Genomic DNA, 144,179 nt, shown 5'->3' with positions numbered 1-144,179 from the left:
CCTCTTGAAGAATAATAATCTCGCTTTCAGCTTCCTTTAAGTAATCCAGAATTCTTCTTCTTCTTCTATTAAGAGTTCTGAGCCCATTAACATTCCATGAGAGGACTTTGACTAATTACCTACGACGCGGCTAAGGCGTTTGACCGAGTCAACTGGGCCTTCCTAAACGAAATTATCGAGATAAACCAACTAGGGGAAAGCTTCGCCCATATGGTAAGGAAAGTATATAAGAACCCAAAAGCAAAAATAATAATCAACGGGAATCTAACTAACAACATAGAGATTCAAAGAGGCACTAGGCAAGGCTGCCCACTATCGCCGTTACTATTCAATTTATATATAGAGCCACTGGCCTGCTCAATCAGAAACCATCTTTCGATAACACCTTTTAAACACCAAAACTGGATAAAAAAAGTGGCATTATATGCGGACGACCTAATGGTATTCACAGACAACTATGAAGAAGTTAACCAGGCAATAGAAGACATGATGAACAATTTCGACAAAGTCTCAGGGTATTTAACAAATAAAGATAAAACACAGGCGATGAGCAGGAACACGAGTCCCAACACTCCTTTCTCTAGGGATAAAATAAAATAGCTGGGAATCACGCTGGTAAAAGAACTCGAAAATATCCCACAACTGAACCTGAATATAGTAGCTAAAGAAATGAGAAGACTTTTTAAAGTCTGGTCAGGACTACCTCTAAGTTTCCTGGGTAGATCTAATGCAGTAAAAATGACCATCATTCCTAAATACACCTACCTATTTAACACTATCCCCTTGGAATTCAGAAAAGAATCCTTGAAGAAGATCCAAGGAGAAATATCTAGCTTCATCTGGGCATCAAAAAGTACCAGAATAGCATGGAATAAACTTAGGAGAAGAAAAGTGCAAGGCGGAATAGCAAGCCCTGATATGTACGAGTACTATAGATCATTCTAATTCAAGAACATTAGACCCCTCCTAAGAAAACATCAATCATACCCAGACTTCTTACAGAATATGACAGATGGAGTAGACCACTTCCTGTTCAAGTTTGGCCATCCAAAATATTTTAAAAAAATAAAACTGAAGATACTACATAACGCTGCTAAGCTCTGGAGCGAAAGCAGAACCACAGTAAATATACCGTACTACAGTAACTTGTCCCCAATATGGGACTCTCCTGGGACTCCAGACTGCCTGAAAGACTCATTAGCAACACCACTCAAGAAAGCAGGAATCGAAAGTTGGGGACAACTGCTGATAGGAAATTAGTTAATCATATGGGACCAACTACATACAATCACAGAAGGTAAACTATCAAAATTCAAATTCTACCAACTAAGTAGCTGGGCTAACTCTTTACCAAAAGAAAAAAGAGAAAGTGACCCTGGGAACCTTGAAGGTGAAATGATTAAAATAACACCGATAAAGAAAGAAATATCAAAATGGTATTGGGCTTTCAACGAATCAGGAGAAGAAGATTTCTTAGTCCTGGAAATAATATGGAGAAAAGATATTCCGGATCAAAACATAGATCTACAGTCTATCTGGAAGAAATCGTTGGAAAAATGCTGGTCCTGTGTAAAACCAGCCTCATTAAAAAGGAATCACTTGTTCTCATTACACAGAGCATACTGGTCCCCAAAAAGACTATCTAAATTTAAAGGTACAAATATAAAGTCATGCCCAAAGTGCGGAGAGGCAAAAGCAGATGACGTCCACATGTTCTAGAACTGCCCCGCACTCTCCCCCTACTGGCTAGAGATTGGTAAGACGCTAAACATGGTAATGGGAACACACATAACTGTAAGTATACCTCTCATTATCTTTGGGATATATAACAACATAGAATCTGATACGGGTAAGCTAAGTAACAAGCATGAAAGCCTGATGTTCATGTTGATTTTGTTGGCACGAAGAGAGATCTGCATTAATTAGGTTAAACCGGCATCGCCTACACATGATAGCTGGCTAAATTCTGTAATAAAAATTAACAAACTTGATAGGAAAGGGAAAAACTCTAAGAGAACAAGTTTCTGGGAAATTTGGGAACAACATTACCAGACAAAACATTAACTCCCTTACGTCACCGAAAAACAAAATCCAATGATTAAAGCGGAGACAATAATTCCAGGCAGGAATGATTACTGCCGAGTAGCCTACCAGGCTAGCTCCTCCCCAAATACCGGAATTATTGATCACGATAAAGGGTGATAGGAGTAAACTGATTGGTCATAACAATATACTCCCCAAGGACATCTTATAACAACGGGGCAGTGAAGGCTCGGAACAATGAACCATCAGACTCCCAAAACCTCCTTATCTATATACCCGCAAGATGAGGATAAAAAAAAAAAAATCATGGTTCTTCTCAACCTGGCCTTTCTGAAAATGGGTCCAACCCATGAATGGACATGGTTAGTTATGAGGGGCTGGGGTGAAAATGAATGAAAAAAGTTTCATTTACATTTAAGGGTATGCGGCCTAGTCACCAACCTGTCACACTGACTCCAACCAGATCACCACATGTTTAGTTTCCCACCAGAGCAGAGGATATTTGTTTTCAAAAGAGGCCCCGATGGCATGGCAGGATCTGCTCTGGGTGATACAGTCAATAGCTGCAGGTTCACTGTGAGGGTGAAGTCCCCGAAACTCTGCGTAGCGCTGCCATCCTCACTATCTTTCTCTTTGTCCCCGAAGTTTTCCCTCTTGTTTTTGGCAACAATTTGAGGGTCCCTCAATACCAAGTGCAGATTTAACGAGTCATGAGTCAAGACTAATGGGGTTAGCCCCCTCCTTTACCCCATCTGCCTAAGGCGACACCTGCAAGGTTTTAGTTGACAATTGAAGTCATGAACATTGGGCCAAATGGGGGACCATTTGTGGGCATTTTTTCAAATAAATGTATTGTTCCCAAATATTACTTCCAGTCACCGCTGGTGTAATCCATTTTGCACATTACACGGAATTGATTACTGTAGACCTTGTTGTGGACTTTCCGGGTGCACCCCTTTGTGTTTCCTGTAAATGATTGCAAAAATGCACTTTAATATTAGAATGATGTTTGCAAGATTACGGTTGGGTGGTGCCCACAGAACAAACAATACTTTTTTCATTTCTTCCTCTCTGATGCCGAGTGAAGGATTCTGGGAAGTATTCTTTCTCAGAGTCTTCCATGAGGAGGGAAACCTGGTCAGCCTGATAGGCTGATCATTGAAACCGTGGATTGCACTTGAATTGATTACCACTTGGCTTCTGCCTAGCTTTGGGAACATAATCTTGGGATGCTCTCAAGTCCAGTGAACATCCTTTTGACATGCCTGGACCGTGTGTTGTTGGTGAATCCAGAGTCTGGAGTTTCAAGCTGCTGACTTCCACCTGGCTAGGACTAATCCTGAAGGCCCAGCTGAAGCTCTTCTGACCTGCAGTGCTACTTCTGCCTTGCTTCCGTGCCCTTCTCAGTACCCCAGTGTTAGTGTATTTATTTGCCCTGTGTTCTTAAACTTATCACTCACCATATCAGAGGGACTGGGGTCCCTCAGGGATCTACATTAAGCCCCCTGCTTTTCAATGTATACCTTACCCCCCTTATTGCGCTGGCCGAACAAATGGGAGCTAAAATTATAGCGTATGCAGATGACACGCAACTTTTATTTACATGGCCTGATGCAGTAATTAACACAGAGGTTATCTGTTCGTGCCTTTCTGCTGTGTTTAACTGGTTAGCAGTGGCACAGCTGAAATGCAACGAAGACAAGACTGAAATTTTGTTGTATGGCCAATTTCCGCCTAGTTTTAGAGAACTCTTATGGCCTTCTGATTTTCCCCAACCAAGTTCAGTTACTATCCCTGCAAAGAACTTGGGAGTTTGGTTTGGGGAGGATCTGAGATTTGAGGCACACATAAAAATAACTTTCAGGGGTATGCTTCGGATCTCTTAAAGCCATGAGAAAGTTCTTTCCTTATCTGCCATCTTCAGCAAGAGAGTCTGTTGCGAGGGCTTTAATTCTATCTCGGCTCGACTATGCCAACTCTCTTTTTAGCGGAACTCCTGCCTTTTTAGTCGCTAGACTACAGATCATCCAAAATGCGACGGCACGACTGCTGTGCAATGTGCCTAGTAGAGAAAGTGTGCGCATACACATGAAGGAACTACATTGGCTGCCGGTTGCTCAAAGGATTACTTTTAAAATCCTAACATTAGCATTTAAAGCAGTCAATGACCTTGGGCCTTCCTATCTGAGGAAAAGATTTAGCCGCTATACTCCCACTCGGTCTCTACGCTCAGCCGATTGCAATTTCTTGAGAGTACCCCGCTTCCAGCGAGTGCGTCTGGGAGGCCAGTCACTTGCTGTTCTCGCAGCACGGACCTGGAACACTCTGCCCCTACCCTTGAGATCGATCGAAAATTTTATTCCTTTTAAGAAGGCACTCAAAACGTATCTTTTCAGAATTGCTTATTAGATTTTTTATATAACTCTTTTCTGCTGGCCACTTGCTTGTTTTTCCTTTTTCCGTGCCAGGATACTCTGGTAGTAATAGAGCGCGTTATAAAACAGCTAAATAATAAAAATAATAATAATAAAATAATAATAATCAGAGACAATCTTCCTTGCCCTTGCAGTTACCACTTATGCTGTAATTACTATTGTGTTTGCTTTGTTCCACACTATTTTAAAGCATTTTAGAGTTGTGAACATTACTCAATACTAAAGAGATATAAACTAGCTGGATGGATTTGGCATGGAAAACTTTCAATTTTTTAAGCTACACAGCCGTTTCAAGCTTTGTGAAGTTTAGCGGTTTGAGAAACGGAGGTGTCTGTATTTGTACTGCATAGTATTGGTTATGTGTTTCTTTTGTTCTAGGTCTGTTTTCAGTTTCTACGTATATTTTAGGTTTCAAACATATTAGACCTTGGGAAACATTCTGTCTTCTCAAACATTATCTATTCACTACAAATCCTCCCACCACACTTTAGGTGGTGTACAGCCCTAAAGCCAGCTTGAGTTTTGTCACAGCACATGGGGTCGTTTCATAGATTTCTAAGCAAGATTACCAGGCTTTCAATGGCGTTCTAATTAAGATGTGAAGCAAGTCATTCTCACAAATTTGCAAAAGTGCCACAGCTGCCGAATAGTGTTGTCTATGACATAGTGGGCAGTGGCTCCATCATCAGGAATGCTGTACACACAAAATACACTGGTGGAAACCTGATGACTGCGGAAGTGACATTTACCTTTCCATCATGGATGTCTTGATGAGGCCCAAGTCACTCTGAATCAAACCTGCCCCTTAATCATATTGAAAGACTTGAGGGCTACTTACGAGTTGGGCGGTCGGAATGCCTTATTACCGCTGATACTGGTCTTACAGCGATATGAAGTCCGCAATATGCTTGGCGGTGCCACTGCATCACCGCCAAGTATATTACGAGTTTCCTTACCGCCACAGTTTTCTTGGCAGTAAGATCGTCATGAAAAGTGTGGTGGTGAGGAAAAAGGGGGCCCTATAGGACCCCCTGTTGCCTCAGGGCAAGGGGATGCCCTGTATGCATGCCCCCCGTTCTTGAATGGCATGAACTTAACAGTCCATGCCGTGCAGGAACATGCTGTGGCACTCCCGTTGCAGTGCCTTGCTAATGCTCAGATATGAGCCTTTGAAAAGCACCACCTTTGGGACCGCCGTCGCAGGACCGCACAACCTGTATACCAGTCAGAATACGGCAGGCAGCCAGACAATGGGTTTGTCGGTCTTGGAGCGGTCCGCTGGCATGGCGACCCGCTCCAAGACCGCCAAACTCGTAATCAGGCCCTTTATCCAGTGGGCGGTCCATGAGGTTAGATTTTTGGTTTAGTTCATCATGGTGAAGACAAAAAACAAAATTTAAATAGCTTTGGAGAGTAGAAGGGATGGTATAGCAGCCAATTATCAAAGTAATGTCTTTGTATTCTCAGGATGACTTCTCAAAGCCTGTTCTCTCAGTGCAGTTTTTAGGTCTCGCCTGCGACAGCATATGTGCTCTTGCTTGCGAGTGGTGTTGTTTGTAATAAAGAGCTTGGAGCTTCATCATCGCTCTTTTTTGCTGCCTCCTGATTGGTTAACGCATTCCAGGCGTCACCTACTTTTCTTTTTGTGGAGTGTGGACCAAGCACAGATTGCTATTTCTTTATTAGTGTCCATCTACTGATCATGCTGTGATTGAGGTACACATTTCGGAAAGCTGTTCTCATTCAGCTTTCTCCATTCGTTCTGTTTTTAAAAGCATTTTGGATAATATTTATCTACACTTGCATCTTTTGGCTTACTTGTACAACTAAAATAAAATTACATGTGTAAATGCCACAGTAACAACACATTTACACCTTCATGATGCTGGCCGCCACAAACCTAGCTTCATTGCCTTTCAGCCATTTATCCTCTTTATGCCTCATATCTTTGCGTTGATTTTAAGTTTGGTTACTTGTTTAAGTTACTTACACCCACAACTATACTAGTTTATGCCACACTACTCTATGCCACACCACTCAACATCACTCTTCTCTTCGCCACTCTCCATCCCTCCACTCTACTCCTTGCCACTGTACGCTAATCTATGCCACTCCACACCACCCTACCCTATGCTACTCCACTCCATGCCTCTCCTCTCCGCTTCGCTCTATGCCATTCAATGCCACTGCCCGCCAATCTACTCTACACCAATCTACTGTACTCTACTCAACTGTATGTGACTGTACTGTATGCCACTCTACTCTGCGCCATTCCACTTTACTCTAGGCCACTCCACTCTACTTGATGCCACTCCACTCTGCCATGCCACTCCACTGTACTCTGTGCCACTCTACTCACCACAGTCTTGTCACTCCACGCTACACTACTCCATACCACCAGTTACAGCCCGTGCAGGTAAGAGCGGTGGGGCAGTGGGACGGGTGGGGGGGGGATTTTGACGGACCATGACGAGGGAAAATTAATTAAATTAGTAATTTTCCCTCGTGGTCGTCTGTCTAAGTCCCCCCCCTCCCGCGGTCACACTGCTCTTACCTGCACAGTCCACAACTGTACGCCACTCTTCCATACCTCATAAATACAGCATGTCCTTACAAATTCAAAACTGCCACAATTTACAAATATTGGCCACTTTTTCAGCTATCTATTTAATTATTTTGGCCACTTTTATTGGAAATAATATTAAATAAAATGATTTAAAATAGTTAAAAAATATAAATATTTAATGCTACAAAAAAATCCGAAAATAAAACATTTATTTAATTGTCAAACCTTTTAATCTTTTTTGTACTATTGATTAAATATAATTAAACCTCCTTTAATTCTATATACCTTTTTAAATAGTAATTAAAATATAAAAAACAACTTTAATTTTACTTGATGTGGGAATTTATTTTTTGAATTCAAATTTCAGAAAAATATTTATTTAAATTAGTTAACAATTTGATTAATAGTCATAGTCAAATATCGCTTTGTTTGGTGTCATGAAAAAGAACATCCATAAAAGTAGTTACACAAATATAAACATAGCTCAATTACATTTCATTTCCAGAAGTAAAAAGTACAATCAAAAAACACTTTAAAAAGCCATAGAATCGGGTTATTAAAATTATCTGCCAACAATATATTCCTTTTGTTAGATATGCAAATATGGCCCATAACCTTTAAAGGGTGCTAGTGTACCTTACATGTTAAGTTCCAGTATTAGTTATTCTCGTGGCACTTACTAGCTGTGCCGCTAAGAAATGTAAACCATTTGACTTGTTCTAGGTATTAATTAAAATCAGACTTTTTGTAACATAGAAAGTAGCCCATAAAAATGAGGACAATCTACAACAGATTTCAAGAGAGGGTAGAGACTATAGGTACAAGTAAGCTTGGCGGCATTGTGTAAGGCCTAACTGATTTATGATGGGTAAAATGTACCGCTTCCTTTGCAGAGAGTAACATTTACACTAAAGAACCGAGTGTGTTGTGTTTTAGGACATCCTGCTATTGCAGGGGCAGTTTGTCAATGTTGTGAACCAATTGTTCATAGTGGGAAAAGTGCATAGTCGGTGGAATATATCTAACCTTAAACGTGTAAGGACTAATCTATGCCGCAAATTTAAAACAGATTTAAGATATGGCTGCATGTTAAAAGTAGTTAAAATCAATTAATTATTTTAAACCGTAGGTTTTGGGAGTACAGATATCAGGTCAAGGCTCTCCAGATGTGCCTTAGCTTCCCTTTTCAAAGATTTTCTGTTGATTGTCGCCAGCAAATCTGGGTTCTCAAAATATTCTGAGTGATCCATATCATGGAAAAACCATTTGACATACACCAACCATGGAGTGGACAGATATGAGGATAGTCTAAGACAATCAGCTATTATCAATCTATTCAGGTCTGTATACTCTGATGTCCAGATTTTATTCCAAAGTAAAATCGGTTCGAGTTTAATTACATTTGTAACGAGGGGTGCACCAAGTTCAGAATGTAATACATACACTGAGGTACTTTTGGGAGTTGCCAGTAGATATCTAAAGAATTCATTTTCAACTGTTTGCAGCTCTATACATGTCTTGGTTTCCCATATGCCGGCCCAATATAGTGCTATGCTAGTGCATTTTGCTTTATAGATCTTCATCATTATATCTGGCGAGTTGGTTCCCAAAAGCCTAGCATAGCATCTCAGGGCCCAGCAGACCTTGATAAAAAGGCTCTTTCTATTTTCAATGGTCTTCCTCCACAACCCCTCCTTGTCAAACAGGACTCCAAGATAAGATTTTAGTTCCATTTATTACTATGGTTTTACATTTAGTACTATTTTTGCCACATTTCATGATAAATGTCTTGGATTGCTTAACATGAAGACTTCAATTCTTCATGTAATCCACAAAATTATTAAGCAGTGACAGCAGAGCCAGTGGGATGGTGGCCATAAAAACAGTGTCATCAGGGTAGAGGAGGGCTGTGCGCGTACTGATTTGCGAAAGATCTTTTACTGCTGCAACAAGTTCCTCCCCCACACTGTTTATATATAAAGAAAACAGGAAAGGGGTAGGACACACCCCTGTCTCACCACTCTCTCCACACTGAAGGTTTCAGTGCATTCTCCGTTTACATCAAATCTTACCTTGGCTCTGCACCCCGTATAAAAGTCTCTTAGAAAAACAATAACTGGCATTTCCACCTCCATATCTTTCAGTTTTAACCATGGGTTCTCAAGTATTACGCAATCGAAAGCCGCTGAAAGATCGACAAAGGCTAAGTAGATCTGCCCCTTTTTGATCTTAATATATTTGCAGAAAAGCAGGCTTAAATTGAGACTCTGCTCTACTGTCCCAATCCCGGGGCGACAGCAATATTGTAGATCTGACAGTTTACCGTGCAGTTCTGCCCAATGTTGTAATGTATCCAAGATTTTCCATCCCGCTACCTTTGCTAGGGAGTCAATTAAGGAGATTGGCCTATAGCATGCTGGATTTAGACTGTCTCCCTTTTTATATATGAGGACAATAATGGATTCTCCCCAAGATGGTAAAAATCCCACTTTACAGCTAGCCCTTAAAATTTGTGTCAACAGTGGGCCCCACATATTGATGTTCTGTTTGTAAAGGTCAATGGGAATGGCATCTGGTCCAGGGGCTTTACTACTTTTGCTTCCTTCGAGTGCGCTAATGACTTCCTCCAGTGAGAAGGGAGAGATAGTAGAGGTTTGAGACATAGCTACCCTCTCGTTGTTAGTATGTCCCTATTCTTGTACCTTAGTTGTGGGAGGTGCTGAATAAATATTAATAAAGTGATTGATCCACTCTTCCTTTCGTATTGCTGCCTCTATTGTGGGGTGCCTCTCTTAGCTCAATGAGGAGGAATTCATTATCCTCCAGAATGGTCTATCGTCTTTGCTAATACTCGCCTCCTGTAAAGAATCCCAAGTGATCTCCCTTGGATATTGTTTCCTCCTCTTAACTGCCATTTTATAATCAGCTCTACATCGGGGGACCTCACGCTTGGTTTTTTATGCACAGTAACCTTACGGCGCTTATGGTCTTTACTGCATACAATATCAAACCAGCCCTTTTCCACCGTTTTTGCCTTTCCTCTCTTGGCAGACAGGGTCTCTTTCACACCATGTGTAATGTCCAAGAAGGCCGTAATAATTTCTCTTGGAGGAGCGTTTTCACTTAAACATTGTTCTTTCCTTTTGGATATTAGCTGTTTAATAAGATCTTTGGGGTTTATTTGAGTCCAGCGCAAAGTGTATCCATTTAAACTGGCAATTTCAATCCTCTTTATCGGTGGAATCACTTTGTTCTTCACTTGGTTAAATAACGGGACCATTGATAATTGCAAACTCAGAGGGTAATGATCGCTTAAGGATATTGAATGGGTTTGAAAGTTAGAGATATACCCCAAGCAGTTATTTGACAATAAAATGTGATCAATGATACTGAAAATCCTCTTACGGTTCGTATAAGGTGTTGAAATTTCATTAGCAAAGGAAAGATCATATTTACATATTACTTCGTTTAACTTGTTGCCATGTGGACTGTGTGTAAAATGGGGCTGCTCTACATCCTCGTCATTTGTCACTCCACTCGTTGTTTATTGTTTGTATGACCTCCATTATCCCTATCATGGTTACATTGTAATAAAAATTAATTATAACAAGAACAGCCTGTCGTTTTGCGTTACAAACCAGTAATTGGTAATATGGGTTGGCAGTCACAAAAGTAATGTTGGTAAATTGTAAAGTATTGGCTACATAAATGCACAGGCCCCCTTTCACTCTCCCGTGATTTGATGGAATGGCCGAAGTAAAGTATGTCCTGTAGCCATTTAAATGGACATTCTCCGTGAGCCATGTCTCTTGGAGACATATAACTGGATATCTTTTTACAAGCTCTAGCCACTCTCTGTTCTGTATTTTATTGCATAACCCAGCGGATTCAGACTAAACCACAGCACCGACACAGCCCTCATCGCCGCCACAGACGACATCAGGCGGCAACTAGACAACGGCGAAACATCAGCCCTCATCCTCCTGGACCTGTCAGCCGCCTTCAACACGGTCTGCCATCGCACTCTAAAGACATGCCTCCTAGAAGCCGGAATCCAAGAGAAGGCCCTTGACTGGACCACGTCCTTCCTCTCCGACAGAACCCAGAGCGTCTGCCTCCCACCCTTCCGATCCAAAGCCACCGACATCATCTGTGGCGTCCCCCAGGGCTCATCCCTCAGCCCGACACTGTTCAACATCTACATGGCCCCCCCTGGCACAAGTGGCCCACCAGAATGACCTCAACGTCATCTTCTACGCCGACACCCAGCTCATCTTCTCCCTCACCAAGGTCCCACACACTGCCAGAACATCCTCCATGAGGGAATGAAGGCCCTCGCCGACTGGATGAGGAGCAGCCGTCTGAAGATGAACTCGGACAAGATGGAGGTACTCATCCTCGGAACCACCCCCTCAGCCTGGGATGACTCCTGGTGGCCAACAACACTGGGAACAGCACCAACACCCACCGACCATGCACGCAACCTAGGATTCATCCTCGACTCCTCCCTCTCCATGGCTAAGCAGGTCAACGCCGTCTCCTCCTCCTGCTACAACACCCTCCGCATGCTCCGCAGGATCTACAAGTGGATCCCGACCGAAACAAAAAGAACGGTGATACAGGCCCTCGTCTGCAGCAGACTGGATTACATCAACGCACTCTATGCAGGAATCCCAGCGAAAAACCTACGACGACTACAACGCATCCAAAATGTCTCCGCCTGACTGATCGTCAACGTTCCCCACCCCAGCCACATCACCCCCCACCTGAGAGACCTACACTGGCTCCCCGTCGACAAGAGGATCACCTTCAAGCTCCTCACCCATGCACACAAAGCACTCCACAACGCCGGACCAGCCTACCTTACCAGCAGACTCAGCTTCTACACCCCCACCCGCCAGCTCCGCTCCACAGCCATGCCCTCGCCGCTGTCCCCCGCATCCAACGAACAACCTTCGGTGGCAGATCCTTCTCCTACCTTGCCGCCAAGACCTGGAACACCCTCCCTAGCCACATACGGCAGACCCAAGACCTACTCGCCTTCAGAAGACTCCTCAAGACCTGGCTCTTCGAGCAGTAGCAGCACACCCTTCCCCTCAGCGCCTTGAGACCCTCTCGGGTAAGTAGCACGCTCTATAAGTACTCTGATTGATTGATTGACTGATTGATTGATTGCCACATTCCATAACAAGCATCCACATGATCTAGTTTCTAGTGGGTCCAGATTTTGTGTATGGATGTCAGTGAGGAGGGGTTTTGCATTGCTATTCACCACAAGGGAGTTATTTGTAGTTTGGGTGTAATTTCCTCATGGGGACTTTTAACAGGAATACTTATGTCAGTGATCACCGAATTTTCAGTGCCATTTTTTTTGTGTCCATTCTCCTCTGCCATTACAAGGGACCCTACATCAAGTCAATCGAGACCATCCAGCGATGAAAGACATTGAAACTTGTTAGAGGTTGAAACTGTGCAATTAGTAAGTCATAATCTCTGCTGAAGATTTAGGGGTGGGCGCACCAGCTTTCCTAAATATGGGGGTGAAAGAAGTAGCCAAAAGGTCGAATAATGATACTGCTACCACAGCTAGCCAGAGACCCTGACCTACTCAGGACTTCGTTCACCAGCTGAGGATTTCTAAAAGTCAGGACCACGCAGTCACCACTTTCATTTTCATTTCCTTTTCCTACCCACTTTACTCTTCTAGCCATTTTAAAATCATGAAATAGGCGATCTGTTAAACCTGTTCTGCCTCCCAGCCAATTTAGAGATTTATTCCTCAGCGAAATCCCGTTTTACCTACTATTTGTGGGGAGAGGGGGAACATTAGTTAGAACTATTACATATGGAGCTGCAGCTGGCGGGAGATCTAGTCAATCGTCTATGCTTTCAGTTTGGTCCCCCTGATGGTTATTAGATAGTGGTGTTAATGCTAGGGGTCTACTATCAATGTTATTCCTATCCCCTCCTCCTATCCCTGGTCTGTCAGCCTCCCGTCCTCTAAAGATTTTACCACCTACGTTGCTGCATGAGTGGGTAGTTAGTTCTTCAGCTGTGGTATTGTACACTAAAGGCTCTACTAGGGGTTCCAAGGGTACTCCAGACAATGGGAGGGCCAGTGTTTTTTGGCCTGTAGACACAATTGTCAACAATTCCAGGCAAGACTCAATTCTTATTTCGACTTTCGCCAGTTTAGATTGGATTGTTCCCATTATCTCATTCACATGGCTATAGAGACTTTTAAATGCCTCATTTAAGGCGTCTAATTTCCCAATGATTATTTTATATTTGGGGACTGAAAGAGTTTCCGTTACACTTGATTTTACTTGGGGAGATCCCTGCAAGTGGGTGTTGCCCTTCTTGAGAGCAACTAGAAAATTGCTCGCGGTGCTACCTGCACTACGTGTGCGAGGTTTTTTCGCTCCTTTAGGTGGGGTGAAGTTGGATTTAGCGGGAGAGACAGGGTCATCCTCGATGTATTGAATGCAACCATATACTTTATTAAACCTTCCCCCTTTGTTCTCCCTTTGTTCACCCTCCCCTTTATTCACCCTGCCTGGTTCCTTCCACACTGCTGTTTCTCCCAGGATCTCACAATCATTGTTCTGAATGTAATCAGTTGTTTTAATCGGCCCACAATTCAACGTACACAGACCGGAGTCACTCAGTCTTCGCGCAGGGGGCTTTTAGCAGACGTGGACAAACATACCTTGACAGAGCTCCAAAGTCTTGGTCGAAAAGACAAGAAGGTGGCCCCGCCCCCTCCTGTCGCCAACTGGCACAGGATGGGCGCGCCGTTGGCCGGGCTTCACCCTGGCGCTGCCCGCACGCATCCTGTGCGGCGAGGGGAGAGGCAGTGCTTTTATGCGTGAGTTGATTCGAGTGCCTCCTCCTCACTCGCGGTAGCAGTTGTAGACACGTTGCACCCTGGGACTGGTAGTCCCCCACCAGGGTTATGTGCGTTGGGGCAGATGAAAATAGAAGAAAGCTTGGTTCTACATTTAAAATAAATATATAAAAACAAGTTAGATTCATATTTTACATGACCATATTTTTACTAATTTAATATACAGTGGAATAAATGTTTTTAGCTTTCTCTATACCTTTACCATAGAAATTTCGCTCGACTCTGGATTCTTCATATGGTAAAACAAAAAAAGTGTATTTAACAAAATAATAAATATATATGTTTAGGGGAGATTGATCCGTGTAAGCAAAAGCCCCTTTTGCCGAATGAAGAATGGACAGGGAAGCTGCTGGACATTCCCTAAAAGTTGCCTTAACTTTTATACATCATGTTAATGATCGCTATTTAAAGTCTTGAATTTCAATGCAAATTACGTGTGCTTTGCAATTGGTAAATGAATCATTGCCACATTTTAAAATTATGAATTTATGTATGTAATACATTAGACAGTAATTATGTATGTAATTACTGTGGGCATCCAATATCAGTCTGCATTTGCCTATAGCAACAAAGTTATAGAAACCTGCCAGCTGGTGAAAGATTGCAGTTCTCTCCAGTGCCACTCTCCCGCACATGAATACAGAAAAAGTAGCTCTTAATAATCAGGCATATTGTGTAGGTGCATGTTGTGCAAAAAAAATACAGGGGGCCTTATTTATGAGAAATGGTGCATCGCTGCATGAAAGCAGCGATGCTCCACTTCTCAATGCGGCCTCCTTGCAACACCAATGATGCATCATATTTACAGTATGATGCAAGGAATGACAGATACGTCAGTATTACTGACGAATCTGTCAGCACAAAAGTGGCGCATTGCTGGAGTTGTGCCGGAAGCGTGACGCAACTCCAGCAATGTTCCTTGCACATGGAGCAAGCATCATGTGAAAGAGCCTGCGCAGGGCACAAGTCCTAAAAAAAGAAGTGGAGGGACTAACCTAATTAATCAGTATGCAAGTGGCATCACTGCGCGGCGCGTGAAATTACGGCTCGTGACATCACGACACTTGACGTTGTGGCGCGTGAGGCGTGTGACATCACTGGAAGTGGCATCACAAGAAGTGACATCAGATCTTAAGTCCTCACATATATGTTTATTTGGGCACATTTCAAGTATACTTGCAAACCCTCCTGATTTAAACCTCCGGTGTCAGTGCGCTTTATAAATGCAGCTTAACATTAACATTAACATTAACATTTAGGCAGGAGATTCACACTTTTGTAAGCTTCACATATTTATTTATTTATAGTATTTATAGAGCGCTCTGCAACCCTACGGGCATCCTGGCGCTGTGTTCATATAGCTGATAGACGCTGTGCATCATGGGCAGAAGGGATATCATGAGTTGGAGTTAGATTTTAGGGAAAAGCCACGTTTTCACCTTTTTTCAGAAGGCCATCAGATGATCTGTTTTCCTGATGTCAATAGGTAATCTATTCCACAGATGAGCTGCCGCTATGCTGAAGGCTCTGCCACCGCAGGTGGTTTTCCTGATCCTGGGTATGCTGATGAGATTGGATGAGGAAGAACGAAGGGACCGAGTGGGTTCATACCACTTAAATTTGTTTTGAAGTGGTCGGGGGCCCATCCCATGTACTGCCTTAAACACAGTGCATAGGGATTTAAAAAGGATCCTCTGGTGTACAGGTAGCCAGTGTAGATCGGCCAGAGCGGGGGTAGTAGAGGATCTTCACCCTCGGGAGAGTGCCAATTTTGCTGCAGCCCCCTGGATGCTCTGAAGTCTGGAGATCAGGTAGGCAGGGGATTCCAGTAGCAGAGCGTTACAGTAATCCAGGCGGCTGAGAATGGTGCTCCTAACTATGGTAGCTCTAACCTGTGTTGGTAAAAGGGGCAGTAGCTTTCGAAGTCCTCGCATTAAGGCGAAGCAGCTGCTTACCTGCTTATTAACATTAGTCTCTAGGCTCAGGCTGTCATTGAAGCTGACTCCAAGGTTCCTCACTGATTTCACTGGGGTCAATGACTCCCCTGGCTCCAGAGGCCAGAAGTCCGTGGGTAGACTTCTAGTGATTTTACCTACTTTGCAATGCATTATTTCGGTTTTGTCACTATTAAATTGTAGTGAGTTTTGATTTAACCAGGATGACATTTCCAACATACAGGTGTGAAAGGTCTCAAGTGAGTCTGCGTGGGCACCATCAAGAGAAATCATCAGTTGTGTGTCATCCGCATAGTTGATCACGCTGATGCCATGAGCCGTGATGATGCCCATCAGGGGTCGCATATATACATTAAAAATATCGGACTGATTGCAGATCCCTGTGGGACCCCATGTGGGACTGTAACAAACTCAGACTGGTACGGAGGGATTGCTACTGCCTGCCATCTGAACGTCAAGTAGGAGTGAAACCAGTCGAGCGCCGCTCCCCCAACTCCAATGCTTTTCAGTCTTGTCAGCAGAATGTCGTGACTCACCGTATCGAATGCGGCGGACAGGTCCAGCAAGATTAAGATTGCTGATTCTCCCCTGTCCGCCCCCATTCGTAGGTCATCCAGAACCGTCAGCAAAGCTGATTCGGTTCCATGAGCTGGTATGAAACCGAATTGCTCCTCTTCAAGGATGTTGTTAGTTTCCAAGAAGAGGGCTAGTGACCTGCTAACAAGTCTCTCCATGATCTTGATTGGGTATGGCAGGAGCGAGATAGGTCGATAGTTTTTGTGGCAATTCGGGTCTAGATTTGATTTCTTCAGTAGGGGGGTGACAACCGCCAGTTTCCAATCTTTTGGTACCGTGCCCATGTTAAGGGATTGATTACACAGCTGCCGAAGTACTGGAAAGAGTTCGTCCCCAAACTCCTTTACTATTTTATGAGGTAAAGGGTCCAAAGGGGATCCTGAAGTTATATTAAGGGCTGTTCTTGTAAATTCTTGTTCAGTCGGGGTCTCAAAGTTCTCCAAGATGGCCTTTGGAGTGGGGCGTCTTACATTTCCTTCGCTCTTCTCCCTATTCTCAGTATTACTATTGTTCTGTACTAGAGGGATGGAGACCTCCTTCATACCCTCGATGATTTTGGTGATTTTTTCCTGAAAGAAGGATGCTAGACCATCACATAATTCTTGTGAGGGCTTGATTTGGCTATTAGCACACTCAGGATGAGACAGCTCTTTGACTATCCTGAAGGTGTCACGAGATTTGTTTGAGCTGTTTAATATGAGGTCTGCGAAGTAATTCGCTTTGGCTATGGTGATCTCTTTCTTATACTGCACAATTGTCTGCCTCCAGATCAGTTGCTCCTGCTCCAGATAATTTTTCCTCCAATGCCTCTCCGCCTTTTTACAGGCGTTTTTCAGTTCTTTCAATTTGTCCGTATACCAGGGCGCGGAGGATTTTCCTCTTTTTCTAATTGCTTTCAGTGGTGCAATATCGTTAAGCTTCCTGGTTACCTCTTTACATAATAGATGATAGTTTGTGGTAATATCGTTCTCTGAATTAAACAAGTTTCCTGCTTGATGGAAGTCGAATTTCCCTTCTTCTTTCCTTTTTAGCAGACCCTTCCAGTCCCGGCCAAAGAAGGTCCTAGTCTGCGTATTAATTGGTCCTGTGTTGATCGCGGTATGGATGTTAAATAGTAGGAGATGATGGTCTGACCAATCTTTTATTTATTTATTTATTTATCTTATATAGCGCGTTATAACCACCGGGGTCTCTAAGCGCTGTTTGTCCAGATTTACATAATGAGGTATAGCATTCATTTGATCCCACTTCTGCGCCTAGGAACTGCTCCATGCTTGTTTAAAAAGTACAGTTTTTAATTTTCTCCTAAAGGATAGTAAATTGATTTCCTTCCTAAGTTCTGGAGCCAATTTGTTCCACAGGGCTGGGAGTGTGTTAGAAAAAGCACGAACCCCCACCGTGGTCAATTTAAAGCGGGATTGGGACAAAAGGGTAGCATCCGACGAGCGCAAAGTCCTTCCAGGTATATAAGGGAATAGGCGGGATTTCACATAACTTGGTGCTTTGCCATACAGCGCCTTGTGTACAATGCACATTCCTTTGAAGACAACCCTCTGACGAATCGGGAGCCAGTGTAACTCCTGCATCAGGGGGGAAGAACGGGCAGATCTGGGTTTTTTATAGATCAACCTGGCTGCATCGTTCATAACCCCCTGTAGTTTGTCCAGCAGCCGCTGGGGTAGGCCTATGTATAAGGAGTTCCCGTAGTCCAGCCTAGCCAAAATTGTGGCTGAGACCATGTGCCTCAAAGTGGAGAATGAAAGTAAGGCAGAGATCTTCCTTAGTTGTCGTAGCAGGCCAATGCAGGTGCCCACTACCGAGGTGACTTGTTTGTTCATGGATAGTTTGTCATCCACGTACAGGCCTAAACTTTTAACTGCGGACGCCGGTTTCGGTGGCACACCCAGCTCCACAGGCCAAAATTTCTCACTCCAGGGGTTGCCCGAGATGGAAATGGGCAACACTTCCGTCTTGTCCGGGTTGACTTTTAGATGGTTCTCGGACATCCAGTTGACCGTAGCTTTTAGTATGTCCTGCAACCTGGTGGGCGCTCCCAAACCATCGTCCAGCCGAACGATTATCTGAGTATCGTCGGCGTAATTATACACCAGGCAATCCATCCTGTTCAGAATAGCGATTAATGGCTGCAGGTAGATATTAAAAAGTAGGGGTGACAGGGCAGATCCCTGTGGAACCCCGCAGGTGATCGGAGCAGAGGTGGAAAGTAAATCTCCCAACTGTACTCTTTGCACCCTGCCCTGCAAAAATGATGTAAGCCAGGCATGTGCTGTACCCCTGATACCAAAGGATCTCAACCGCGACAAAAGTTGTTCATGACACACGGTATCAAAAGCCGCGGAGAGATCCAGTAGTATCAGGGCGCTCGGTGTTTTTACATCAGCCCAATCTACTGGTAGTGTTGTTCCCATAGTGATGAGATCCTCTGCAGCAAATATTAGATCCAGTATATTTCCTTGCCTATGTGTGGGGGTAGTTATCCATTGTTTCAAACCTAAGTTGTCACTAGATTGTGTGATATTATAGAAGTCCGTGTGTAATTGGTCGTTATCCCACAAGTTAAAATCTCCCAGTACCATCAGTCTGCTATGTGAGATTGACATGTTGTTAATAACAGTGATCAGCTCCTGCTGTTGTGTTACATTGATATGCCCTGGTGTCCTATAGCAGATTAAGCTTGTGAGGCAATGGCCTGAATCGTGTCTGATTGATATCCCGAGAACTTCGGCACATGAAACCGTATCAATATCCAATGTTACAACATTTAACTCTTCTCTAAAAATAGTTCCTATTCCTCCCCCTCGTCCCATAGTCCTAGGTTTATGAACAATCTTATATCCTACTGGACATGCCGGCCCCAGCTCTGATTCCATTCCCACCACTGTCCATGTCTCGGTTAGAAATAGAATGTCCAGGTTGTTGGATTCAATCAGTAGCTGTATTTCGGTGGCATGTTTCGGGAGGGATCTGACATTAAGTAGTCCACTAATTAATTCTCCCTTTGTAGTGTGCCTATATCCAGCATGCTTTTGCGGGATACGCCTGTTGTCTGGGATCTGGTCGAGTTTAGATAATGAATCAAGTGGGAGGGGATTTATATGTGGTAAACGCCCTAGGCAGTTGGGGCAGGGGTTTTTGTCCTCAGATATTATGTTAGGGGCAAGGCGTGGGCAGGTAGCTCAGCCAGCCAGTGGATCCAGTAGCATCAGCGCTTCCCTACTATATCTGTAAGCCTCGAGGTCCGAGGACGGTCGGGCAGGTGGGGTTGCCCTGAGCACGGTCTCGGCGAGGACGAGCGCAGACGAGCTTGCCTTAAGCGCGCCTTCGGCGCGCAAACGTCGCGCCCACTGCGCTCGTCCGCTGCGCTTCTGGCAAAGACACATCCTTTATGGAAGTGGGAATAAGTGAAAAGGGGGCGTGGCTGGTGTCAGTGGGCGTGCCTTAGAATCCGGCCAATGGCGTCCGGTCTTCAGAATTCACCCGCCCGCGTCAGCGTTCTGCTCGCTGTGCGGGGAAATAGTGCCTTAAATCCTTTTTTAAAAAACACAATTTTCACACAAGTTATACAAGATTAAAACTATCAAATGTCCCTACTCCCGGCTGTGCCTCAGGAGAATCAACTAAGACGCTGCGCTCGTAGTCAGCGCGCGTTTTGTATCAGGTAAGGGGGCGTGGCTGGTGTCAGTGGGCGTGCCTTAGAATACGGCCAATGGCGTCCGGTCTTAAGAAATCACCCACCCGCGTCAGCGTTCTGCTCGCTGTGCGGGGAAATAGAGCCTTAAATCCTTTTTTTAAAAACACAATTTTCACACAAGTTATACAAGATTAAAACTCTCAAGTGTCCCTACTCCCGGCTGTGCCTCAGGAGAATCAACCAATGTAGCCTTTTGTCAGCGTACACTTCCTCTACCCATAGTGCTTTAAAATAAAAATAGTGAAATTATTACACCTCCTCAGGGGTAGTAAGCGCTTAAGCGCTATATAACTGCTTTTTATTTTGTGTAAATACTGGGAAAGATCAACACATCTGACGTTCTTACAGTGCATGCATATCTCCTAAACAGAGCCTGAACAAAGTGAAAAGCTGCCTCTCAAGTATGTATGAAGAGCTAACAAGGTGGAGCCTTTGTTTCCCCTCTGCTGCTACTGCTCCAAGCCAAGAGACTCGAACACAAGGTGTGAGAAGTTGGCCTGGCACATGCTGTCCACTATAAAAGTGGGCACCATGCACCAGTCCAAACGACCCTTATTGATGGTAGGTTTAAAGACAACCTATATAGAAAGCTATCCTAGTGGTAGTTGTGGAGAGCAGCTTTCAGGCTAAGTCTTGGAGGAATGTAAAGCAGCTTGTTTTACCAGTCTATAATCTTATGAATGACTAATTGAAAGGAGAACCACACCAGGTATATATATAAAAATATATATTAATTCTAAACACATCCCTCTAGTCTCTTTATGAGGCTAGAGGCAAAAGTACATTCAATAAACTTATTTAGCATACAGTAAATTAGCAAAATATACATTGAGCCCTAGGGGCATACCAAACCATATATTAAGAAGTGGTATAAGAGCACGACTGACATGGATACAAGGCCTAGAGCCTTTAGAACCGTTGGGGCCACCAGGAACCACCCAAGGTAGTGACACAGGGGACCCACGGGGGACGTGTGCAGTGCCTAAACACAGCCGCGAATCACCATTAACTTCTATGGAGAAAGTTGCGGTTGGAAAATTACAGATTAAGGACACTTAGAAGAGGACTTGGAGCAAACCGCTTAGAACTAAGAGGTTCTAGAGTCAGCAACCACAGGAGCACCGGAGTACTCGAGTTACCTAACCCAGGCAAGCCGGCTGCATAGGTGTCTTATCGTGTCGGGTTTCGTCGTCGATTTCAATGGCGAGCTGCTGAAAAATGCTGCAGGCGACCAAGTGGGAAGTGTCTGGGTGGATCAGAGATCTGAAGAACCTGAAAGCAGAGGGGACAGACTCTGGGTCACTTGCCAGTGACCAGGAAGGCGATAAGAAGATGCCCACCGATGTTGGGTGATTTCAGGTGAAGAAGGTGAAGCATGACTCTTCAGCCACCAGGACCAGGAGGTGTCGACGACAACCAGGAGCTGGATTCAAACTGCTGCACAAAGGATGTCGAGTGCTGCAGTATCGGTTTCCGGATTGGACCCAACAAGCCTTGGCAACAGCAACCCACGCAGAAAGCAGAGATTGGCTTTGGTGCAGACCAGCAAGGTCAGAGGGACTCACCCTTTGGAGGGGAGTCAGGGCATGTCTGGAGCAACCAGAAAAGCCTAAGAAACAGAAGAGTTACCTTTGTGGGGACCTACCAGTCAACAGACCAAGGATCACAAAGGAGACTCAAGCGGAAATGCTAGAAGCAAGCCCACGGAACACTCGTGCAGTGTAGGCCCACAATCTTTGGTGCAGATGGTGCTCGGGGCTCGGACTACAAGAAGCCCAATGCACAATTTCTGGAAAGCTCAGGAAGTTCATGCACTAGCAATTGTGCAAAATGTCCAGGAGTTCTGGTCCCACGTCACTCGTGAGTGCTGTGGGTCTCAGCTTTGCTGGGATCTCGTGTTGGCCTCTGAGAAGTCTGGAAGTCTATGTCTTGAGTCACAAATCCATCGGGATCCGGCAGTAGCCTTGGAAATGCAGACCGGCAAGATGCTTCTTTGGTGCCTGTTTCAACAGGAGAGTCACTCCTTGACCCCAAGGGAGATTCTTCAGTCTTCTGGTCGTTGTCGAAATTCCAGGATATATGTTGCAGAGTATCACCCAGGTGTAATCTAAAGTCCTAAGGACTGGGGTCTCATACTTAAACTAAGTTAGGGGGTTGGACATAGTTTGGGGACCCACCTATGGGAGGATCCAGGGAGGGGGTGGCCACACCCCTTTCCCTTTGTCCAGTTTCGTGCCAGAGCAGGGGCTGAGTGCCCCTGCAACGGGTATGAACTGGGATATGCACAGGGACACCAAGTGTGCCCTCAGCACTGTCTAAAAAGCATTCTATGAATGCACCCACCCAATTCCAATATAATAAAGCCTGTCTGGGAGGTGGCTATACCTCCCTGTGACAGGTAACCTATTGTCCAAGCCTCCCCTGCTAGAGTTTCATCCAGCAGCAGGAGGCCAGACTCGTGTCTGTGGCTGCAGCATCCATTTTGTGATGCTGGGGCTCTTTTAAACTATTACCGGTTAGGTCAGTGCGTACATGTCTCTCCCTCTAGAAGGGTGGTATTCTATTCCCGAAGCCAGGACTGGGGGGGGTGATAGGATTTCAAAGTGTTTGACACCAAACACGACATGTTTCCATGGAGCCATTCCAAAGTTAGCATTTACCGCGAGGTTATAATGCAATTAAGAGTATATGGTCTGGCTGCATCACAGAACAGCTTCAGTGAATAGATTCCGAAAGCTGTAGCGGGGTCCTGCTCATGCATGGGCACCCTCTCACACAAAACCAAGCACTCTGCCTTCAGCATTGATAATACCTGCCATAGGAGTGACTTATAGGTTTATATGTGTCAGTGACTAAAGGTAGATAAAGGTAACCTATATCTTAGTAAGGGGTGCATGCGCCACCTTACCCAGGCTGCAGTAGCAAATCTGTGGTGCCATTTTGGAAGGCTTCCCAGGGGTGGCATAATACATGCTTCACCCCCTGGTAGACCTCTGGGGTACCTATGCCCTTGGTACCTAAGGTACCATATACTAGGGACTCACAAGGGTAACCCAATAACCAATCTGGAGTGCGCCTAATGTACATGCAATTAGCAGGATTTCAGCCAAACTAAGTCAAAAACCAGAAAAAACACCAGAAAAAAAGTGGGGGCAACCATGCAGTCAGATTCCACCTTCCTACACAAGGAGGCCCGATGACCCCTCAAATTCAGCCTTTGTTATGGGCCCCGCAGGAGTCTAATATAAGGAAGCCACATCCCATCTTTGCCTGCATGTTCTTGCCGATCAAAAGCAGATATCAACATGCAGGCACTGCTTAAAGTGTCCCAGTGTTTGCAAATTACACCGGGTGAATTCAGCTTCTTTTTTAGTGGGGCCCAACCTCTTGGCAGGATGGACAGCGTCCACTCTGTGAAAAAAGTGGGTGGACGCCGTCCAACCGCGTGTACCCCCGACTTGTACCCTGGGCCTGCGTCACCCTTACGCCTGCCATGACCCAGCCGTAAGATTTTGAACTCATTGGCGTCCTAGAAGTTGCGCAGCGAAATCTCATAGATTTCACTACGCCACTCCTACAACCCTTTCTTGCTAGGGAACGCCCACCCTGCACACATTATACCTGATGAATAATGTAGCGCAGGGGTCTACAAAGGGACTCATTGGCCTAGATGCGTCACTTCATAAATATGGCGCAACATGGTGCATTATTTACGCCGCCGCTGCGTCACTAAAAGTGACTCAACGACAGAGCAAAAGTGATGCAGGCCTTCATAAATAAGGCCCAGGTTCATTATGCACACCGCCTGACCAGAGGGTTGCACACTATTTTCACCAGTGTGCTGGGTTTGCCCATCCATGTCCCATTGGACTCAAGCTGAACCTCCTGATGCTGAGAGCTGACCAGCTCCACTAGAAGTGGCTGCAGAGTGTGCGTTCCCATCTGCGTGGGGGTCTGGGTGGCAATTCTGGAGAGACAGGTGCGTTGTGTAGAAGGACCAAACTTTACTTTTTAAATAGCTGCTCTTTCATGAGTTGGGCATAATGGGTGCAAAAACGAAAGTCTAGAATGTGGCACGCGTAAAAAAATACTATTGGCTGAAATGAATTCAATAAGTCCACCATCATTTTTTTTCTAAGTGAGATGCCCTCATTGTAACGCACTGTGACGGGCTGTGTTATGGGTTTTTCTGTATTCCTCTCGGTGCTGCGTTTCCAGACCTCTCATGCCCAGACCTGGTGTATTTGCATTAGTCCTTGCGGATTGGAGTGATTTTGCGAATAGCTCCGAACATTAACAAGCTCTTTTGTTAAATATTCCATGACCAGGGTTAAAGGCAATCGATCTACTGGCTCTGAGCGGGAAATGCTGCGACTGCCACGTCAAAAAGGCCATGTAGCCTGGACCGCGCATCGAGGGGTTTTCATCGAGTGCACTTCAGCGAGGCGAGGAGCCGGCCAGGGATTGGCTGCCGCGCCAGTAGCACTCCTGAAGCAGCATGGCATGTAATGAAATAGTCAATGGTGGGGAAGTACTGCAAAACTTATGGAAAGGGCGCACAGCAATTAAATATCCCTACCCTTAGGAAAGGTTACCACCCTCCGGAAATAAAATATCACCCCCCTCAGGGAATATACCCCTCTCAGGAAATACAATATCACCACTTACAGGCAATTAAATATCACCACAGCCAGGAAAGATCACCACCCTCAGGAAATATCATCGGCCTCAGGCAATTAAACATCACCACCTTGAGGACATATCACCACCCTCGGGAAACAAAATATCACCACCCTCAGGAAATATCAACATCTTTTAGAAGTAAAATCGTCTCCATAAAGAAGAAAAAACCTCCTCTTGAAAATACGACAATCTCCAGGAAATAACATTCTTCCACAGACATATCAACATCCCAGGAAACCTTTGCATCCCTAAAAACATCATCTTTTTCAGGAGGTATACCCACTTGATGGAAAAATCACAGTTCCCTGGAACTACCCTCTCCAGAAAGCACCATCCCTAAGGAAATGGCACCACAGCACCGAAATTAGCTCCATTAATAGGAAATACCAACACTCAGAAAGAGCATTAGCAACCGGAAAGATCACCTTACCTTACAAAGATAATCTTTCCCGTGGAAATATCACTATCCCCTTAAAATATCACGACTTTCAATACATATTAGCACTCCATTGATATATTAAATCAGAAAACACCATCATGCCCTGGAAGGATTACCATTCCTGAGAAATATGACCTTCCTCTACAAATATATCCACCTGTTTCAGGAAAAAATACTACTCCAGGAAAACTGTCTCTCAAGCAAATATCATTGGAATATTACTGGAAAGATATCCATGTAATGTTCCGGAGATATCTGCATCTTTCAGAAATGAAACCAGTTCCTGGACATATAAGCAGTACCTGTAAAAATCACCATCCCTGAAATTGTGACCGTCTAGAAAGCATTCTCGCCCCAGGAAATGTCACCACTCCTGGAATTCAATGATGTATATATTCTTATACAGCACTGTCAACCTGAGAATATCAACTTGCTGCACATACATCTTTAAGAAATTGGACTCCAACTTACATAGAATGCTGAAAGTCGTTTACGACGTCAGTTAACAGAGAACAATTGTTAGCAAAATCATAGGAGTACATTTCTGAACTGAATAGTAGTTAAATACATCCATGGATGATGAAGCAGTAGGGAGAGTGAGTAAAGTACAGCTAAAGATACTACTGTGGATACGGTATTTATTGATTGGTTAGAAAGAAATCAAGAAAGAAGTAAACTCGGGGAATGTAGGATTGTTGTGTGAAAGAATACTGTGGACATAAATATTGTGCTACAAAAATATAATAACCAAAGCACTGTCTACCAATATATTGTCAATGTGTATATACAAGTGATTATAGACTTATCATGCTTAACTCCACATCTACGTACATTGAAGATATGTACGTATATTGTTGAGGTACAAGTAAGTGGAGTTAAGTATAGTAAACTAATAGTTACCCCGATATACTTTACTGATGATATCTTGGTAATTAATAGTTAGGGTAAGAAATTTTTGTAGCACAGTGTATGTTCTACAATATTGTGGTGCTACACATGTAGAGGACAGCCGTGTTAAATAAGTAATATCATAATTTCGCACAACCTTTAGGAACTCCCCATCCACTGGTAATATCACCATTTGTTGGAGAAAGTACCACTCATGTAATAAATCACCACCCTCCAGGAAACCTGCACAACCCCTGGAATAATAAGCATTGGCACAGCCGTGTTTATAATGCATGTAGTGCTGAACTGTTGGCTTTGCCAATGTTTTGTCTCTATCGCATTGTTTAAAAACAGCAAACAAAGTTTACAATAAATTCCGAATGGAAAGCAATCATGTCTCTTATGTTATCTTAAAACGGAGTTCAATGTTTTCAATTGTTATAGATGTCATGGTTTATTTGGTAAATACTTTTCACTCATTAAACTTGGAACAAAACTTAGAGCAAATAACAATGTTTCAGAATGTTAAGGGAAACCACTGGCTAGGCCTAATTTACTTTCCATATGATTCAACCATTTGCTCCTCTGCATTAATCCAGGGAGCAGATGTATGGGCCGCCAGGAGAAGAGTCATGCGGAATACACCTTTTGCCTTAGAGTAAATGCAGCAGATAGCCCTTACTAAGAGCCATGAAAGCTTTTGTGTGCCAAATGTTGTGCTTTCATGCAGTATGTGGAATGCAGGAGATAAAACAAAAGAAACCCTTCAAGCCTGCTTTACAGCCACACCCCAGAAAAAATATCCCTACAGCTGGGCTTTTAGAAGCAAGCTGGGAGGGATGAGGAGCAACACAGTACGTGAGTGGTGGGTGTATTTGAGGGGTGAAGTAGCGCAAGAGCTACCAAACACATGCACTCTCCCGCAATGTGGAGTGAGAAATGAAAACAAAAATCCCAAATGTGAACAGTGGACGGGTACAGTCAACCAACCAAATTGATTGTAAAGAGGTTATCGTCCCTGGGACAGAAGACATAAGAGGAGAATAGCAAGCCATCAAATAAGAAGCAAGCAAATAAAAGTGTCACTAACGTCAGCCAATGGTAAGCAATGGGCGAGCTGCAAGCCCAATGTACACTCACAATAAATCTTACATAAGCAGACATCATGTGCTGCCTGGTTGGCTCGACCTAAAACACTTTGAACTGAAAGGCCTAATAGATGTGACACATCACTACTATTGACTACTATTAACAGCATCTATAGTTCAGTAAAAATAGTCCTTGCTTTATTTTTGTGGAGTAGGGTAGTACTGCAGTAAATTCTGGACACAGTTCCACCTTGGGATAGCAGTGGAATATGTTCATGTAATGAATGAAAACTGGATTACTATTTGAGGGAGTGAAACCCTATTCAAGCAGGAACCACAATCCTTGTCAGGGTGAGGTCACAAGCAAACCCTAAATTAACCCTAGGGTAGCTTGGCACAGAGAAGTCAGGCTTAACTCAGGGACAATGTATAAAATATTTGTGCAACTCTTCAAACAGTAACAAAGTGAAAAAACGCCACAAAAAGGATCCCACATCAGATTAGAAATATAGAGTAAATTTTAATAAATAAAACAAGACCAGAACAACAAGAATCCAATTGGTAGAACATTAGATGTGCAGTTTTAAAGATTTAAGGGAAAATAGCGCCTAAAAGCATAAAGTGAAATCTGTTGTTATCTGGTCTGACCGGGACAAAGTCACAAGTTCAGGCCTACCACTATGGAGCTCAGGCTAGATGCAGGGAGCCACGTAAGCCCTCTAACCAAGAGTATCTTGAATTCTGGTTGTGGAGAGTTTTGAAGTACCGCATTGAAAAGGCATCACTCAGCTGAGGCCATGTGAGGTCTGGGTTGGAGTTGCGTCTGGCAGTGTAGGTTCTGGGGAACTGCAAGGCTGTGATGCACGGTTGTCGTTGAGGAGGCCATTGACGAGTGAAGCTTGCTATGTGACATCCAGCATCAAGGATCTGTTGCTCAATGGCCAGTCATGAGGAGACTGCGGGGATTGTGATGAGAAGTCCTGCTTCGTTGTGAATCAGACTGCTGTCGACAAGAGGCTTGCAACGCCAGGGCCTGTGTCGGAGATGCGTCACGCAGTTGCCATTCCTATGAGGCTGCAGGTTGCAATGTTGATGTGGAATCCTTGCGCTGTAAGAATCCTTCCAGCAGAGGTAGTGCATCAGTTCTGCTCAGGGTCGTACCATGCAGCGGAGCAGATGTGTCTGTTCTCCTGGACCCAGAAATGGGCTAGCAGAGCACATTCCGGCTCACTTTCAAGGGTCCAGGCCTGAAGGGGCATGGTAGAACTCACAGTTGCAGAGTCCAGGTGCTGGTTTCAAAGTACTAGCCCTTGGAGTCACTCTGGAGGTTCTGGGTACAGGTGCAGGTCCAGTCCTTCACACCCAGGCAAGAGGGCTGCAGGCAACAGGCAGCTGTCCTTCTGGGCAGTAGTTCAGCAGCGTGACAGTCCTTTCAGTAGCACAAAAGTCCATCTTTCAGAGGTCAAGAAGTTTATAGAAGCGTTGATGTGTGAGGTTCAATATTAATACTGGTTGCCTCCTTTGAAGTGGGAGAAGCTCCTAGAGGTTTCCCTTTAAAGTGCACAGGTCTCCTGCCTCCCCTGCCCTGGCTCCAGACTAACTGCACAGGTGTATTCAATCCATTGTGTGAAGGCAGGACACATCCAATTCAGGTGTAAGTGTGGCTGTCCCTAACTCTGACCTCCCAGTCAACTAGTACTGGCCCATCCAGCCACACCTAAGCTCAGTATGGTATGTTGAAGTCTAGTAGATGTATACAAGGACCAACTGTCAACTACACCCAGTGCTGTAACCCAGAAACAGGCTGCAGGAACTAATTGGCTAAGGCAGGAAAATGCCAAATTTCTAATAGAGGCATTATAAAAATTGTAATCAAAAACCGACTTCAGCATAAAAGAGGATTTTTTGTTGCTATTCCAAAGACACCTAACATGAACTGTTCACCTGTTCCCATTAGGAAGTTACAGCTTATTAAATGTAACAAGGTGGCTCCAATGTTATCTTATGGAAGAGGTAGGCCTTGCATTCGTATACAATTAATTTAAGAATTTTCACTACCAGGACATGTAAAACTTAAAATGACGTCCTATTTTTTAAAGACATTGTAAATGCCCTATGGGTTGTTTAGGGCCTATCATAGGGGTGACTTATATGTATTAAAAAGGCAGATTTGAGCCTGGCAAAATGTTTATTGTCCAACAAAAAAGGAGGGGGGAGAGTAGGGATCGTTTATGATCCAAAGGGCTGAGATTACCACTCAAAAGATGAGTGGAAGGTCCAGCCACAGTCGGAGCCCTAGACAATGAGGCCAACAAAGGAAGACTGGGCTGTTCCTAGAGGGTCAAGACGGTCACTGAGGTGCAGGGGGGAGTGCTTGTTGGATAACTACCCCAGGGTATCCATTGTGTTGGATATAATGGCCTCACACACCCTTGCGGGTGTCATGCTTCATCATAGGCAATGCTCCTCGTTGGGTAGGCGGTGCAATTCCCAACGGGCAACACCTCTAAGAGGGGCTCTTTTGCGGAGGTCTTTTGATCCAACTGCCTTTGGGTGAAGTGCGGGTGTGGGGCCAGGACAGTGTAGACGGTGTAAGTGAGGGTAAAATGAAGCACGAGGTACCGGAAAACAACTTTATTCTGGTGGTCCTATGCCTCAATTAAAATAAAGATTAGTCTGTACTCGCTGGAGCTTAAGTTTCCACGTACGAGACAGTACTAAGGTGTAAGATGTATGGTCAACATGTTTCTCGCTTAAAGTTCATTGACATGCGATTCTTCAGGACCTAAAATGGAGCAGAACTACTGTCTACAAAACATGACCTATATAAGTGTCAGTTTACCAAAGCACACAAATTGTACTACCTGTTTAACACCTGCTCTTGCCTAAATTGGGAGACAAATGAGACCGTTACTACAGGTAAGTGACAAAATACATTCCTTAAAGTGACCGTGAGCACATTGTGACATCGTGACATACTAGTGAAGGTGCAGCTAGTATGTGAATAAAACCATAGTGGAGACTCCAAGTATGGGTACTTAAAAAACATTAAAAACATTTGCTAGCAGCAGCATTCGTGCAAGGCAGGATATCAGAGCATCCAGCGAGAGTAATGTATGATTAGACTCACCTAATAGTCAGAGTTAATAAGTGTCAACAGTGCCCAGCGGGTCAGACATCAGGGGAGAAGCCATTGTAGCTTAGGCTGGGGAGAGGTACAAAGGTGTTGAGAGCCTCAAAGTATGCGCCAGAAAAGGGTTATGTATGACATCCATTATATAATGAAGGCAACCTGCTTATCTGCACACTGTAAACATATCATGGGTGGTCTCGGGGTGTCCTGTGCACTATACGGCAATCTCAGAAGTGGGTTAGACTGCCAATATACACTCAGTATGCATACAATATGTGCCGCTTATGAGATAAGTGTATAGCTGGTGTAGGAGGGTGGTGGAATCTATTCTCATAGGGTTCTGGGTGACATACAGTGTCAAGCCACCCTCTACACAGATTAATATGGACTGGTAAGTTAATCCGGAATCGTGGTGGGTCTGGAATGTAGTCGTCCCTGATCAAAGTGCCGTACATGAACTACCAACTATGCATCATATGCTCTTTTCGTATTAGCTAGGCTTGTGTGTCGTAGAGATAAACTAATTGTCTGACAACGGCAAAAAGTGGAACCTATCTTTGTGTAGCCTCCAAAATGCTAACAGCAGTAGCCCCTCCGAGTTGGTGTGTCGGGCGGATGTTAGCAATACCCGTAAAGATAGGTACCCAGTCGTGACAAACAATTTAAGCCAAAGCGCTTAAGTATGCGCAGGAACTCGAGCGGCTACATGCAAGTCCCCAAAAGCCCAGGGACACGTGGAGCAAGCACCCCATAGAGTTGTATTAAGAAGCACTTACTTCATCAGCCTGTGTCCGTTCGGTTAGTGCCTACCCCTCACCGCCGGGCCCAGATAGTGAGGAACCGGCAAAACGGGCACTGGGATAAAGGGGAATGGGCGTGGCGATGCTCACATCCGGAAACCGCGCGTAACTGGTAGGTCATGTGACAGTGGTTGCGGGTGGGGCGGCCATTACAGAGTGGAGCCAGTATGTCAGGTATCACCATACCCAGTTGTGTAATCAGTGAAGTGTCCTCCGGTACCAACTCACAAGGGTCAGACCGGAAAAGGAGCCTGGCGGTTCTAGACATATATCATCTGTGCTTCATTGTGAACAACCATAATTACTTTTATCGTCACTTTGTCACATGGTGGGTGGAGGTACACCCTAAGTTAGCTAAATATTCTGCGCCATGTATAACTACGCCAAGAGGCGTATCCGCCCAAAAGTAGGTGGCATAAGGGTCTACAGAAATGTCCAACATCAACATTTCAACACAGAAAGACCCCTTAGTAGGGTACCAATGCTAACTACGATGATAATGAGGGTGCAGCAAATGATGAGGAAATAATCCCAGGGTAGTGTCATACACAATCCTCAGAGTGCGCTCCATGAGATATCCTCATTCAGCCCGTGGCTGTCTGTGGCCAATCGGTGTATCCATCTCTGTTCCTTCAGGAACAGGTTATGTTTGGATTTGTCTGAAGTAGCTTCCAATTCTATCCACGATAGTGAGTCAGCCGTATGGTTTTGTTCCACAACGTGTCTACACATTTTAGTTTTAGTCTTCTTGCAACGGAAGTTGCTCCTGCGCTCAGAGATGCGGGTCTTAATGGGGCGAGTGGTCATACCCACATATTGTAGTCCACAGGGGCATCGCAGCAGATATATGCAATAAGATGTATTGCAATTGGTGTGCCCCCGTAGCTCCCATGTAAAGGTATCCGTCAGTAGGATCGTCTTGTTTATTGACGTAAAGGGGAACGCACTGCATGTGCCGCATGGGTAGTGTCCCTGTACAGGTGGTAATTGCCACAGGGTTGTCTGCTTGGTTGCATCCACTATTTTGGGTCTGGTCTGGACTAAGATGTCCTTGATATTCCTGGACCTCTTAAATGCAAATCTGGGGGTTTCTAGATTAAGTGACCCCGTGTTGAGAATCTGCCAGTGCCGTTTGATGATCTTCTTAACCTCATTGGAAGCTGGCGTGAAAGTAGTGACACAGGTTATTTGGTCTGAACCCTGCGAGGTTGGAGTATTGTACTCAAGTAGGGCCCCCCTATGATTATTCTGGGCACATTTTCGGGCCTTGTAGACCTCCCTGTTAGGGTAACCTCTATCCGCAAGGTTCCTGGACAGTATGGTGGATTCTGTCTTGTAATCTGCCAGGTTGGTGCAGTTACGCCTGACCCTCAGGAATTGCCCAAAAGGTAGGTTCAGCCTTAATGCTTTCGGATGGTGGCTCGTGAAGTGGAGCAGGCTATTGTGGTCAGTGGGTTTCCGGTACATGGTGGTGTCCACTTTACCTCCCATGAGCATAATGGTCAGGTCCAGAAAGGTGATGTTAGTGGCGGAGGCAGTCATGGTGAAATTAAGGTAGGTATTCAGCGAGTTAAGCCAATCAAAGAACTCTTTATATTAATCTGAGCTACCTGCCCAGAGAATCAGGATATCATCAATGAATCTCCTCCACAATTTGATGTTAGAGTGGTAGGGATTCACTGGTCCATTGATATATCTCTCTTCGAAGTCGGCCATGTACAAACAGGCCACCGAAGGGACAAACGTGCTCCCCATGGAGGTACCCTGGGTCTGATGATAGTGTTGCCCTTTGAATTCGAAGTAGTTTTCTGTCAGGGCTTGAGTGGCACACTCCATTATGAATGCCGGTGGTGTAGGAGAAGTCCACTCCTCGGCACTAAGGATCCTCTCTATCACCCCCAGTGTGGCCCTCTGTGGGATGTTAGTGTAGAGGGCCTCCACATCAAGGGTGATTAAGAAGTCCACCTGGATACCATCCTGTAGGTGGTCGAAGAGACGTAGGACATCAGTGGTGTCCTGAACATAGGAAGGGATACGTTTAACCAAGGGCTGAAGGAAGTGATCACGGAACTGTGAAAGAGGCTCCAGCACAGAATCTATGCCAGACACTGTGGGGCGTCCTGGTACGGGGGTAGTCTCCTTATGAATTTTAGGGAGGATATAAAAATAAGGAACCCTGGGTTCTTTCTTGATCAGGAATTCCGCCTCCTTTTTGCTGATCCACTCCTGGCACTCAGCAGATTCAACTAGACCAGTGATGGTTCTCTTCAGGTGCTCTGTAGGGTTGGAAGGGATGGGAGTGTAGTATCGCCTGTCCCCCAATTGCCTGAGGCATTCAGTGTCTTGACCCTCCAGGAAAGGCCAAAATGTGTATTTTCCCCGGTCAAAACAGCAGTTTAAAAGTGTGCACACAGGCAGCAATGGCAGGCCCGAGACATGTATAAAGGGCTACTTAAGTGGGTGGCACAATAAGTGCTGCAGTTCATTTAATGTACTGGCCATGGAGTCCTAAGGCCAACAAAAACAAGATTAGAAAAATGTGGAGGAGTAACCCAGAATGTTTGGGGGAAGACTGCCATAAGGCTGACAGGGCTAACGATATGTGAAAACCGGTGTTGTAATTCTACATCTCACGTTATTCTTGATTTGCCCCCATGTGTATTTTGCATCAAACCCATAAATCTTGCTGTAAAACATTGGGCAGTTTCATCCACCACTAGTCACATAGCATTTTACGTGGGCGCATAGTCCAAGAAGTGATAAAAGTCAAAAGTCGCTGCATACTTCTGATTTCAATATTTTATTGTAATTTCAAGATACCATTCAGCCTACTGGCTGCCTATAGTCTGCCCTCTGATAATTGCAAAGAATTGAGTCAGGCACCCAATGATGGTATTTCAAGGCACTTCTGTGTGAACATGTTTGGCTTCAAATTGTACCCAGGACTTCTGTGTGAACATAAATGGCTTGAAATTGTACCCGGGACTTCTGTGTGAACATGATTGGTTTGACCCGGGACCTATCTGTTTAATGGTATTCATTGAATTCAATATACGGTGCTACTTTCACGTTGTTTCATGTTCCTGAATTCTAAAGACTTTTAGGTCTTAGTCATTCAAGGGGAATGCATACAACATCTAAGCAATACATGTACATGCTCAAAGGTAGCGTCATGCGCATCCTCCATAACCAAACACAAGCCATGCTATAACACAGGCATGCAAGTCTTCACTACCATTGCAGCACATAACTCATGTTTAATTCCATGCATAACAGACTCAGTCAGTCAGTCAAACAAAGCTTTATTTGGCTTGTTACAATCATAAAAGTACAATTTACCTCTTATCCTGATAGTAAAAAAAAAAAAAGAAAAAAAAACATAACAAAATACATATAGTTTAGCTTTCTCTTTAAAATCGGAGTGTTGTAACATTCTAAGTTATTAAAATCACTTAATTCATACATATACATCAAATCCTTCATATATGTAGCAAGTAATACTGTAATCCCTTGATATTTCCACCTCATGTAATCCTAAGGGGAGCACTTTTAGTGCTTACTCTGTACACTTGAGAAACACCTTAACTTTATTCATATATTTCCCCATAGCACAGGCTATACCTAAATTCCCCATTTCCACCAAAAGGTTAACAGCTTGCATCCTGTTCATAATTTTATAATTTAAAAAAATTGGACATAAAAACTCCTTTCGTATATCTAAAAACCTCATACAATCTAGTAAAATGTGTAAAATATCACAGGTGGTACCTAATGAACAAGTGCATCTACCATTACAATCTATCATAAGGTTTCGAACCCCGGTATTCGCGTAACATGGGTTTATCCCAATTCGCATTTTTAAAACTTCCCGCCTTAAACTGTAGCTTGGTAGCCGGTCCACATAGGGGAAATATTGCTCAATCTCCGAAGCCAGTGTCATGTGGGCCACCAAGGTTTTTTGTGAAAGGTACTCCCGATCATATATACGGGACATATCAAACCCAAAAGCCTTAATTCTTTTTTACCTATTGTCATGTGGTCTTGCAGCAGACATACCTTCAAATCAAGCACCCCATATGCATCGCTTATTGATGCCCTAGTCTCTTTTGCCCAGGGTAGCTCACCAATGGAAATTTCTTCTTTGGCCCATTGGGAGATTTTAAGAGACTCCCCTGCTCCCAATCTCTGCCAAAAACGTACAAGGGCCATACAAGCAGTTATAGCCCAGGAGGTAATTCCCAGCTCAAGTCTTGCTGCCTGTACCATAGATGATTTAGGCAGCAGGAATAAGCTTTTTAGTATATTTCCCTCCTCTTTATCCCAGGAGTTCTTACCACTTAAGTAAAGTACCTCGGCTACATACAGAAATTTTGGGAGGACCATTACTTGGTATGCTTTTATGACCGGCCTATCCGACATTTCTCTGTAGGTACTATTAAATCTTTTTAGGCCTTTCACAGAAGGTAATGCCCTCATTTTTAAAGCTTGCAAATGTGTATACCATTTCAGGGTACCAGTAAACCACATTCCCATATATCTATAATCTGTTACCCTCTCAAGCAAATCTGTGCCAATATACCAGGAGAACTTCGTTTTTCTCCTTCCAAAACATACAATTTTTGTCTTCTCCATGTTTACTACTAATTGTTTAGTTGTACAATATTCTTTAAACCTATTTAATTTTCTCTGAAGGCCTATCTCCGTCTGATCCATAATTACCAAATCATCGGCATAGAGTAGGCACGATATCTGGTTTCCTCCCAGTTTAGGGTTTGCCCCTCAAACCTCTCTTAATTTTGGGGGTAAATCAGCTATAAACAGGGAGAACAGTAGGGGGGCAAGTACACACCCCTGCCTTAAACCATTTCCAATTGGGATTCTCTCAGTCAATCCTCCCTCCTCGTCCAAAATTATCTGCGCCCAATTTTCTGAATGCAATGCTTGGATTAGGGCTAACAAATCACCCTGTATTTCATACCCTACCAATGTTGACCACAGCTGCTCCCTGTCCACCAGATCGAAAGCTGCATGGAAGTCCACGAAACAGCAGAATAAATTACCCCTCTGATCAATCGACTTCCGTGCAATGGACCAAAGAGCAAAGCAGTGGTCAACCGTTGAGTGACCTTTAAATCCCCCCTGTTCTGGGGGTACCATCTGTTTGTCATCCACCCACTCCTTTAGTAAACCTAAAATTACTTTGGAGAAAACCTTTTCAACTATGTCCAGAAGGTTTATTAGGTGATAGTTTTTAGGGGAGTTTACATCACCTTTTTTATGTATTGGTCTAAGAATAGCCCCTTTCCAACTATCAGGGAAAATATCAGTTTTTAAAATCCCTTGGAACATATTCGAAAAAAACTCCCCCCACCATTCTATGTTTGTGTTTATAATAACAGCTGGTAAATTATCTGGGCCAGCAGCCCGTGTTAAATTTAACCTAGTTATTATACCTCTAATTTGGTCTGGGGAAAAATGCTCTTTTATTTCTTCCCTTGTTCCAGTCCAGACGTTGGCTATTGTTTCCTCCCTCCTTGGGCATTTACCATATATTTCCTCTAGGTAGGTCACCCACTTGTCCTCTGGCACAGAGCACTGCAGGGTCCCTAGGACTTTCCCCGTGCATTCCTGTATTCATTTCCAAAAGCCTTTCACATTTTTTTCTTCAATTACCTCGAGTAGGTTCCCCCAACATTTATCCGTAAACATCCTTTTTTTATCTCTAATTGTTGCCTTATATTTTATCTTTAATTTCCTAAGTTCTGATGCTGCTTTATTAATATAGCTACCTCTAAGGCGTGTCTCCTGTTTCCTAATACCGGCCTTAACTTTCCCGCATTCATCATCAAACCAATGTTTGTTATTATTAAGATGTAACTTCGTATTATTTACTGACTTGTATTTACCATGCTTTATTTTTATACTGAGGCATTCAACCAGTTGCCTTATTATATCCTCGTACCAGGATATACCCTCTCCTGGTGCTAGGTTATCTAAATTAACAGTTAACTGGTGGGCACTCAGTTTCTTTATATATTCATCGGTAATTCGCGTGGTAAATCGCTTTGGGTATTCCACCTCTACTAGTAGCACTTTTTGTCTATGCGGGGAACTATTTACCTGTAGTTCTACCTGCAGTGGATAATGATCGCTACCCTCCACCCTGAGTATTTTGAACTGTTTGATTAAATGGAAATTCCAAGCCGGGGTTAATGTGTAATCTATAGGGCACATTTATTGCCCTACTTTAAATGTACGATTTGCGGGCCGGTCCGCTTCCTTTCTTCCATTCGCGCAGACCAGGCCCATGGCCCCCAACAGTTGCCCAAGCTCGTCATCTTGAGTTGAGATGTCACAACTGGGAAATTTTGCAAACTCTATTTTATATATTCTTAGCAGATCCCTCTGCCAAGAGTCTGTTTTTTTGGGATTTAGTCTATGATTGAAGTACCCCAGTATCATAAGCACATCTCTTGAATAACAATCACATAAATCCTCCAAGTCTGTTTTTAAGCGTTCCAGGTCAACCTTATACTCATTTGTTTTCCCTTTCTGTATATACACATTTATACTACATAGATTTTCGCCCCCTAACATATTATTTAAGGTTCTTACTCTACTACCCAATGCCCAATTACACTTGAGTTTGAGGGGTTCTATGTCTCTAGATATCCTTGTTGAGACCAGCGTCATCTGACCACCAGATGGTCTACCTACTAAGTTCTTTTTTGCTGGTTTTACATGGTGAGTGAAGCCTTCGGTTGCAGGGGTTTCGTCACACAGCCAAGTTTCCTGTAAACATACAATATCGTTTTTCCTCAAGATGTTTTTAAAGTCTTCCTGCACCAATATTCTATTATATCCGTTTACATTCCAGGACAGAATGGATAGGCTGTGCGACGACCCTACTTCCTAATCAATATTACTCATATAACCATCTTCCTCACCGTTCATGTATGCCAACTCTCTATATCTATTCCCAGCAAGGACATCTTCAACATCTCACCTTTGATCTTTTGGGATTATCGTGATTTCAAGGGCGTCTTTCTTACCTCGACCCAAGCTAATAATTTTTATTTGTCTTTCACCCAATGCCGCATGGTTCCTGAGGAATGATTACCCTAGTTTGTCCATCAACACTTCCTCCCTTTTTAATATTCTAATTCACTCCCAAAGCATCTCAGCCTCCGCCTTTTCTATTGCATCTTTTATTACGGCTGAGTGAAGTAGGACCTTTGTTATTTCCTCCCCCTTGCTGTTAACCGTAAACCCAACTTCTTTTAAATCAGCAGTACTAACATATCTTAGACTGGGACACTTTGCAAATGAGGAAAGGAGCTGGGAACGATTCAAAGAGTTTAATTTCTTAATTCTTTTCCCCCCCTTTTCCTGCCCTATTGGCTCTACAAATATCCAAGTGTCTGCAGACATTTCTAGCTGCCGATGTTGCAGATTTCCATCTGGCATTTCTTCCCTTGTGTGCCTGCTTACTTCTTCTCTACCTCTTATTCTGACACCCTTCCTGGGGATTGAGTTAGTAGGCCCCGCACCTGGGGACGTCTCCATCCCCCAAGCTGATGCTGCGTTCTCCTTTACCCCTGGGTAATTCCTCATGGTAACCCTTTCACTTTTTCCCATACTATTCCTTGTTTCCCGCCTTGGTTGTTCCTCAGGTCTACTGCTACTTGCTCCTATATCTGCGAAGCTTAGCTTTTTAATTTCTTGCCTTACTATCTTATCCGTTATCTTGTGTTCAGGGGTTACCCCCCCCCATACTCCTGTTGCTTCGTGGGATGGCAATTAACTGGGACCTTTTTCCCTTTCCTTTGCCGTGTTGTATTTTGCTTTCTGTACCTCTTTTCCCCATACCTTTTTATAATCATTGGACAGTAGGATATATATTCTGTTGGTAAATCCTCTAAGGGACTACTCGCCCTTCCTGCTACTTCCCCCCTGTCCACTTTGTTTTCCTCCTGGGCTTCTACTGGCCTTACTAGTGAGGGCATCAAGTTTTTAATCTGTGCTAACTCCCCGATTATACCTTTAAACTGGTCGCCTTGTCTTTTCAAAATGTCATTATTTAGGACTGAAACCTCTAAAATGCCCTGCAGGGTTTTCTGGAGCATTAGCATAACCTCAAGCATGGATAGGCTGGAAGAACCTGTCACCTCCAGACTACATAGAGGCACTCCTGATACATCAAATCCAACAGCATTTGAATTTTCTAGTCTTTCATGTCCATTAGAGCTGGATTCCCTCCCAACAATGTTTCCTTCACCTAAGGAATTACTACAGTTTATTCTTTCTTCATTCACCGCCTCTGCTCCTATGTCCTGGGTGAATATCGACTGAAACATCCTTGGCGAAGAGGACAAGCAAGGTTCCATTGGTATCTCAGCAATATTAAATTCAGACTGGTTCAAAGCTTCCATGCTTGATGCTGCCGAGTCCTCGATGGTTTGCGGGGTCTCCAGTACACTTATCTCCATATCTGCTGTCTCCTTCCCTTTAAAATGTTTACCAATAAAATCTTTAATGGATTTTGATACCACCGACCCCCATTTTGCGCCTGCTGACTTCGAGGTTGTCGGCGCTAGCTGTGGGGTTAAGCTCGGTGGGGGGGTAGCTCCCCTGGCTGTTACTCTACTACCGGTAGGTGTTGCCGTTTCTTTATTTGCGTCGTTGGGCCTTTCGATAAATCAGTCACATCCACCGTCCCAGATTTATTTCCTGGTTTTTTAAGGTTTTTCTGGACTTGACGTGGTTTAGATTTCCCTAAGGCCATTGCCTTTGCTTTTCTTTTCCTTGAATGCTTCTTCCCGGCGTACGCAAAATTGCGATAGGGTTTTTCTTCACCTTATGGGATTCCACAGCTTAATAGGTACACCACTACCCCCACTCCCTATGTACTTCCCCAAATTATTTATTTTAATAAAAAAGGGGTAAAGTTGTCTCTTTCACTTACCTCTGTTTCTGTAGGCCCGCATTCTTTCCTCCACCACTCCACCTCTCCACTCAATTTCCGGATTGCATACTCAGCCACTTATATACATTTAACTGCTGCAAGGTCCAGTGGCTGCATTCTCCCCTTCACTAGTCCATACATGTAATGATTTTGTCCTTCTGTTTATTTGTTTATTTATGCCTGCCGCCTACAGCTTATTGATATGTTTCTATTGGGCTTGGTCCCCGCCCAAGGTAATCCGTTGTCTGGCTGCCACAGTGTTTACATCGCACGCGTCCCGCGCTCCATACCTCCTGCGGTGTGGTTCCTTCCTGCGCTTCCCGTGCTTGTGGCTTGTTAGACTTTCGGTCAGCCGCGGGGGGTGCGGGCGCTGCGCCCTCTCTAACCCCCCAAACTCAGCTCGTTGCGGCTCCTGCGCTTGCCGCTCTTACTGTCCTTCTGAATCCCTGCTCCGTACTTCGTTCGGCGGCAAAACTCAAACTCGATCCCGCTGTGCAGGAAGTCAGTGTGAACGCTGGACGTGCTGGAAGGTGGGAGGTTCAGTGGGAGGTTCAGCGAGTGCTCGTAATCGGGCAGAAACAGAGAGGGGTAATCGGGCCCCAGAATTGAGTCAGGCACCCAATGATGGAATTTCAAGGCACTTCTGTGTGAACATGTTTGGCTTGAAATTGTACCCAGGACTTCTGTGTGAACATGATTGGCTTGAAATTGTACCCGGGACTTCTAAGTGAACATGATTGGTTTGACCCGGGACCTATCTGTTTAATGGTATTCATTGAATTCAATATACGGCGCTACTTTCACGTTGTTTCATGTTCCTGAATTCTAAAGACTTTTAGGTCTTAGTCATTCAAGGGGAATGCATACAACATCTAAGCAATACATGTACATTCTCAAAGGTAGCGTCATGCGCATCCACCATAACCAAACACAAGCCATGCTATAACACGGACATGCAAGTCTTCACTAGCATTGCAGCACATGACCCATGTTTAATCCCATGCATAACAGACTCACCACACAGGAAATATCAACATACAAACACGTAAACATTCACAACATGGCGGAGCCGCTATTTGTATCTTAGTGCAGAACTACACTGAAACAAACACCCATGCCACCCCTGTAAACATGCACACACACACACACACACACACAGTATAATACAAGTCAAGTCAAGTCAAGTCAAATAATTTATATAGCGCGCTACATACCCAGAGGGTCTCAAGGCGCTTGAATTTTAAGTTGCTTTCTGAATGCTAGGTGGTTCTGAGTGAGGCGAAGGTGAGTGGGGAGTGAGTTCCAGGTTTTGGCAGCCAGGTAGGAGAAGGATCTTCCTCCCATGGTGGTTTTGTTGATGCGGGGTACGGCAGCAAGGGCTTGGTTGGAGGAGCGTAGCTGGCGGGAGGGGGTGTAGAAGGAAAGTCGTGTGTTGAGGCATTCGGGTCCGAGTTCGTAAAGTGCTTTGTGTGCATGGGTTAAGAGGCGGAATGTTATTCTCTTATTGACGGGGAGCCAGTGGAGGTTTTTCAGGTGACTAGAAATGTGGTCTTTGCGCGGGATGTCTAGAATGAGTCTGGCTGAAGCGTTCTGGATGCGTTGGAGTTTTTCTGAAGTTTTACGGTGGTGCCGGCGTAAAGGGTGTTACCGTAATCCAGGCGGCTCGTGACCAGTGCGTGGGTGACCGTTTTCTGGTTTCGGTGGGGATCCAGCGAAATATTTTTTTGAGCATGCGAAGAATGTTGAAGCACGATGATGAAACGGCGTTGACTTGTCTGTTCATCGAGAGTGAGGAGTCCAGGATGATGCCCAGGTTCCGTGCGTGGTCCGTCGGGATGGGTGCTTTTCCAAGGGCCTCTGGCCACCAAGAGTCATCCCAGGCGGAAGGGGAGGTGCCTAAGATAAGGACTTCTGTTTTGTCTGAGTTCAGTTTCAGACGGCTGTGTTTCATCCACTCGGCTACTTCTTTCATTCCTTCATGTAGGTTGGTTTTGGCGGTGTTCGGGTCTTTGGTGTGTGGAAAAGTAAATTTTGCCATGTTCTGTGTCCCTACGTGTCATCCATCATATGTTATGTGTGCATGATTAAATATGCATATGTATTCCCCATGTCCGATTCAAGACGCAATTACAGTTGTGTCCTCCTCTAGTATGCCAGTTTCCAGTCCTCGTGAATACTACGAATGTCAGGCCTATGTAAAGTTATGTTGCCACGTTTCTCAGTGTGCACGTTATTTCATTATAAAGTCCCCGTTTCTAGGCCTCAAAAGGGCCCGGACATCAGATTCAGCTCCTGTCTCCTGAAGCCTCGCTGAGGAGCGATACAGCCCCCACCTGTATCCTCGACCTTTCACTTACTTCCTGCCTCGCAGTGCCCGGTACAGCTTGGCTCTGCCTCTGAGTCTGCCAAGACTATGTTATGATTCCAGCTATCAGTTTAGTCCTCCTTCTCTGCATTCCTAAGCTACTGAACTGCATCAATAGTTTCCGTCATTGTCTAGCCTATGCGGCTCCATGTTAAGAGAAATACTGTATTTAATGGTCATTTAATATTCTTCATCACGCACTACATGTAGAATAAATTCATGCTTCAGTCTTAGAGTTCGTTAGCTTTTCCCCTCATGACTTCTAGTTTATATCAACATGTTCCCTAAACATCAGATACTAGATAGGGTTTAGGTACATGTCGCTCCGACACTCCAGACTTTAGTCTCTGCTCCTAGCACAGAGTTCATAGCCCCCAGCTTCTCCTCGTAACACGTCATTGCCAGTTTGCGCGCACCATCAGGTTAGAGGTCCCGGCTCCTTAGGTAGCCCCCTCCATGGTTTCCGCCCCATTCATGACATATTCTGTTACGTTTGCATCACATGTCTGAGTTACACCTTCTTTTTACTCTTATCTTTCGCGACTGCTACGCGTCACGCTTTCTGCTCCACCCACTGCTACGCCTACTGCAATGTAATGCTATGTGTTCGCGCTATGTATATATGCTCGCGTATTGTTATTAAAAGTTAGCGCGCTCATCCCAGCCCCAGCAGCTGCTGGGCCCTGTCATCCTATTCCTATGCAGGTTGTCCTGATCCTGTCCTTATGCTGTATTAAACCTGCAAAACTCCTACTACCTCGAATCTTGACTCTTATTTATTGAGCTATCTGTTATGATATATGTCTAGTCAAAAATAGGGTATTATTTATTTATTTACCACATAATGGCGCCCGAATAGGGACTTGCCCTTTCCCCACGCGTCGGTGAAGCCACGCCGACCCCCTGACCCTCTGCAGTCGTGACGGAACTCTTCTGCGCAGTGGCAGATATTTCTGCTCAAGTATCCCTCAGGCCCACGGAGGAGACGGAGGAGGCGGTCCAGCATCCAGACGAGACGGTGGAGGAACGCGGCGAGTCCCGACCAGAGCCCAAGCCAAGAGTCCAAGGTCCGAGGTATCCGGAGGTCCACCCGTAACTGAAGTCCGAAGTTCGTCGTCGTAGCAGTCCAGTCCAGTCCGAGGCCTTCCGTTCTTGCTGCCCGGTGAGTACCGTTACTGGGGTGGTATCTAGACAGGGTCAATTTAATTGACTCTGGTCTGTGGGTTGGTGGTACACAGTCCCACAAACGAAGTGTTCACTTCGGTGGATACGGGTCCTGACGTGTCTCTTTAAAGAGACCGGTAAGTTTCGTACTGTTTCAGCAGTGCATCTAGTTTCTGTTCTAGTCAGTTTCTGTTCTCGAGAAAATTCACGTGTTCTGTTCTCAGTATTTCCAGGTAGTATTCTGTCCGAACTGTTATTTTAAATGTTTTTCATGTATTTTAATGTCGTGGTATGAATGGGAAATAAGTATCGTGTTTATTGTGTATTGTATTGTGTCTAGATTACAGTTCAGTCATGCCCATATTTTCCAAGTTACGTCAGTTAAAAACTAGAAAGGGTCTGCTGGAAGCAGCAGTTCCAGTTCCGCCTAGGGACAGTCCAGGTCACTTTATGTATCAGAAACATGGCATAAGCGCCATATTGTATCTAGATTTATGGGTAGAGTATACCAAACAGTTAGAAGAAAAGTATAGATGGCCCGTATCGGGTACATGGGATGCCGAATGCATCATGCGAGTAGAGGAGGCATTATGGAAAAAGAAAGCCAGACAATCACAGAAAGATGCCATCGAGTTATGGCGCAAAGAAGCTCATAAAAGAACCGAAAAAGAAATCAGAAAGTCAGAACTAAGTAGAGAATCCCAAGAACGAACCCAAGAAAGAGAATTAATCGAGATAGGTGAACGAGTTAGAACTGAGCAATCAGACAGACAGAGGAATGCCCTCATTAAGGGTATGTATCCTCTTCTTGCTGAGGGCTTGCCAAAAGCGACCCCGGAGGCATCCAGTAATTTTCCGCCACCATTAGTTCCGACCAAGCTACGTCACAAACCGACCGCAGCTGATATTTTCATCTCGTCCTATCTGGACGACACAGTCCCAGAATATGCAAATCTTGTTCGCACTCCGCCAGTCCCTGTAAACCAGGTAATTCCTGCTCCTCCAGACACCGGGGTGCCCTTAACAGCCCCCCCGGGTCAGCCCGCCATACAAGTCCAGCCCACGTTACAATTACCCACCCTGCCAGGACGAAAAGGATCAGTTGATGATTCCAGTTTAGGGGCCGCAGGAGGAGGTCTTCCTCAAACTCCGCCGCCATACAAGCGTTTATCAGCACTCGAATTACATGCTCAAGCATCACAGCGTACTCCTAAGAGTAATAAGTCTGTCGCAGAAATCAGGCAAGCCCTTGGCGAATGTGTTTATGACCCAGTTCCAGGCGAGTTTAATATGGTTTTATATTCAGTACGCGTAAGGAGGGTGACCGAGTATCTAGTCACCCTGCCGAATATGAAAGAAGATCTAGACAGGATATATCGTTTCATCCGTACAGGGGATGACCCACAAAGTATTAGTGATGCCATGTCTCAAAGGAAAGCCGAGATTCAGCGCATGATATTAAAGTTCTTAATTAACTGTCTAATAAGAGAACAGGATTACCCGTCTAAAGACCCGGAAGAAATGAAAACTCTAACAAAGTGGAGTGATAATATAGCCGAAGGAAAGCACAATACCATTGGTGCCATGGAAAGTATGTACAAGAAAATCCGTAGAGAGATAATAAAGATACACGAACAGCGTAAAGCAGCACAAGTAAGCGAGAAAGAAAGTACCTCTGATCCTGAAGAGGAAGACGATGAGAATACTGCCAGAATAGCGTATGTAGGAAAACCTAGATTTCCAGATCGCCATTTACGCCTAGAACCCAAGTCTACTTTCCATCATCCAGCACCAGAACAAGGTTCCCTAGAACAAGTATTTCAAGCTACCGATCACATTCTGAAATCACGAATCGGTTATAGTGAGTTAAGTACCATGCATGAACAAGAAATAGTTCGGTCAGCAGTCCGATGGATTACTGATTCTACCACTTTTCCGGACGAAATAGTGGCACAAATGTTTCTAAAAATGCCCCCAGCCGAGCAGCGACTGGTGGGTATGTATATGATTCAGCACCTCATTACTCTGTATGAGGGTCAACATTCTGATCCAGGCCCGTTACATGATATCTTGAACGAGTTACTCCAGTACAAATGGAGAGGTCTAGGTACCGATTTAATTAGTGTCATTCTAGAACAGCGTCAAAAATATAGAACATTCTTGAACCCGCATTTTGTTCATGTCTCACCCCCAGAAAGTAAATCATTCTACATAGACAGACAGAATCCGTTACGAGAAGTCCACCCAGTCAGAGGAGCGGGTGGCGAAATGCAACGAGTGTTTGTATACACTCCGATCACAAAGATGGAACTTCTAGAGATGAAGAAATTAATTCCCTGTCATGACAAAGATCCAGCAGGGTTCCATAGAGAATTAAAAGACATGCTCCGTATGGGAGAATACACTTACCCAGATATCATTAAAATGTTAAAGGTTCTGCTACCCGCAGGGGTGTATGAAAAGCTTAAAGAAAAAGAATGGGAGGTGGGAGAGAAAAAGATAGATTGGGCAGTCCTAGAAGCAGAAGATAAGATACGAGTACCAGGTACTGGTCTCGGAGAGAAATGTAAAGAATTACCAGAATTATTAATTCAAGTTTTACCCAGATTATTAACAACGAGAAAAGAAGACTGGGATGCAATCTCAGCCTGTAAACAGAAACAAGATGAAGATATTAGTGATTTTTATTCTAGGTTTGAAAAGTGCTTTAGTATCAACAGTGGCCTCAAGACGAGTAGTGAGTCATACCCTCACCTTTTCGTTACTAAATTAGTCGAGAATTCAAGCCCACAAGTTAAAAACCGAGTTCTGAAAGTCGAAAGCACCTGGCAAGCAAATACTCCGTCCCAGATGCTCCAGATGCTCCAGTATCACCAGAATAGAATCAGAGAAGAGCAAGAACACGAGAGAAAACGTATGAAAGACACGAAAATGAAAGTGCTAGTTGCACAATCTGTTCCTCAAGACAGTCAGAAGAGGGGTCCGAATCAAGCCAGTCATCCTGCAGCTCCTGTTAAAGGGAACTGCAACTATTGTAAACAGCCAGGTCATTTTATAAATGAGTGTGCAGTTCTGAAACACAACATAGCTACTGGTAAGACTAAAGAAAGACCACGTCCGCCTAGACAGGAGCAAGTTTCACAGACTCTTCAGTCACAGAATGCACCACAGACAGTTACAGCACCGCAGCCTATTGCTGCAACACAGCATGTTACATCGCAGATGTACCAGTATGCACAGTCTGAGTACCCAGAGTATCAACAGTATTCATGAAACAGCCTAGAGAGGGAGGTAGGCTTGCCTCTCATCGAGATACCTGTAGATCAAGAAGGTCCCTATGTTCACAGTCAAGTATTAGGGAAAGACAGAAAGTTTTTGATTGATACAGGGGCAAGTAGGACCACAATTAGTCATGCCGAAGTTCCAGGGGCTCCGCTCTCAGGCTCAAGAAATGTTTCCCTTGGATTTTCAGGAAAGCCTATCGTTAATGAGATTTCAAAGCCAGTCACTCTAGAAGTAGGTCCATTGTCCCGCACTACTGATCTGTTACTTACTAAGTCATGTCCAGAAAATCTATTAGGCATTAAAACACTGAAAGAGTTAGGTGCAGTTATATGCTGTTCCCCAGAGGGAATACGTCTGTTCCTACGTGACTTTAAGGGTCACTATGTATTACGAGATTTTGATTCCAGACTGTCCAATGTTCCGCAGCATTTATGGGCGCAAGGTCCAACTGATGTAGGTTACATGCAAATCACACCCCATCGTGTGACCCTGAAACCAGGTGTAGTGTTACCACGAATCAGGCAGTATAGATTGCCACCTGAGGCTGTAGCAGCCTTATCCAAAATTATAGACGAGCTCATGGCTCAAGGAGTAGTTGTAGAAACTGACTCCAATGTATGTAACTCTCCGATCATTCCAGTCATGAAACGTACTGATCCAAATGCACCCCCAGTATATCGATTAGTGATTGATTTACGAGAACTTAACAAATGTATTATTCCTCAGTACCCAGTTGTCCCAGATATCTCTTCCCTATTGACAGCCATTGATTCCGAAGCCACGTTCTTCACTGTCATAGACCTCAAGAACGCATTTTTTAGTGTTCCCATCCATCCAGACAGCCAGTTTCTTTTCGGATTTTGTTTAAATGGAAGGAGCTATATGTTTACACGCGCTCCTCAAGGTTTCACAGAAAGCCCTAGTATTTACAGTCAGGCACTTAAGAGACAATTAGATAATATTCACATGCCAACTGACACTGCCCTGCTCCAGTATGTCGATGATCTACTGATCACAGCCCGTTCTGAACGTGACTGCGAGCGAGCGTCACTGACGGTTCTGTATTTCCTAGCCGAGATGGGGCACAAGGTGTCCCCTTCGAAGCTTCAATTCTGTGTCCAGCAAGTGGTCTACTTAGGACACTTACTGTCCAAGAGGGGTAGGCAGTTGACATCAGACCGTATCCAGTTGATAGCGAGTCTTCCCCAGCCCAGAACCCAGAAGGAGGTACGTGCCTTTATCGGCCTTACTTCTTATTGCAGACAATGGATTCCTCAGTATGCATTTCTAGCCAAGCCACTGATACAGTTAACGACACAGGAGGCAGCCGTATCGACTGTTCTCCCTTGGACATCTGAACATACACTTAGTTTCAACGAGTTAAAGAAAGCTTTATGCCAAGCTCCAGTTCTAGCTACACCGAACTACAGTAAGCCTTTTACACTTTTCGTCACTGAACGCGAAGGTACAGCATTATCTGTTCTCACACAAGATCAAGCAGGACAATACAAGCCCTGTGCTTATTTTTCGAGCACACTAGATCCTGTAGCCCAGGCTCTGCCTGCGTGCCTCAAGTCAGTTGCAGCCGCAGCACTAGCTATCAGACAAAGTGATTCCATAGTTTTAGGACACTCCTTGACAGTACAAGTCCCACACTCCGTGGAAGTTCTTTTAAACCGAACACAAACACAGCACTTGACAATTGCACGTTTAACAGGTTATGAATTGACACTGTTTCAGCCACACATAGATATTAGACGCTGCAACATCCTGAATCCTGCTACACTGTTACCATCAGTTAATTTAAATCCAGCCACACATGATTGCGTGGAAGTAGTTAACATTACGACAAAGCCAAGACAAGACCTGACAGACATTCCGTTACCAGATCCTGACCTGACACTTTATGTGGATGGTTCATGTATGAGAACTAGTACAGGAGAACTAGTTGCCGCATATGCAGTGACTACTGACACTGAAGTTATTAAGACACACCGCATTGATACCCTGTCCGCTCAAGCAGCAGAGCTAGTTGCTCTGACACAAGCCTGTATACACGCCAAGAACCTGAAAGTTAATGTTTACACAGATTCACGTTACGCATTTGGAGTTGTACACGACTTTGGAGTGCTCTGGCAGGAGAGAGGTTTCATGACTTCTCATGGAACCAAGATTCAGCATGGTCTCCTTATTCAAGCTCTGTTAGATGCCATACACTTACCGACATCTATTGCTATCATGAAATGCAAAGCACATACGAAAGTTACTGACATTATTTCCCAAGGTAATGATCTAGCAGATCGCACAGCCAAGCTTACAGCACAGACTCCAGACATTCAAGTTAACATGACACATACTCCAGATCCGACTACATGTATGACAGTTAAGGACCCTACTCAAGATGTCATAGATATCCAGTTACATGCTACTCCCGATGAAATCAAGAAATGGTCTGAACAAGGAGGGGTCCAGACAGATCAGGGATGGTTAACGAAGGGTAGGACCGCATGGTTTCTCCCCGACTCTATGGTTCAAGTCATCATTAATACCGCACATAGTCCAGCACATTTAGGAGAAAAAGCAATGTTAGACAGTATCCAGAACATTTGGTTCAACAAGCATTTACGAGCTGCAGCCAAGCAGAAAGTCTGTACCTGTATGATATGTTGTCAGTTTAATCCAGGTAAAAGTGTCCCGGTGGAACAAGGTGGTTTCCAGCCCCCTGACCACCCTTTTGAGGTCCTCCAGATGGATTATATTCAGATGGAGCGATGTCGAGGTTTCAAGTATGTCCTTGTAGTTGTATGCGCTTTGTCCAGATGGACAGAAGCATATCCAGTCCCCGATTACACAGCCGCGACCACTGCCAAGCAGTTGGTTCGTGAGTTTTTCCCTCGATATGGACTCCCTAGAGTCGTATATTCTGATAACGGTCAGCCATTCTCATCTGAGTTGATGAAGCACGTTTCCCTGTTGTTAGGGTACCAGTGGAAGTTTCATTGTGTACGCCATCCTGAAGCAGCCGGTCTAGTCGAGAGACATAATCAGACTCTGAAAATTCGTATTGCAAAAATATGTAAAGATAAGGGTGTGGACTGGCTAGTAGCTCTGCCAGTCGCTTTGTTTTATATGCGCATGGTCGCACATTCCAGATCAGGTCTGTCCCCGTATGAGGTCGTATTCGGCCGCCCCCCTAACATGTGGGGTACTCCTAGACCCCGAAGTATTACTGATGTTTCATGTAATATGCTGACAGATTACCTAGCTTCCTTGATGTCTGCCCTCAACTCATGTCGTTCACAGGTTGCCGCCGCATTTCCAGACAATACCGAGGTGGCACCGCATGAAATCGTTCCAGGTTCGATGGTGCTCGTCCGGAACTTTGACAGATCAAGTCCGCTGGAGCCACGTTGGAAGGAGCCCCGTCAGGTCCTCCTCACCACCCGTACAGCTGTGAAATTGGAAGGACGCCGCGGCTGGGTGCACCTTTCGCACGTCAAGAAATTCTACGGATTAAAACCGGTCTCTAAAAACATTTCCCAGGATATCAAGACTTGTCAAAACATTGTTCCTAAGGACTGTCCCGCAAATGACATTGATACAACCCCTCCCCTGTTAGAGAAAACTCCGCAGCAGGAGTACAAGCAAAAACTCCGGTCTAGTAAAATAAGTCAGTCAGTTTGATTGTATAAGTCCTCCCCTAGGTGAAACGGTTAGACTGTTTCTGACATGTATAAAATAGACCCCCATAGTGAGAGAGTTAGTCAAAACTCAAACCGATGTATCGTTTTTCTAAGTTTCATATTATTCATCAGCATAATGATTTCCTGCACTAGTTACGCATTTTTCCTGTGTTTTTCAGTTCCTCATGTAAATAAGCATTCTAATGTTACAGCAGAGCACACGTTTAGTGATCTGCCCCCTCATGAACTGTCCTACCGCCTCGCTATACGCAATAACTCATTTATCCGCATGTTACATTATTCACACCAGACCAGCAATGCCACTAATTGTTGGGTGTGTGGTCGACTCCCCCCTTTCCAGACACCGAAGGGAGTTCTGCCACTCTTTCCTTATCCTTTTTCCCATAATGGTTCGTGTGGAGCATGGTCCACGTTAACGTCATCCTTAACAGACATGTCTTTTCTTAACAGTACATGTTTCCCAGACAAGCAAGGTTTCCCCCACAGAACAGGTTTAGATCTAGAAAATGAAGTGTATAATTTAGGTAACTATTCGTCGAACTTTATGGTCCTGAATGTTCAGTCTGATACTACTCCAGACTCACCTGCTATTTCAGTATTACCAGTCAAAGGCGAATTATGTGTCCGTAATTATGGTTCTGTACACGTAGGACATAGTGATTGTACTACTATTATCCAGTATAATGACAGTGGGAAATCTATTTTTAAAGCTTCACGTCATTCTTATTTTGTTTGTGGTCAAACTGCATATGTTCGTCTGCCCCTCGATTGGGAGGGAACCTGTTACATTGCCTTCCTACTGCCACCTGTTTTCCTAGCCCCACCTGACTACCATAGGAATTCCTACCTAGTACATACTAGACACAAGAGAAACCTCCCGATTGTCGACTATACTGAAACTGCTGCAGAGCAATTCATTGATATTGATAAAGGTGTTTTCCCTTATTTAGGTACAGTTGTAAATAGTAAGCTAATCCGTAGGTTAACAAGAACCCTTGAAGCAGTAGTAGATGAGACTGCCTCCGCTCTAGGTAACTTAACCGAAGAGCAATCCTTTATGAGAATTGTTGTGCTCCAGAATCGTCTCGTCCTTGACGTCATACTGGCCGATAGGGGCGGGGCCTGTAGAGTCCTCGGATCCAGTTGTTGCATTTTCATTCCAAATAACGCGCCGTCTGTTTATTCAGCTATAACCAGACTTCATAAAATTGCTCATCTGTTACACCAAGATCCAGGCACCTGGACATGGTCCGGTTGGTTCTGGAATATAATTTCCGCCTGGGGATGGAAAGTCCTGTCCTTTCTAGGTATCGCAGTAGCGATCATATTCAGCTGCTGCCTCTGTATACAATATGGCCCTGCGATTTGCGGCATGTGTGCTACCTCTTGTATTCCTAGTCCCAAGCCCCGTTCTAAATCCCGTCCCAGGATAATTCGAGATGAACAAATGGTACTGTATGAAATGATAGATGGTATCATGAATATTGATGTTTCCTGATGGGAACGTAGTGACAAGGAGGGAATGTGGAAAAGTAAATTTTGCCATGTTCTGTGTCCCTACGTGTCATCCATCATATGTTATGTGTGCATGATTAAATATGCATATGTATTCCCCATGTCCGATTCAAGACGCAATTACAGTTGTGTCCTCCTCTAGTATGCCAGTTTCCAGTCCTCGTGAATACTACGAATGTCAGGCCTATGTAAAGTTATGTTGCCACGTTTCTCAGTGTGCACGTTATTTCATTATAAAGTCCCCGTTTCTAGGCCTCAAAAGGGCCCGGACATCAGATTCAGCTCCTGTCTCCTGAAGCCTCGCTGAGGAGCGATACAGCCCCCACCTGTATCCTCGACCTTTCACTTACTTCCTGTCTCGCAGTGCCCGGTACAGCTTGGCTCTGCCTCTGAGTCTGCCAAGACTATGTTATGATTCCAGCTATCAGTTTAGTCCTCCTTCTCTGCATTCCTAAGCTACTGAACTGCATCAATAGTTTCCGTCATTGTCTAGCCTATGCGGCTCCATGTTAAGAGAAATACTGTATTTAATGGTCATTTAATATTCTTCATCACGCACTACATGTAGAATAAATTCATGCTTCAGTCTTAGAGTTCGTTAGCTTTTCCCCTCATGACTTCTAGTTTATATCAACATGTTCCCTAAACATCAGATACTAGATAGGGTTTAGGTACATGTCGCTCCGACCCTCCAGACTTTAGTCTCTGCTCCTAGCACAGAGTTCATAGCCCCCAGCTTCTCCTCGTAACACGTCATTGCCAGTTTGCGCGCACCATCAGGTTAGAGGTCCCGGCTCCTTAGGTAGCCCCCTCCATGGTTTCCGCCCCATTCATGACATATTCTGTTACGTTTGCATCACATGTCTGAGTTACACCTTCTTTTTACTCTTATCTTTCGCGACTGCTACGCGTCACGCTTTCTGCTCCACCCACTGCTACGCCTACTGCAATGTAATGCTATGTGTTCGCGCTATGTATATATGCTCGCGTATTGTTATTAAAAGTTAGCGCGCTCATCCCAGCCCCAGCAGCTGCTGGGCCCTGTCATCCTATTCCTATGCAGGTTGTCCTGATCCTGTCCTTATGCTGTATTAAACCTGCAAAACTCCTACTACCTCGAATCTTGACTCTTATTTATTGAGCTATCTGTTATGATATATGTCTAGTCAAAAATAGGGTATTATTTATTTATTTACCACAGGTGAGTGAGAGGATCAGTTGAGTGTCATCAGCGTAGGAGATGATGTTGAGGTTGTGTTGGCGTGCGATGGTCGCGAGGGGGCTCATGTATACGTTGAAGAGAGTGGGGCTGAGTGAGGATCCTTGTGGTACGCCGCAGATGACTTCAGTGGCTTCTGACTTGAATGGTGGAAGGCGGACTCTCTGAGTTCTTCCGGTAAGGAACGAGGTGATCCAATCCAGTGCTTTTCCTTGGATTCCGATGTTTCTGAGGCGTTGTAGGAGGGTGTTATGACAGACTGTGTCGAAGGCTGCGGAGAGGTCAAGGAGGATGAGGGCGACTGTGTCTCCATTGTCTAATAGAGTTCGAATGTCGTCTGTTGCTGCGATGAGTGCGGTCTCAGTGCTGTGTTTTGCTCGGAAGCCGGACTGTGAGGAGTCGAGGGATTTGTTGGTTTCGAGGAAGGTGGCGAGCTGGCTGTTGACGGCTTTCTCAATGACTTTGGCCGGGAATGGTAGGAGCGAGATGGGGCGGTAGTTTTTGAGTTCGGTGGGGTCAGCTGTGGGTTTTTTCAGAAGGGCGCTGAGTTCGGCGTGTTTCCAGCTTTCCGGGAAGGTGGCAGAGTTGAGGGAGCAGTTGATGACGTCTCGGAGGTGTGGTGCTATGATGGAGTCAGCTTTGTTGAAGATATGGTGAGGGCATGGGTCTGTGGGGGATCCTGAGTGGATGGAGTTCATCAGGCGGATGGTGTCCTCCGTGGAGATTGGGTTCCAATCAGTAAGGATGTTCAAGGGGGGTGAGGGTACGGCAGAAGGTTGGGTGGGTTGGTCTCCGGGTTGGTTGTCGAAGCTGTTGTGGATGTCTGCGATTTTGTTGTGGAAGAACGAGGCTAGGGAGTCGCAGAGGGTTTGAGAGGGAGTGATGTCGTTGGAGTTGGCTGAGGGGTTGGTAAATTCTTTGACGATGTTGAATAATTCCTTGCTGTTGTGGGCGTTGTTGTCTAGGCGGTCTTTTAGTGCAGCTTTCTTGGCAGTCCGGATCAGTTGGTGGTGTGTGCGGGTGGCTTTTTTGAGGGCGTCCTTGGTGCTGGTGTTTGGGTCTTTTTTCCAGGCCTTCACATGGGACCGACAGAGTTTCTTGGATGTCTTAAGGTATTCGTTAAACCAGGGGGCGTTTTTGCTGCCTAGTTTAATTTGACGTTCTTTCAAAGGTGCTAGGTTGTCGGCGCTATTGGTTAGCCATTGAGTGAGGTTAGGGGCTGCTTGGTTGGCGTTTGAAGAGTGGGCCGGGGGGTTTTGAAGAAGCGATGAGGAGATCTGGTCGATGGTGATTTTGTTCCAGTTTCTTCGCAAAGTGGGTTGAGGAAGGTTGTGGGTTGTGATATTTTTGTAGACAAAGTGAACACAGCTGTGGTCCGTCCAATGGAGAACTGTGGTGTGACTGAAGGAGATATGTTTGCTGGAGGTGAAGATGGGGTCGAGTGTGTGGCCTGCGTAGTGAGTGGGGGTGTTAACAAGTTGATTGAGTCCGAGGTTGGCCAGATTGTCCAGAAGGGTGGTGGCGTTGCTGTTGTTGCTCTTTTCCAGGTGAAAATTGAGGTCTCCCAGTAGTATGTAGTCCTCGGAGGGGAGGGCGTGAGGGGTGATAAAGTCAGTGATGTCTTCACTGAATTGTGCACGGGGTCCTGGTGGCCTGTAGAGGAGGGTGCCTCGGAGTGTGGTCTTGGGGTCGGTGTGGATCTGGAAGTGAAGGTGTTCGGCGCTAGCGAGGTTGGCGTCTGAGCTGGTTGAGATGCGGATGGAATTCTTATGGACGATTGCGATGCCTCCTCCTGTTTGCTTGATGCGGTCCTTACGGATGATCTTGTAGCCTTCCTGGATGGCAATGGTGATGTCTGGGGCTGAGGATGCGTTCATCCATGTTTCTGTTAGGAAGGCTACGTCCGGAGAGATGGTTTCTAGTAGATTCCAAAGGTCGATGGCGTGTCTGTGGACCGAGCGGGTGTTGAGCAGGATGCATTTTAGGTGGTTGGGGTCAGATCTCTGTTTGGTGTTCGTGGATGAGGAGTTGGTCTTGGTGCCGTCATACTTGCAGGAGATTCATGTGAAGGGTCCATGGGTGTGTCCAGGAGCGGCTTGGGCGCAGTTGGGGAGTCGGCCGGGGTTAAGGGCTAAGAGGGTGGAGGCGTCGTAAGTAATGTGGGTGCGGTGGGTGGTACGGGGGCCAGGGGGTCTGGCGCTGGGCGCGGTCCAGGCGCGGACGGGCGTAGACGGGCTTACCTTTGGCGCACCTTCGGCGCGACCGCTGCGCGTGAACGCTGCGCGAGTATTCATCTGTCATATGCGGATAGTGGAGGGGAGGGGCGAGGGAGGAGCAGCAGGGAGGCGGGTGCGTGGTGGAGGGGGCGGGCTCCGGGCAAAACAACAACAACACAGATAATGGCGGCTGAAACGCGAGTGCAGACCGGGTTGGGAGAAAGTGATTATGTTATTATCAGTAAATAGACCAACGATGCGGCAATGCAGGCTAAGCAACACAGGCACTTTGATTAAATGAGCAAATGCAGGCACAGTCGAGCAAACAAGCGGCACGCCAAAATAATGATATAATGCTAATGCACACAATAAAATAATGCTACAGGCACGTTTAAGCGCTAAATGAGGTCAGCAGCGCAATGCACACGATACCAGGCAGATTTAGGCAGGAGTCAGCAAGGGCAGAAGGGAGCGACCACTTCTAACAAAGTCAGGGCGGTCACAGCGCTTAGGTGGTCAGGAGAAGCCTTGCCTCTTAGTGGGAGGGAGGAGCAGCAGGGAGGCGGGTGCGTGGTGGAGGGGGCGGGCTCCGGGCAAAACAACAACAACACAGATAATGGCGGCTGAAACGCGAGTGCAGACCGGGTTGGGAGAAAGTGATTATGTTATTATCAGTAAATAGACCAACGATGCGGCAATGCGGGCTAAGCAACACAGGCACTTTGATTAAATGAGCAAATGCAGGCACAGTCGAGCAAACAAGCGGCACGTCAAAATAATGATATAATGCTAATGCACACAATAAAATAATGCTACAGGCACGTTTAAGCGCTAAATGAGGTCAGCAGCGCAATGCACACGATACCAGGCAGATTTAGGCAGGAGTCAGCAAGGGCAGAAGGGAGCGACCACTTCTAACAAAGTCAGGGCGGTCACAGCGCTTAGGTGGTCAGGAGAAGCCTTGCCTCTTAGTGGGAGGGAGGAGCAGCAGGGAGGCGGGTGCGTGGTGGAGGGGGCGGGCTCCGGGCAAAACAACAACAACACAGATAATGGCGGCTGAAACGCGAGTGCAGACCAGGTTGAGAGAAAGTGATTATGTTATTATCAGTAAATAGACCAACGATGCGGCAATGCGGGCTAAGCAACACAGGCACTTTGATTAAATGAGCAAATGCAGGCACAACATAATCATTCTTATTACAAATGCACATTATAACTGAGAAGTTAGATACCTCACACACCAACACAGAACACCACGCCCTACTCACACAAACAAAATAATAAACCCTGTGTCTTACAAATGCACATATACAATTTCCAGATAGTCACACACTAAAACACACTGGTTACCTTTTCAAACACTGAATTCACAGCAATTCGATTCATCCTAAATCCTGCCATACACCAAATTACTTACTCAAAAAATGCAGCCAAAATAACACATCAACATCATATCAAGAATATGGGGTCCATTAGGATGGCGGGCGGACAAAGTCCATCAAGCCATAAAATGGGACTGCCCGCCTTAAGGGCGGCGGTCTAGTGGGGCCCATTAGGATGCACCCGCCACACTGGCGGGCGCATCCCGCATTTTTAACATTGCAGCGGGTGGTGCTGAAAGCACCGCCCGCCTCAATACTAAAAATGCACATCGTGCACTTCAATGCACAACGTGACAGGCACCGTGCGGTGCCTGTCTCGTCGGTGCCTGTCACGTTGTACAGTGAAGTGCAGGGGGGTACCATAGGTACCCCCGATGGGTACCCCCCACTCCCACGGAGTCCCTGGGGGCCCACAACGGTCCCCCACAAGACATTCCTGCATGCCTTACCGTGGCGGCAAAAAGCATGTCACCGCCTTCACCCTAATATGGATGGCTGTGTCTAACAGACACCGCCACCATATGAAACCCTTTTTTGCCCGGTCAACTCCTTGACCGGGAAGAAAAGCGGCGGACAGTCTTTCCGTCCGCCGCGGTCCCCCCGCCATAGTGATATAGTAGGGGGGAAATGGGTGGCGGGCGGGGAAGGATGTCAGGAGGATAGCCACCGCCCGCATGGCAGTGGCGATCCGCCCAACATCCTAATGGGGCCCTAAGTCATGAATCCTGCTATTTTCAACCTCCAATTTATTTATGAACACAATATAAACATATAATGCAAATAGTTTATCTAGACAATCGAAACAATCAACATAAAACTCAGCGTAAAAACACACCTCAAGCTAAAATCACCCACATACGTGCAGGATAACCATGCAGAGTACAAATAATCGTGCACCCTATTTCTCTCCCCCTGTCTCTCTCTCTATCTCTCTAATGCAGCTTGACATCCTGTCTTAGTGACATGCTAAAAGCTGTGCAGTTACTGAGCAGACCTGGGATTGCCACTGGCCTTGCAACGATGCCCAGCTGTCTGTCAGTGACATGAAGGCATATGCTCCATTTCATTGCTGGCTGGCTGACTTCTCTGAGCAGCCGTTCTGCATCCAGACAATTACCAGGCAGCCTGAACCTTGCTCCCTGAGGCCAGCTCAAGTCATTAATAATTTCTCTTTTCAGTCGAGTAGTTTAAAAAACAAGAACTATCAATGGCCAAAGAGGGCCAGCTGTGGAAGGGGGCGGTGGTTGCCAGAGGAAGAGCTTGGAGAGAGAAAACAATAAAGGGAAAGAGGAAAACTGCTATTGTTGGCTTGGACACCGGCCGGCTCCAGTGATATCTGCTGACTTTCTACTGGTGCAATTTGCCAGCATCGGGGCCCGTTCAGAAGCACATACACTTTGTGTTCCTTCAGAGCAGCAACTTGTAGGGCGTTTAGTGGCAGTAGTCTTTGCTATGGAGGACATTGACACATATACATGCTGACCTGCCAACTCACATGGTAGCGGCTTTCACACAGGCGCCCAGTGAGGAGACTGGAAACCAGCCGCAGCCGCTGCAGGTAAGAGTAGTGGGGTTGGCCGGGGGGGATTTTGAGAGACGACCACGATTGAAAATGATTTATTTATTTAATTTTCCCTCATGGTTGTCTTTCAAAATACCCCCCAGCTGGCCCGACCGGCCCACCACTCTTACCTGCAGCAGCCGCGGCTGACGGAAACTGCTTCAAAGGATGGATTTCAGCTCTTTTCTTGATGCTTTGAAAAGACGATGGGGCATGTTTACTAGAGAAGTGGCGGAGCGTGGCGTTAGACACCTTGGCTTAACGCCACGCTCCGCCACTTCTGAAACGAAAGGCTGCTTCATATGTGTCCTGCTTAATAGAGCACACATAGAAGTTGCAAAATTTCATTTTTTTAATTAATTGTATGACTCCTTCTTGCACATAAACAATCAAAGGCCTTTTGCTGTTGGTGCACCACACGTGGAAACAGCTAAGACGAGGAGAAATTAAACATTTCTCCTCGTTGTGCCTGTTTAAGACCAGGTTTTCCCTGGTCTTAATTTTGGCACGGCCCCATATTTTCACTGCACTTGTAAATATGGGGCAGCATCAAAATAAATGGATGTTGCGGAGGAATGCCCACCGCAACACACATTGCACACCCTTTCACGCTAGGTATAGTGTGAAAGGGGGCCTTATTTACAAGACAGCGTTAAGCCACATTAAGTGTCAAGACAATAAACTTACATAACCAAAACCACCTGGTATTAAATTATCTCAGAACTTGAAGCTGGTGCAAGTTGTCTCCTTCTGTTTCTGACAGCCCCCACTAAAAAGCTAGCTACATTAAAACATACAAAAGCACTCGACAACAGCTGTATGCATAATAGGGCAGGTCCTACTTGCAAAATTGGTTGTCTCTTATCAGAGGCAAGATTTATTGTTGTTGCAACAAACAATAATAATCACAAAACATGACAAACTGCAGGGGCCCACATTTACAACATTATTATACATCTGCTGTTCTGCAAGCAACTAATGCTGTAAGGTAAAAGCTAAACCTCAATCTCGTTAGGAGGAAATGATGATAAGGAATTGTAACCATTAAGTGGTAAAGCTCTGTGGAGGGGCAAGACTTTAATAAAACAAATGCCCGAACTGATGGTTTGCAAAGCTCCATTGTTTCCCTCTCTGTTTGTACACAGAGAAAAAATGTTGCTCAACCCAGCCCAGGTCTTTTTTTGTTATTTTATAGGGGGACCAATTTAACTCAGGGTGTCCTAGCTTTCCCACTAAAAATTTGCTGTAGCTAATCCATGTGATACTATGGACCCTCTCCAGGAATAGACAGTCTTTCATGATTGAAAATCTTGGTTTAGTTCTAGATCAGGACAAATCCATATCCTAATCCTAATAACTCTTTTTGAATTATAAAAGATCTGCCAAGCCCGCACTCAGGAAGCTGCACTGGCTCCCTATTAGGGAAAGGGTCATTTTCAAGGCCCTTTGTCTTGCCCATAAGGTTCTCCACAACACCGGCCCTCCCATACTTAACAACTGGATCAGCCCCTATAGACCCACGAGAGCGCTTCGTTCGGAGCATGGAAACCTCATTACGATCCCCAAGGTGAAAAAGGCCCGCTTAGGTGGCCGCCGCTTCTCGGTTAATACTGGTAAGAAGTGGAATGCACTCCCTTTGAGCCTCAGAACAGAACCCAACCTCCTCCGGTTCAGAAAAGCACTTAAAACTCTACTCTTCCCCTAAACTGGCATTTTTCCTGACTACACCCCTTCGTGAGTAACAAGGTCTAGCGCTGGGATACCCAATGGGTGACTACGCGCTCTACAAAACTAAAAAATAAATAAAAAAATAAAAATAAAAAGAGGCTGCAGAGTGTGGAACCAACAACGGCTGTCTCAAAAATGTATTTACCCTTTTCAGTAGCTCATTCGCCTTCTTATAACCTCAGATGTCACTCCCACAGCTGGCCAATTGAGATGCATTTGGAATGCTAGATTTTAAGAAGAGCATGCACAGGTCTCGTACTCAGTCTGCTGGCGAAAGCAAAGACCACTATTACGACTCTAGCCATCGTGTTCCTTTGTGCATTCTAAAAATAAAGCACTAAGGGCCAGATGTAGGTAATTCCTATTTACGACTCTTAAATACCGACTCATACCGAATCGGTATTTAAGAGTCGGTAAATAGGAAGGAGGCAGATGTAGGTAAAAAATTACTGATTCTGTAAGAGTCGGTATTTACCGAATCTGTAAATACCGATTCGGTATTTCACATTGATTCCTATGGGCCTTGAAGCCCATAGGAATCAATGTGAAGTACCGAATTGGTATTTATAGATTCGGTAAATACCGAATCAGTCAGTCAGTCAGTCAGTCAAATTTAACTTTATTTGGTTTGTCACAACCATAAAGTATACATAAACGTTTTACAGTTTTGTTAAAAAAAAGATAAAATTCATTTTCTTAAAATATATTTCTATTTTTTCAATTCTTTAAAAGTAAGACATTATTTTACAGTCCCCACTTTTAAATTAATTCGTTTTTTAAAAACAAAGTCTCCACTTTATTCATAAATTTCACCCCGCAACATATTAAAATGTTCGAGCCCGCTCCCATCCAGCTGGTGACAGCCTGACATCCTGCCTGCAGGTGCGGATCTGAAGGGCATTCAGAACGGATTTCAGCAAAGTTCTTCTCTCATCTTTTACTGACACGCACGTACACAATAGATGGCATAGGGTTTCCGTATGATCCCCGCATAGTCTACATCTTGACTTTTGGTGTGTATTTTTCCATGAAGGAATCAGATCTTTAGAAGAATGATCGCCCAGTCTAAAAGCCATAAATTGAATTTTTAAAGATAGCCGAAAGTGTGCCACGAGGTAGGGTTGCGGTTTTAATCGTTTATATGAATTTAATACAGTCCATGCGTGTCGACGTTTAGCTAAAGTCTTTTTGTCTTCTATCAGAGACAGAGCTTTTGCGTTTAATTTGCAAATCTTTTTAAAGGATGCCTCTTCCAGTTGGCTATTCCAGATTTCCTCTAAGTTAAGGGCTTTTAAGGTTTGCGCAGATCATCTCCCCAAGAGGTTGGTTCTTGTTGATCATGTTGTTTTTTGATTTCTAGCCAACATAAGTTATTTAGTGATCCTGGTTCTGCTGATCTAAGCTTCCAGCACCATTTCGCTAAGACCGCTTTCCTTTGATATGTTTGGTTTTGCAGGCCAAATTCCAATCTTATTTGTGCTGGAGCTGATCCTTTGTTAAGATTGAGCATAGATTTATATATTTTTGTCTGGAGTGTGTTTAAAATGTCAATTTCTTTCCCATTCTTCTTGAGAGTGGATCTGCACACCCGTATTCAATTTTAAAAATATCTTTGTATCTCCTTAGAAAGTTTTAGCGTTCTCTCTAGAGTGAAGGGTGCGTGCCCTGCTCCCTACTGATTAACAAACGAGTAAATATGAGCCCAGGGATACCCTGGACTGCTAGATGCACAGCTGCTAGGCGTTAAGCCTTTAAAAGTTCAAAGTGAGTGTTAAACCTTAGTTCATCTGCATAAACCATACACATTTATTTATCAATAGATAACATCTTCATCAAAAACAAGTAATACAAAAGTACATCATTTTGCATTTGTGTTCTGTATTAGCGAAAGTAGCTGAAAATATTAAATCATCATATTTTCAAATCACTTGCTGTATGTAAACAGTCACATAAGTGTTGTTACACCAAATTGATATCCGAAGTCCCAATGCATTTCGGGTTGCAAAATGAACCCTTCGTCAGGGGATCAATGAAATGAGGTCGAGGGTACAAAATTCGTGGAATGTCGACGTCTTGTAGTGCAGATTCTACGAGATCTACAAAACGGCAACATAAAGAAACTGTATCGAATTCTCACATGAGTAAAGCAATATTCAGAAAAACGCTCGGGAGTGCCACCGAGAAAGAGAACCCCGTGACTGAAGAGAAATACCCCTTGTTGTGAATATTAAAGCAACCATATAAAGATAGTTTGTCTGCTCAATATCTGAAAGGTACAAAACCAAACGGTCCTGTAAAATTTCATGCGGGTGGAAAGTATCCTAAGTGAAATGCTAACGCTGTTATAAATAAAGACTGTCACCAAGATGAAGGTCTATTAAAATGACTGCATGCTCAAGAAAAGTTTTCGTACTATAACTGAAAAACGCCCAGATGACGTCACCAAAACCAATAATCCGGCGCTGTTACTGGTACCAATCCCGTATCCTGAAAATACACGGACGGGAATTATTTAAAACTGAGGTGTGGGATTTGTTAAGAAATTAAACCAACTGTGGATAGTAAAATGGAGCTTACCGCCTGTAATGACAAAAAGTGCCAAATCCGGTATTCTAGACTCGTGGAAAATCTGTCTACAATGGAAATGTAAACATACTATAAGTATATTAAACCTAAATACCAAAAACTAGTCAGGTTTTTCATGTCGGATTCGATAAATACTCCGACCTGTTATATACTTCGATCGCATATGATGATTTAATATTTTCAGCTACTTTCGCTAATACAGAACACAAATGCAAAATGATGTACTTTTGTATTACTTGTTTTTGATGAAGATGTTATCTATTGATAAATAAATGTGTATGGTTTATGCAGATGAACTAAGGTTTAACACTCACTTTGAACTTTTAAAGGCTTAACGCCTAGCAGCTGTGCATCTAGCAGTCCAGGGTATCCCTGGGCTCATATTTACTAATTTCTTTCCCATGCCATATTTCTAGCCCATAGGAAAGAGATGGTAATACTTGGGCAGCATTACTTTTAAGAGATGGTCATATGACGGGCATTGAAGTTTCTTTTGAAGTATTCTGTAGGCGAAACTCAGTGACTGTGCTTTAGCAATGATGTTCCTTTTTTGATGTACTATGGACATATTTTTGCTTACTGTGACCCCTAAGTATTTATATGATGTTGTTTCCTCAATATGTTTGTCCTTTGTGTACCATTTAAACGATCGTCTACTTGAGCCAGCCAATCTCATCACTTTTGTTTTTTTGATGTTTAAATCCAGGCCTTCGCAGTCAAAGTATTCCGTTAATTTGGATATTATTCTTTGAAGGCCTATCGGTGTTTGACTTAAAACCACAATGTCGTCTGCATATTGTAAGAACTGGATAAATTCGTTAGCTAATTTTGGTGGGAGTCCGTTCACATTCTGAAGATGACTTTCTAAATCTGCCAAATATATGTTAAAAAGACTTGGAGAGAGCACGCAGCCCTGTTTAAGGCCGTTTTTTATTTTTAATTCTGCGCATATTCGTCTCCCATCGCCAAGCTTTACTTTTGCCCGCGTTCCGCTATATAAAGCTATTAGAATGTCAATTAAAGGCAGCGGGAGACCCCACGTTTCAAGTTTTTTCCATAGTCGGTCTCTTGGGACTCGGTCAAAAGCCGATTTCAAATCTATGTAGCAGGCTAGTAGTCCGGTCTTCTTTTTTCCTGCTCCTTCGATTAGCAGTGCTAGTGCTGAAAGATTAGTTGTACAACCCGTGCCTTCCATAAAACCCGTTTGGAATTTTGGTACTATTTTGTTTTTATTTATCCATTGCCGGAGGTGAATCAGTATGCAGGATGCAAAGAGCTTTGCCTCTACGTCAATTAGGGCTATCAATCTGTAATTCCCGGGTTCCATTCTACACCCGTTTTTGTATATTGGGTGGAAGATGTTGCCCTGCCAGGTCTGCGGTATCTTTTTTTCCCTATAAAGGCAGTTGAATAATGGCGTCAGATATTTTGCCCAAAAATCGGCCTCATATTTGAATAGAGCGTTTGGAAGCCCATTGGGGCCTGCTGCTCCTTCCGTTTTCAGTTTTTTTTATCAAGGCGGTAGTTTGTTTAACTGTTGTCAGTAGAGTTAGTTCTTCTAGGTCTGTACTTTCATACTGATCATCTTTTCCTTGTCTGGTTGCTACTTCTCTCTGAACCATTCCTTTTTTAAAAGTCTTTATTTATTTCTTTGTGTGATTGATTCATGTGTGTGTTATACAGGCTTTCAATATAATGAACCCATGTTGTTTCGCTGATTCCGATATTGTACTGTCCACCCGTTCCTTTTGATAATTTATTAATTATATTCCAGAATTCACTACTATTTGGGAGTTTGCTCGTCCATAGCAAATCTTCCCAAATTGTCTCCATGTGCGTTATTTTCGCTTTTCTGCATTCCTCTTTATATTCTTTTCTCATTTTCAGTATTTCATTGTTGCCTGCTTCTTTTCCCAGCCTCTTGTCTGCAGCTTTTATTCTTAGTTTTTTCGTAATTTCCCTTTTTTTATCTCTTAATTTAGTGGTGTACCATGGGTCTTTGTTTGCGTCTTGTCCATATTTTACTGTTGTTTTTACCGAGAATTTTCCAAGCACAAGTTTGTGTAAGTTCTCCCATTTTCTTTCGAGCGATTGATTTTCAAAGCCCTCCATGGTTTTTACTTGTTCAAGCACCATATCCATTATCTCGTTTTTTATGGGACCCTTCCATTTAAGTTTCTTCAGGTTGTGTACTACCGAATCCTGCAAGGGTGCAGGGGGTGTCACTTTTACACCCTCTAGCACCCCAAGTACAGGCATGTGTGCCATGTGGCACATATACATGCCCTAAGGGCATGTCTGTGTGTCACATGGCACAGATGTGCATGCACACCTGAATTCGGTATTTTACCACCGAATCTGAAGGGCCTGTGGCACTCTTAGGAGTGTCACCTACATATGGATTTACAGAATCGGTATATTTACAGATTCGGTAAAATACCGAAGTGGTAAATTTACCGAATCCGTAATTATACCGATCCTGTAAATTCAGACCCACCTACATCTCAAAAGCCAAATACCGGTCGGTAACGGCCGAATTCGGCCGTTACCGACCGGTATTTGGCGACCTACATCTGGCCCGTAGACACACCCTCGATACTCTGCTGCCACAGCAACATGTACTAATCTTGTGCTTGTGTAATTCCGAACACCTGCATGAAAACAGTTCCAACTCAATGACTGGACTGCAACATTTTACAATGATGAGTCAATGGGAAGTAGAGCCATCTGCCTATATTTAAGTGGATGTTTGGATTCCTAAGCTGCTATGAATTGCTTACTACAGTAAAAGCATGATACCTGCTCTTTTCAGCAAAATTGAAATGACCCAGGGCATCACCATCTTTTGATCTTCAGAAACAAGTGCCCAAAGGGAATGTTTACTTAACAACACAAGACAATTGTTTCCTTTTCCTGTGCATCATGTCTGTCATGGCAGGCAGGAAGAGGGAAAACAGAGTACCAAAAGGCCTGTCCTAGAGAAGGTAGGCCTTCTGACACACTGGAGCTGGTAGACCTTCATGGATGGGCTCCTGGTGAGGTATTCCCATTGCAGTGCTGCCACAGGGTCCGCATGGAAAGCTTGTGGTTTCCTATCTCAGTGTAAGGCCTGGGAACCTTGGCTATGGCGGGCTAACCAAATCAACGGTTTACAGCAGTTGTCCTCTGTAAAAACACTACATGACAACCATAGTTTGAAAAATGGCGGGGAGAGATCTTAGCATAGCGGTCAGTATTTTAGAGTGAACTGAAGTCATAAAATACCACTCACGCGATTTTATGCAAATCACCTTAAAGGGTTTTAGAAGGTTGAGGATTGCCATGACCAACACTGGGACAGAGAATTCAAGCCAGAATTGCAGGGTCAGAGGGCAACAATACAAGCCGAATATAGGGTCTTAAGTATCAAATCAGACAATCATTTTTTGCATTGAACTGAAGTCAGAAAACCTTTCAAATTATCTTGGTTCTTGATGGAAGGCAATGAAATTAGACTGAGATTCCCTCAAACTACCTTCAAAATAGCTGCTCATCCTAACAAGGATTTAAAAGCGCACAAAGCTTGCAGTAAGTACAGATGTGCTATCAGCCATTTCATGATATTTTATCAGGGAGTGAGGCTATGGTCATAAGAACGCAGGAGAGCACCACGCTTTCCTGTGAAAACAAATAAGTCTTCCACAGATCACGTGAATGGTCAAAACATGACAACAAATACAGATGGTGTAAATAAATAAGTTACTAAATGAGCAAATTTAAAATGACTTTCGAACATAAAAACAAATCTAAAATGGATTCATAGCAAACACAGTGGGGTAATAGTAATAGGCCAACTCTTTTAAATAATATCCACATAAAGGAAGGATACTGTGTACAACCTATACAGTGTACTTATGTTGATAAAAAAATAACCATTGACAAAGCCAATAGGTCTCACCTTTAACACCCACTGACTTTGCCAAATGCCAGTCAACAAAAGAGTCCCCTTCAAGCTCCTCACACATGCCGGACCTGCATACCTGAATCACCACCTCTAATTCCACGCACCCATCAGACACCTCCACTCCTACCTTGCCACCAAATCCTGTTATGCCATGCCGCTTCACTTCAGGCTCCCGCCTGTCTCTAACGCAATTCAGGAAGGATCTCAAAAATCAGCTCTTCGAATGAGCCACAGCGCCCTGTTGAACGTGCAATTGTCTCCACCAGCGCCTTGAGACCCTCACGGGTGAGTAGCCGCTCTTAACAAGCACTGATTGATTAATTGAAGTCTTTGTTTTCCCGATGACCACAACTCAGCATGCGCATATGCTGCAACCATCTTGGAATAATGTTTGGTAAATTGGAAAAAAGGCATTAAAAGATGGCCACCATACTTGAAGGGCATAATGGAATGGTTTTTCTTTTATACACTATATATTAGAATAAGACTTCCTGATGACTGACCAAAAATATGAGCGGAGCTAAAGACCCACAAAAAAAAGAGAGTAAACAAAGACTGAATGAGAACAAGAAATCTCTATCAACAACTAAGAATAAGTGATAATTTGCACATTGGTAACAATTAGGAAAGGAGTTAAGCACTAACCAAGATGATAGCAGACAAGGACGAGTTAAAAAAAGAGATCAATCATAGACCTATAGGATTGAAAGTGAAAAGCTAGCATTGACAAAGCAATAGGTCTGGCTTTTATTTGAAGATGTGCTCAGTAATAATTGGGTGACTTTGTGCGTCTTGCCCGCAGAAAGAAAAGGATGTTATGAAAAGTGGTTAATGTATAAGACATACACGGCAAAATATTGCATGGCAGATACATTTGACAAAGGGCCGGTATTTTTGTTTCATCTTTAAGAAAGCTTGTGTGCATGTGTGTCTTCACTTTGTGAGCAATAAAACTGTAAATTCAATATATTACAATGAAAGTAAAATGAAAATAAATGACTGCTCAAGGGCAATTAGTATCAGTAAAATAGGACAGGCTAAGGCATCCAAACAGTAAGCACGTCATAAAAAAGTCAATACCCAGCTAACAAAATGTCAGCAAAGTATGTAACTGAAAGAGAACATGATGGCACTAGTTTAGTAAAAGTACTACTCAAGTCCCATTGGCAAAACATAATTGGATGTGTAACCATCCATGAAATCCCATGGCCATGATGCCCATCCTTCCAAGCAATATTATACCATGGAAAATACATGGAAAGCAGTATGTGCATGAAGCTGATATAAATCAATCTCTCTTTCCTGCAGTCTTTATTGTTCTTTTTGTAAAGAACCAATGACATGAGGTCTTTCAGATGCTAAAGATGTCTGCAGCAATTCGTAATGTACAAGAACAAGAGTTTTTGAAGGCTGAAACAAATGGAGCCAAATAGTACATGAGAATAATATGTTTCAAAATGAGTGACGATTAGAAAGAGTTGCCAAAACCATCAAAGAGTAACTGAAGGCCGAAAACTCAGCAAAAGGGTAGTAAAAGACTGCCAAAGAGTATTTGATGGAACACCAGATTTGAGCAAGAATGCTGTTCACTACCAACATATGCTATAAGAAGCCTTGGTATATGTCTCTCAATCTAGGGTTGTTGACTTCATCTTTTACTGAACACTGTTAAACATTGTCTTGAATGCTGTCAATACGCAACTTCTTCTCGCATTAGACCATAACACTTCCAATACTATGAGCAACTTTAAGGTATGTATGACAGCCATTTTCCAATGGATGCAAGATAGCGGCTTCCAATGTAACTCAAGCAAGGTGGACATTTTTGGGTTCCCTCCTACCCTGGGACAATGACCTTTGGACACAGCATGTGCCCGCCCCCCGGCAATGGTAGCAGGCAATTTGGGGATGAAGTTCGATAATACTGTGTATTTTTCGCTAATGTTGGCAGCAGTAGTAGGTACCTACTTTGGTCTACTACAAATGCTTAAAAAAATCTGTATTTGCTCCACCTCATGCAGCAAAAACAGTGATCCAGGCTTTGATCATTTTTAGGCTGAACTAGGCCAACTCACTTAACTGGGAGTTACCTACGTACCTCCTGAGGAGATTGCAGCTAGTACAGAATGCTGCTGCCTGACTTTTGATGCATCTCCAAGGAGAGCTGTACAAAAAGGGGTGGTGATGGACGGAGTATCTGAACCAATCAAACACTCACACCCAGTCAAAAAATCTGGGTTTGATCCATCACCGTTCTTTAGCCCACTCTGCCACCCCATTTCAAGGAGAGCTGGCATTCAGCTAGCCTTAAAACATCAACACTGGTTACCTGTGAAAGAACTCATCACATTCAAAGGATTAGTTCCTATTCATAGAGCTTTCTATTGTAAAGGCTCTCGGTACAACAGATTTATTCCGTATCAACCGGTTGGATCAATTCAGTCTTCCAATTCTCTGTTGGGGGTATTCCTCGGTTTAGAAGGAAAAAATGGGGTGACAAATGTTATTCCTTTTTTGACTGCCAAGGAGTATAATGCTCTTCCACTACAACTGTGGGTCACAGAGGACATTCTGCTTTTTAAAACATCTCTCAAGGCTTGACTCTGCCTTTTAATGCATTGACTTTGTCACTCTTGGAGTAGCTGTTGCGCTGTATAAATCTTTTAATAATAATAATGAATTCCCACTATCTCTATAGAGAACACCTTCCCACCCACTGTAAGCTAAAAGCATGCACAATGATTATGAAATCTTCCCTCTGTTAAGGTTCAAAAGCATTCAAAGCATCATAACAGCAACATGTTCCTGCTTTCTCCCTCTAATAGGGCACCTTCGTCATCTTCAGACTATTTACCCAGACGCTTTCCAGGTTTTATGCGCTGTATTTTTTTTTAAAGTACTACTTGTTGTTAGGTGTTCCTGCGCCATTTCAGCGAGACATCATTTTTTTAACCAAATAATATTCATAAGTAGGTAAAGTTGCTTTTCTTTTGATGGGCGATACTCAGTAATCTCTCTGCTAGCCATAACAAGGTAAGAGCAATAGACACGAGACTAAAAATAGCATTACTAGCTTACAAAATTAGATTGGCCAGACCTTGAATGTACAGTGCATGGTGGGTGACTCCTTGCAAAAGGGCAGAAGAAGGTGAAACTCGTAGCAATAAACTGTAAACAGCAAGATCCCGATGGGAGCAGGAAGACAGCGAATCAATTTCACGAGATGGATTGCGGTCTGGAAGGGAGGAAGCTGAAGTCCCTGTAAGTGTTGCTGCGTCTGCAAGTGCCCTGACGGCCGGCATCTCAACAAGACTGCTCAGCGGTACATGGCCGCCGCTTCCAGCCTCTCAGAGAGGCACTGGACTTTGTGATTAACAGCGAGGATAAAGATCACAGATCTGGAAACAATTGTCTAGCAACTGGCCATTTCTGACCTCTGCACGAGTGACCATCACGAGGCACTGACTGTCGAGTCAGTTTCGTGAATTTCAAGGGAGCATCCATCACAACATATAGTACAATGATGCGTGTCTGACCTGAGCACGGTTTCTGGAAGGGAAAGAGCCCGAGTTCATCATAGTCCAAAGTGGGCTTTTCTTCGCCTTAGTTTTCATATGTTTCGATAAAAAGGCAGAGTGTAACGCGACACTCCCCCATGCAAGCGCTCATTGCAGTATTTCACTTCTACTCGGATGCACAACTCACTCTAGCTGTTGCCACAGTGTGCATTTTCTGAATAATGATATTATTTCGGTCTTTATGCAGCTGTGCACTGTCTAGTATATGTTGATTAAAAGGGATAATACATAGGCAAGGCATACAAAACACTCCAAGGCCTGCAATCCCCAGGGAAGTGGCAAAAGCAAAACCGAAGTTAAATAAGCTAATAAACATCAGACACATGACCCGTTGGCTACGATCTGTTATATATATATATATATATATATTCACTGAAAAAACCATAGGTTATAGACCATATATAGTTAGGAATTAGCATTTAAAAAACCTTATTTTACTCACACAAAACCATTGAAATTCCATATATAGTTAGTTGCACTAACTATATATCGCGCACCCGCAATCCACTGCTGATCATGTCACATATTACATCATTCATGACATGGTCAGTGACATCACTGATGACATCACTGATGACATCTCAAATGACATCACTGATGACATCACTGATGACAACATCCAGTGACTGTATGTTTCTGTAAAGTTAAAATATGTCTTACATATTGAAGAATGAGTGGATGTATAAGTGTCTGGATGAAGGATTTAGTAGATGCGTGACTGACTGTATGAGTGAGTGATTAAATGTGTCTCACTGAATTCATGGGTTAGTGACTAAACTGTCTTAATTTGTGCATCATTATGTCTGTTGTTCTGTAAACTGCTGCATGTGTTGATCATTAGCTATACGAGAGGCTATATGTGTTATTAATTGGTTGCCCAAGTATTTCTATGGGAGATTGAGTTTGTGTGGGGGTGGCTGGAAGGTGTGTGACTCTATGCATAGATGTGTGAGCAGTTTATTCACTAGGTGTATGAGTTCAAGAGTGCATGTGGAAACAGCTACATGGGCAGTTGACTGTGTGCATGAGTGTATTGATGAGTGAATGGATATCTCAATGCTACATGTCATAGTAAGTACATATGTAAAACACAGTACATGTGAGAGTTGGCATATATAAATAACTGTGCATGAGAGCCACTGAATGAGTGAGTGGTTGTATCGATCATTGTGAACTTGTATCAGGGATTGTATAAGAGAGTAAATATGTGTTAGTATATGTTTCAATAAGTAAGGTGTGTTTAACTGTATAGTTGAAGAAATGGAGGTGAGATTGTTTCTTTGCATGACTGACTGGGTGTGTGAGTAACTCCATGGATGAGTGGCAGTGTGTGAGTGTCTGTATACACTGAGTGTATCTAAGGTTATATTAGAGTCTGAAGAGGTTTATCGTATTAGCACAAGAATGATGTCAAATGAGATGTCATCAGTGATGTCATCAGTGATGTCATTTGAGATGTCATCAGTGATGTCATCAGTGATGTCACTGACCATGTCATGAATGATGTAATATGTGACATGATCAGCAGTGGATTGCGGGTGCGCGATATATAGTTAGTGCAACTAACTATATATGGAATTTCAATGGTTTTGTGTGAGTAAAATAAGGTTTTTTAAATGCTAATTCCTAACTATATATGGTCTATAACCTATGGTTTTTTCAGTGAATTTTCAAGGTTTTGTAAATGCTAATTCCTAACTATATATGGTCTATAACCTATGGTTTTTTCAGTGAATTTCAATGGTTTTTTAATAGCAAATATCATAAGCTGTTGAATGTCAAGTACGTGGTAAGTGAAAACATTTTCGTGTTTATGCACACTGATCTGCTTTGAATGGTGCCCCCCCCCCCTCATTTCTATTAGGAGTACTCTCTCTTTGCAGATAGTGAAAGGTAGTTAACGCAGGCCTTTGCCCCCGTTGTAATCCGTCGTGCCTGCTTCTCTCTCCATTTGATTGATTGTTATCCAAGTATTTACTGTTTTAGAATTAGTTCTCTTTGGTTCATTCTCTATTTACAAACAAACACAGAGTCGCAATACTCTGTTTAGTCTTTGCAGATAACGAAAAATCGTGTAAAAAAAAAGAAAAGGAATCGAGCAAAATCAGTAGGCCACTAATGGGATCTCTTTTTGACCTCGCTAAAATAGAAACATTAGGAACAACCCCTCATGACAAATACAAAACTAGTGAGATGAACTGAACTCCACACAATGATGGCTGCAAAACAGCTCGGCTCCGCCACCCACCCCGCCCAAAATAACGATAAAGAACGGCTGCCATGATTGGTTGCGGAATGACCACGACGGAGCTACGAAATGGTGCTGCTCTCATGCTAACCCCAGCTTCAGTCTGAAACATCCAGAAACACTGTAGACTACCAATTCGATCAGTTCCGGTAGCGCCCCAATGTAACCCGGTAGAGAAGAACTAGCCCTCCCCTCTTTGACTGATGGTTCTTGTTGCCTGTCCCTTCTGTTGTCATTTAACAGAACTATTTAGCCTGCTGAAAGGGGTTGTGTTCCGACCGCTGGTTGGTGGAGACATTTTGACTATATTCTGTACCTGCGTTGTCGCGTAATGCGTCATATGACGCGCCGCGTTAGCGCATCCGGAAGTCATCCGGGGCGCGCAGCGCGTAACGTAAGCATAACAAGTCATGTGACTTGTTAATAAAACTTTTCATTGGTTCATTTTACTTTTCTTATTGTAATGATGAAAGGCTTGGTCATATGACCTAAAAATTACGCTTTTCATTACTTCCGAACATTATTTTTTCTTAAATATATGTTATAATGTTCCAGGCTAATGTACTTTCCCGGAAATTTTACAACTGTCCTGCAAGTAAAATATATTCTTTTTTCGGGAAAAAGAGCGTTTCTTCGTCCCATGACGGAGCCGTTGAGCAAAAGAGGGTCGACCTGCTGTCTTAGTCGCCGATACGCCTGAATATGAGATTCTTATCGATCACTTTATGTTGCAGGAATAGAAAACACAACAGCCCTTGACCATTTATCTTTACTGCGTTCCTTCGTATTATACCTTTTACCCTTCATGTAATTGGTCTGCTTTATTTCACTTGCCTTTTAATGATTCTAAAACAGTCACTATTATTAAAAACTTTACCAATGTATATACTACTACCATTGTTTTCTTTTAAAAACCTTTATTGTGAAAATTTCATTATACAAATACGAGCCTATAACCACGTGGGCCTGCCACAGAGCAAACTGTAATCGTATATGATGAATATACATTTACACTGTAGAGGAACGTAACGGGCGGGCCATTAGGTTGCAAGAACTAAGGTGTCTAACAGTTACGGAATCGGTGGACGTACATTTTATAATTAAAATACGACAGGGCCAGTTACAATAAAATTATCTAGATATACATTTGCGGGCAAGTACCATGGGTGACGTTAATTCGAACTTTCAACAGTACAGTAATCAATAACACATCAGAACTTAATATCAATAGGGATGTCGAAATAGTCAATCAATTCTCGTCCCCGCCCGCCATGTGCTTCAAAACTGCATACGTATCTCGTGATTTCAAGGTTCTGCAACCAGTACACAACAAGGAGTTACGAGTCCCATTTATTCCGGCGCCATTTTGGGCGAGGACGGGCAGGTCCAGGATATAGTCAAAATGTCTCTACCAACCATCGACTATGATGATGTTCATATGCTGTATTTATTAGAGTAACACTCATCTGTCCACATGAAATTAATTTGCCACAATCTAAACATGTCATTTTAATCTTTCCAAAGTTCTTCTAAATATTTGGGACCGTTTCCCTTGCCTCTGAAGCTCTCAGTGCCACTTCTTTGATGAATGTACTAGCAGGTCAGGGGTTCTCCTCCAAATCTCTCTTTTATGCAGCACTATAATTAATTGGTGCCACCTCTCCATATGACGATGCATGGTATAGTTACCACAACTATATATTTTTTCGGTTCCTCTGGAGAGTTCATCGTGGCAGATGAAGCGTGTAACGTACCGGGCATTTACCTTTTTTTGCATGTACAGGAAAGGAAAAAAAAATCGAGCGTCCGAGTTCTAAGGTGTCCCAGGGCCATTTTAGTGGACCAGGCCCAAATCCAAAGAACAGGCCGCCATTTTGAGAGTCCTCTTGCAGCCGCCTGTCGCTGTAGCATCAAGAGCAGCCGAAACTCAGCTGAATGGCAACTGAAACGGTAAAGGGGCGCCCCACTACAGCAGACGAGCCTCCACCTAGGAAGGCCCATTCACGCCGGCTCCCCCCCCTTCGGGCACCCCACGCCGTTATTCGGAGCAGTATTGTAGGATGGCCACACCAGTGCGGCAACTTGCTAGACATCACCTCGGTGGTAACCGAATCTCAACGCCTTGTGGTGTCTTCTATTCAAAAAACATTGTTATGCTGCCTTCGACCTATTCGCCGCAAGTGCGCACACAACTCAACTGCATAGTTTGCTAGACACCACCTCGGTGCCATCCGGATCTTGGAATGTCAGCACCTTTTGGTGTCTTCTCTTCAGAAAATATTGTTGCGCTGCCTTTGGCCCCATTCGCACATCAGTCCGCTACTGACGCCATCTCACAGGCTAATGGGGCGCCCCACGCCGACTTTCAGCATTGTAGAATGACCACACCAGTACAGCAACTTGCTAGACATCACCTCGGTGCCATCCGGATCTCGGCGCCCCACTGCAGATGAAGTGCCTCTCAACTATGAAACCACCACGGTGACATCCGGATCTTGGCACGTTGTGCTGCCTTCGGCCTATTCGCACATCGGTCCGCTACTGACGCCATCTCACAGGCTAATGGGGCGCCCCACGCCGAGTTTCAGCATTGTAGGATGACCACACCAGTACAGCAACTTGCTAGACATCACCTCGGTGCCATCCGAATCTTGGCATCTCAACGCCTAGTGGTATCTTCCATACAAAAAATATTGTTACGCTGCCTTTGGCCCCATTCGCACATCAGTCCGCAACTTAGACATCACCTCGGTGCCATCCGGATCTTGGCATCTCAGCGCCTTGTGGTGTCAGTCAGAAAATATTGTTGCGCTGCCTTTGGCCCCATTCGCACATCGGTCCGCTACTGACGCCATCTCACAGGCCAACGGGGCACCCCACGCCGACTTTCAACATTGTAGGATGGCCACAGAAGTGCGACAACTTACTAGACACCACCTCGGTGCCATCCGGATCTTGGCGCGTTGTGCTGCCTTCGGCCTATTCGCACATCGGTCCGCTACTGACGCCATCTCACAGGCCAACGGGGCGCCCCACACCGACTTTCAGCATTGTTGGATGGCCACACCAGTGCGGCAACTTACTAGACACCACCTCGGTGCCATCCGGATCTTGGCGCGTTGTGCTGCCTTCGGCCTATTCGCACATCGGTCCGCTACTGACGCAAACTCACAGGCCAACGAGGCGCCCCACGCCGACTTTCAGCATTGTAGGATGGCCACACCAGTGCTGCAACTTGCTGGACACCACCTCGGTGCCATCCGGATCTTGGCGCGTTGTATTGACTTCGGCCTATTCGCACATCGGTCCGCTACTGACGCCGCCTCACGTGCCAACGTATTTTCTCCGCATTTTATACCCTATGCCGCATAACAGGTCATGTGACTTGTTTATAAAACTTTTCATTGGTTCATTTTACTTTTGGTTTCCTAATGATGGAAGGCTTGATCATATGACCTAAAAACAACACTTTTCATTGGATGAAAACTTTTTTTTTTTCCCAAACGATGAAAGCCCCACCTTGTTTCTGGATGTTTCAGACTAAACTGGCGTCAGCATGAGAGCACCACCATCTCGTAGCTCCGTCGTGGTCATTCCGCGAGCAATCATGGCAGCCGCTCCCCACCAGAAGCCTGCAGGAGTCGGGGCCCCCAAAACTTTTGATGAATTCTCAAGGCGGAGGGGATGCTTTCGAGAATGGGGTCCAAGACCTAGCAGACAAGCGTCCGTTTTCCAAGGTGTCCCAGGGCCATTTCAGTGGACCAGGCCCAAAAAGGAAAGAGCCTGCCGCCATTTTGAGAGTCCTGTGACAGCCGCCTATCGCTGCACCGCAAGAGTGGGCGCAACTCAGCTGAATTGCGGCTTTTGACACAGTGGACCAAAAACGGACGGAATGGCAACTGAAACGGTAAAGGGGCGCCCCACTACAACAGATGACACTCCACCTGGAGAGGCCCGTTCACGCCGCCTCCCCCGGGGCGCCCCACGCCGTTATTCGGAGCAGCATTGTAGGATACCAAAACCAGTGCGGCAACTTACTGGACATCACCTTGGTGCCATCGTTCTGCTGCCTTGGAACTATTCGCACAACAGTTTGCTACTGATGACCCACCCCCCGCGACGCCCCACGCCGTTATTTGCTGGGTGGCAACTTACTAGACATCACTTTCGTGTCATCTAGATTTCGGCGCGTTCTGCTGCCTTGGAACTATTCGCACAACAGTTTGCTACTGATGACCCACCCCCCGCGACGCCCCACGCCGGAAATCTGGACGTTGTGCTGCGTTGGGACTATTCGCACAGCCGACCGCTACTTCGTTGTTTTTCCCTAAAAATGTTTATATGTTATTACTATTTTTGTTTTCTTGTATATATTTATAAATTATTAAAGTTTTATAATCTTACTACTTTGTCGGAGTGCTATATATTTTTAATGTGACACATAATTGTAAAAACTTTGATGTACAAAGAGTCATCCCTGGAATCTTCCGCTTCACGCTCGGTCCCCTCCCCAATCACAATACAGGATGGTTTTCAGATAATAGCAACGCTTCTGCTGTGACGGATCTCATCGAGTGTGGGCCTTGATCTACTATAACTCCTTTGAAGAGGGGTGATTCTTTACAGCTGTGGCCATAAACTACATCTGCAGGGCTAGCTGATAGCCTAGGACCGGCCTGGACAATCGGACACAGAGGAAAAGGAGTGTCAGAGGGTGCGGTAGTGAATAGGGCGAAAGGGAGGTGTCGGGCGGGCACAGGGTGTGATTCTCAGGGAAGAGCAGCGCAGATGGGGGAGGTTTATTACCCATGCATAAGACAGAGAGCGGGGGTGACCACTGCCTGGGTGAGATGCTTGCGAGGGTGGGGAGCCATGCTAAGGATCGACAGCGTGCACAGAGTGGGTCTGGTCAAGGCATCTAAAATGGCTGCCGTGCACGACAAAAGTGTGGCATTTGAAAAAAGACAAGATGGCGCAGACAATGTTTTTCAACACTTCCTGATTTCCTTCGAATCGAATGTTAACAGACGTTGGGGCATATTACCAAAGTTAAGCGATATTTATCCCTAACGATGCATTGCAAAGATTTTTTACCGTCAGAAATTATCGCAGATAAACCTTGCTATTATCAAGGTTTATCGCAAATACGATAAAAAACGACCGCAATGCATTAATATCGCTGAAAACTCAGCGATATTCATGCATTACCGAGCTAATGGTCTTAGCCATGTTATCCACCTCCCATTGGATAACATGGCTAAGAACTGCTCAGGGCAGCTGTTACTTTTTGGAGATATTCGCGCTTATCTCGAATATTTCCAAAAGTTGATAATAGGAGATAGCGATGTTAGCGACTGTTTCCAGTCGCTAACATCTTGGCATGCCCACTTTGCATGTCATTAGTGATAAATATCACTCACATGCAAAGTGGGGCCCAAGATGGTCGCTATCTCCTACTAGCCGTCGCTAACTGGTGTTAGCAACAGCTAGGTAATACAGATATAATTTTATCTCCGCGAAGCGGAGCGCTGTTACAGATATATATCTTGTTTTTGAACGTTAATTTCTCAAAATGCACTGAAGCACATATATTGAGACCTAGCAAAGGCACATCGGGCTACCAGTCCCTAATATTTTACCAAGTTTCGTGCAAATCCATTCAGCCGTTCGATTATTATTATTATTTTTTTTTTTTGCCCCGCGGGGCCCTTTTAAAACCTCCACATCAAACCTAGGGGGTCAGCGAGGATCTACTATGCCCCCTTATGGTCATTTGCCCCTTCGCTTTGGCCTCCTCTTGTCTCTCGATCCTACCGAGAGACAAGATGGCGGCCGCTACGTACTGTTTGGAATGTTTACAGACACCGGAGAGCCAATCAGCTTCGCTTCGCAAAGCTCCGTAACGCGAAAAGTACGCGAAGCGGTGCGCTGTTACAGATATATATCTTTTTTTGAACGTTAATTTCTCAAAATGCACTGAAGCACATATATTGAGACCTAGCAAAGGCACATCGGGCTACCAGTCCCTAATATTTTATCAAGTTTCGTGCAAATCCATTCAGCCGTTCGATTATTATTATTATTTTTTTTTTTTGCCCCGCGGGGCCCTTTTAAAACCTCCACATCAAACCTAGGGGGTCAGCGAGGATCTACTATGCCCCCTTATGGTCATTTGCCCCTTCGCTTTGGCCTCCTCTTGTCTCTCGATCCTACCGAGAGACAAGATGGCGGCCGCTACGTACTGTTTGGAATGTTTACAGACACCGGAGAGCCAATCAGCTTCGCTTCGCAAAGCTCCGTAACGCGAAAAGTACGCGAAGCGGTGCGCTGTTACAGATATATATCTTTTTTTGAACGTTAATTTCTCAAAATCCACTGAAGCACATATATTGAGACCTAGCAAAGGCACATCGGGCTACCAGTCCCTACAATTTTGCCAAGTTTCGTGCAAATCCATTCAGCCGTTCGATTATTATTATTATTATTTTTTTTTGCCCCGCGGGGCCCTTTTAAAACCTCCACATCAAACCTAGGGGGTCAGCGAGGATCTACTATTCCCCCTTATGGTCATTTGCCCCTTCGCTTTGGCCTCCTCTTGTCTCTCGATCCTACCGAGAGACAAGATGGCAGCCGCTACGGACTGTTTGGAATGTTGACAGACGCCGGAGAACCAATCAGCTTCGCTTCACAAAGCTCCGTTGCGCGAAAAGTACGCGTCCTGGAGCGCTGCCCGGTCCGCTGTTACAGATATATATCTTTTTTTAAACGTTAATTTCTCAAAATCCACTGTAGCACATATATTGAGACCTACAAAAGGCACATCGGGCTACCAGTCCCTACAATTTTGCCAAGTTTCGTGCAAATCCATTCAGCCGTTCGGGCTAAAAGTGAGGCCAACCGCCCTATGGAAAACTCAATGTTAAAAACACGTTTTGGGACCCCCCTTTTTTCTCGACCCCCCCTGGACGAACCCCCCCCAATTTTCAGGGGCTGCTCAGAAACAAAATGTGCCATTTTCCTGAAAATTTCAGCCAATTCCATCCACAAACGCCAAAGTTATTAGACATAGAATTTTCAAAAAACCCATAGAGAAAAAATCCTAACTATATATACCTACTGGCGACCGCCAGTAGGTAATATATATATATATATATATATATATATATATATATATATATATATATATATATATATGTATATATGTATGTATATATGTATATGTATATATGCATTTACAACTCCAGTCCCCGTGGACACTAGGGAAGGTTATTGGATAGTAAATTAACCTATTCCCTATCCTAGAGCGCCCCCCAGAGCAATGCGTTGTAATAGTTTGCGTTGTAATGGTTGCGTTGTAAAGGCTCTGTGATGTAAAAGTTGCGTTGTAAGTGTTGTTCACCGTACGCAGTATAATAGGCCTGATATCCATAGGCATCTTTTTCCAAATACAAAAGGAGTGTTGTACCATCTATGACGGATGACGCACCATGAGGAGAAGAACAAGTCTGTATGGGTTAAGCAATTCAATTCACCGCACTGTACATACTGCACGAATGTTTATATGTTTTAAGGTCAATACCAATGAATGCCAAATCACGAATGCCTCCCTCCACATCAAAGTGAATTGCTGTTGAATGTGCCCATAACATATGCGTTCCAGCACCAATTGACAAGTATTTTGTATGCAGTTACATTTATAATGATTATAGTTGAATTGTAAAGTTCGTAAATCTATGCAACCAACAGCATGTCATTGTGTAAATAATATCAGAAGAAAGACTATGTGAACCATGACTCACCGTATGTAACCGGAGCATACCTCTTCCATGGCATCTGTGTGAGGGAGATCTCCATGGCAACCAACTTATGTCACGACCAAGCTTTTCACCTGTATATATTGCATGCTTCATTCAGTGTTTAGATGTTGTGAACAATGCGGTTTTGCCGCCGAAACGCGTCAAGCCACTCGTATGGAATAAAACCCTTTTCTTTGATAAACCTGATCCCACGGTGTCAGTGCCTGATTTCATATACAAGAATCGAAATTTGCCTAGCATAGTAACGGTAAGTTTCAATTCTATTAAGGACACGGAGGCTTCAGATTATGCTTTTCTCTCTCCGCTGTTTATTCCAACAAAAACACATAGCAGCCAGAAAAACATTAAATGTGAAAATACTTCTTCCAATATGGAAAAGACCAGAACAGCCGATGCATTTTGCTACTAAAATCGGAACTACTTCAGGGCTGTAGAGTATAGAAATATCCAATTACAAGAACATACAAAACAGATTTTAAAAAAACGAAAACTTGCATCACCAACGTGAATATTTATATAGTCCAATCCATGCATAGATTAAAATCATAAAAGATTTGAAATTTGTACTGATTAGAAAAATAGTGACGGTTTTCCAATCTAAAATAAATAAATATTAGGGTATTGATTTCCATTTTTTTAAACATCAAATGGCAGAAGAACAATATCAATATTGTTATTGCAGCCTATAATATCAAATGATTTTCTTGTATGTTATCACAGAAGCAAAATTTCATTTTTATTTTCCATATTTGTCTATTTGGTTTTGCATAGTACTTGAACAAACTACCATTTCATCAGACTTTGCAAAACGTTATCAATGTAATGTTGCCACAGAGAAAACATTTCTCCTACCCCAGAACCACATATTTTGGTTTCTCATCTGAAGCCTAAGAGATTTATTCCTGGTGAAGTTTAATGGCCCTCAAACTCGCAATTATGTGCTGGTTCTTTACTTTCAGTGTATACTGCATTTCGAGCCCTTGGAAATGAATTTACCTGTGAGTAAATTGGTACTTTAAGCCGTTCATGCAGCATTTTCCTCTCAGAGGTGTGCTTGTTGACATTCCCTGAAATGCTAGATCAATGGACCATGTCTTTGTGCATTATTATTGTCACCTAAGGAACGTACTGTTTTTTCTCTAGCACCATTCTCTGTAGGGATAGATGGGGGAGAGGGGTTAGTCTCATTTATTTTTATTTTTTCCCCAAGAGTTTTATATAGCGCAAAATTGAACTGAAGGTATTGGGTATCAGAGCACTTTACATGAGCACCAGTAGCGTTACACAAGGACACATACATTTTTTGTTGTTGTTAGGTACGGGGAGATTAAGTGATTTGCCCAGAATCACCAGATGTTGAGCGCCGTTGCCGAGACTTGAAACCAGTTCCCCTGATTTGAGGTCGACAGCCCTAGCCGTTAGGCCACATCATCTCCCCCCTCCCATTCTATTGGGGCTTCCAATGATAACTGAACTGGAGCTCTGGGGTCGAGCCATCCTAGGTGTACTGCTATGCCAATACAAACTATTTGACAATTATTGTGCTGTAGTGTTTACTGGGCCCTCACTATGTTTTTCACTACTTACTCTTACACTACACTTACATTCAATTTGATCCTCCGATAGATCTTGCTCTGTTCTGAAAGTGGTTGGATATTCAGGGAATGGACAGTTACCCAATGAGGAGCAGGAAAAAAATAACTGTAACTATAACATTAAATCATTAATCATATAGAATAATCTCTTACATAGAAAACCCAGAATGAATGCTCACTCGCAAGGAACTATGAGACAGAAGCGCAGAGTCAGATTAAATATTAAGGTTTAGTTATTCAGTTAATAATGTAGCAAACATTTACATTCAAAATGCAACATATAGATCTAAAATTTCAATTAGTAGTAGATTGAATGTCATGTAGCAAAGCTTCTGGATTCAATAAGTATAAGGTGAGTGAGAGGGGAATTCTTCCTCATTTGAGGCAGATTCTGAACATAAACACTGTAAATAGTATGGATTGGTAGCTAGGTGAGCCTTCAGCAAAGACTCTCAGGAGAGTTCAGCAAAGTTAAAAGTAGCCAGTCCAATTCATCAAGACAGTAATCTGTCTCAGTCTGACGATGTAACAACCAGCGGCGGTTACTCCACGTGGGTGGAGGAGCATCGCTCCACTGCTTTCTCGCAGTGCGAGGGACAGAAACATAAAATGGTACAAATTCCCATTTATGTTTCTGCTTCTTGCACTGTGAGAAAGCAGAAGAAGGGTTTGGTTAGGGGGAGGTTGGGGCGGAGTGGCTAGCCCAATGTTATGGGTGCCAACTGTTTGGGCGGCCCCAGGGCAAACCAAACCAGTCATGAGCACTCTCCTGTTTTCTCCATGTAGCCTGCATACAGCCTGCATGGAGAAACCGGCCTCCCCATAGACGCCTGTACTAACGTGTCCTAGCCAATCACAACACTGCCATTTCAGTCTTTTGATTGGCTTAGGGGTGGAAAGGGAGGTTGCCTGCTTCTGCTTCCTGTGAGCACAGAGAGAGCAGGAGATGCAACGCAGAACTGGAGGCAAAGGTAAGCTTTTTAAATTTCATTAAATGAACCTCCCCTCCCCGCGCGAACCCCCGCCCCCTCACCCACGAGTCATGCTGGCCGCGACTGGTAACAACAAGAGTCACAGCAACATGACAGGAACCCTTGGTCCAAAAAAGGCTAAAATCTTCATCAGGACACCGTCAGCAGTGACAAGCTCAAGTCCTTCAGCAGCAGAATGGGAATCTAATTCAAGATCAGAAGCACCCTCAAGTTCTCAGAAAATGAGCAATTATACTTGCTCAGTTTCCGTGGACACCCCTTTGCATCACCTCAATTTTCAGACTACTCAGTCCATTGGTTAATCCATTTTAGAGGAGACGATATCGCATTAAAGTAGACACAAATCCGGAAAAATAGGCAGATCAATTTCTCGAGCATTCGACACATTGAGCAATAGGACATTTGAAAAGGAAGGCATATGAGTTCGAAAGGGTGCTTTCCCAGGCAGCTGTTCTAGAGAGTAGCAATATTTGTAGCAAGTGCACTGCTCAGTGCAGGGGATGTCAAAGGAAACAATTATTATTTAAAATACAACTGTCAATACCGCAAAAAGTTCTCATACGCTTTGGAAATATAAGTCCATGACCTCACTGAAAAAAATAAGACCTACATCAAATTCAGTCTAATATATGACAAGATCGTGTTAATTTGTGAATCATACATTAATAGGTATATTTAGCATATGAATTCAAATATAATTAGCACATTAATAAACATTTTACTGTTTGTGAATAATACATGTAACTATAGGGTACACATACATTTTTTGTAAATGTCATTGTGCACATATAAGAACATGCATACTTTATCTTTGTTGTTTATGTGTTATTCTATTAGTACATATATGAAATATATGTTAAAGAAATTTCATGCAAGCACATTTAAGTATGTTTGTGTAACACCTACTTTTCTTTGGTCATTTTCGGTGCACACGTTATTCATTACATGAAATAACAGTGTAGTTAATTTTTAAATTAAATCATAATATTTTCATTTAGTCTTATCAATTTCATATTCATTATTTATTTATTTTTTAATCTTTTTATTAGCAGTTTTACATATGCCATTATCATCTCGGAATTTAACGTTGATGCAGTACAGGGGTATTCATGAAATTTGCACAGTATGAACATTTGTTAATGTTAGCATTTTCTGCTTAGGCAATCTTTCCTTTTGTGTGCATTCTATATAGTGTATACAATATGTCTCATTTATAAACTTTTTATGTGGAGAAGTCTAAATGATTAAAGTGAACCAATACATTAGCTATGACGCTGCCGCATGACACTACTAGCATCATACAACTCCCTTGTGGATCGTGGAGCCACAATTTTCATAGAAATCAGTAGTGGTTTGCCTTACATCATGAAATCGTAGATCAAACCTTATAATCCGTAGTTAACAAAATTATAACCAACAACAGAGCGGGGAAGAGAGTTCGCTGTTGCTCCATGCAGTTCGAGGCGTTATGTAATGTAAACAATTATTACCTTAGTTCTCCAAGTTGCTCCACTTCTTGTACCATAATGCATATCTTCAAAGTCAACTTGGCTATGGGGACCCGGGTATATAGGTGCAGATTAGTTTGCTTACTTGTTACACTTTGCCGCCATCAACATTATTCCCTTCCCGGCACACTGCTAATTGTAGGGCCGTTAGTATTGCGTCCAATTGGATGAGATAGGGTATTTATGCAAGCCCAGAGTGTCTTCCCTGTGGAGAGATATTCCCTTTGCCTTAGCCCAGTTAAGTATAGAATAGGACCAGATCGGTAGCGATGGGCACTCGCTAGATTTTCAGCGTTGTGTCATGAGGCACTTAGCTACCACCAGTCTGAGGTCTAAAAATCTGCCTTTTGCTTTGTATCCCTTGTGAACATACCCATTACACAGACCTACCATGAATTTGAGAGTGTTCTGTCAGTTCACTCGTACAGGTACTGTGTCACTCCTTCCCAGTAGTAGTGTAGCAAGGGGCATGACCATAGCATGTGTAGGATATCAGCGTTGCAAAGATTATATCGCAGACAGCTTGCATTGTTTTTGTGAAAATACTGATTAATTCTGTCAGTTGTAAGATACACCCTGTGCTGTATGTAATACTGGATCAACTGGAATCTTGTGTTAGGAGGGATGAATGTGGGGCTCGCTAATATCATGTCCCACACCTTTGGTGTGGGTTGTCTAGATATGCTTCCCAGTGGGTGCGCAGGGGCAACAGGCCCGTTGCCGGTTGTATGCGAAGTGCATCAGCAACCATTTAGTGAGATGTTTCCCTTCCCCATGACATCTACGCATTGCATAATGAAATGTGTTTGTATTTCCTGTGTAACGTCTCCTCAGTGTTGTTGCATTGTGCATATCCAGGATGTTTGACTGAGAAACATACCCAGCAGTATACCTTCTTTCTCCACGAAAGTATCATGTGTCATAAGTATGCCATTACGGTCGAGGTCACCAATAGTGTGGACACCCATCTCATGCCATGTCACAAGTTCAGCTGGCGTCATTCTCCTGCTGCCCTTCGGCATTCCCAGTAGTGGCAGTGCAAGGGCATATGGTTAATGCGTTTAGTTAGATACAGGTAGTGATGGCAGCAGCGACTAGCCACTTGTACTAGTAATGGGAGCAACTTGGGTGGCTTGACACATGGGTGGAATAGATGGAGTACTATGTCTAAGGTGTATTAGGAACAGTGCTCAGCCGTATCTGATAGATGTTGTTCCGCTACCCATTTGGCAACCCACTGTATCTGGTAGGCTAAGTAATAGTGTTCTAGGTTGGGTACTGTTATTCCGCCCTGTGCCGAGGGTAAGTATAGGTTCGCTAGCGCCACTCTACATCGGGATGTATTCCATATGAAGTTATGAAGTGTACATTCTAGTGGGCAAAAGAAAGATGGAGGTAGATAGAGGGTAAATTAGCAAAATGGTATAACAGTCTCTGGAGCACCACCATTTAGTGAGTGCCACTCCCCCGTAACCGAAAGAGCAAGTGTTTTCTAAAATATTATTTGTGAGGCCACGGAGGTGTTCACCCTGGTGATGTTGCCATCCAGCAGATCTTTATTGATATTAAAGATTCGAATTCCTAAGTATCAGAACATAGTCAGCTGCCATGTGACTAGAGTGCCACTCACAGTAAGGACTGGATCTGGTGTTTGGGAGACGAATGGGAACAGACATGACTTCCCCCTGTTGCCCCACAGCCCTGATAGATTGGCGTAAAGAATAAAAATATTAGGTATGGCATAGATCCAATATCCCTGAGGTATTGTAAGATGTCATCTGCGTACAGTGATGCTGTGTGGGTATCCAATCCCAGTGGAATACCTCACTGAACTACAGAAGCATGCAGGGCCATTGCCAATGGCTCAATGACTAACAAAAAATAAGTGGCGATAGGGGACAACCCTGCCTAGTGCCCCTGCACACTTTTATTGGCTTTGAGATTAAGTTCCCAGTCCAAACACATATATATATATGGTTCTACATATAGAAGTTTGACCAGGCGCAGTAAGTAAGGTCCCACCCCATATCTTGGCAATACATTGAAATGGAACGACTATTGAACTGTGTCAAATGCTATTTCCAGATCCAGTAGTAAGCACCCTGTTCTGGGCCAAGATTGTGGAGCTCATCTCATTACTCGAAATAGCCTACCTATATTTAGAGAGGTGTTGCCTGCTGGTACAAACCCATTCTGGTCTGCGTGTATCAGTTGGGATGTCAGTGAGGCCAATCACCCTGCTAATACGCCAGCCAGTATATTATAATCTGCGTTTAATAATGCCAGTGGGTGGTACGAGCCCAGTTTTGTGGGATCTCTGTCTTATTTTAGTAGTGTGACTACTGTAGCCTCATTGAGAGAGTTGGCTGGATGTGCAGACTGTATTGCCTCTTCATACAGTCAATGCAGCTGCGAGGCTAGGATGCCTGCCTATGTTTTGTAAAATTCGGATAGTAAGCCATCCGGGCCCTGTACTTTCCCAGAAGCTAAAGCGTGCATCGCGCCTTGATTCTCAGTAGGTGTGAAGGGGTTGTCCAATTCCATGCATTGATCTGGGCTCAGCATGGGGAATGTAATGTAAAATTATCTAGAAAGGAATCCATGTCCGAGTTTGACTCTTCCAGTGTTGATTGGTATACATTTTTGAAATGGAGGACCATCTCACCATGAATTTCGTCCTGCGTATATCGCATTGTGCCGTCCGATGAGTACAGTGCAATTACGGGGCCTGCCAGCTGCTCCTGACTAATCAGCCAAGCAAGAAGGGTGCCTTGGCAGTCAGCCGTTGCATGTCTTTTCGCTGAGTGTGCCATATAGTTCAAGCATCTAAGTTGTGCAATCAATGTTGCATGCACTTTACATGCGTCTGCAAGTGCCAGGACACAGGAGGCTTCACTGGCAGCACATGTCTCAAGCGCTAATAGGGTACACTCTACTTTCAAGAGGTCAGCCTCCACCTGCTCCCTAATACCACTCCTTGCTTCCAAACAGTGCCCCCACAATGTAACCTTTGCAGCATCCCTTTTTACCAGGGACAACTTAGCAGTACCAGAGTTGTGTGTAAAATAGTCTGTGATAGCACTGCTGAGGGATTCATGGAAGGGGACATCCACAGACATGGTCAGCTGTAAATGCCAGTTGGGGACTGGGGGAGTTCCATTCTCCCAAGCAAGTGTTATGTAGTGTGGGTTGTGGTCTGAGTGAGTGTGCCCTAAGTAATCAGTGTTGACAACAGAAGGAAGCAGATTCGATGTGCATAATATTCTATCTAACTGGACATGTAGCGCATGAGGGGATGAATAGAAGGAATACACTCGCGTTATAGGGTTTTGTTGTCTCCATAGATCTACTAGTCCCCACTGCTGCGCCCATTCCTTTAGTGTACGCAAATTGTTGGAGGCGGTTGTGCAGCAAAGAGGGGGAAAGGATCGATCCTGGCCCGTGCTCATGACACTGTTAAAGTTCCCACCAATCAGCCACAGCAGACTATACCACTTAGTGAGCACCCCCGTTAATGACTGCATGAACAGGCCCTGATCGGCACTTGGGGCATATATGTTACCCCACCATGAGATGCCGGCATTCCAGTCTACCATTTATGAAGACATATCTACCCTCTGTGTCTGCATCCACCTCCTACACTGAGCAGGGGGTGCCCGGGCGGGTCCAGATGAGCACTCCTCAAGCGTATGAGCAGAAAATTGTGGCGAATACTTGACCCCTCCACCTACGCTGTAATGTAGTCGCTTCAGAGAGCGTCAAGTGTCTTTCTTGTAGTAATGTTATTTGGGTCCTGTGACTTTTGAGGTAAGCGTATGCCGCCTATCTCCAGGAGTGTGTGCGCAAATCTTGCACGTTCCAGGTGAGATTTCGTTGATCAGTCATGATATAGCTGCATAATGGAGAGCGACATCACCACGATCCCAGCATTCGTGGGAGCACCTAGAGAGGTCGTGGGAGTAGACTTGCAAGAAGCATGTTGAGGTTCCGTGAATTCTGAACCCGTTCCATAAAGGTCATGGTTTCGTTACGAATTTGATATTAGCGAACCGTAACTAGTTAGTACGGCAAGTATGAGTGTTTTCGTCATGTTAGACCGATGGATTCACTACGTATTTAGGGATTTCGTTCTGAACCCTTGGGTTCCATTTTGTGTATGGCAGCCATTTTGTGGTTTCCCTCACATAGGCCGATGACTACGGCCGAACGAGTCTTTAGCACACGTACACTTTAGCTGACTTCTGAATGACCTGAGCGAACTGGCTCTCTTGCCTGAAGCCAAACTTGTTAGGCCAGTTCCTTTCCCAGTAGCTGATCAAGATTGAGGATCAAAGCACAGGACATCGTAAAACTTTATTGCACACAAATATGCCTTATCCTACTCTCACCTGTTTCTGCTCCTTTCTTTATGGTCTATTTACGATGGGGATGTGCCCTTTTTTATTATGGGTTCGTTCGACCTGTCTGAAGAAGAATGTTGGGTTTGACCAATGATTGATCATGGGCTGGGCAACTGAAAAGTGGGTTTTACCGTCATGCGATACCTCTGGTGAGGATACATGTGATTGGACAGTTTGTAAATGTAAGGTATTTGTCTGGAATGTGATTTTTGGCATAAAAAGGGATGACTTGCTTTGTAAAATTGAGCAGTCTCCTGAGAACTCATACCCTGTTGACTTCTAGGACTTCTGTTACTGGCTGCAGCCAATAAATTCGATCTTTGACGCCACCAAGAAGTTTCCGTGTCTCTGTGTTCTAAGACAGGTGATACCCAAAGACTTTGGGCGTGCCCCTGGAGCCGCCGGGTCTTAAATAACCCGGTTCTTCAGTTGGCGCCCAACGTGGGGCGACTTCAGCGGTACCGGTCCAAGCCTGAAGATCGTGAGGAGCTTCGTGAGGAAATTCTGGAGGACGGCCACTACTTCATCGACCCCGGCATGTCGAATGTGGACTGAAGGTCTTTTCTGCGAGGCTTCCTGCTTTCCTGACGGCTACGAAGGACTGCTCCCCTGACTGTCGCCCTGTCTTGGACCCATTTGTGATGCTTTTTACGGCGAGACGATAGACGGGTCTTCTGGTGGCGTGACTGATACCTCAGTTAAGTATAAGTGGGTCGCTCCCAGTCCTTAGTTTTTGGTCCTTTGGTTCTTAGTTTGTTTGGTCCTTAGTTTTGAAAATTGCAATTTCCAAAGCCGAGGGTCTTGTATATTTACGAGTGTATCGGTAGAGATAATCCCTTGAAGTTTGAAGCTCGATTAGTGAGCGAAGATGCCTAATCGTAGCAAATTTGGTACTTGGTTTGGTTGTGGTTGTAACAGGGATTCCCGATTGGAGGATTCATGTCCGATACCTCCAGTTGGAACTCCGACTTATGAGCTCTACTCTAAACACGGCGTGGGCCCCATTATGTTTAATGAAGTATGGGTCCGATACACTAGGAAAGACGGTGTTTTAAAATGGCCACATCATGGTAGCTATGACACAGAGATTCTAGATAATTTGGAAGTTAAATTATTTAGGAAGAAAGCCCGGCCAGCAATGTTTGACTCCTTTCGCCTTTGGCGTAAAGAAGCCAGACAACGAGAAATTAAAAAACCTAAAAGAGATAAAAGAGAAAAGGATGTAGCAATAATGCAAGCTGCTAGGCAGTTTAAAGAAAACGAAGAAGATAAAGCAATTGAGGTGTTAGATAGGCAACATAATATGGCTATTGATAAATGTTATCCAGCTTTGCCATCTCTTCTTGAGAATGCAACGAAGGACCCTGAGAAGGATCCTTTGATGTCACATTTGTTGAGATTACCACCCCCTTATGCGCAGAGTGCTACGGCACCTACGCAACCCCCAGTTGCACAACCTCCTGTTGCTGTTCCGCCACCGGCTCCTCCTCAGCTGGTTCTTCCTCCTACAGCGCAGCCTCCTCTGGGGCAGCCGACTTTGCTATCGGTTTTGTCTGGAACTACTTTGCCTTATTCTCCTGTACCTTCAACTTCTCTTGCTACTAACCCTACGCTTCTATCACCTCAAAATACTTTGTCTCCTGTCCCTATGACAGCTTCTCCTTCTGCTCGACAACGAATGACTGATACTGTTACTGGTCTTTTGTCTCCTTTCTTTGGGTCATTGAGTATGACCCCTGTTTCTGCACGTAAACAAATGCGTAGTCAGCTACCTGGTCCCAAAGAACGGGCAGTGTTAGATCTCTTGGCTCGCAGATGGGTTTCGAATGTTTCGAGGTATAACTTAGAGTCAGTTATGGATGTTTTCCAGCAGTGGGAAGCACCCAAGCAAAGGTATGTTTTTGAAGTTATGTGTACTTTGCTTCATGAGGAATGGGAAGATAATGATTTGGGTTCAGTCCCTGTAGAATTGCTAAATGTCCAGTCTGAGTTTGCGAAAGGGACGATAGTGGGTCCCGGAATTGAGAATGCAGTTGCGATGGTACTTGCGTTAAGGAGCGATTTCCCTTCTCAGCGACTGTTTGAACCTGATTCCTCTGTTAGGAGAAAAGCGAGACAGTATCCCATGAGAGAAGTTCCCCCAGTTTGGAAGGAAGGGGACCCAAACGCTAATCCAGCTATTCTGCCTCATTTTCAGCGAGTATGGGTACATGTCCCTTGGAAGAGAGCAGAGGTCTTGGCTCTTAAGCAGACCTTACCTGATCCCCATAAGAATCCTGCTGGCTATTACAAAGAATTGTCCCAGACAGTTGACGCATGCATCATGAATTTGGCAGACATAGATATGCTGTTAGGTAATGTAGTACCTCAACCTCTATGGGCAAAGATCCGTCATGAGAATTATGCGGTAAAATTAGGAGATACTTGGGCAAATATTATTGCTGTGGATGGTAGACAACAGGGAGGTGCTAAACCTGAACCTTTGGTTACGGAATTGCCAGGTAGAATTATTAATTTAATGAAGACGATGATGCCTGCTTTACGAGTGAATTGGGATAAGTTAGCAGCATGTAAGCAGAAGAAAGATGAAAGTGTATCTGATTTCTTCACTAGGTTTGAAGAAACATTTATAGATCATAGTGGTCAGGACATGAGTACGGAAGGTGGGCAAAGATTATTTGTGGACAAATTTGTCTTTAATTTGCTCCCTGAACTTTCTAATAAGTTGAAAGATTCTGAAAGTTCTTGGGCTGTTTCACCCTCGGCCCAGATATTGGCGACTGCACAGTACTATGAGAATAGGGATAAGGACGAGAAAGAAAAAGCAGAGAAAAAAACAAAAGACTTAAAGACAAAGGTTCTTTTGTAGCAGGCGTATCCGCCTCGCTCGAATCAGCAAGAATCACAGCAACGCCCACAGTTTCAGCAACCTCCACTGTTTCAGAGACCGCAACAGAACGCTGGGTATTTTCCTCCAAGACCCCCCTTGGGTTTGAATCAGTGTGTGTATTGTAAGGAGGAAGGTCATTATAAAAATGAGTGCCCTGTTTTACGGCAACGTGCGAGTGGTATGCCGGCCCCGAGAGGTCGTGGTGGTTTTCAGCAAGTGTCTAGGGGTAGAGGACGAGGTGCATTTCCTCAGAACAAACGTTCCTTTCCTCCACAAAATTCTATGAATTGCTTTGATCAACAGAAGACTACATCTGGTCGATCGACTCAGTACTATGCTGATCACTATTATGCTGAGAGTGAGAATGCTGACTATAATGATTGCTAGGACAGCCAAAGACAAAGAGAGGGAGTAGTGTCGGTTCCAGTAGATCAGAGTGGGCCTTATGTTGCAGTAGCCACATCGGGTGTAGTAGAGCCTTTTCTTTTGGATACTGGTGCGACAAAGAGTTCTATCATGCACTCTAAACTCCCTGGCGCACCTTTGTCTGGCTTAACGAATGTTTCGGTAGGATTCTCTGGCGCCCCAGTTCGTAATCCAGTTTCTAGTCCCTTGTCTCTTTCTATAGGACCTTGTGAATTGGAAGCACCCCTCATTTTAACGACAGGTTGTGGCGAGAATTTGTTGGGCTTGCATTTGTTGAAAAGGTTGAATGCGACATTGCATTGTTCTCCTTCGGGAGTACAGCTTACATTGGGTAAGAAAGTGATCTCTCCGATGTATTTGTCTAAAGATCGGTTTCCACCGGAATTGTGTTCTCTCCCTGATACTCTTTGGGCTACTGGTCCTAATGATGTGGGTCTTTTGGAGATTCCACCTTACGTTGTAACGCTTAAAGCAAATGTTAAATTGCCACGCATTCCCCAATATAGGATTTCTAGCGATGGTGAAAGAGCGCTTTTAGCAATCATCTATGATCTGATTGAGAAAGATGTGATTGAACAAACGAGAGGTAATGTGTGTAACAGTCCTGTTTTACCTGTCCTGAAACGCACTGACTCTTCCCAGCCACCTGTTTACAGGTTTGTGATCGATCTTAGAGAGGTTAACAAGATTGTTGTGCCACAGTTTCCAGTTGTTCTGGATATTACTGCTTTGTTGACTTTGATTCCTGCTTCAGCTGCTTGGTTTTCAGTCATTCCCTTGAAAAATGCTTTCTTCAGCATTCCAATTGCCGAGGAGAGTAGAGATATTTTTGGCTTCTCTTTAGGAGGCCGAAGCTTCCGGTTTAAGAGAGCTCCTCAAGGCTATTGCGAAAGTCCTTCTATTTATAGCCAGGCTTTGAAGACTCAGCTTGATACTCTTGTGTTGCCTGCTGGTGCTGCTCTTATTCAGTATGTGGATGATCTGTTAGTGGCCGCTGATGATGAGAAAACTTGTAAAGAAGCTACTCTTTCTTTGTTGCGACATCTGTCAGACTTGCATCATAAAGTGTCACCTTCTAAGTGACCTACTTAGGTCATCTCTTGTCAAAGGAGGGAAGAAGGTTTACCCCAGAACGAATTCAAGCGATTGCGCGAATGACTGTGCCAAATACGCAGAGAGAGGTATGTGCTTTCTTGGGTATCATGTCATATTGTAGACAGTGGATACCAAATTTTTCTCTGCTGGCCAAACCTCTGTTGGCATTGACTTGTAAAGATACACCGAATCCTCTCCCGTGATCTGACGAGTGTCAGAAAAGTTTTTCGGAATTACGTGATGCATTGTGTTCGGCTCCTGTGTTGGGTACTCCAGACTATAGCAAGCCTTTTACGTTGTATGTGCACGAGAGAGAGGGTTGTGCATTGTCAGTTTTGACACAGCAGTTCGGCGATAAGCAACGTCCATGTGCGTATTTCTCGTCGACTTTGGATCCGGTAGCTAGAGCGTTGCCGAGTTGTTTGAGAGCCACAGCGGCAGCAGCTGTTTCCATTCGACAGTCTGCTTGCTTGGTGATGGATAATACGCTGATTGTGATGGTTCCACATGCAGTGGATACCTTGTTAAACTGGACGAAGACACAGCACTTATCTAGTGCTCGATTGTCAGGTTATGAGTTGACACTTTTAGCGAGTCATGTGCACATAAAGAGATGCAATCCGTTGAATCCAGCTACATTGTTGCCGATTTCAGTAGAGACAGATGTTTCTGAACAGCATAATTGTTTTCTTAGGACATAAGAGGAAACGAAAGGAAGAATAGACCTTAGGGACACTCCTCTTGTGAAGTGTGATGGTACCTTATGGGTGGGTGGTTCGTGCTTCAAGCTTCCGAATGGTGATACGACTGCGGCATATGCTGTTACGACTTTGCATACAATTGTTGAAGCTGCACGTATCCCACATAATTCAGCCCAAGCAGCAGAGTTGATTGCACTTACGAGAGCGTGTGTGTTGTCGAAAGGGAAGAGAGTGACTGTATATACCGACAGCCAGTATGCGTTTGGTGTGGCTCATAGTTTTGGACGCTTGTGGAAGGAACGTGGGTTCCTCACGTCTCATGGAACGAAGATTCAGAATGGTCAGTTGGTGAATGAGCTTCTCGAGTCACTTACCTTGCCGTTGAAAGTTGCGATTGTGAAATGCAGTGCACATAAGAAGGTTACCGATGACGTTGGTCGCGGTAATGCGTTTGCGGATGAAGTTGCGAAAGATGTGGCGAGGGATGTGATGAGTCGAATGTATGTTGCAGGTCCGGCGAGATGGGTTCCAGATGGAAGTATGTGTGAAGATACGATAGAAAGTGTGAAGTCTATTCAAGCTGAAGCTACAGAGAAAGAGCTGAGCGTATGGAGAGAGAGTACGGGTAAATTGGATGCGAATGGTTGTTGGGTTGAGTTGTCAGAGCATCAGCGATGGTTGTTACCCGATGCGTACGTGCTTGCAGTGGTTACGATGGCGCATGGAATGGCTCATATCAGTGCGAAAGGGATTTGTAAGTTGTTGGCTCCAGTATGGCAAAATGCTGGAATTCCTAAGTGTGCAGAGAATATGGTCAAGAATTGTATGGTTTGTCTGATGTACAATCCTGGTAAGGGAACTCCAACTCCAGCTGGTCACTTTGCGCCTCCGACGTATCCGTTTGAGGTTCTGCAATTAGATTTTATCCATATGGAGAGATGCAACAACCTGAAATACGTACTCGCGGTTGTTTGTGCCTTTTTGAGATGGGTAGAAGCATATCCCCTAAAAGATAATTCTGCCTTCTCCACAGCTAAAGCCCTTGTTAAGGAGTTTTTCCCTAGGTATGGTTTGCAGAGAATGGTCTCGAGTGACAATGGGAGTGAATTTGTGGGTCAAGTGATGAAGAGAGTGTGTGATGGTTTAGGAATTCGACAAAAGTTTCACGCTGCAAATCACCCCCAATCAGCTGGTCTAGTGGAGTGCTATAATGGCACTCTTAAGTTAAAACTTGCCAAGATACAGGCGAGCTCTGGTCTTAAATGGCCTGATGCTTTGCCATTAGCACTTTTGTCAACTAGGATGACTGTACATTCTCGAGTGGGACTTAGTCCATACGAGATCGTTTTTTGGTCGCCCGGCAAACATATGGGGAGTGCCGAGCCCGACGAAATTCAGCGAGATTGAACACCCTGTATTGCTTGACTATCTGTATGATTTGACGGCTAAATTGCGTGTCTTACACCAACATGTTCTTGATACATTGCCTCAGGCTTCTGAAGATTCAGGACACGCCATTGATCCTGGCACCTGCGTCCTAGTGAAAATTTTCCAGCGGACAAAGAACGATCAGCCCTGCTGGACTGGTCCCTACTTGGTGCTATTGTCTATGTGGTCTGCAGTGCGAGTGCAAGGAAAGAAAAACTGGATCCACGGAGTACATTGTAAGAGGGCTCCTTTGCCTCTGCCGTATGACCGGTGGGTCCAGAAGGGTATTCCTGATTCAGAAACTGATACTGTGCCTCGTTTTCTGCCTTTTAGCGATGCACGTTTAATTGGGACAAGTTCTGAGCGTGAAAGCGATGATCTTCTGCAAGAAGCTGTGCCACCGTCAGTTCGACTGGACACTACTGAGCCTGAACTTTTGTTTCGTGATCAGACATTGCCTGATAAAGGCCGTTATAATTTGTGACCAAGAATCGTGGGACTAATAAAGTAAAAATTCTTTTCTTTGCTATTTTTTTAAATACAGCTCTCCGATCAGAGAAACTGTTTTGACCGATTTTTGTTTTTCGAACCGCCATCCGGGTTCAGCTGTAAGGTCGCTGTAAAGACTTGGGAGTGCAAGCTGAAGACACAAGGTCGAGGTTCTGGTTGGTCCTAGGGCGTTCCCTGGACTGACAGACGCATTCCTTAGCATGGAAGAACCAACTGCCGCGAACAGCACGGTTAGAGGATGGAGTTTTTCGAGATGGAGAGACCTGTTGAAGAAATGAGTTTTAAGAGCAAAATGTGTCGAATTATGAGTAGAAAGTGTTTCCTAATATGATGTCTTTTTATGTTACTTCGCTTGATGATGTTTTTGATGGGATATATTATATTCTCTTTTCAAGTGACGTTTGCACCCACTACACAACCCATACCTTCTTCTACTGTTTCTTTGCATTCTTTTAATCCTCTGCCTGAACATGAATCCATTAGAAAGTTGGAATTTGTTAATAACTCCTTTGTTCAGCTCCTGCACCAACACCAGCTAGTAGTGAACACGACTAACTATTGGGTGTGTGGTCTTATGCCTCTTACTACTGATAAAGGTATTCCTTACCTGGTCCTGCCATTCAGCTATAATGGTTCTGTGTGGGCATACAGAACGATGTTCATCTATGCTTGTGAAGTTTACCCCCTACGTTCTGTGAAGGACAATCCAAAGAATAGTGCTCTAGTTAAGGGTATAGTCGATATGATTAGAGGAGTTAGTTCCTATGAGACGATCCCGAGAGATGAGACACTAGCATATATTGGATGGAACCGGTCCGGACCTCTCTGTTGGTCCGGACGAGATTTCTTCGTCCCAGGGGCCCGACCTGCTCTCTCTCCCCCGGCGCAGCCGAGCACAGGGCTCTCGCCGGCCGGGAGAACGCGGAACCGCCATCTTGGGGGGAGGCAGGGTAGCGCTCCAGCTCCTGGACGCCTCCCGCCCTCCTTCACTATTTAAGTTCCTCCGCCCCTCTTCACTACAGATTACTTGTTATCCCCTGAGGCGGAAAGCCGGGGGCATCTTTCTTTGTACTCTGTGATATTGATCTGCTTGAGAGTGTGCGTGTGATGTTACATCTACTTTCTGTACGCCTGGTGATTACTACTTGGTGTACAGACGCCACGCTGATCTGCCTATTTTAAAACTTGTTAATATTTTAATAGCTGCACTTTTATTGTAAAGACAGACCTCTCTGTTGGTCCGGACGAGATCTCTTCGTCCCAGGGGCCCGACCTGCTCTCTCTCCCCCGGCGCAGCCGAGCACAGCGCTCTCGCCGGCCGGGAGAACGCGGAACTGCCATCTTGGGGGGAGGCAGGGTAGCGCTCCAGCTCCTGGACGCCTCCCACCCTCCTCCCACCGCTTGATGGACACGGATATAAAGAAGGGACCATCCCGTCCGCGCAGCGGGCGGGCGCAGCGGGCGCGCCGATGGCGCGCCTAAGGCAAGCCCGTCTGCGCCCGTCCGCGCCGGACCTGCGCCCAGCGCCAGAACCCCTGCCTCCCACACCCCTAAAACTTCCTGGACCTCGGATCAATTGCTACTCCTTCGTCCTGACATATGTATCCCCATTAGTCGCTGTAACCCTTCTAGCCTGGAATCAACAACATACTCCTGCTCACACTGTAACTTCTCTCTCCCTGTGGTGGTTAAATCACCTCAACTCCCCCTGATTGTTAATAGCCAGCCCCCGACTATATTAAAAGCTGCATTAATTAATTGCCGATCTCTTCCAGCTCACGCCTCTGATATCTGGCTTTTACTTGACACCCACAAATGGGATCTATTGTTTCTTACAGAAACTTGGATCAAAGATTCCTCCAAACCAGACATTTATCTTGCCACTCCCCCCGGTTACTGTTTCGTTGGCATCAATCGAGACAACTCCAAGTCTGGAGGGGGTCTTGCGGTTATTGCTAAATCTCATTTTAAACTTAATCTCACAAAAATTCCTAATCTTGGCCTTATTGAAGCTGCTTATTTTACGGTCGCGGATACCGCCAGTACCATCTTTGCAGGTATACTGGTTTACAACCCCCCTGCCGCGACCACCGCTTCCTTAAATGCTTTGATGCATTCAATTGCAGATTTTTCCCTCAAACACCCTTATTTTACAGTACTGGGAGATTTTAATCTCCACATTGACAATCATTCTAGCACACAAGCCTCTTCCCTGCTAGAAACTATACAAGGACTCACCCTGCCCCAATTAGTTACAGGGCCCACTCACATAGCAGGCCATACACTTGACCTCATTTTTTCTAATCATCCTGGCATCTTCACTCTTCCCCCCTCCCCCTTGACATGGACTGATCACTTTCTTATTTTATTCACCATCACGGCCCCCTCCCCTCCTTTCCCCACCCCCATCAACAGTCTCAGAGGTCGTAAATGGTCCAAAGTCACTTGTGACTCTTTGGACGCCCATCTTCATTTTCAATTTAATCAGCTGGAAGATCTCGACATAGAAACTATGAGACTTAACTCGACCCTCTCCATTGCTCTTGACTCCGTTTCCCCTCTTGTTCCTCTTACTTCCTCCAGAACACGTCCCTCCGCCCCCTGGTTTTCCCCTCTGCTTCGCGAGGAAAAAAGCAAATGTAAGCAGTTGGAACGCAAATGGAGACTGGATTATGACCCCTTAGCCAAATTGGCTTATAAATCTGCCCGGAACAAATTTCACAAATTGAAACGCTCTTCTATGAGAGCCTACTTCTCCAATCTTATTCTTCAGGCGTAGAACTCCTCTAAAACCCTCTTCACTATTGTGAAAGACTTTGCCAACCCCCCTGCTTTAAAATCCCAATGTATCCCCACTCAGGTTCTGTGTAATGGACTTTCGGATTACTTTCAGGAGAAAATAGTCAAACTCTCCTCTTCCTTTGCTATGGCTCCGCCTAACTGCCTTGAAGACATTTCATGTTCCCTCCCGTGCTCTTTCAACTCCTTCAGTGAGCTGAACCCGGACCTAGCATTATCTCTGCTATATAACGTAAATTCTGGCTCTCCTCTGGACCTTGTCCCGGCCAAAGTTATGGGTACTCTTGCACCCATTTTAGTTAACCCGCTTCTCTCCATCTGGAATGCCTCCCTGCTACGCGGCCAGTTCCCCTCAGTATGGAAGCAGGCGAGGCTAATTCCCATATTGAAAAAACCTGGCGCGGACCCCCTGCAATTTAGCAATTATCGGCCCATATCACTCCTGCCCAAACCTGCCAAAATACTGGAGAAAGTGGTACAAATACAGTTGGCGCAGTATCTAGAGTCAAACCAGCTTTTACACGACTCCCAATCCGGCTTTAGAACCGGCTACAGCACCGAGACGGCGCTGCTAGAGGTCTCTGAGATTATCAGAGAATCAGTGGAGGACCAGCGAGGAGGCCTTGCTGGTCCTCCTCGACCTATCCGCTGCATTTGATACTGTATCCCATGATATACTTGCCACCCGTTTACAACAGCTAGGGGTCGGTGGGACAGTGCTGGCCTGGACTAAATCCTTCCTGTCCAGCCGATCTCAGAGGGTTACGATGCACCCATTTGAATCTGAGGACAAACCCCTCCTGTGTGGAGTACCCCAGGGCTCTGCCTTGAGCCCCTTACTGTTTAATGCCTATGTGGCCCCTCTTGCCAAGGTAGTAGAGTCCTGGGGTGTCAGGGTGGTCTCTTATGCTGACGATACTCAGCTTGTTTTTTCCTTTAGAGACCACTCTGACTCCCTCTTCTCCAACTTTAAAAACTGCCTTGGCAATATCTGTACCTGGATGTCAGCTAATCACCTTGCCCTTAACACTGACAAAACGGAGGTCCTCTTTTTCAGCAAGAAATCCCCTCCCCCTGCTACTCTTTGGTGGCCTACCATGCTGAATCCGCCTCCCACCCCTGTACAGGCAGCCCGTAACCTTGGCTTTACCTTTGACAACTCCTTATCTGGAAGTGCTCAAGTCAATAAAGTTGTAGGGGCTTGTTTCTCCAAATTGCGTATGATCAGGAAAATTTTCCCCTACCTCCCTCAATCATCTCGCAAAACAGTTGTCCAGGCTCTTATCACCACCCATCTGGACTATGCTAATAGTCTTTATGCAGGTGCCCCCTTTTACCTAATTGACCGTCTGCAAATTGCTCAGAACGCGGCAGCACGGCTCATTGGTAATATTCCTGCCCGCACCTCGGTCAGAGCCTACCGGACTGAGCTTCACTGGCTCCCCATAGCCCGACGCATAGATTTTAAAATTCTGACCCTGACATTCCGAGCTATCCATGGAATTGGCCCGTTCTATCTGAGAAATCGTCTGAAGATCTCTTTTTCAGCTAGACACCTGAGATCCAACAGTCTACGTCTTTTGAAGGTCCCAAGATTCAGGCTTTCTCGTAGTGGTGGCAGATCCTTCACCGTCACTGCTGCCAAGCTCTGGAATAGCCTTCCTCTTGACCTCAGGTTCACTGAATCCGAACCATCCTTCCGACGCAAACTTAAGACCTGGCTATTCACCATACACTAGGTCTTCAGTACTTTTAGGTTTGCTGTGTTTTCCTTTCCTCAGTATGATGTGATTCTGGCTACGTGCAATGGGGACTCTCATGTAATCTTAGCGCCGGGACACCTCCGCTGGAGGTAGCCGAGCGCTCTATAAGCTTCAAATAAATAAATAAAATAAATAAAATGGAACGTGACTGGATATGGAGTTAGTCTGAGTGAGAACCAGCGAGCGAAAAGATCCTCTCCGATTTGGATCGTACCCCATCAGGGTCATCTTTGTCTGCAAGGTAATGGCAAGAATCCGAGAGCTCAGTTAGGGAAGAGTATCTGCACTGAGATGTATGTTTTTGCGTCCCAGACTTCCCCATCGTTTCTAGCAGCTAAGGGTACCTATTTTGTCTGTTACGATAGAGCGTACACATGGTTGCCCCCTGATTTCTCAGGCACATGTTTTGTCTCGTTCCTGTTGCCTCCTACCTATACAGCTGCGGCAGATTACCACAAGACGAGAGTTGTTAGAGGTGTCTTCAGTAAAGAAGATACTGCAGGACAAGAATTAGGAGATTTCTTGAAGGGTTTTCCGCCGTTTTGGGGAACTATGGTTAACAGCAGGAACATACGGCAATTGACGAGAGTGGTTGAGTCCACCGTAGTTGAAACTGCTGGTGCCCTTAGTAACTTGACTGCTGAGCTCTAGTCGGATCGTCTTATGACTCTCCAGAACAGAGTTGCGTTAGATGTCATACTTGCAGATAGAGGAGGGGTATGTAAACTGATTCAATCGAGCTGCTGCATTTTCATTCCAGACAATGCTCCTAGGGTATACCAGGCCATTTCCAAGTTACATAAGATCTCTGAGTCTGTACATGTGGATAAAGGAGATTGGTCGTTGATTGGATGGTTCTGGGAACTGTTATCGACCTGGGGATGGAAGATTCTGATGATCATTGGGATTGCTTTAGCGATTCTTTTCCTGTTCTGTCTTTGTGTGCAGTGCGCTCCTGCTATATGTGACCTCTGTGCTACTACGTGTGCAAGGAGACCTGTCCCAAGAGAGGTACTAAGTTATAGGATTATGCTCCAGCAACATCTTGATGATCTGATGAATATAGACCTGGATTCAGATTGACGTGAGTTTAGGTTATTGCCTATGTAAGGGCAAAAGGAGGGGCTGAGGTTCCGTGAATTCTGAACCCGTTCCATAAAGGTCATGGTTTTGTTACGAATTTGATATTAGCGAACCGTAACTAGTTAGTACGGCAAGTATGAGTGTTTTCGTCATGTTAGACCGATGGATTCACTACGTATTTAGGGATTTCGTTCTGAACCCTTGGGTTCCATTTTGTGTATGGCAGCCATTTTGTGGTTGCCCTCACATAGGCCGATGACTATGGCCGAATGAGTCTTTAGCACACGTACACTTTAGCTGACTTCTGAATGACCTGAGCGAACTGGCTCTCTTGCCTGAAGCCAAACTTGTTAGGCCAGTTCCTTTCCCAGTAGCTGATCAAGATTGAGGATCAAAGCACAGGACATCGTAAAACTTTATTGCACACAAATTTGCCTTATCCTACTCTCACCTGTTTCTGCTCCTTTCTTTATGGTCTATTTACGATGGGGATGTACCCTTTTTTATTATGGGTTCGTTCGACCTGTCTGAAGAAGAATGTTGGGTTTGACCAATGATTGATCATGGGCTGGGCAACTGAAAAGTGGGTTTTACCGTCATGCGATACCTCTGGTGTGGATACATGTGATTGGACAGTTTGTAAATGTAAGGTATTTGTCTGGAATGTGATTTTTGGCATAAAAAGGGATGACTTGCTTTGTAAAATTGAGCAGTCTCCTGAGAACTCATACCGTGTTGACTTCTAGGACTTCTGTTACTGGCTGCAGCCAATAAATTCGATCTTTGACGCCACCAAGAAGTTTCTGTGTCTCTGTGTTCTAAGACAGGTGATACCCGAAGACTTTGGGCGTGCCCCTGGCGCCGCCGGGTATTAAATAACCCGGTTTTTCAATGTACAACTGACTCTGTGTAACTGGGACTGTAACCTTAAGTTTCAACATGCTAATACAAAAGTATTAAAATAGCGGTCCTCACAAATAGTAAAGGCTGTCCAAACTATCTCTCAAATTTAGTGTAATCAACTAACCCCCCCAAATAGTAAAGGATGAGGAAGACGTGGGCCTTGCGAGGGATGTATTATTAACACCCTCCCGTTGTCAGTGGATAGAAGACCTTTGAAAGCAGTACCTCCTCAAGCTAATTTGCAGAGAAAGGCAGGTTTGACTTGTTTGCCCCGCCCTCTCGAGGGCCATGACAACACACAATTGCTCCCACTTCACTTTACTTCAATCAGTACAGTAGTAGTTTATCAAACTTATTGTGCATACAAAATAGAGAATGAAATGACTTAGGAGATCAGAAAACTTGTGGTATATCATGATTCAAATACTGGCATCGAAAGTCTGTGGTGTAACGTCTGGCAAGTGTAGTGAGTTGGTATCAGATGGACAGATCAACGATAACTCTTCATCTCCTGACAACTGGGCCGACGCTGCTTCTTTCTCAGAACCATTGGAAATGTCAGCTATGCGTTCTGCCCCCTGCCTTTCCCTTATGATTTGTTCCAGATCCAGACCTGCAAGCAGCCTAGGTGCGCGCCTTTTCCTTTTTTGCCGGCATGGTCTAGGGGCCCCCTCTGAAGTGCTCCAGTTTTTACCCCCACCACTTGGGTGAAGGTCTGAGAACTGTCCGGTGGATTCCAACCAGTCCCACACAGCTTGTGGCGAGTCAAAGAATCTTGTCTTGTCACCATGCACTACCCAAAGACGTGCCAGGAACAGCAAGGTGTATTGGATATCCAGCTGTTGGAGTTTCTGTTTCACTTGCAAAAAGGAGCAACGTTGTCGTTGCACCCCCAGAGCATAATCTGGAAAGAAAATCAAGTAGGCAATTTCTAATTTTGTCTCCTGTTTTTTTCTGCATTTCTTGTAGAATAGCATCTCTGTCTTGAAAATGTAGAACCTTGAAGATGAAAGGACGAGGACCAGATCCTGGTGCTGGCCTCCTTGAGGGTATATGGTATGCCCGCTCGATCGAGAAGTATGTCGACAGAGAGGAAGCAGGTATGAGCTCCCTAATCCACCTTTCCATGAAGAACACTGCGTCTTTCCCCTCTGCTCACTCCAGCAGACCAATTAGGTGGACATTGTAGCGTCTTGAGCGCCCCTCTACGTCTTCTACCCTTTCTTCTAAATGTCCAATTCTGGCCTCATTCTCTCAATATTGTTTTTCCATCAACTTCGTCGTGGGTTACAATGTGGATAGGATTAGTTCTGTGATGGTTAGTCAGTCTGACAATTTCCTATGGTCTGCACAAAGCAGTGTGATGTCCGCCACAACACCATCAAATTTGAACTCTATCGATGCGTGGGATCTCTCTATGGCATTTAATATAGCATCCTTCCATGGGTGAATTTGGATCCATAGTACCCAGCTGTTCTTGCTCCATTTCAGCCAAGGAGCATGAGAGAGTTCTGGAACCAACTCCTCCTGTGCAGCCCATTTCTGAGGTCCCTGTTGCTGGCTGTTTTCACGAGCGGGGACTCTCTACCTTCCCAGTCGACCAGTCAGTTTATAAAGCGGTGGTGCACGAGGGGTGTATGGTGATGTCATGTGCCTACCCTTTATGTTGTCGAGTCACAGTGTGTCCCCAGCAGCAACCCCCTCAAGCCCCATCATCCATAAATCATGCCCAGGAAGGTCTGTACTATTGATGAGCAATGCTCTGTGACATTACTTGGCACTGCTGCACTCGAGGTCTGGTGTAAGAACAAGCAAAGGAGAGCTGCCGCACCACAGAGTGAGTCAGATCCTATTTTCCAACCAGTAACAAATATGTCCTTGAGCAAGTGAGGATGTAAGTATTTCTGACCATGGGATCCTATTGACTCTGTATGTTTAATTCCAATTTCAGTATCACTCAGGGCAGTTCCCACGTTGCAACAGGGCATTTCTGGGGGTCACCTGCACAATCTGTGGTCTCAAGGCAATCAGTTGTAAAGGAGGCCCCCTCCTCCAGCTGCACGATCTCCAGTAACATCCTGCAGATCCTACGGAGGTATTCAATTGTACAGTCTATGGCCTCTCAGTGATCCGCTGCAGGGAAGGCCCCCCTCCTCCCAGCACACGTTCTCCAGTGTCATCCCACAGGCCCTATTGCACTGTGTACCATGGGGGGCACTGCCGGCTCCTTTGCCCCACAAATGTTGATGTATTTCTACAGGTCCCAGCATCAACTTGCCTCCAGAACTGAAAAGCCCTTCATAGCGCGACTGATCCCCAGCTCTCAGCTCAGTGGGTGGAAGAGGGGCAAGCTCCAGGCCCGCCTCACATTTCTCCACAGCTTGGCCCCACCTCCGTACAGCTCCAGCTGCCATCAGACCCCAGTCTTTCTGAATGCTGCCTGGACGTGTTGGTGGCCAGGACTCAGACAGCTGCTTAACACACTGCTGCAGTGTCTCACCTCAGCTCCACGACCGCAGCAGTGTGGTTTGCCATTTGGAGCCTGCGCTCCCATTTGCCACTACAATCTTCACTGGGTCTTCGCTCTGGCCCTCTCTGGCCGTCAGCAGCTCTCCTCTCACTTGGAGATACTCCGGATCACTTTGTCAGGCTGGGCGAGGATGGTCGCCGACACACGCTTTCTCTGCATCTCAACTCAGCGCCGCAGCCATGCAGCCCTATTGCAGTTGTGCGGATCCAGGTGCCCTTTGTCGGTGTTCTGTACACCAAAATGTTCCGATAAGTGCAGGCAGTCTGCCCTTACAGCTTATGACACAGGATGCCGCACCGTGATCCAATAATTGATCGGATAAGGGGGGATGTATAATGGAGCGGAGTTAAGAGATGTCCGCCATCTTGCACCTGCTGGCAACGCCTCCTTAATTTCATACTCATTATATGAATCTCAAATCAATTAGCAATAAAATCCATATTCTGAGATATTTCCTCTTTTATTATTCTAACACACATAAATGAATAAATAATTAATAATTACATGTATATTAATTAAAGGAATAATATGTCTCAAATCTATCTTACCCTCGCATGCTTTTACATTGCAGTAACTACATCTCATATATTTGTGTTGTTTTTATAATCTGTAACATTGCACATGTTCTGTGGTTTATACAGAAGTTGACATAAACCATTTCTTTTATCAACAAAATTGTTTGATATAATCTCTGCTCTATCAAGTGGTACATGCACTTTGAATCTACAAAATATACTTGTGTTCTTAAACCACAAATGTGCCTCCGCTCTGTCCACAGTTTGGTTCTATATTGCTTGCAATGTTCATCAGCACATTATTAAAACTTTTATTATGTAGAAATAATCTGTTGGCTACTCCAATAACCTTTAGGAGTGAAGCATTTGGTTTATTTTCCCTGCCGATAATCAATCGACTACTATACAGTGCTTAATTTGAGCCGGTGGTTGAAGATGGGGTCCACCGGCACTTATTTTTGGGGACCGGCACTTATTTTTCCTCAACTAGCTTTTGATCCAGAGCAAAATAAAAAAAGTATCAAAAGGAGAAAAATAAAGGGAAAGATTTAACAGAAGGGGGATGTAGTGTTGTGTAACTTTGTAATGACGGAATCGTTGTGGCTCCTGATGGACTCTGTAGAACTGTGACGTAAGTATTGGAGTGTCGTGAAGTGAATGCAGGTTTAGAATGTTGAGTTTGAGGTTACACGCAGAAGAATAAATACGTGTTATACTAAGCTCCATGTGTGGCATAGTCATTGGCGAGTACCTAGGCTGGGGAGGATGCTACGCTACTGAGAATGGCTTTTCAGCCTACTCAAAAGGTATAAACTAGCCCACAGAGGGACTGATCCCAGAAGGACTGGTCCCAATACAGCAGATCCCTTGATATGAAGGTGGGCATAATTATTGTTGAATTTGCAGCCTCATCCCATTTGACAATACCAGGCATGGGTTTATTATTTTCATTAGCTCGCCAGTGGATAGTCGTGTCCCCAATTCTTTTGGTCATTGCTTGCTGGGCTCCTGTCATTTCATCAGAGCAGTCAGTGCTGCAAAAGCCACAGCCCTACCCATGGGCACCGTTGCGACAAGTGTGAAGGACTAGTGAGAGCATAGCACATTTCTTTGCCCTTTATTGCAGAATTAACTTGAATCAATCGCCACAACACCTATCCAAACCACGTGAATCTTCCACACCTCTACCCAGAGCAGTGGTAAATCCAGGGCAGCATCAATAGAGTCTGCTCAATCAAGGATTCAACCAAGCAAAAAGGAGTGTGAAGAGTGAAGGTGGGAGATATTCTGCATCACTAGCATCAACCCACCCCCATGCCCTACAGTAACAGAAAAGTCAGGCTCACCGCTATGAATCCAGGTACAAATGATGAATGGGTACAATGTACTGCAGTGAGCGTTACGCAACAGCCATAGATTGGTCCTTACCTTCTCTGGTTGGAATCTGGAAGGATGATACGGCTGACCTTCTCTGGATGCTACTCTGCTGGGGCCCTAAAAAAAGGGAAGGGTATCAGGAAAGTGAAGAAAATAAACTGTTCCTAAGGCTTCGAAGTGAAGATAAAGATCATAGTACCTAAAGAGCAGAAAAAAGGATAAGATTAAAATAAACACTCCAACATAAAAATGTACAAGTCTAAAATCAATAGCAATCAGGATCCAAGTCTAACTGTCAATAACAAAGATTAGGGAAACAGAATCACCTGAGAAACAAGCAAATTATAATTGTAAATTGTAATATGCAGTGCCATTATCCTCAACGAAGTGTTGATGCGCTTTGCGTCAAGTAGCACACTACTCCGGAATCTAAGGCTAAAGTTAAATAAGCAATATATCTTCAAGAAGCCATTTCTTGTTTTCCTTGTGGTTTAATTGTGGTAAGTTTGTTAAATTCATGCTCTTGAATTCTTGTGTGTTTAATAGTGTTTTGTGTAAGGGTAGAAAGATGTGAGTGGATGATAAAAGGAAAGTTGTAAGTTGTTATTGAGAGTAGTAGGTGTGTGGGAATGTTAGTTTGCATGTTACTTTGTGGGTTGTCTAGGAGTTAATTTCAAAAGTGTGTTTGGGAGTTCACAGCAGCCTGAAAGGTTTGGGAGGACTCTGAAGAGGAGGGACGGAACAAAGGGTGAAGGAAATAGGTTTATATTGGTTTTTTTTTTAAATTAAAAAATTAACAACTGAAATTAACATATACATGTATAGAGAAATGCTGATACATCTAAATGTGATGTGCATGCATGCATTCACATACATAGACACATCACTTAGAAAAGTTTTACCAGCAAGCATAAACCCCTCTATATATAGACCAATATGAACATAGAAGTGTCAATATTTATATGGCCTGATATACACAAATAGCTTGTGGGTAAGAATACAAAGCTTGTTTTTTGTATATCTAAAAATATTGTGCTACTCTTAAGGGTACCCCCCCTATCATCAGATTGAGGGGATATCCATTTTGTGAAATCTTTTTTTCATAGAAAGAAGCATAAAGTCATATACACACACCCTCCTGCACTTTTTTGTTATGTAAATAAGATGTATTTATTATGTACTACTGAATACATATGTATGAAATGCCAAATACATAAATGTATCATATCGTGTGTGTGTGTGTTAATATATATTTATGAATATAAGACATGTAAAGTATTCCTTACAGACTCGACCATACTGGGGTGGAGCGGGTTCAATGGAGCCAAACGGTAAATTAAGATTCAGACAAAAGGAAGGTATATTGCTCATTCAGCTCATGCAGAATCACCACATAGTTTATTTCAGTATAAAAATAAATGCTGACATAAACTATGTAGTGATTCTGCACAAGCTGAGTGAGCGGTATACCTTCTTTTTGTCTGAATTTATATATATTACAAAATACTTATATAATATTGATGTACAAAGAATACTTCCCTATATATATATATATATATATATATATATTACGCTCAAAAAACTTCTCCGTGGTGTAAAAGAAGAGAGCAGCACTCAGGGGAATTACTAGGCAGCGTGCAGTTTATTTAGCACAGACAAACGTTTCGGCAAAAAGCCTTGGTCGGTGTCACAACCCATAATCCAAAACACACCTTAAATAAAATCACGTGGTGAATCATGAACATCAACAAGGGACTAAACCCTCAGCAATACTATGAGCGCCATCTTAGAATGGTTTTCTAAGAATCAAAACCATACAGATTTAAACCATGAATTGGTTAAATCAATTAGGCAGAGGGCAAATTCAATAATGCATTCCAATGATTGTACAAAAGAAGTATAGCCGTGGATCGGCAAGGGTCCCTTGAATGAAAAAAATATATAAACAAACTCATGACCACATACAATAAGGTGCTAGAAATTATACATAAATATGTGCAAGGAGGAAGTGGCCTACTTCATGTCAGCAGTCAAAATGAATAATGTTAGGTGCTATAATTCTTCCGTGAATGAATAATACAAAAAATTATTAGTTAAACAATCCTGCAACACAGCAAAACAAACAGCCAAACGTCCGTCCGGCTGGAGATATATACAACAAGCTATATACAAATGATCATAACTATACAATGGAGAATGGTCATAATCATGAAATCCATCCAATCAAAGTTAGATTGATGTAGAGAATGATCAAAGTCAGAATATATACACAAACACATAGATACTAGCACAATCAAAGAGAGGTGAGTTTCGATACGAGACGTATGGTAAATATATAATATGCTGTTAATTATGGGAATATATATGTGTGTATATATATACACACACACGCACACGTTACTTTGTAGAAGCTGATAATCAGCCTAGGTATGTGATATAACCATATAATCCAAGCACAGTATATACACTATATACATATCTACATTTTCTCATCAGTTGACCATACTTTCAGACAGATGTGCATAGTATTAGGGCGTGCGGATGGTATAAAGACAAGATGGAATACTGTATGCTAATGACTACGTACTCTGGTTCAGCCCTTCATTTTCCCAGATGGACCACCATATCCTCACCACTATTCATACCCTTGGGGAACTTGGTAGACAGATCTATTATGTATCTAGACTCAAGGCGTCTGAGCCTTCTTAACCTGTCTCCACCCCGTGGATTGGATGGGACATGGTCCAAGCCAAAGTAGCGCAATTTCGCACTATCCTTTTGATGGTATTCGGCAAAATGCCTCGCTACTGGATACGCGGGGTCCACCTTTTCGATAGCCCTCTGATGTTCAAGCACTCTCAGTTTTAGTTGGTTGATGGTACTACCAATATATCTGAGACCGCATGGGCATATCAGACAGTACACAGCATAGGTGGTACTGCAAGTAATAAACTTGTTAATTTTCTTAGTTTTACCAGCATCAGGGATATCATATTGCAGAACCCTACGACTGTTGCTACAAGCTTTACATTTCCCGCATGGGAAAAAACCACTCATAGTTTTCAAAGTGTTGGTATTACTTTGAGTGGGTAGGGGTTCTAGATGGCTGTGTACTAACACATCCCCCAGAGACTTCGCCTTACTAAAAGTCACCCGGGGATGCACGGGCAGATCCTCTCTGAGTATTTCGTCTGTGAGCAAGATGTGCCAATTTTTTCGCATCAAGCTCCTCAGTCTGTCAGCACCTGCAGAGTAAGGGGTGATCATTCTAAAGACGTTCCCAGTGTTCTTATCTGGCGTCCTTACTTTCTCAGCTAGTAGGTCAACTCTCGAAATCGTTCTCACTTTTTTCAGTGTGTTGGACAGAAGTGGCTCATCATAACCTCTGGATCGGAAGCGAGAGAGGCATTCCGAGGCAGCCGCCTCGAAGTCCTTCTCTTGGGTGCTGTTTCTTTTTTTTCTCAAGAGTTCTCCGTACGGGATACTCTTGACCAGCTTGGGTGGGTGGGCACTGCTAGCAAACAGAATAGAATTTCCTGCTGTCTCTTTGCGATAAAGAGACGTTTGGACTCGGCCATCCTCAATGTGAACCCGTAGGTCCAGATAGTGAGCTGCCACCCCACTAATAGTACCAGACAGGTGCACATTGTAGATATTGTCATTGAGAATATCGATGTATTTTCTGGCCGTTTCCTCTGTACCCTGCCACACGATGAACAAGTCATCAATGTAGCGGTACCAATGTACCACTTTCCCAATTTCACCCTCTTCGTCGTAGCTCCTGGGCACATGCTCCTCCCACCAGCCGACGAACAAGTTCGCGTAGCTGGGGGCAAAGCATGTGCCCATCGCTGTCCCAGAGGTTTGTCGGTATAGACTATCTTCGAACAAAAAAATGTTATTCTCCAAACAAAATTGCACAAATTCTATTAACATCATATTATGTTGCGCAAACCGAATGGGACGTTGGTTTAGGTAATGTTCGACAGCAGATAGTCCATGTCCATGCTCAATGATGGTGTATAAGCTGGTAATATCCATCACTAAGAAAAGATAATCATCTTGCCAATCCATATTGTCCACTCTCTTTAAAAAGTCCTTAGTATCTTGGACATAAGAGTCCAGACCCAAAACCAGAGGGAAGATATAATTGTCCACAAATTTGGACATATTCTCTGTTAGCCCACCGATAGATGCCACAATCGGTCGGCCAGGAGGAGTGACGCTGTTTTTATGTAGTTTCGGTAAATGATAAAAAGTAGGTATCATTGGGTTGCTACTTCTTAGAAAGATGTGTTCGTCTTTATCAAGCATGGAGAGGTTATACCACTTAAAGATCAAGTTATCATATTCCCTAATACTTGCATCATACAGATCTTTAGTCGTGATGACATAGTATTTTCTATCCGAAAGTTGCCTCATTGCCTCTTGATAGTAATACTCCCTTGTCATTAAGACGACATTACCTCCTTTATCCGAGGGTTTTATAATTGTTTGTTTGTCGCTTAACAGTTCCTGCAAGGCTTTCTTCTGGGATTGAGTGATGTTACTGGGAATAGAGTGGGAAACCTTTCGTTCTTTGACCAACTCCATCATCATGGCTTCAGAGAAGGCGTCAATTGCATCCCAAGGAGACTGGGGAATGAACGTTGAGAGAGGTTTAAACTGACTCCCATCTCTTTCTTGTTCAATACCTTGGGCCACTGCCCTTTCTGCCATATTCATTGCCGAAATGTCCATGTCAGCATCTACACTACTTTCACTCCTTAGAGCTTCCATGGCTTCCATGCAGGACACGTCCCGACCAATCAAGGTGTCAGTAGCTGTTATTCTGAGCCCGGGTTTGGACGTACCCCTAATGTGTGGTCTTAATTTAAAATGTTTGTGTAGCTTCAGTTTTCTAGTGAAACACAGGTGACATAATTGTAAAAGGTTCAAATGTATTTATTTAATCTTGCAGACACTATTTATTCCTTCTCAAAAATCAAGATCAAGGCGGGGGGTGGGGGGGGAGCAAGGGGGTCGCTGTCACAGTTCCTAAGGGCCGCCGGGTAATAAACCTGTTATCTTGGAATGTAGCAGGGCTAAAAAAGAAGATGGCTATACCAGAATGGCACACATTCATCGAGAAGTTCGATGTTTGTCTGTTCCAGGAAACCTGGAGTCTGCTACCCATAAATAAATCGGGTTATACTACCTTTTCTTCTCCAGCAGTAAGTAGAGGAAAGGGCAGACCAGCGGGAGGTCTTACGGTCTGGTTAAAAATCGATCTGGACTGGGATGTGGTCATCCATGACTCTGAATGTAGTGACATACTACATCTCTCCTCTAGGGGTCACATTGAAGGGAACAGGCTCAAACTATTCAATGTGTATGCCAGAGGGGCCCCGGGGGATACTATTTCAGCAACTATACTAAGTTTAGATTCAGCATTAGCCAACTGTCCTCCTGCAGCCAAAATTATTGTGGGAGGGGATTTTAATTGTATGTTTGAACCTCTCCTTGGAGATGACCCCCTAGGCACTGAGGAAGAAGACTCTAAATGGTCCATCCCAGTCTTGTCATTGCCCCCCATTCGTAAATGGTCTGCAAAGGCAATCCAAATTAATGCCCTTACTAGGGAACACAAACTAAGAGCACTTAATGGTAGGACCTTGTCTGACAGGGCAGGTGCAATGACCTTTAATAGGCTTACAAGTCCGTCCAGAATCGATTACATCCTAATGGACGTTAGTTTGTGGACTGACCTAATTGATATGGAGGTGGTATCTACTCAAGATAGTGACCACAATCCTCTGTGCAGCAAGTTTAAGTGGGGTAACCTTAAAGATAGGGGGGCGAGTGTCCCCATGAAATTAACTAAAGAGATTATCCCATATAACAATAATCGTAGACTGAAATGGGATAAGGCCCAACTGAAGGAGGACCAACTAGGGACTATCAAATCCCTTGTTGTGGATCTGTATTCGGATCTGGAGGTATGGACAGGGAGAATAGTAGCGTCCCGAATCCTTCCATTACCCTTGATTCAGTTTACAACGCCACAATAGACCACGTGAGTCACTATTTTCTCTCAAAAGGGAAAAGTCGTAGACTGAACAACACCCCCCCATTTCAAGCAATCCTTGGTATTCAGCCCAGTGTAAGGGAAAAAGGAAAAATCTGACAGCTGCCCTACTCGCAAAGGATCCATTACTAGTTAGAGCGGCTAGGAGGGATTATTTGAGAGTATTAGCGCTGGCTAAACGTGAATGGGAGGAACAGCATTGGCAGGACTTAACAGATGCTGTGAGCATGAGGAACCCGATGTTATTTTGGGACTTAATCAATAGAGCTAGGCAGGGGAGATCCCAACCACTAGCAGCCCATATAACTAGCCAGCAATGGTTTAACCACTTCTCAGCTTTATATGGCGGAATTGAAGATACAACCAGCCCCATGGTAGCTAGCGGTGGGGGAGGGGAACCTTCAGGGGAGGACGAGAATCCATTCACGGCCTCAGAAGTAGCAGTGGCTATTAGACACCTGACCCCAAAGAAGGCGGCCGGTCCGGATGGGATCCCAGGGGACCTTTTGATTGCGGAACCTATGGCCTGGGCCAACTTAATTGCCACTATAATGAACTTGATTGCAAGGGGCCATCCCGTGCCAGATTCCTGGAAGGGGGCAGAGGTGGTCACTGTGTATAAGAAGGGGGCAAGAGATGACCCTGCCAATTACAGACCTATCAGTCTGATAGATGTAATCCAGAAAGTGGTTGGCAGGGTTATCATCTCAAGGGTGGGCGAATGGATGGAGGAGGAAAGTATCCTCTCCCACCTCCAGGCTGGATTCCGCCGGAAGGTGGGTACGATGGACCAGGTCTTTCGCTTTTTTGTTATCTATTGGAAGACAGTTACCATCAAAAAGGGCAGCCTTTACATGGCCTTCATAGATCTCAAGACAGCTTTTGACCTGGTCCCTCGAGCTAAATTGTGGGAGACTTTAGAAAGGATGGGCTTCCCCGGTCCACTCTTGAGTTTAATTGCAAGGCTCCATGAGGGGAATTATGCGAGGATCAGATGGGGTGCCCAGGGACAGCTGACGGACAGGGTCCCCGTGAGGAGTGGAGTCCGCCAGGGATGTGTTATGGCTCCGACCCTCTTCTCCTTGTTTGTGAATGGAGTGGTGGACCATCTGAGAGGGGAAGAGACGGATGCTCCATCCCTGGCGGGGGAAAGAATCCCCACTCTACTCTTCGCCGATGATACTATACTGATATCCAAATCCCCGGTAGGACTACAAAAGCTCTTGCACCGATTTAGCTCCTTTTGTATAGACAGAGGCCTAACCATCAATACTTCGAAAACCAAGCTGATGGCTCTCTCACCCTCCAAAAGATTTAAAAACAATTTTACGCTCAATGGGGCCCCCTTGGAGTTGGTCGATTCTTTCGACTATTTAGGGGTGCGGATAAATAGTCGAATGAATTGGAAGGACCACTTGGCTAAAATGTTACTTGGTCACAAAAGAGTATCGGGTGACCCTGAGGGAGTATCGGGAGTCAACCAGTAAACCTGTGTCACCGGTCATGGCCATTTATGAGGGTCAGATACTCCCGGCTGCATTATATGGCTCCGAACTTTGGGGGTTCGAAAACGTTTTGGAGCTAACTTCAGCGGAAAATAAGTTTCTGAGGGATGTGGTGGCTCTCCCTGTTTCTACCCCGTTGATCCCCTTGCGGCTAGATTTGGGTAGACGAGCCTTAAAGGACCTAGTGAGGTTGCGCCCACTGCTCTTTTGGGTTCGTCTAAGAAGGACCAAGGAGCTTGCCAAATATGCTGAAGGGTTGGATGACCTAATACTGCTTGATACTGGCAACAAGATTGGATGGCTGAATAATGTGAGGCACCTAGTTTTCCAAATGGGATTGAGAGATGTGTGGAAGACCCAAATGCCACCGCCCAAATTAGTGATCAAGAAGTTATATTGGGATTGGGTGCAGGTCGAGGCAATACGCAGCGGGGCTGTGGGTTCACTCACTGAACGGTTCTTAGAGTTCAAGTGGGCTAGAAAGTTGGAACCCTTTTTTGATCTTATAACCAAGCTGCTAGAAAGAGCCCTATATTTAAAACTAAGGTACGGGACCCTCCCGGTGTATGAATTAACCGCGAGGTGGTTTAACTCTGGTGGCCCATCGCGACCGTGCCCTGGTTGTGTGGCTCCTAAGGAGTCTGTGGCCCACCTACTTTTTGCCTGCCCCGCTTACAAAGTGGCACGGAAGATCTGGCTGAAACCAGTATGCAGGGGGTTGGGGCTGAGGTGCCACAGTCTGGCCTTACGAGTACTCTCTACGGACTCATCTTCTACTGCCATGATATGCGGGGTGGCAAAATACTTGAGCAGTGCATGGCTGACACGCTCAAGGATATTGAAGCTGCACTCTAGGTTACCATTCGATTAGATTGGATGTAACTGAAGGTTCACCCATTACAACATAATGAACTGTTGAGAATGTCTGACTACGATCCATACTAACTGTATTGTTTTATATTTTGTGTTTTTAACCATGGTTTCTATTGATGATAGTTAATATTTTCTTATTGGGTGAAATGTACTCTTTTAATGTGTAAAATGTACTCTTTTATGGTGAGCAATTTTACCGAATAAAGATATCCAACAATATATATTTTTTTAAAGATTCAGACAAAAGGAAGGTATATTGCTCATTCAGCTCATGCAGAATCACCACATAGTTTATTTCAGTATAAAAATAAATGCTGACATAAACTATGTAGTGATTCTGCACAAGCTGAGTGAGCGGTATACCTTCTTTTTGTCTGAATTTATATATATATTACAAAATACTTATATAATATTGATGTACAAAGAATACTTCCCTATATATATATATATATATATATACACATTGAGGCCTGTCCAGGGCGCACGGAGGAGGTGAGGCTTGTCCAAGGGTCTGAGGAGGTGAGTCCTCTCCACTGCACTCATGGACACAGGCCTCAACTCCTTTGCACCCCTGGACATGCCGCACCTTATCTGCACAATCTACTTCCTAATCTGAGGAAACACAGGTGACATAATTGTAAAAGGTTCAAATGTATTTATTTAATCTTGCAGACACTATTTATTCCTTCTCAAAAATATAGAAGCCATTCATTAGCTGCAAAATCGTTTTTAAATAACATCTACGAAACAGAGCGCAGGTCCTATGTACAAGCATTCCATTTCACTACTGAAACCTCACTATTTTTCAAAATACAATTGTTCTATCTAGGAAATATTGATACCAAACATTATCATTAAACTTAACAAAATACAGCAAGAAAAAAGCTCAATCTGCTCCCTAATCTAGAGTAACACAAGTGTCATGATTGTGAAAACTGCAAATATATTTATTTAATCATGCACACACTATTTATACCTCGTCAAAAATGTAAAAGCTATTCATTTGCCCAAAAATCGTTTTTCAAATAAGATATTAGAAACAGAGCGCATGTCCTATGTACAAGCATTCCATTTCACTACTGAAACCTCACTATTTTACAAAAAACATTTCCTCTCTCTTGCAAACATTGCTACCAAGCATTATCGAAAACCATGACACAATTCAACGGGAAAAATGCTCAATCTGCTTCCTAATTTGGGATAACAGAGGTGACATCATTGTGAAAGATTCAAGTATATTTCTTTAATCATGCAGACACTATTTATTCCTTTTCAAAAATGTAAAAACCATTGATTTGCCCCCAAATCGTTTTTTAAATAACATTTTAGAAACAGAGCGCAGGTCCTATGTACAAGCATTCGATTTCACTACTGAAACCTCACTATTTCACAAAATACAAATCCTCTATCTTGCAAATGATCTTACAAAGCATTATCAAAAAACATGACAGAAACCAACACCAAAGAAGCTCAATGTGCTTCCTAATCTGAGGTAACACAGGTGACATGATTGTGAAAGGTTCACATATATTTATTTAATCATGCAGACACTATTTATTCCTTCTCAAAAATGTAAAAGCCATTGATTTGCCCCAAAATTGTTTTTTAAATAACATTTTAGAAACAGAGCACAGGTCCTATGTACAAGCATTCCAGGTCACTATTGAAACCTCACTATTTTACAAAATACATTTTCTCTCTCTTGCAAACATTCCTACCAAGCATTATCAAAAAACATGACACAGAACAAAAGCCAAGAAGCTCAATGTGCTTCCTAATCTGAGGTAACACAGGTGACATGATTGTGAAAGGTTCAAATATATTTATTTAATCATGCAGAAACTATTTATTCCTTCTCAAAAATGTAAAAACCATTGATTTGCCCCAAAATCGTTTTTTAAATAACATTTCAGAAACAGAGCGCAGGTCCTATGTACAAGCATTCAATTTCACTACTGAAACCTCACTATTTCACAAAATACAAATCCTCTATCTTGCAAATCTTGATACCAAGCATTATCAAAAAACATGACACAATCAATCAATCAATCATGGACATTTATATAGCGCACTACTTACCCGGAGGGTCTCAAGGCGCTTGGGGAGGGGGGGGGGGTGCTGCTACTGCTCGAACAACCAGGTCTTGAACTTCTTCCTGAAGGAGAGGTGGTCTTGGGTCAGGCGCAGGTCGGTCGGGAGGGAGTTCCAGGTCTTGGCGGCCAGGTGGGAGAAGGACCTTCCTCCTGTCGTCGATCTTCAAATGCGGGGGACGGCGGCGAGGGCGTGACTGGCTGATCGGAGGTGGCGTTTGGGAGCGTAGAAGTTGATGCGGTTGTTGAGGTAGCTCGGGCCTTGGTCGTGTAGGGCTTTGTGTGCGTGGGTGAGGAGACGGAAGGTGATTCTCTTGTTGACGGGGAGCCAGTGCAGGTCTCTCAGATGTCCGGAGATGTGGCTGCGTCGGGGGATGTCGAGGATGAGTCTGGCTGAGGCGTTCTGGATCCTCTGGAGTCTCTTCTGGAGCTTGGCGGTGGTTCCAGCGTAGAGGGCGTTGCCGTAGTCCAGTCGGCTGGTGACGAGGGCCTGGGTGACCGTCTTCCTGGTCTCGGTGGGGATCCACCGGAAGATCTTTCGTAGCATGCGCAGGATGTTGAAGCATGACGAGGAGACGGCGTTGACTTGTCTGGTCATGGAGAGGGAGGAGTCCAGGATGAAGCCCAGGTTGCGTGCGTGGTCTGTCGGTGTGGGTGCGGTGCCCAGGGCGGGGGGCCACCAGGAGTCGTCCCAGGTGGAGGGCGAGGAGCCCAGGATGAGGACTTCCGTCTTGTCTGAGTTCAGTTTCAGGCGGCTGGTCGTCATCCATTCGGCTACATCTTTCATCCCTTCGTGAAGGTTGGCTCTGGAAGCGGCGGGGTCGTTGGTCAGTGAGAGGATCAGCTGGGTGTCATCGGCGTAGGAGATGATGTTCAGGTTGTGTTGGCGTGCGATGGGCGCGAGGGGGCTCATGTAGACGTTGAAGAGGGTGGGGCTCAGCGAGGATCCTTGAGGGACAAACCAACAGCAAAGAAGCTCTATGTGCTTCTGTAGTGTAGTTCCTATATTCCCAATAGGCTCTGCGCATTGGTATAATATCTTCAGTAGTGTAGACGTAGGACTGAGGTTAACTAGGTCTTTTACTGACGATATTAGACTTAAGTTTTATGTGCCAGCTAGCTCAGAGTTAACTAGAAACTTTCTCGAATAAGCGAGGAGGAGTTTAACCTCCCTGGATAGACAAGAAGGGATTTAGTTTCTGACAACCATAGAACATGACAACTTTGCTCTCCCTGATCAAGAGTATATCTCTAGAGTCGTGTGAAAACAAAAGACAGCTATTTTACTCAGTCAATACGTGCATACTTAGTTTCACCAGATTTGTAGAGAAAAGAAGAGACGGGCGTGTTCAATAAAAGGTGTTATTTATTGATCAGTCTCTGTTCTCATACAAGAGAAATGAATCGCTACAATTGCAATACTTAGGGTTAAGTAGAATGCATATAGTAAAAGCAGGAGTATAAAATAATACTGTAAAAGCATTGATATGGTTTCTTAGCCATATGATACTTTAAAATGGATAAACGATATACATACATATATACATTGACTAATCGCACTCAACTGGTGCTTCTAACTACGCCTACCCCGGTGTACCTGACCTAAGCCTAATACATGGGAGGGAGTAAGTAAGTAGCAGTTTAAGTTAAGTTTGTTTTGCCAAGAATCTGACTCAAGAATTCTCTATAAGGGTTTAGTCAGTTCAGTACCTGGGATTTAGAAGGCTGGAGGTCTGGTATCTCTTTCTCAGGACTCGGTATCCCAGTCACCCGCGAAGGTGGGCTGGAAACGCTGGAGGCTGGATTTCTCGGCAAGAGAAAAGACAGCGTCTTCCTCAGTGCGTCAAAAGGGGAGGGGCAGCGTCCGTGGGCTCTCGCATCAGCTGGGCTCTCCGGCAAGTAGTCACTGCTCCAGGTTCATCACCACCGTGTCTCTGCTTAGGACAGCATTGGTATATTTATACCTGAGAGGTGCTGGGTTTGACGTAAGGATGGACATAAGACGTCAATAAAGATGTCACTAAGAACTGAGCGTTCTTGCAGTGCTTTACAGGAGTTCTTGGACTAAATCAAAACATGGCAGGCGAGGATTTCCCAGGTTGCTCGAGGCTTGGATTTGTTTAAGAACTCAATGTGCTTTCTAGGGGGCTGGAGGAATAGTGCTTGCTTAATGTGACAGCATGCGCTATGACTAATTTATAACGGGTTTCTGTGCCGTTGTATGGATATTAGTGATTTATAACTGGGCAAGGGTCAGAAATAGGAGTATCGATACAGGTCCCTAGATAAACACACTACACCCACTCCACAAATTCATGTCCATATTTACTAACCTAAGTAATAGTAAACATAACTAATAGTGCATGTGTATACCGAACCACCCCGAAATACATTTTTTTTTGCATTTGAAAAATGGTGTATTCGAAATACACGAAAATGAGTATAGGTACTGTATGCATTCAAGCAGTGTAATCATTAAAAAAAAAAGGATGCACATTTTATATCAGCATGAATGATTTGCGAAAATAACACATGAAATGGCTCTTAATACAGAAGAAAAAGTGCGAGACCACTTCATCACATATAAATACAATTATTTGTAAATATGCTAGAGGCTGAGGTAAAACATTGTCTCTAGAGTTCCTAATAATAGAAGCTCTGTTCTCTAAGAATAGTTCTACAGTGCCAAAAAAAAGTAAATATTTTGGAATTCCAAAAAAGTTTTCGTTTACAGGGGAAGAAGAAAAATAGTTCCAAATTGTCTAAGTAGCTCTGTTTATTAAAGCTGAAGGCCAAATTCAGAGTTCAGGGAACACTGTGTGCTTGATTGCTTAAAGTTATTCTTTCTGTTCGGGGGAAAACATCATGTCAGACAGATTTTCAAAAAAGCAGCTTACCGCTTCAGGTGAAAGTTCGACTAGGTTGGAAAATGTCGCTACCATGCAGTCGTGCGCATGTTCGCTTTCAGTGATGTTTCGATCAGCATTGCTTACTGAAGGTCGTACCTGGTTGATGCTGCTCTCATCTTGTACTTCACTACCCTTCAATCGTAGTGGTGAAGTCTCCACGAATGCCGTCATCAGGATAGGTAGCCGCTGGGGACAGCACGATGCATGAGCCTTTACTGGACCCAACAAAGTATCTGTATCCAATGGTACTTCTGATTGTAGTGTGAGACAGGTGTCCAACACGCATTCTTCGCCGCATAGCATGCATCTCAATACAGGTAAGACACAATTCTGCCATATGGGTCTGAACGAAAGAAACCAGGTCATATTCAGATCTCTTAGCCGGGCTAATCCAAGGACTTTAGTTATGCGGTCCCGTTAGCGTATAGCTAGGATCGTTTCTTCCATTGTTGCTGGAGTCTTGTCTGTGACATGGCTTGCCATAACGAAGCAGGAGTAGCAAAAATAAGATGCCTGCTACGAGTCCCAACAGGAGTGGAAGTCTGCCAAAGACCGAACGGACAAAATTGGGAAATATACTCAGGACTGCTTTAAATGGGGTTAACAGTCCCGAAAAAACGGTCTTAAATACACTCGCGATACCATTCGTATCCGAAATGTTTAATATTTCGTTTAGCATTTCTGCGAAGTGTAGGGGGCAATTTGTCGATAACAATGCATGTATCTCTTCCGTTGTCCTTGCAACTTGGAGATCATACGTTTCTTTTGATGACGTCAAATGAACTGGTGTCTGTAGGAGCACAGTCTTCATTCTGCTTAAAGTATCAATTCGAATAGAAGAGATTTTCAAACTGGGCCAAATTTTTCCCTCCCTGTCTGGAGTGTCGTTTGGAAACAATACTCGCTCACAGCACGTGACCATGGAACTCACGCTTACTAGATAAGGTTTTCCTGGCAGCAAGCCACAACATCTGTGATCCACAATTAGAATGTAGCTCCCGTTAGAAAGCCGTCTAAAGAATGGCTCTATGTGAGTTGCAGGTGTGCCGAGCTGGTGACATGAAAGTTTATTTGAAGTCCCCTCACAGGCCCCATGCAAATTTATACCCTGACACAGAAGTATACCACTTAGTGATTTTTCACAATTGTTACCACTGAGAAATACACTCTGTCCTTTTTCACTATAACATGTGTGTGTATAAGGTAGGTTCCATGTTGACTTAATGTATCCTTTACCCAACCTTTCATACTGGCCTGCCTGTATATATTTTTGGCAGTATCGAAATTGGAAAGTCGTTATCGGAATAGTTACTATCCCATGTATTATCCATTCAATGACAGGTCGTTCTGACATTGTCAAAGGTAATCTCTCAAGTTTTTCAATGCTCAGAATTGTATATTCTGCACCCTTTTGTGCCAAGCTGATTTGTGTATCAGTAAGGTTATAGATAGTGAATAATGACGTTGTGTTGATTAAACGCCAAGGCACGTAGCCTGAACGCAGATTTTGTAACGTCCAGCCAAGCTGTACAATAGAACGTAATTGGGACTGACCGTGTTGTAACATTAGTAAGTCCTGCTCTATTATATCGATTGCAGATGATACAATACTGTCCAGTGAATATATTCTGGAAGACAGAGTCATTAACCCATTGTCCACAACAGAAAGTGATTTTTCCAAATTAACACGGTCAATTTCCCGTATTCTCTCTGCTGTCTTAATTTGAGTTACTTTCCAAGCTTCGTTGTAAGCTGCATATATAGAGGCCGCTATGAAACGTTTTTGACGCTGTTTGCGCGGTCCCATAATGAAATCACGCAAGTCAGCACCTTCTTTAAGTAAAGTCAAGTGTTGCTTAATTTCTGCCAGTGTGGATGTTCGTAGCCATTCAAGGCAGAGTTTACCCACACTGTATGTTGTTACAATCCCTGGATGTTGTCGCTGGGAGTATCTAGGGTCTGGCCTGGTCAATTTGAACCCCTGTATTTTGTTCAGGAATCTATCTTTACAGTTATTCGTGTCTGTGGGCCAGATCAACCATTTCTTCCAATCAGGATGTGTTCTGTTTTGGTTAAAAATATGGGTTACGTCTATCTCAACATCTGTAGTGCTATTACTGTCAGGTGTTGGCTTTGGAATAGACGGTTTGTTCAAGTCTTTAATTTTGGCTAGGCCAAGACAGGTTGTCTGTTGAATTGTGTCATTCAAAAATATAATTTGTTCTGGGATCATGCAGGCTCTAAATAAGGAATCTGTACTTTGCACTTGACAATCTTTTGTACCCCAGATTGTTTTCGTTTCAATATTATTGTTCCAGAAATCAAAACCGAATGTATTCATTTTGTCAAAAAATGATCCTGAATAGATCAATTTTGTGTTTGTTAGCATGGTTTTCATTCCTGTCTTATTTAACAATTTGAAATAAAACGTTTCTGCATTACTTGTGTTAAACCCTGAGAAATATGGACATTTTTCATAAAATGTTTTCTAACTGCCTTTTGGTGGAGTTGCACAATGTTCCCATTGGTTATAATTAAAAACATTTCTAGGTTGAGCAGATTTATGCAGATAATGGTTACCATAGTGGTTGTAACAGTACATCTGGTCATAATTAGATGAACCCTGTAAATAATCATGTTCTGTAAATTTAGCTGATATAACTAGATCTGACATCATATCATTAATACTTTCAAAGTCCCAATCATCAGCGAATGTGCTCGGTTTTACAAAGTCACTTAATGAAACCTTAAATTGATGAGGATACTTCAAGAGCTCGACCGGGCCATAGATTTCGTAATCAGTTTTGTCCCATGCTACCCCACCGGGTATAGGATTGGCTGTGAAGTTTACTGAAGAAAGTTCTCTTTTCTCAATGTGTGAAGACTTGTGTGGTTTCAGGACCAAGTTGATTTTCTGACTTGCTGTGTCCATTGTAACATATTTTCCCTCAATGAAATGTCCCAAGTGTAGTACCATGATGAGCCAAAGTATGAGGACAAATACACCTTGTGCCACCCAAAATTCAATCCATGGAGAAATCAGATAGGTTTCTTGTAGTTGATGAAAGAGTTCTTTTGCTTTGTCTTTAAAAGTCTTTGATGTTGTCGGCTGTTCCTCAGGCTCGCTCGGATCCTCAGAAAAGTCGTCGAAGTTGATGAAATAGCCTGATGCAGTTCTGTCAATTGTTTCCATTGCTTCTGGATTCCTTTTTGTTTTTGGAATTTTCTTTGTTGCATTAGCATAGTCAGTGGTTACATCATTGTAGACTGGTGTTTCTTGATGTAAGATTTGGATTTGGGTTTCAAGAGGTTTAAGTTCCATGGCTTTGTTGCATAGTCCTTGTTGATTCACTGTAGGTTTATCAAATGTGATTAGTCTCTCAGTTTGAACCTCTATGTTTGTAGCAAACTTTGGTGTTCTGCTATTTCTTGGGAGTCCACTTGGCCTACTACTTATTATCGGCCACATGATTGTGGTTTAACCAGGTCGATTGATACAACTCGGTTCTCCTTTTTACCAGCAAGGGGCGGTAATACAACTGATCTTGTTCCGTTGATAGCCAAGACAGGTACTGCTTTTCTGTAAGAAAGCCCAAATTCCTTCTTTACCGCGATCTTCTCTCTGACCAGATCCCCGATTTTTGGAATCCAGACAGGCCTTGCTGGGACAGGTGGTTTTTCTTCAGTGGTTGTTGGCTGTTGTTTCAATTTTATGTTGCTCAGGTCTTTTCTTTTTTCGTTTAAGTCCTGTAAAATAGCCAAACGATCTTTGATATCAAAGCATTTTTCTTTAACCACTGAAGTTTGACTATCGAGGTCCTGGATCAACATTCTAGTCCCAAACAATAGTTCGAACGGACTGAGACCTCTCAGAGAATTTCTTGGCAGATTTATTAAGACTATGTTGGACACTTATTAAATGTTTGACCCACCCAGTCCCCGAACCTAATACCTTTGCCGTTATAGATTGCTCTATGCCTTGGTTTTTTCTTTACACCATCCCGTTTCCCTCAGGCAGGAAGTGATAAGAGTCCCGCAATGCAATGCCCATGCTGGCCATGCCCCCCCCCATAAGCTCGAGAGCTAAAAGCAGGACAATGGTCAGAATGTAGCATGCCAATTGCGTATATGCCATTATAGACTCGCAAATCTTTTTATAACAGTTCAGACGTCAGCCGAGCACTGGGGCCTACATTTTAAGTGATGATAGTCTCTATATGTTAATTTGACGCATTAATCATACTGGGTTTTATATATTTATTGTTTAATCCCATCTTGAGCGAAACGCCATGGCAAAATACCGTCTCGGTCGCCACTGCGATCTCTGTTGCAGTTTGGACAGTTTTTTGCAAATATGTGATGTTGCAGGCTCATTCCTGGCCACCAGTATGTGGATTGCAATTCTTCCAGAGAATCCTTTAGCTTAAGGTGTCTAAGACCCTCACCCATATGTGCGTCTGCTATTAACAATATTCTCCTGTTCGTGTTTGGAATTACTCTATCCCCCACTCCAGGGATTTGAGCAAAAGGAACGGAGTTTGCATCGATTATGTATGTATAATTGAGTGGATAGGTGATGGGTAGCGCTGAGCAGTCGCCTTTTGAAGACGTTTTTACCGCCAGCATTGTTTCCCCGTCAACGTATTTTTCCGAACGCTTTTTTGTAGCTACGGAAGCCGATTTAGTTGCTTCCGCTGTGGCTGTCTCAGCCAATGAATTCCCTGAAACGTGAACGCCATCACGTTCATGACTCAGTGAATGTATCACGTGAGTCTTAGGTAGTTCTTTCTGTAAAAGAACTACTTGTTCCCAAAGCGATTTTTGCTTAATTGTGGCACCATTGTCATCTTTGTAACCGTTTTCAACCCATTTCTGCAAGTTGTTATTGTATGATTTGACGCTGTAATATGAATCGCACACTATTAGTGTCGGGAATTTGCGATCGGCATTATCTAGCGCCATTTTTAACGCTATTATTTCAGTTTGTTGTTCTGAATTATTTTCCACTGAGTGTGTTTTCGTTAACAGAGTTCTTAATTTTTCTCCGCGCCACACGTTTTTTACAATCTCGCATGTGGCGTTATAGGTTTGTTTTCCCCAAACCGAGGGTTGTGCATGTCCGTCTGTATATATTACACAGGCGTACTGTCGTATGGGCAGAATGTCGATTGGCAGAGGATATTCTCTTTCATATTCTAGATTTTTTAATTTTTTCATTTCTGGGTCAAAATAGTATTTCACTCTGTCTGTAGCAAGAGAATTTTCCCATTGTATCCATTTTGGATTTAATGCCATAGTAGGTAAATTACATGGGCTTGTTAATGCCTCAAAGGCTGATTCTGCTGTCCTGACTGTAATCCGTCTGCCGTCAGCTTGGTCTCTTTCTCTTGCTACAGCTGTTTGAACCGCATGAACAATGTTCTTCTTAATGCTGAATGTTTTTTCAGCTTCCGTGTACAAATATGATTTGTAAGCTATTGGTACCGTTTCTCCCTCATTAGAGGTTAGGTATGTAAATCCGCATCTTCCTGGGATGACCCGAATCACAAGATTGCGTGTGTTATCACGTGTTTGCAATTTTGTTTTAGCTAACATGTCTGTTTGCAATGATCTCAAAATTTCTGTGTGTTTTTGAGTCCAATTGATTGTTTTAAAATCTGGATTTATTAGATCATAGAGAGGTTTAACCCTCTCTGCATAATTTAGAATGTACGTTCTTCCGAAATTCAGGAAACCTAGAATTGATTGTACGTTTTTCAGCATTCTTGGTGCTTGGATTACGGCACATTTCTCTAGGAAGTTGTCTGCCAGGCTTTTGCCTTCACTTGATAGTTCATATCCTAAAAACAGGACAGTTAGATGGGCAATTCTTGACTTTTTGAAGTTGAATTTATAACCCTCTGCCGCGAACCCAAGTATAATGGTGTTCACTCTTTTCAAGTGAGTATCCAAGTCATCATCTGTTAGATAGATGTCATCGACATAAGATAATGCCTCATCATCATATATTTGCAGTAACTCTGTTACTCTCGCTGAGAATAATCCTGGGCTGTTCTTGAACCCCTGTGGCAAACGACAGAAATTTTTCTGCGAGCCATTTATTGAGAAAGCGGTCAAATATCTGCTTTCTGGTGCTATGTTTTGACAAAAGAAACCATTAGAGATGTCTAATGTTGTTTTGTATTTTTTGCGCACTATGCTATTCATTAGTGCTGCACTGTGTGAGTTTTGTACTGCAAATGTTTTACAACATGAGTTAAGGTGTCTGTAGTCCAAAACTAGATGATATGAATCATCTGGCTTGGAGACAGGAAACAAAGGATTGTTCATTTGTGAGGTGCATGTTTCAATTACCCCCTGGTATTCAAGTTGATCTAAGATCTCCCTGACCTGTTTTTTTGCTTCTTGCTTAATTGGGTACTGCCTTTGTGCAGTTGGTTGAGATTTTAACTGGATTTTGTGAGGCGGTGAGTCCTCATCCCATCCTACATGGTTTTTATATATATGTGTATATTTTTTATGTATTGGAATGTGATTTGAGAAGGCAGGCATAATCATTTCTTCGCCATGAGGGCACTCCCTGACAAACTCTGGTGGCCAGTCTTTTTCAGCTAAAAGGATGTCATAGCCTTTGGAGAGGTTATCCCAAAATAGACCCCTTATTTTCCTAGTCTTATCTCCCTCTATACGTAATGTTATTTCGTATATTTTATGAGGTTTGCCAACTCTGGTGTCTGCAGTTTCCACCTGAATGTATTCATTCGTGTCCACTGTCTCCAGATGATTCATCAGGATCTTGCGAGCTATGCTCACTTCTGCTGCGCTGTCTAGCATTGTCTGAGCCCACCCTCCATTTTTCAGCTGTGTCCTCAGTATCCTCGGCATGTTTGATTACTTTAATACTGGCTACCTTCTTTTTTGGAAATTGTAACTTTTTACTTTGATGAGCAGGTTCCTTGTCTTTGGACTTGACGTGCTCTTCCCTGTGTTCTGACCGTCCTCTTCTTTCCGATTTCTGCGAGGAAGTCTGAAAAGATCGAGATGGACGTGTATCAATATCTTGATATCTATCTGGTTTCTTCAAATTATCCCTATTTCTAAGGTTGTATTTTTTCTCAGAGGGCTCCCTCTGGGGAGACTTGTGTCCTTGGTCTGGAGATCTTTCTCTCCGCCGAGGAGACCTTCCTCTGGACTGGAATCTTTTTTCTTTAGGAGTTGGTTGTTTATTTCCATCCCAGCTCTTTTTTGGAGCGGTTAGATTATTTTTAATAAATACCTTTTCAGGATTTTCAGTTAATTGGGGTTTCACTGGTTTCCCACCCAAACTATCTCTTCCTAGTTCTTCATAGTATTTTTCTATGATTCTGGCAAGTTCAAATGGTTGTTCTGCTATATCTGTTTCTTTCAACTTCTGGCGGATCGCTACAGATACTGCTTCCCCTTTTATGTTGGCTAGTAATATAGTCGAGACCTGCTTGAAGTCTTTCAGTAATTTCATACCCAGAGTTAAAGCAGGTTCTGGACCGTATTCATTTTGAATCTGTCTTAGTACGTCTGGTATTACCGCCATGGACGGAACACCATGTGTTTTTGTGTAAATGGAAGCAAAGGCTGTGCCCCAAGTGTCACAGTCCTCCACATGTGGTGCGATTCCCATTGGAAGGCAGATAGTCAGAATTCTGTGTTTCTCAGTAGGGGTAGTATCTGGAAATACTGCCTCTATTTGAGTGATTTTCTGTGCTAACCAGAATGGAATTTGTTCCCGTTTTATGGGTACTTTACCCAGACATGACTGTATGTTCTGTGGTGTGATTTTATTTGTGTTCCCCTGATGAGGGGTCAGCTGTGGAATGTTAATAGCTGGTTGGACTGTTGAAGTCCGCATTACATATTGGACTAATTGTCTATGTATTTTAATCAGTTGTTTTAGCTGTGCTAAAAGTTCTGGTATTGACATTTTTTCAATGTCTGGATGTGGTGTGTAGCCGGCTAGAACTGGCCATGTTGCTCCTGGTCTACCTAGTGGACCGAGCCTGGTGATGTGATTATTATGTTTTAGGGCGCCTTTAAACCAGAGCAGGTGCTCCTGGTATTTTAATGGGATTTCCACCTCCTCGAAAGGAGTGTAGTCATCCGGAGGTTCCTCTATTTTATAATAGTGGAACTCTTTTGTGACAGCGTTTGCTGCTGGAAAGTTTATCCATGAATAGAATACCTCTGTCTGCCGATATTCGTGTGCCTCAATTACGAATATGACTGTACCACCTCTTGGTGTTAGTCCATTTTCTATAAGTTTAGGTGTTATCATTTTTCTTATGCTAACCGGGATGAGTATTGCATCCGGGTCCTGCTGTAGGAGACTTGTGTCATCCGCTAGGAGTTGAGCTGCTATTCTAGCTGTCTCCCTCTCTTCTTCAGTTTCTGACATTTTTACTGACAGAAAGGTTTTTGTTGCAGATCAGGTTTTCAAGGAAACAAAGATTAGGTGCACAATATTTTGGAACACTGTATCCTTCAACGTTGAATAAACCAAAAACTATACATAGAAATCTCTTTCTACTAAGTTCTGGCGGATTTTAACCTTTGACCCACTCCAGCCGTCTTTGGAGTATTTACGGGAGAAAGGGTCTGTGTGAAAAAGCACGACTGAGTTACTCTAATGTCTTGCGTTAGATTTATCGCCTTACCAAACGTTGGGCGCCATGTAGTGTAGTTCCTATATTCCCAATAGGCTCTGCGCATTGGAATAATATCTTCAGTAGTGTAGACGTAGGACTGAGGTTAACTAGGTCTTTTACTGATGATATTAGACTTAAGTTTTATGTGCCAGCTAGCTCAGAGTTCACTAGAAACTTTCTTGAATAAGCGAGGAGGAGTTTAACCTCCCTGGATAGACAAGAAGGGATTTAGTTTCTGACAACCATAGAACATGACAACTTTGCTCTCCCTGATCAAGAGTATATCTCTAGAGTCGTGTGAAAACAAAAGACAGCTATTTTACTCAGTCAATACGTGCATACTTAGTTTCACCAGATTTGTAGAGAAAAGAAGAGACGGGCGTGTTCAATAAAAGGTGTTATTTATTGATCAGTCTCTGTTCTCATACAAGAGAAATGAATCGCTACAATTGCAATACTTAGGGTTAAGTAGAATGCATATAGTAAAAGCAGGAGTATAAAATAATACTGTAAAAGCATTGATATGGTTTCTTAGCCATATGATACTTTAAAATGGATAAAAGATATACATACATATATACATTGACTAATCGTACTCAACTGGTGCTTCTAACTACGCCTACCCCGGTGTACCTGACCTAAGCCTAATACATGGGAGGGAGTAAGTAAGTAGCAGTTTAAGTTAAGTTTGTTTTGCCAAGAATCTGACTCAAGAATTCTCTATAAGGGTTTAGTCAGTTCAGTACCTGGGATTTAGAAGGCTGGAGGTCTGGTATCTCTTTCTCAGGACTCGGTACCCCAGTCACCCGCGAAGGTGGGCTGGAAACGCTGGAGGCTGGATTTCTCGGCAAGAGAAAAGACAGCGTCTTCCTCAGCGTGTCAAAAGGGGAGGGGCATCGTCCGTGGGCTCTCGCATCAGCTGGGCTCTCCGGCAAGTAGTCACTGCTCCAGGTTCATCACCACCGTGTCTCTGCTTAGGACAGCATTGGTATATTTATACCTGAGAGGTGCTGGGTTTGACGTAAGGATGGACATAAGACGTCAATAAAGATGTCACTAAGAACTGAGCGTTCTTGCAGTGCTTTACAGGAGTTCTTGGACTAAATCAAAACATGGCAGGCAGGCAGTCTAAGATCTGGGAACTCCTTGTGGCATGGCGGAACAGATGAGAGTATTCCGATGATTTCACCTGGGTACTGTTGGTGCTTAGTCCTCAACCAATCCGAGGGTCGCCAAGTCACAGAGGCTGAGGTGGATAAAGCAAACAGTAAACACTAGAGGGGAGTATCTCTTTCCGGCTCTCTCTGGCATCGAATTCTGTGGGCGTAACATCATGATGCCAGGGGGAGGGGAGAGGATCTCCGTCTAGAGCACCCAAATTGGTATATGAGGAATAAAAAAATAAAAAAATGAAAAAAAAAAAAAAACATGGCAGGCAGGGATTTCCCAGGTTGCTCGAGGCTTGGATTTGTTTAAGAACTCGATGTGCTTTCTAGGGGGCTGGAGGAATAGTGCTTGCTTAATGTGACAGCATGCGCTATGACTAATTTGGTATACAACGGTAACCACGCATTTTTTACAACGCGGTACCGTTACAACGCTACTTTTACCACGCAAGTCGTTACCACGACTTGCGCTGGGGGGCGCTCCAGGATAGTAAATAGATTAATTTACTATCCAACTCCTTTCCCTAGAGTCCACGGGGACTGGAGTTGGAATAGTAAATTAAAAAATTTACTATCCAGCGCCCCTCCACGCAACTCGTTGTAACGACTTGCGTGGTAAAAGTAGCGTTGTAACGGTACGCGTTGTAAAAGTACGCGTGGTACCGTCATATATCCGACTAATTTATAACGGGTTTCTGTGCCGTTGTATGGATATTAGTGATTTATAACTGGGCAAGGGTCAGAAATAGGAGTATCGATACAGGTCCCTAGATAAACACACTACACTTCCTAATCTGAGGTAACACAAGTGACATCATTGTGAAAGATTCAAATATATTTATTTAATCATCCAGACACTATGTATTCTTTCTCAAAAATGTAAAAACCATTGATTTGCCCCAAAATCGTTTTTTAAATAACATTTAAGAAACAGAGCGCAGGTCCTATGTACAAGCATTCAATTTCACTACTGAAACCTCATTATTTCACAAAATACAAATCCTCTATCTTGCAAATCTTGATACCGAGCATTATCAAAAAACATGACAGAAAACCAACACCAAAGAAGTTCAATGTGCTTCCTAATCTGAGGTAACACAGGTGACATGATTGTGAAAGGTTCAAATATATTTATTTAATCATCCAGACACTATGTATTCCTTCTCAAAAATGTAAAAGCCATTGATTTGCCCCAAAATCGTTTTTCCAATAACATTTTAGAAACAGAGCGCAGGTCCTATGTACAAGCATTCAATTTCACTACTGAAACCTCACTATTTCACAAAATACAAATCCTCTATCTTGCAAATGTTGATACCAAGCATTATCAAAAAACATGACACAAACCAACAGCAAAGAAGCTCAATGTGCTTCCTAATCTGAGGTAACACAGGTGACATCATTGTGAAATGTTCAAATATATTTATTTAACCATGCAGACACTATTTATTCCTTCTCAAAAATGTAAAATCCATTAATTTGCCCCAAAATCGTTTTTCCAATAACATTCAAGAAACAGAGCGCTCGTCCTATGTACAAGCATTCCATGTCACTACTGAAACTTCACAATTTTACAAAATGCAATTCCTCTATGCAGTAAAAACTTTTTACCAAGCATTATCAAAAAACATGACACAAAGCAACATTAAAAAACCACAATTTGCTTCCGAATCTTCTCCATAGAGTATACAAGTCTCTATCTATATTAAATGAATCATTACTCACCCTTACAAATGCTTTGGGAAATTGAGAACAGTGTCAGACACACACACCAATATTTCTTTAGCAGAGCAAAAGGTATGCACTCCAGGCACTGCAACCATGAATGGCACAGAAAACCTCTAATTCTACAAACATATCCCTCATGTTAACCAATTAAAACTCTTCCCTCTCTATTTTCAAACCAACACCCTTCCCCCCCTCAGCCCTTTCTACCTGTTACCATAGCAACTCCCTCCTCACTGACCTCTCAGGTTTAAAAGTTTATTCTACAATGTTGCAAATGAACTCAGCAAGGATGTTTGACCTCTCAATACACCAGCTTATCCGGTGCAATGTTTCTTTAAATGACTTTTTCTTAACCATTCAAATTACTTCGTTCACAGAACAGAACCATGCACCCTAACTTTCAGTTTTCAACTATCTCAATCCACCAATCATTGCTTGTGATTCAAGAGCACTGAAACTCCACAGTTTTTTTTACAAACTCCTACTGTTCCAACTGCCATTTCATTCCCACACTTTATCTGACTGCACCAGAACCTCCTCGTACCATGTATTCTGTCTGGATTATTGGACATAGCTACATCCACTGGGCTCAAAGGTATGTAGCTACCAGAAATTTTCACAACCTTGATTTACCAAATGTAGTGGATTGGCCAAAGAGGATTGAAATGTCATCAATTGATACCATTGGTGAAAACCTTTTTGCATCTGCCACACCCTCACCTCATAATTCTGCACTGTGGTGGAAATGACTTAGGCACTTTGACTGGGTAGGTCTGGAAATGCTTTTAAAGGACACATTTGAGCAAGTGATGGCACTTTTTCCTCAAACTGCCTTGGTATTTTCCAATATATGCCAAAGACAGAAATGGAAGTGGTCCAACGAATTTTGTCCACAATTTGAGAAAGCACGGAAACATGTGAATAAATCGGTTTCTGTTTTCCTCAGAGACTATGGTATGGGTTCCATATACCACAACAACTTGCGTTACAACATGCAAGATATCTACAGAGGAGATGGTGTGCACTTCTCAGATGAGGGGAATAGAATGTTCCTCCTGAATTTAAGACTGTGCATTGGAACCTACTTGTAGGTACCTAAATCAGCCACAAAACCCAAAAGCTCTTTTCAGGGCTACCCTACCTCTCATCACTCAAAATGATTACTTTACTCTAACTTTTTTCACTGTTTTTCACCAAAGTACGCTCCCCGGTACGCGTACCAGGCGCTCCCCCCGCGAATATATATATTTTTTTATTCGCCTATATGGGCCTCCTAAGCACCCCTCAGAAAACCTAGGGGGTCAGGGGGTGTCTAATGTGCCCCCTTTTAACCATTACCAACGCTGTTTGTCCTCCATCTTGTGTCTCAAATCTACCGAAACACAAGATGGAGGACTCCCGTTGCGCTGCCGGTACGCGTACCGGGGCGCGCACCGGTAAGCGCTGCCAAAATTTTTTTAAAGTTAATTTACATGAAAACCACTGAAGAGACTTTCACCAAATATAGAATAGGTCCTACTACATACCAGTCCCTACCATTTTCCCAAATTTGATGGACTACTATTGAGCCATTTGGGCTGTAGCCCTGTCTAAATATCCTGAGGTAAATTACATGACAAAAACACATATGAAGTGTTAGAATTTACAACCAATTAAAATGTTACTTTCATTTTCTACTTTTATTTCCTGACATTTGATTGGTCATGTACATGAATATAAATGAAAAATGAGAGGGAAACACGGCCATTTTGACTACAACTACCTGAGGTACATCTTTAAAGGATTTTCTCATTTATCTTCATCACCTTTATATAAGGTAAGTTGTTAATTTGTATGGGGCACTTTAAGTTAATTTGTAAAAACTTTTTCTGATAGTTATTTACTGTCCCTCTGTTACAGTTATAGATTAAGATAGGCTTCTCTATTATAGTTATAGATTAAGTTAGGCTTCTCTGGTATAATTATGAATTTACTTAGGCTTCCTCACATACACTTTTTAATATTTCTACTTCCTTCCTGATACCATACACTGCCCAAAGATAACTTCACTGTTAAAAACTCAGAAGTACCTCTCTGAACTTAAACCCAACAGTGCCCTAACCCTACTGATATAGTTATTTTTTATGCAATTTACAGCAAGAAAATGGAAGGAGAACAAGAAATCAACAATATTTCTTTCGAAATTACCGATGAAGAGATTGTTCTTGAAGATTATGTTGACGAGGATTTTATGGATTAGTCTCTGGACCAACAGTTTATTGACTGTTTACAAGATATTGAAGCATGCAATTTTGAGGAGTTTCCAGATCATCTGATGCTGGAAGTTTTATTAAACTATGAAAATTCTAACCAATAAATTTTTATTTAATAATTAAAAATTGTCTGAGACATTATTCATTTTTATATGTAATTCATGAAGTAGTACCAAAATGATTAAAATATAAAGTGATACTTACAGTATACTGTGCAATTTTAAAACATCATAAGGGAGCAGGGTAGACTACCCATGATCCCCTAGGCCTTCTCAGGGAGTCCTTAAAGGATCTGTTTCTGCTTTCCTGACAGACTATGGTATGGATTCCATATACCACAATAACTTCTGTAACAACATGCAAGATATCTACAGAAAAGAAGGTGTACATTGAATTTAAGACTCTGCATTGGTACCTACATGTTGGTACTTAAATCACCCACACAACACAACAACTCTATTCAGAGCTACCCTACCTCTAAGCACTTTAAATTATTATTTTACTGTTTCACTGGGTTTTCCTCATGGTACGCTTCCCGGTACGCTCCCTTTTATGGCCCCCACATCAAACCTAGGTGGTCACGGGGGTCCACCCTGGCCCCTTATGGTCATTTCCCCCTTTGTTTTTGCCACCTCTTGTGTCTCGAATCCTACCGAGACACAAGATGGCGGCCGCTCCGGACTGTTTGGATTGTTGACAAACACCCGAGAGCCAAACAGCTTTCCACTCGCGTACTCGCGTAGGGTGCGCTCCCCGGTGCGCGTACCGGGGCGCGCTTATAGATATATATATATTTTTTTAAACCTAAATTACTCAAAATCCTCTGGAGCACATATCTTGAGACATAGCAAAGGCACATCGGGCTACCAGTCCCTACAATTTTGCCAAGTTTGGTGGAAATCCATTCAGCCGTTCGGGCTAAAAGTGACTCCAACCGCCCTATGGAAATTAACATTGGGAAAACACGTTTTGGGACCCCCCTTTTATCTCGGCCCTCACTTGACAAATCCCCCCCAAACTTTCAGGGAAGGAGCAGAGCGGAGCGGGCCATCTTCTTTGAGAAATTTGCGAAGATTCGTCCACCGGCGCCAAAGTTATTCCCAATAGAATGTTGCGGATTTCCTATGGAAAACAATCCTAACTATAACTACCTACTGGCAAGCGCCAGTAGGTAATATATATATATATGTAAATATATATACATATATATATATATATATATATATATATATATAACAAATAGGTAGACGGATGTAATATTATTTACATGTCTATACATACATATGTATGTTGTGTATGTATGTAGATTGTATATACATGTTTATATAAAAAATGTATTTCAATTATATTGTTATACACTTCTATTATAGTTACTTTTCCCTCTAAGCATATATTATATACTCTATTGTGATGTATACGTATTATCCTAGAAGGTGCAGGAGCCTAAATGCAGACACCCATCTAAATAGGTCTAAATACAATTCTATATACAATGAGATGTTGAAGGATGTAATGTATAAACATTAATGTCTTGTTATATATAAAACAGTTGATTTTTTTTAAATCACTTATATTGTGTAAGCGAGCTGTGCTCTTTGCTCCAGTTCCTCAGACCTTTGTATTAGTGTGGCATGATCAACTGTGATAAAGGCTACCTAAAGGTCTAAGAGAAGAAGGGCAGCAACCCAGTTGTGGTCGTTCTGGTCTACTGTGTTTTTAATGTCCTCTCTGAATGAAGTTAGGGCTGATTCAGTTTTTCTTCCCGGACAGAATCAAGTTTGAAAGTCAGAAAGTAGAGAATTGTCTTCAATGAATTGTGGCATCTGGGAGAAGGCTGTTTTATCTATAACTTTACCCAAGAATGGTCTGTTAGCTATAGGTTTGTTGTCGCCAGGGTCTTGAGTGTCCAGGTCAGTTTTCGTTAATATTGGGTGTGTGGGTGATTTCTTTTAAAGTCTTCTGGGAAAAATCCTGGAGTTAAGAAGCTGAAGTGGTAGCTGAAGTTGTTTAAAGAATGTATCTGCAAACTTGAGTTTGACAAGTGTCAGAAAGGCAGCTGGCTGGCCTGCTCATTTTGATAAGATCCAGTAATTCAGTTGATGATAGTTTTTAAAGAAGTGTAGATGCTGTGTTACCATATCCCTGGTGAGGTCTGATCCAAATGGGTTGTGGCTGTTGGTTTGTTTTGTTGGCTAGTTTGAACCCTGCATATTTGCTTTAGTTGTGTAATTGCCAGTTTCTGAAAAAAATCTTGAGAAATGGGAATGGTACCTTCTGTGCATTTTGGCTTTCAAAATTCTGTGAGTATTTTGTTTTCCGGGTTGTTGATTTTGAGCCGGTTGTGTTGAAACTTAGCAGATTGTTTTTTGTTCTGTTTTAACTCTGCATTCATTCAAAGGGAATGTATTCTATTGTTATGTGCAGATGTTTCAGTGGAATTTAGAGATTAAAAACTTCTTGGAGCGATCCAGAGAAGGTTTTCACAAAATGCACTGTGAACAGATTTATCAATTACAAAAAAACAAGAACGGCTGACCAAGGTTATGCACAAGTACTTTTAGAGTATGGTATACGTGTCCATGTCCTGTGTACAATGGGTCCAGAGTGTGCCGCACCAACACTCTACTGCAAAGCAGATCCCAAAGTTCATGTACAAAAGGACGGTGCCCCAGAGAAAACTATCTAAGAGCTCCAATTCGTATTAAACAATTCCTTTATTAAGTTCCAATAAAAACAGACTCCTCAGCCAGATTTATGTTGGAGGCAAGCAAGTTTTCTAGTTTCTCCATATTTAGCTTGTTCCAAGGTCTATAAGCAGTTGTGGTTAAGAAGAGTTTAACTGGGGTGAGTTGTGGTGTCTTGTATTGGAACACAAAAAGGTAGTGGTCTGACCATGTGACTGGAGAAATCGTTTGGAATGTGACTAGGTCCAGGTTGCTGAAAATGACATCTAAGTTGTGTCCTATGATGTGTGTGGGATTGGGAATGACCTGTTGTAGGTTGCGAGTATCTAGACCAGTGAGGATGGTTCTGGGGTATGGCATAGTAGGTTTGTCAAACTATATGTGCAGATCCCCAAGGATGAAAAGGTTTAAGTATATTGTAAGAAGGTTGGAGATTGTGTCTGGGAATGTTGCACTGCTAGGTAGTAGTCTACAGAAAGGAGAAAGTTACATGGAAAGGTTGGGCTAGCTTCGCATATGAAGGGCCTCCCAAAGTTCTAAAGGCACATTATCGCTTTGGTGAGATTTGTTGTTTATTCAAACAAGATTGCTAAGCCACCTACTCTTTTGCCTATGTGATTTTGTGTCACAGTTTGATAGCTGGTAGAATTCCTTCAAGCAATACCAGTGTCATATCTTACTCCAGTCATGATTCAGTTATGAAAAGTAAGTATGGTTCTGTATCTATCAATAGGTCAAATATGTGGTACTTGTTTTTTAAATGTAACAAGCATTTATCAGTAGGCACTCTGAAGAATGTACTGTAGAAGTGGTGTGAGGTTGTGTTGTAGGAGAATGAGTATTGTCCTTTGAAGTTGTAGATGGTGTACTATTGGTGGTGTTGTTAACTGTTGCAGCACAGAGAAAGTGTTATTGTTGTTTATCATCCTCCAAAAGGCTTAGAAGACTTTGTTTGTGGGTCGGCATGTGTGGGAGGTGGTATTTCTGGTTGAAATTGAGGAGGATAGGCTGTGGAGTTTCCTTCGAAAGGTAGGCTTATTGTGCGACAGACAAGAGGATGAAGGTTATGATGAGTGTTGAGTAGTTGCTTTCTTTTGTGAATGTTGAAGATGGAAGGTATGTGGATACGGGGTGGTGGGGGATGAGGATCATGTTTAATGGCTCTAAATTCAACAATGGATGATAGATGTGATTGTGTTTTTACATGTATTTGTGGAATGAGCGGTTGGTGTATTTACTGCATTCTGAGTGTGATGTAGAAATGGGTTTAGAGTAGAGTGGATGCATGTAGTTATATTGGAATGGTTGGGTGTTTTTGAATGTGTGAGATTTTGTTCAGACCAATTTTGTATGTTTTTGGTTTTGATTTTATGAGGTCGTTTTATCTGGTATTTTGGTAGTGACTTAAGGTGTAGGATTTGAGTGTGAAACACTGGTGAATTGGGTATGTTGATGGAGAAGGGGTGTCAGTTTGGGTGTGAGAGTGAATCTCTTTGTAGTGTGAGAGTGTGTAAGTGGGTATGGAGAGATGTTGAAGGCTGAGTCAATGGATGAATTTATCTTTCTGATGGAGGGGTGTGTTGAAAGAGTTTTGTCATTGGTCTTGTGAAAGAAGAAGAGGAGAGTTGTCTTGTAAAGCTGTATGATACAGAGCTGAAGAAAGTGTTGAGAAGGGTGGCAAGGGCACTGCTTGGAGAAAGCAAATGGTAGTGAAAGTGTTTCATTTGGAAAGGGTATGTGTTTGTGAGACTGAGACTGTGCTTTGTGAGTTATTGGTATTGAAACAAAACAGGTTTCTCTTTGTGTTCTAGTACAGTGTTTTGGTTATGTAGGAGTGTGTGGATGTAGGGGTAAAAGGATATGCATGTGTGGGTTGTGAGTGATGCGTACATTTACCTTATTTGTTGGTAGATAGTGTTGCTAGTTTGTTGTGATCTTGTGCTAATGCTTGTGTTTTCTGGCTGTCTTCTGAAGAGTGTGTGCTGATTGTGAAATTGGCAGCATCTCTGGCTTTTGGCCCTTCCTGGGCCGAAAAGGCAATATACCTTGTCCTGTCTGCTTGGGCTGAAACTCCCTCAGGGAAGGGCTTGTAAATGCAGATGGTGAGGACACTTGACCCTCTCTCAGCCTCTTAAACTCAGCGGCAGACCCAGCCTAGTGGTTGCCTAGGAACCACCAAATGAGTGCACAGGGAGGTGAAGTGTGTTTAACTTTCTAATCCACCAGCTGTGTCTGGGAGAGCAGGTAGGAAGAGCAAATGGAGGGGAGCGAACATAAGGGTGGGTTTAACACACACAATTCCGTATAGCATAATCACGCGGAATAACCCCAAAAATTCTGCAGGATTACACAGAATTGTGTGAGAAAAGTCATTCTATTTTCTTAGAGCAAATATGTCCCCTCACATCCAAAATGGACATGAGGATGCATTTTGTGTTAAGAATAGAGCTAAATGCAACAGAACATGAATATCAGTGTGATCAGCTGCTCGTGCTCACTAAATGTGAACTTGGGGTAGGATTGTCCCAATTACTCCCAGCTTTTAGCACTAGTTTCTTAGTGTAAAATCCACCCTCACATCCAAAATGAATGTGAGAATGCATTTTACACCAAGAAAATGGCGATACATGCACCAGAACATATACAGCAGCATGAGCAGCCACTCGCACTCAAAAAAATGTGCTCTTACTGTAGGATTCTTCCCTCAACTTACTCATAGTTACATGAGCTGGTGTAATCCCATTATTATTGGTAATTACACGTCAAGGAGTAATGTCAAATTACCAACATTTCTCTGAGTATTCTGCAATAATTTTAATTCTGCCCAAACCTATAAAGGAAGGGTCAGGAAAAATGGGATCTAGCAGCAGTAAAGTTTTGTTAATGGCGGTTAGAAATGTACAAAATTCACAAAAGCCGCAAACCTTTACATCTAACACAAGAACAGTTTGGCACCATAAATGCTGGTTTATAGCTCTATAAATACACTTTGGCTATAGTCTAAGGAGCACACAACAATCTGACTGATAAGCAGAACTCAAATAGTCAAGAGGGCCCTGTGAGTAGAAAAAAACAAGGGGGCCGGGAGAGTAGGAAAGGAGCAAACAGAGGGAAACAGAGGTTGTAAAGAGGGAAAGCAGAGATAAATAAAGGGAGCAGAGCCAGTAAATGGAGTATATGGCAGGGAGTGGGGGTGGGCAGTTCAAGATCACAAAGGGGAAGAATGCTTAGGTAGAGAAAAAGTAGAGAAAACCTGGGAGCAGAGTGCAGCATAAAGACTGTAAAGGGGGAAATCAGAGCTAAAGAACGTGGAGCCGAGCCGGGCCAGTAACAGGATGTTGTAACTTTAATCGACCCCACTTCCATGTTGCCGTTACCCCCCTCCCTTTCCCACGACATTGGTTTAACCCTAGCTGTCAGCCTGGAGGCAGCCTTGGAACGTTGTGATTATGATGCTACCCAGCTGGGTGCACCGGATGATTTATGACTATTAAAATCATCGCTTCTTACTCATCGTGTAGTGTCTATTTACTACATTTTATGGCGACGAGGGTCAAGGAACTGAGCCAGGGTCAGCGTGGTGCATCCCCCTGGAGTGAATTTATGCTGGGGAAGGAAAAGGAATTTTAAGACTGTTCTCCTACCTGTTCCGGTGAACCTTTGCCAGGCATCTTCGCCGTGTGTCTTTGCGGTTTCTCTTCCTTTGGATGCAGCAGGGATGGTGAAGCTATATTATTTTTAAGAGGCATCCAGGCACTATCGGGAAGGTTGCTGTGAGCCGACGGTGATCAGCGATTGGCGGCGGAGCTGGCTGTTTGCCACGATTCCTGAAGCTAGGAGGCAGCCTTGGAACGTTGTGATTATGATGCTACCCAGCTGGGTGCACCGGATGATTTATGACTATTAAAATCATCGCTTCTTACTCATCGTGTAGTGTCTATTTACTACACAGGAGTATATGGTGTAGGGTCAAAGTTCGGTATTATTCAGGAGAAGAGAGCAGAGGGTCATAAAAATCGGGTTGCAGAGTGGAGGATAAAGAACGGGAAACAGAGACTGTAAGGAGGGAAAGAAGGGGTTTTTATAGTCTTCAGCAAGTACAAAAACTGTTTTATTTCCGCAACAAGATATTGCACGACTGGCAGGATCAGAGTCCCAGTACACCAGAGTTTTTACCAGAAATCTAAAAGTCACAGGTATTATCCTATATTTTATTTTGCAAACAGTCAGACTTGGGATAAAGCCAGATTAAGAAAAGAAGTAAAGGTGCTCCTCTTACCAGTAGGTGTGTCTCAAGGAGTCTCAGGCTGAATGAGAGTGCAAAGAGAATAGAGTGATGAAAGATGAATAATTTTGAAGCCATTCAATGTAACTCAAACTTATTTTACTCTTTTTTATAGTGTCTTCTTGGGCTCATTCTTGAAACATGACAGGCTTATTTGTATATCTTCAGTGCAAATTGCTGCAAGCATCAGGGGCAGAGGAGCATCGGCCCACCGCTCTGTGAGCAGGTGAAAAAGAAAAAAGAAAATTATAAAAACACATTGTTATTATCATTTTATTTTTCCAGCCTTGCTCAGCTGGTTAGGGGCAGGACTGGCCTGTGTCAGAGGAACAGGGTGAGGAGTGGTGGCACTCTCCTAAGTTTGCATGAATGTTTGGCTGGCCTTCTCGGGCTGGCCAAACAGTCATGCACACTTTGCAGGTTCTCTCTGAACAACAGCACTCAGATCAATCACGATGCTGCCATCAACAGCAATGTGATTTGCTTTGGGAGTCTGGAAGTCTGGGTGCTTCATGTTCCTGCTTCCTGCTCTGGACTCCTGGAAGCAGGTGAAGAGGACTGAGAGGCGGCGGCACACGGGTGTTGTTTTAAAAAAAAAAAAAATGTATTCCCTCCCCAATCCCCCCTCCCTCGCGACCCGACCCCCACTGCCATTAAGTAGCAGCCGCTATTGGTAAGCATGTAGCTGCTGCACCAGAAAAGGAGAAACATTCCTGCAAGTTTTTTCTGTCCTGAGCCTAGGAGCACAAGCGCCATTTCCCAAAAACACAAAGATGGAAGAACCCTCCATGCAACCATACCACTCGTGCAACGAGAAGCAGGGGACCAACAGAAAATTAGAAGAAATGAGGAGAGGAAAAGCGAGGTTACATATTCAGAGCACAGCATGCACACCAGCATACCATCAGATTCCCTAGCGACACCAAGTATGCTGTAGACAATGGCGAAAGGCACGAGGTGACAGAGATAGTAAGACAGGGATGCGGGCACGCTGTGACACAGAGATAGTATTTTTCAAACCAGATCAATAGACCTTTATCTAAGGAGCGTATGTAATGATTTGGAAAGCTTCTTTAGTGGATGCGTTTGAACTATTTGATAGATGTACTGTTGGTGACATTTTAAAAGAAGGAAATGATTGGGAAACCATACATCAAAACGTCTTGTACAAACCTGGCTAAAGGTTTTCAATGTACTTCCAACAGTTTTGCTTAAAAAGAATCCACAATCGAGTCCAAAACCTTTCTGCTACCAGTCTTACAAAATAGGTGCTAGATTTGTGGTTGTTATGACTGTAAGTTTACGATACCGAAGGCAGTAAAGTCCACCACAGAGTAAACCGTCAGTTCAAAAACAGAACTACAAAGACTGGATTTTCCTTTGTATCTTGTCCCTTTACATGCAGGGAGTGAAACAAATAAATCAAAAATAAAGCCACTCATACAGAAACAAATATATTTGCGTCTTTTAGGGCCGTTTAATCCAACTTTATTCTAAATGCAGCAAGAAAGCAAGCCCAAGACAAGGAGGCTAATCTATAGAATCCACCTAAGCCATGCTAACACTTGAAAACACTTCTGATCATGTTAACCAAGGCATCCTAACTCATTTGTTTCAATACCGTGCCCCACGAGTGATCTCCTTAAAGGACGGAGAGGTGCCACAGATACAGTGATTAGGTTTTAGAATTGTTTTGAAGGACATAAAATCTTGGTGCGTTTCCAAAATCTGCCCTTACTGGCTAGTCCCTACACTGCCAAGAATATAATTGAAAAAGAAATGGCCTCAATCCATGACTTAATGTATTTTTACTGAGTTTTGTACCTCAGATAGATCCAGCAACATTTAGTTGCATTTCCTTCTTACTTCCGTCAGTAATGATTACAACCTCTCGCTGTGCACAGTGCAGTATACATTGTTGGACCAGATGGTTAAAAACACAAGGGCCTTTAAAAAAGGTGTCTGAAAGCAAATCTGCTTCATTTTACAGTATTTACATCCTGGTAATTTCAGTATACTGGGTTTCATTTGTAAAGGAAACGTATTTGTGACAAATGTATTCTAATTGGATATTTGATGTCTTTTGTACTTCAACTCAATTCTCGAGTGGGTGGTCAGTATTGTTTTTAGCTCCAGTCAAGCAATTCACTGCTTAGATTTTTCTTTTGGGTTGTAACCAAGAGCTTACACTTTGTGCAAATAATGTGGGATCACATGACACAGATAAACAGGTTGGTAGTCCCCATAGCAACATATGTAAAACCAATGCGCCAACCAGCAAACTGACTCACCTGTCAATTGAGCAAGCCTCAGTAAAAGGTCCTTGTTTTGTGCCTGAGGATAAAGGTATGAGTCTCTGAGAATCAATTTACATTTTCCTAAAACCAAAGGAAATTACTTAACATGACTTACGTTCCAGGTCATTCAGTTGAATTTCATCCTAAACATAATTTACCATGTGCTATAAAGGTTGGCTTAAATTACTCAAGCCAACCTTTATAGCACATGATTGTCATTGATGGTGTTGAAGTTGAACCCTGTACCTCAATAATTCGAATTGTAATCTAACAACCATCTCACAATTTACCTTAGGAAGTTCTACTACGGGTTGTTCTTGCGTAAATGTGTACCTCACCAAACATCAGTTTAGCAGAGAATCATTAATAAATAAGTAACACCACTCAATTATTGAGTTTAAGACCAGGGGAAAACGAAAAGGCTTTCATTACAGAAATCTCAGAACAAAGGGGTACAGACTAGGGGATGCCATGAGGGCTCAAATGCGATGTTATACAGAGTTGTCAAAATCAGAACTAATTCTAAGTCCCAAGTGAGCCTTGAAATTCAGTAAGAAATGGACAGCATCTCTAGTAGTAATGGAAAGTCTTCTAAAAACTCTTCTGGCTCACCCCAAAAATCAAGGGGT

Source organism: Lissotriton helveticus, chromosome 5_1 (genome assembly GCF_964261635.1).
Source record: "Lissotriton helveticus chromosome 5_1, aLisHel1.1, whole genome shotgun sequence".
Classification (NCBI taxonomy): Eukaryota; Metazoa; Chordata; class Amphibia; order Caudata; family Salamandridae; genus Lissotriton; species Lissotriton helveticus.
The sequence above is the reverse complement of the archived record's forward strand: the minus strand, read 5'-3'. Positions refer to the sequence as shown.